Source organism: Thermobia domestica, chromosome 8 (assembly GCF_964235325.1).
Source record: "Thermobia domestica chromosome 8, izTheDome1.hap1.1, whole genome shotgun sequence".
Lineage (NCBI taxonomy): Eukaryota > Metazoa > Arthropoda > Insecta > Zygentoma > Lepismatidae > Thermobia > Thermobia domestica.
In genome coordinates this window covers 63,571,229-63,694,600 of record NC_137461.1, presented here as the reverse complement: position 1 = coordinate 63,694,600, position 123,372 = coordinate 63,571,229, and the positions used below count along the sequence as shown (strand labels likewise).

Genomic DNA, 123,372 nt, shown 5'->3' with positions numbered 1-123,372 from the left:
AATTTAGACGAAATAACATTACAAAGCATTTCAACTAGGATGCCCTGGTTCTTTCTAACAAAACTATATTTTCTTCCACTCCTCAAAAACGATAAAACATTTAGCAGGGAAAAAAATGGTTTGTCACTGATCTTTTAGATTCTTTTAATATACCTATGTATACGCCATCACTTACTTATATCATAAAACACTCATACTTTGCCGTGAATAAAACATGCACACAAGAGTAAAAATCCATCAGAAACGCCAAATAGAACGACATTTGAAAAAGAAACATGCACACAAGAGTAAAACCCATCAGAAACGCCAAATAGAACGACATTTGGGAAATAAACATGCACACAAGATATTTGGATTGATTGATTGAAGGTAACGTCTTTTTTCAGCACCTAGGTCATATGATACGGGTATATTGCTTAAAAAGGAACCTGCCGAATACCCAAGGTACCCAATGCAATTACCTTCATTAGGAATAGAGATTCATTTGGAATTAAAAAGAAGGCAAACTTGAGTAAATAGCACTTCAGTTCAGTCTATGAATTCATACCATTGTCAATAAGGGATAAGTGGTAAAATATCGGGCAAATATTTTGGTTTTATTAAGAGGGTTCCGCTACTTTTCTAATTTTCCCTATTTTTGCCTTCGATTGGAATTTTTTGTCGTCTTGAAGAAGCTATCCATTGTATGGCGAAAAATTGACGTTAATGTGTGTTAATGCAGTCTACGAGTAATAGAACATTTAAGGCAAATGATAAATAAATTAAAAAAAAAATCATTATCACATAACCATTACGTACCATACTATGAAAGGGGGCTATTGGATGACTTTTAAGAAGGAAGATTCAAGATTTTCTGAATTGGCTGTATAATATATCAAAAAATTAACACATTTCTTAAACAATGATTTCTTAACATCGATTCTTCGGATTTTTATTAACATCAAAATATTCTCTAAGTTACCCAGTCTTATACTAGTTTATGAAAATATCGTGATTCATGAGTAATTAACAAAAAAAAAAAAAAAAAAACTATATTGTCTTACCAGTACATGCATTATGTACAATCATGCTCGAAAATAAACGTCGTCTCCCTGTTTTAGAGATTCAATATTGATAGGATTAGTAACATAAACGGACATTTTTCGCTCGTTTCCTAAAAGTACCGGTATTTATTATCATTATTTTGCAAGTTGGTTTCTATATTTACTATTCTCCCTGGTTTCAACCATTCTTCACGATCTCTTCTAAAACATTTGAAGAAAGCCAACATATTCTGTCAAATTTTCCTTTCAATTCACTTATCTCTGCCACTTCCTCTTTAATTTTTGTGCTTATACATTGGCTCAAATACAAGTTCTTTATTGCTCTTTGATCTTTTCATTCCATTCTTTAGCTATGCCATCAAAATTTCCCAGTTTCCTCATTCGATAGCATTCCCTGAATCGACAGTCATCCCCATAAACTCTTTCTCTAATTCAATTACTCGCAGTAACCAATTGTGTATCTTCTTCCTTTTTCTTCTTCTAAATCCAAACTATACTCTTCGTTTGGCTACTCCACTAAGACAAATTAGGTAGGGTAGTGATCTTCTTGTGATTAACTACCGCTGATATAATATCAGAACAAGCAATCTCTCTACACAATATCTAAAATTGTCTTTGTAATAGTTGTATTTATCGGAGAAATAGTTGTGTGAATATTGCAGTTAAATATTAATGAAAATATTCTTTACGTGAAAATCGTATTCATACTACCTAGCTTCAACAAATGGTCAATCAATCTTTATCTGTAAGTATGTTTCTAGATCAAGATGAGTGTGTATCCAGTCCCATTACTAATTAATTGGTATAACCAGATTAAAAGGGATTTACGTTTCGATAGACCTGAAACAACACGAATGACATAAAAGGAGTGGGATTGCCTATTCTTAGTTGATTGACAACTGCATTGAATGGGATCTATACACAATACGGTTTCCGTACAGTTTTGAAACCCACCCCCCAAAAAAATCTTTAGAAAAGAATGTTACCCAATTTAATATTATTAAACGGATCCCAATGAAAAGTCGGCTATTTATGAAATAAAATACAGTTTCCATGAGAGTTACATAGGCAAAACCAAAAGAAATTTAAAAGTCACTGTCAAGGAGCATATTAAGGATTCAAAAACAAAAATCCCAGTGTCAGTCTGTCAAAACATCTAAACGAAACTCAACACAAGCTAGAATATCCAAAACTTTTATTTGTGTCAAAAAATGAAGTAGACATTCATATTTGAAAGTTTATTTATTCACCTAAGAAAATCAAATTTTAAGTTTAAACAAGGGATGCTTAAGTGATGAATGGGGATAATAATTACAAAATTCATACAGTATTGGTATATCAACAAATATACCAAGACGAGCTTACTACCTTTCATTAAAGAACAAAAGAGCACACAAATTGAATTCATCATATTGGAACTTACATCATCACCATTTGACATATACCTGTTGAGTGTGACAAAGCGTGTTCCGACACGACTCTTCCCTTGGTAAGTCCGTTGCATTTGATTCCTTGATGATTTTATTTTTCTTCTTCCTATTTTTATCCTCCCTGACTAAGATTCCAAAGGAGGGTCGAAAGTTCGGAAGTGCAAGTAATACTCAGAAATTACAGAAATCTACCTATAAGTAGAATGGCTAAAGGAGACGGTAATGATGAGAAATGAATGAAATGGTGGAATGAAGAAAGTCTTAGGAAATGGGAGAATCCCGAGAAAACCCACGAGGAACCACGGTGTTTGTCCACCACAAAGTTTACTTGGCGCAAGCTTGGATCAAAACAGGGACCCCATGCACCAGAGATGAACTCTCTACTACTGAGCCACCGCGGGCCTTAATGTCTGTAAGTAAGATAGGTTATATAAATGCAAAGAGAAGCAAAGAAGTCAGTAAATTTATACAAAGTAAAGAAAACACAACCAAAATTCAAAATACAAAAATAAATAGGTAGATCTTCTATGTTTTATAGAATAGTAATACAGAATATAGAATATTCAAGATTTTTTTTAAAAATATGTACAATTTAAAAACTAGCATAAGGCCTCCTATTAATACAGGAAAAACTGAGCAAAATATAGCCATTTTCAAGATACCAATATGTAATGTGTTTATAAAGCAGCATGTGAATGCAACGGAACTTCTATCATCATGGTAAAGAAGAACATAAAATCAGTATTGATGAGCGCCTAATGAATGCAAAAGAAAAGAAAAGAACAAACATATTGTTTCCAATATTTTATATATATCTCTTATTACACAAAAATTATATAAATAAATCCTGGGAATAAACACCAGAAATATACTCTGTTTCTATAAATTATTACAATCCTACGTGAAGAAAAGTATCCATTTCTCTCTTTCAGAAGGTTGATTGGTTTGTAATATACGGTACAAATTTCAACTGACTTGCTAAATCTAAAAACAGTGAACAACATTCCATATACCACAACGAACAAATTTCCAAAGCAATAAGAAATAACAGGTCGCAAAACTTTGTTATACTACTATAATTTGGGTATAGTATAGACCAGGTTTTCTCAATCTGGAGATCATAAAATGAATTTATGGAGGTAAGAAACGGAGGTTAAAAAAAAAAATAAAATAAAATAAAAAAATAAATGTAATTGAAATTTAGTAGCAGAAAATACATATTTTTAAAGATTATTTTTAATTTCTTTTTTTCGATAGGTATATTTTTATGTCGATACTTATTGTCAAATACTTTATTAAACATAATTATAAAACAAAATTTTGAAGCATTAAAAAGTCGTTTAAGAAACAATTGTAATAAAAAAGGAAAGAAACTGATGAAAAACTACAGATTAAAATATAATTCAATGAAGCTATACACTCAATATACAACTGTAAGCGATCAGCAACAATAATAAAGAAAAGTTTATTACAAAGTGGAAATTAATTATGGAGGTCGTTGGAGGAAGATGTGATAAAAGAGGTATGAAATAGGTTGAGAAAACTTTGTAGAGACGGTGACTATTTTTTCAGGAAAACATGGTACCAGTACTCACCATACACATGTTATTCCTCAAGTTCTGATTGGCAGCAAAGCCAAGCATCAAAATCTAAACAAGTGAAAGAAATTAGCAAGTGATAACAAATATTGATCTTATTGCCTTTTAAATGCTTAGAATATAAATCGATTCAGTTCTTCAGTTCTTCAATATAATAAATCTTGTTCAGTTTTCAAATCGATTTAAATTGGAAGCAAGTAGCTAGACAAATAACATAAAAAAAAAAAAAAATCTTCAGAAAAGGTCTGGTACTTCGTTCCACTGCGTATCGCTGGAAAAAAGCACTGAGTATAGGGTCATTTCATTTAATTAATTATCTAAAAACTTACCTAATCCTTTTTCTTAATCAATTTGGCTGGAAGAAGTCTACAGTTCAAAACAATGAATAAAATATCAACAAAAAATATCCAGGCAAACACAGGTATTAAGAATAAATTATATATTTTTAATATATAATAATTTTTCCTGTGTCTGGTATTCGGAAAGAAAATTGCTTATAATTGTTTATTAATTACTGTATTGTTTATTAATTATTATTTTGTATCATACCTATCTCGAAAAAACTAATTTCAATATTTCTAAATACTCAATGTCGAGATAAATTTTGATATATAAATCCAATATTATGATAAAGGATTAAAATTTGGAAGAGTTTTAATTTTGCTTAGAATAATGTTGGAAAAGGATTATTGATTACAAAAAACAAATGACCACATGTGTGCCAAGAGAAATACAGAAAAGTATAACAAAATGATCCTAATATAAATTAAATTAATACAATTAATATAGACAAATTCATAACAAAAATCCAAAATGCATAACTATATAGATAACACATACAATAAAGTTATTCATATAGTATTCATAATATAATAAAAGTTATAATTTTATTATATGTGTTGTCTAAGTAGTTATGAATTTTAGAATTATATACTGTATTTATCGATTGCATTAAATACTATTGAAATTATAAATAATTTGTTTAGCTATGTAAGCAAATGTACGTCCCAAACTTACATTTGAAAATAGAAGCTTTGGAAATTTTAACTAATACTTCTAGAGAAACTGTTTTCAAAATCTCTTGTACAACAATCTCTATGTCTAAGGTCAATTCCTGACCAGATAGCTCTCTGTGTAAAGGAGTTTCTCTCAGATGCAGTTCCTTCATTACACGAGGGTTTCTCGTAGATTTCGTTCCTCATCATGGGAGAGTGAGACACTCCAAATTAAACAGCTCTAAACAAAATTTTCCTAAATAATTTGGAGAAGGGTGGGTATTTTATATTCCCTTTCGATATTCAATATTGTCTCCAATTCTGAAATAGAACAATAGATGACTTCTTGAATTTTAAAGAAAATGAAAGTATTAAATTCTAGGTCAAGGAAATAAATGAATGATTTGAAGGCAAAATCAAGTCAAGTAGAAGAGTTCAATTTTTTTAGGGGAAAAACTTACACGTATTATTATTTTATCTAGAAATAGACATTCCAAACTATAGTTGAAGTTCATATCCAGAATAAGATTATCATAAGTGTCAATTTTACAAGTAACAGAAAAAGAAAATAAAACTTTGTATCTAAAGAAACTTGATTGTTTTGCTTGTTTTGGGGTATTGTAACGTTATTTCAATATGTATAATAATAATTATTGTAGGTTAAATCTTTCTTAAATACACACATCTTACAATTATTATATATTGAAACCTATTTTGAGTTACAACGGTCTTATTCTAGGAATGCGATATCATCTATATTATGGAATCTGTCATCTCAGTAGACGTATCTTACAGGATGGAAATGAAAGTGCACTGATCTCTGGAATACTAGTTTTCGAATTTGTCAGTCTTCTTTTTCTTCTCCCTTCAATTGTTTCTACTTTTATATCATACATATTATAGACGTGGCCAGAAATATTCGATGGGAGGGGATATGTCACGAGTATAATAATAATAATAATAATAATAATAATAATAATAATAATAATAATAATAACAATAATAATAATAACAATAATAATAATAATAATAATAATAATAATAATAATAATAATAATTTTATTGCATACTGGAAATTACAGACAGAACTGCCCACTTGCTATTTCCATACAAATAACATGCAAATAACAAAAATAAACATAATACATTATAAAATACAAATGATACATGCGCAGAAAAGGAAAAAAATCATGCATAAAATAAACATGCTGTTATATAAAAGAAAATAATACTCTCAGCTGATAATGAAATGATTATATAACTGTCTTTGTATATTACTAAAATTATGATCAAAAATGTCAATAACACAGGCAAAATCATTGGCTACTGATAAAATTTTATACAAAGGAACATCATTGAGAAACTGAATGGGTTTAAATACTTTCGGATTTCTTATATGATAACTGGTTGTATATAGAGTTATTATTGATAACAAATTCAAATTACCGTGAAGAATTGAATGTAGCATTTTAAGATCCAAAATAATCCTTCTTTCAGACAACCTTAACATACCTAAGAACATCCTAACTTCATCCAACGACATACCTTCATAACCCTTAAACTTCCAGCGTAACCAAGCAAGAAAAAGATTTTGAATTGTCTCCAGAGTAGTAGATATATAATCTATATTTCTATTCCATATGATTGAACAATATTCAAGATGACTTCTAACATTGGAATAATAAAGAATAAGGCATATTTTAACAGACATCCATTTAAGAATTCCAAGATTCCTTCTCGCTTTGGAAGTTATATTCTCAAGATGTTGTTTGAAAAGCAATTTGCTGTCTAAAACAATACCTAAATCTTTAATAGTATCTACAATTCTAATTATTATTATTATTATTATTATTATTATTATTATTATTATTATTATTATTATTATTATTATTATTATTATTATTATTATTATTATTATTATTAATAGTGCTTTATATAATACAGATTTACTTCTTGCTGTGACACTGTCCTTTTCCATCTACTCCGTCTTCCTTAGCCTAACAGGCATAATCGTGGGACGTTAAACTGAAAGATTTCATTTCATTTCATTTTCTTACACTTCTTCATGTTCAGATCCCAATAAGAGATCCATTATTCCGTCTTCCCACTGTTTGTCCATTTCACTGGAATGTGTCAGTTTGATTATAGTTTAGGTTTTTTTTTTTTTTTTTAACCTAGAAATAATATACATTTATGCTTTTAACCTTCTCCTTATTTAAAACATTTTGTGGTGTAGTGTGGAGTATAATACTTCTTTATGGGAAACCCTGGAAATATGTGTATTATGATCGGGAATCTTACTCTGGTTTCCCGTTCAATGAATTATAGTGCGGTACTTCAAGTAATCATTTATAAAGGGTCATTGTCTGTATGAATTACAATTTTATTCCTTTCTTTTTTGTGCTGTACTTTACATGTTTTCCAGTTTCGGTTAGATTTGCACGATTGCATGAACTCTAAAATAATTAGAATTAGTATTCCACTATCTTTAATTTCAGTTTAAAATCCCTTCGTCTCCTTGCCCTCTCTGGATAAGCACCTATATATACTCTACCCTTTCATATCTTCTAAACATTTGAAATCATATATAGTTAAACGTATAAATTAACCATTCTTCACTAACAGACATTGTTATATTTTAAAAGTATATGAAAGATTCAGTAGGACGGATAAACTCCCATTAACTCCCCTTCGATACGTCACTAATACATTTTTATTCAATTGGTTTCGGTTTCATTTGTATATTACAAATTTCATTTTCAATTTAAATTTTCTCAAAATCCCAAACTTGGTTTGTAAGATCATTTCTACGCACAAACCATCGAAATTAAAGAATGAACAACAGTTGTTAAAAACTTCCTTACTCGTGTTATTTTTAGTGGTCAATTAACACTCCATCTTATCGATGAAGTGAATAATTACAATATCCGTATTTGGAAGATGGAGAATCCACACGAAACAATCAAACATGGAAGATTAGACAAATGGAAGTAAAAAGCTAATAGTTACCGCAAGAAACAAACTACATTACTAGTAAATACTTTCGAAGAACATCGTCTTCATCTTCAGCCTAGACACACTTCGAACAGGATTTAAATGATAGGAAAGAAAATATGGATAGATAAAAATTGTTAAAAAGAATTAAAAAAAAAAAATATGCGAAGCAAAAGTCTTCTTGTTACTAGAAATAGACATATGTTAATGGTAATTCACTTGTCACTGTTCACTGTTCACTGTTTTTCTTTTTTCATTCCGGCGAAAATGAGTAGTTTCCAGACGGCGGAAATGAGTAGTAAAAGCACTGCACCAAATGGCATTTATGTCACCTTTATCTAAATTGAGTGTCGGTTTTCTCCTTATGAACGTATCTAAATAATGAAAAAAGAAAACCAGTGAATAACAGTAAACAGTGACAAGTGTATTACCATTAACATATGTCTGTTTCTATTTCAAGAAGATTTTTGCTTTGCATAATTTTTAAAATTCTTAACCATTTTTACCTATCCATATTTGCCTTTCTATGTTTAAATCCTTTTCAAAGTGTGCCTAAGCTGAAAATGAAGACCATGTTCTTCAAAAGTACTTCCTAGTGATGTGGTTTATTTCTTGCGGTGACTATTAGAATTTTACTTACATTTTTTCATTATTATCACCGCTCGCAATACAGTGATAAACATGAAAGATATTCTCCAGAGTATTGTACAGGATCCACTAACTAACCAGAGTGTAAAAAGAACTCGATTATTATTTGGATGTGTCTGGTAACAAAGGTGACTACATTGAGTACTGGTAGTATGTATAGTAAGTGACATAAAACTTCGTATAATTTACTCTTCGATTTCATGGTGTGGCTGACTGTAAGGTATAAAGGAACATAATTGTCTAGTGTTCTCGTCCTTTCCTAATCTGATGACGAGATGTTCAGTCTTGAAAGCTAAACTACATTTATTCTGTGCAATTTTGTTCATAACTCTCACATTACAGGGTGTCTTTAAAGTATTCATCGGTTTCAATGTGTTATAAGTTCAAAAGGACTAATCGTATTTGAATTAGCGTTCATACACATACATTTATCTGAATTCGAAGTGCTGTATTGGTTTCTAAAAAAAAAAAAAAAAAAAAAAAAAAAAAAAAAAAAAAAAAAAAACTTGTTACAAAATGCAAAGTAATTGTTGTTACATTGAATTTTAAGTTCACAAATCTTCAATGTAATCTCTTCCGGCCCCATGGTACACGTCAAGTCGGTAATCGAATTCCTCTCATACTTTGAACACTGACGGGAGTTTGCGAATTGACTGATGGTTGATGGGAAATGTAACTAGCGTGTATCACTCCCGCACGTGCAGAAGGAGTTATTCTACATTTCACAGTTATTCTACATATTTCCATGAAGTTCAACACTTCTTGCACGATGCTACAATTTTTGCACAGCGTTTAAAAAATCTGAAGATTATTCCTCGCACCATTGATCTGTGGCGCCTTTTTAAGTGTTGTTTGAGTTTGGAAAATAAGTAATAGTCTGACAAAGCTATATCTGGGGAATAAGGAGAATGATTTAGATATTGAAACCTTAGACAATGCAATGTCAGTTGTGTTTACAGTACTCGATGGACAAGGGCGTTGTCCTGATGAAGAAACACATTATTATTATTATTATTATTATTATTAATAATAATAATAATAATAATAATAATAATAATAATACTAATAATAATAATAATAATAATAATAATAATAATAATAATAATTTTCGTGGTGTTTCACTTCATTTTTTTTTTTTTTTTTTTGTTTGTTTGTTTCGTGAGTAATGCAGAGTAATAATCTGTATTAAATGTCTGACCCTTGGGTAGGTGGTATGAGTACAACTCTATCCTTATCCCAGAAGAATGTTGGAAAGTTTCCCAACCCACTTCTGTCTCTTGAACTTCTTGGGGCGAGGAGACACTGAGTGCCGCCATTCCATTGACTGTCGTTTCATTTTAGGATCGCAGTAGTACAACCATGTTTCGTGGATGATTACTATTCGTGACAAAAATTGGTCGGCATTACTGTCAAAATAGAAGATGACTTCCTTTGATGCCCTCATTTCCTCACGCTTTTGATCTACTGACAGAATTTTGGGAACCCATTTTGCTGAGAGCTTGTGCATGCCCAAGTCGTCATAAATTATGCTACTGACGCATTCCTGAGTAATGTTCACAACCTCTGCAACATATTTTGCTGAGATTCTGCGATTTTCAAGAATAATGTCATGATTTCGGGGACGGTTACTGTTTTAGATCTTTCTGCACGTGGAGTATCGCCTGTTGAGAAATCACCACGTTCAAATTATGTCACCTACTTCTTCATCACTACTTATGACGAAAGAGAGTCCCGAAGTGTTTCACTGGTTTCCTGATGAATTTGTTTCGGTGACTTTCCTTGGCTTAATAAAAATTTGATGACAGCTCTGATCTCGATATTTATGAAAGTCACTGGTTGGTACACATGATCACTTCAGGAGCTTAAAAACACAATAAGATTTTTATGTTAATATAAAAATTTGTATTTGTACATATAGAGACATGCTCTTTAAAATTGTACAATTTCATCATTCTACCTGCACTTCTGGGCTGGGCTACGAACATTTCAGCAGCTTCCTCGTAATAAGATTCAAACACATTCTTTTCAATACATGATAATAGTTTCAATTTCCTTAATACTATGGATGGACATTCTAGATGTTGGAAAAACCTGAAACTGCAGACGTTTGATCTGCAGAGTCTTCTACGTGTTCCTCGATGTTGGTTTCAATATTCCTAATGATAATACTCGTACTAATGTAAGAGTTTTTACACTGATACACAGCTTCGTATATTCCCGCATGTACCATACACGATTCTTAACATTTTTTTTTTTTTAGTCCGTAAAGTTTTTCTCTAAATTAATAAGAAACTTTAACTTGCCTATGAACCATATTTCTTTGCATCTTATTCAAATTTACTGATAGTTTTGATCGAAACTAAATTCTATGGAAGAATTAGTGAAGTGAGAATGTGGAAAGAAACAGAAACCTGAATAAACCACATAAACGATGTTGTCCACCACAAACTTATTTGACATGAGATCGAACCAGAACGCTTTACACCTGAGGTGCGCGTCTATCATTGAACTGTGTGTCCCCTTCTTATCTTAACGTAGGAAGACCGCAAATCACTGAACGTTTTCGAAAACTGTATTAAAATGGGTAAGTTCATTCTGAAATTTTTAACAAAAGAAAATATAATGGTAGGAAAATTACTACATTTGCTGAAGGCTGTACTGCGAAATAAATTTCAAAATATTACTATCTAGAAAATTTCAACCTTAGGTAATAGTGTTCAAGCCAGAATATATGAAAATTCATCTGCTAAGTCTATCGTTGGAAACTTGGCGCCATAACATTAGTAACAGCATTTTCTTTTAATTGGTTGTTTCACAATAGGAGAGAAGGAACAAAATAGCATAGCTAGTTCGATTGTAAAACACTCATGTTAGGTACGCTAAATATTCTTTTCATTGTCCATTTGGGACTCGATCAAATGGATTTACTTTACTACTTTTTTCTTTTTTCTGTTTTTTTATTATTCAGGAATAATTTCAAAAGTCTTCAAGGTATGTTTTAGACGACTTCAAGATATATGTATTTAAACGTCATGTCTTACGATAATTTATAATAGTTTAGTAAGTAAATTACTTAGCAGTGAGTAATATGTAGTTATCACAACACTCTGGAAGCCAATGTTACACCGGATCAGAAGTTTCTTGGATATATTTTTCTTTACTATTTTTCTCCTCCTTCAACTTTTTAATGAAAAGTTTAAGATGATTAATTTCTCTCTTTTATTGCGTTTTGGTATTATGTAGTAAGTACTTTGTTTTCTATGGTCACTTCGGGGTTCCTTGTTGCAACCAGTACCGAATCTAGAAATTTCTCCCCTTCTCCCTAGCAAGAAAATTTGAAACGGCTCCCTTCATATTCAATAATAAAATATTCCTAGTGTTCTATTTGCTACAGAACAGAGATTCAAATATTTACGTTTTACAATAAATCCTCTCGACTTCATCTCCGCAAATTTTCGTATAAGATCTCTCTTTTCAATGGTCGAAGCCTCTCATAGTCACCAAGTCGCTCATTCTATCCTGTGTCATTGAATGTCTTAAATAGCTCTTGATCCTTTTTAAGATGAGAATAACCTTTCAGCGGAAGCCACAGTCACGAATAAAGTCAGGAATAAAGCAAGAGTAGTCAATACTTCAGGATAACTTGGGGAAATAGTATTAAACTCGACATATAGTAATACCGCCACTTCAAGAACAGTGTTGATCTTCGAAATATGCTTTTTAAGTCCAGTGCGAAAGGAAATTAATTCCAATAATAGCGACGGGCTAATGTCTTGCTGGTATTTTTTGGTTTTTCAGCTTTAAAATTTCTTCGTCTGAAAGGTTCACAAGTACTATCGGGAATATGATTGAAAATTCATCAAGAATTGTCTGTTAAAATGGTTCTCTATTTTATTGTACATGATATCTAGAAGCCTATTGCAAACATTAACCCTGAAGCAAGCCTCTGTGTCAGAAAACCGATTATCTCCTACCAGTTCATCGAAGTGTTCTTTTTTATTTTGGGTTGCTTTTTTTTATTTGATGATTGATCATTTGATGGTTCTTGTTTTATTTGATGATATTCTTCTCTCATTTTCTTCAATTCCTCTCGGCTCTCTTCAAGAGTACACAAAGCTTTCAAGGTCAATTTGTTTAGTTTGGTGAAGTAGCTATGCGACTTCCAGTTATGAAAACAGTTTTGACAGCACTACAGTCAGAAACACAAAATCGAAGGAACTCATGACTTTTGCCAGGCACTCTGCTTCTGATACCTCGTTAGTCTTCTTACGTGTCAGTGACAGTTTTCGGAGAGTTTTCATTACATCAGCATACCTCAACCCGACAGCTACTATGGACTGATACCGTGAGGCCCATCTGATTGAATTGAGCTTTTTCAGTGGCATCTGATTCTTCTGTCAATGATGACAGAATATCCCACCTATTTATACTTTGGTCAAAAAATATATACAAATCTTGGAGTGTTGTGTAGTATCTGGCAACTTCTTTTACAGCTTTGACGGCATCATTAATGACAAGATTTAGGTTAGGTACCGCGCAGTTAACACGTTGGCCGCCATGTGCATAATTGTGATGCACAAATAGTGGGGTGCAAAATACCCCCAAAATATGGATTGGCGGCTAAATGTATATAGTTCGTTCCTCAATTTCTTGAAGTCTCTTCTGAACATCTGAGTACGCATCACTCAGCGCCACCATACCCCTGCCCTCTGCGTTTTTTCACACACAATCTCAATTTCTCCAAATTACTTAACTGGAGTTGCAAGTCTGGTTGTAGTTGGATTTCTTACATGTAAAAATCCTAAAAACACTTCTTCAAGCTCGGTCCGTCTAGAAATTTTGTTTTCTAAGCTATCGTTTACTTCTATAAATTTTACATAGCGAATAATGAAACTCATTTGATCTCTCTTTGATAAATCTTGAGTCGTTAATGAGAAAAATGACACTTAATTTCCTTCAACAAATTAGCTTCTAAGTTTGAAGACAGGCAATGGATGATTTGATTTTGAATATCATGGCTGAGATACTTAATCTGGCCTTTGGATAGACTGATTACTGAAAGTAAGAGATATCTCGTGTGTCGTCAGTCCTGGTAGCCCATTACTTGGTTCGAGTAATTGAACTATTGTGAAAATGTCATTCTTTTTCAAGTGTTTAAAAAAATTAGTATATACAGGTGTAAGGGGACCTTTAAAAGTCTTTGGGCCCCTTAGGGTCCGCCCGCCGCACCGCGGGGTCTTGCAGTTTATAGATCCAACACTGGTTGCAACCACTTAATTGCATAGTGTCATGAAAGAAAATTACAAAAACTGTATTAGAGAACAACAAAATATTTACACAATACTAATAAAGTTATGATCATTATTATCGTTAATTTGGTAAACATTCAGTGTGAATTGGCTTTCGACTGTATTTATACCTAGAGTTAATAAGTAAACAGAAGTTAATTGATTTAATTCTTAATTATCTTCCTAAATTTCACAATTGCTATAAATATCAAACCTTTTCAAATAATTACCCAAAATAAATTTTAAAAATGTACTTAATTCGTGATAAGAGAAAAGAACGTGTTATTCCTCTCAATATATAAATAGCAATGTCAAAGACTTATATTCTGCGTGGAAATATATTATGGTCATCAATATATATAATTATATTTCAGCACTTGTATATTACACCAAATTTAATTTCTTCAGAATATGTACTCCGGTTCACACACAATTTTTTTAAAGAAAAAAAACTTAATATTAATAAGCAAGTATTTATTCTATTGTAATCAAATCATCATCAATTTTTCCATCATTAGCTTGCACTTATCATTCTTCCCCTTTAATTCACAAAACATAACTGGGACCACGATGGCTCAGTGGTAGAGCGTTCACCTCTGGTGCACGAGGTTCTTGGTTTGATCACAGCTCGCGCCAAGTGAGCTTTGTGGTGGACAAATACCGTGTGCGTGGGGTTTCTCGTTCTCCCGTTTCCTCCCACTTTCTTCATTCACCATTTCATTAATTTCTCATCATCACCGTTTCCTTTAGCCTAGCCGGCATAACCGTGGAACGTAAAACTTCAAGATTTCATTTTCATTTCATTTTCAAAACAACATAAATGTTGGATTTGAAATTAAAATTTTATTTCATTTTAACCGACTTAAAAACATTTTCTCTGTAACCGCTCATATCGAAGTGTTTTGATCCTGCTATACATTCAAAATAATTTGCTATTTGTGTTACAAGTTATTCCTTTCCCTTTTAGTACATGACAGGTACAATCTATCCATAAATTGAATCAATATCCTTTGACTAGGACAAATTGGATATTTATAACTACTATACATTCATAACCATTATCTCAATTGTGCAACAAGCATTATATAGTAATAAATAGCAGATGTCTATCTCTATTTACAGTAAGTTTGCTGATGTACTATTACCGAACTGAACTATAAAGAGTATTAAATGATATCCAATACTTTCTATTCCTCAGTTTATTAATAGTACGTTAGTAGCTTGAAATTTTATTTCTGAAACTTGAAAAGGTATTATAAAGTGAAAGAATGTTAGTATAAGAAATATTTAATTGTGGTAGCCTAGAAAATAGACTAATAAACCTCTCTCATTATTAATATTAATCAATAGTATCAATATTAATGTGGATTTCGTTAATGATTTACAACTTGCTTCTTGCTATATGTATATATTTCAGTAAAAATATCATACATTTAATTGGATTTAACATATCCAATTAAATCACTCTGTATTGCTTTAACACGATATAATTCACATTGTACAATATAACGACATAAACATTAACAGCTCGACACTTTTGAAACAAACATCAACAGATTACATTCATTTACACATACGTATATACATATATTATCACAGGCTTGATTGACTTTATCAAACGTTTTCTTCACATATAACAAATATATTTTACGTTTTATGATAAAACTCTATTTTTATTGCCATTCGATGGACTAAGGAAATATGTTAACATTTCATATTGAAAATGCAAAAGTGTATATTAGTGTAACCACATAGACACTTCGTGATTAGTACATAAAATGTTATCAATTTAGTTTTTTTTATATTTCCTCATTGTTTTTCTTATTATTATTAACTATGTTGCAACATATGTATAATTATTCTACCTTTTATTTTCTGTTAAAATTTCCAAGGACACTTTATTTTTCAACGTTATCATTACAAGATTTAAAAATATAATTTTATAATACATTTAACCTTCTCATTATAAAGGAAAGAAACCGCACTAACGTTTGTATATAATAACTTGTGCATTCTTGTTCAAGTTTAGACATTGGGGAAAACTGAAATCTCCGATGCTAAATTCTTAATATTTTCTAATAACTATTTATCATTTTATGTATAGTTATTAAATGCAATAAACCTGAACCAAAACGATTAATGATATCAGTACCAATAGGGTTCTGTCATGATATGGGTAAAAGTTGCAGTTTTTCTAGTGAATCGATTCAAATCCCAATAAGATCAATTTTAAGTAATATTTGTCAAAATAATACGATTCTAGCTTCCTTGTAATCACGATCGAAGCCAAAATACCATTAATTAATACTTATTGCAATAGGACAATGGACACAGCAGTGAAAAATACTTAAAAACTAAATTTTTCATTCAGAAAGAAAAATACAAGCACTGCAAACTTTGAAATCTTGCACCGTGACCAACTTATTTTTCTTTTTTATATTCTTACTGATATTTCAACTGACTTTTATAGATTTTTATAAATGGCAATGATGATTAAACTAATCAATACTTCATGATAGACTATTAAGAAATGTTTTTGGCTCCTTGTTCTAATATAGCTTGTCTCAAACAATTGACAGAGTGCTATTTAATGTACCGTACATTTATTTTATATTTTGCAAAATACCTATTTGACAATACATTCCTATGCAGTAGAGTTAAAAATATTCATATGCTCTATCGCATTTTCCTGAACAGCTTCTAGAGATCTGAGAATGGGATAAACCAATCACCCATATGGTTTCAATAAATTGTTGATTCTGGGAGGAATAATTGGGTCTTTTTCCTGTCTACATTCTAACAGTATTGAAGTGAAACTAATTCTAAGGATAAAAATATATTCCTGGTCTTACATTTTGTTATATTCGATTCTACTTCATTTTCTTTAAATATCGGAGATTTAAACTGCCATTAGCATGAAATAAAATTGCGAAAGAATCAAATTTACATATAAAAATTTAATACTGTTAAGAATAGCGAAATATTTGGAAGTTATAAAATGAACACTTTCTTCTAGTTTCGTTCTTACTTCTGAGATTAAAAGACAACGCGATTTTTATATATATTGCATTAACATCATCTTTGTAAGATTTTTTCTTGTTTTCAGTTTTATTTCCTATTACTTTAATACTAGTGAGTTAAAATAAGGGAAGAATATTGATCTGTGTGTCATCAATCACACTGCGTATAAATCATCGTCTGTCATTATTTCCACTTCGAGAATTCCAGATACTTTCTGGTCCCCTTCTTTATCTTTTTTAAATAGTTCTGAACTCACAGCTTCTAGTTCGTGATTGACTCGCGCAGGAAATTTTGCATGGCCCAAAAATGTGCTTTTAATAGGTTTCTTGTCGAAGATCTGAAAAATAATGATAACATATTGAAAGTATGTAATTAAGAAAAATCATATAGGATCGTTATCATTGAATTGAGAATAATTATAGTTTTCTTATCAAAGACTACCTAAATCTATAAACGTATTGGAAAACCTGGGAATTTTAACAATATCGAGGGGGTAACAAACTGAAAGTACTTCAATAACTGCTAGGTCAGCGTAGGTTAGTTAGGATAGAAGGTCATTCACCTTTTGTTGTTTACTCCCAAGCAGTTGGTTTCGCATCACTATGGAAATACGAAACTACGCAAAATACAATTTATTTTGATAAATTTTTAGAATATTCTATACAGTATATTCTTCAAGGAGAGGTAAGTAGAGAACATTAGAATAAATTAGCTAAAGATATTATGTAAAAAAATGTATCAACGTTTCATTGAAATATATTTCCATTTTACCTAATTACATGAGCTAATTTACTCCTCGGTTAACTCCTATTCTACTTTGATCTAAAATAATCTAAACCAAAGTTATTATTGAACCAAATACCCATTTTGTTACGCATGCTCGTTAATATCTGGATTTTCTAATTTGGAAAAAGAAAATTGTGCACATTTTCTATATTATTTATTTGATTAAATTAATGCATTAATCACTTGACGAGAAAATACATAAAATTATCAAAGGCTATTAACTAACTGCATTCTCCTTGTGTTACTAAACCAGTGCACAGGTTAGTGTAGACGAAGTCCAAATTATACAATCTAAATTAGACAGTTTTGTAAAAATGTTAATAAAATTCTGTTATTCTAGAGAGGCTTTGGACTAAGTATTGACTTGTTTACAATATATACAGTATAAGTACTTTCTATAGTTTGCTTGTATGCAGTAGGAGTACTCTCGAAAATAATTATCTAAATGTTTTTGACCTACAATTATCTGAAATTTCTATCTACTCAATATATTTAAATACTTTTCAACGTATTAAATATTACCTCAACAGTGATGGGTTTATCCAAATCTCTTCTATAGAAAACAAAAATGCTATTCCACACAGGGTCCACTGTGTCTTTTATTACTTCTGTACTCACTGACTTAGATTCGCACTTTACCACACAGTATGGATCACAACTACCTGGAAAAAACACATTATTGAAGTTTTGAAATTAGTGAAAATAACTGCAAATTACAATTTAAAATTATACAAATTACAATGTGGTTTATAAAAATACCTTTAGCAATGGACTTATATTTTTTTCTTTTTTCCATTTTTAGGCTAAAAATATAAATGGCTAATTGTGTGAAAAATATAATTGCAGAGACAACAACAATAATAATCTTCATTAAAAATTTTTATTCCGATTATGAGAAATAATCAAAATGATTTTGATGTTGGAGCAAACTCTAAGAGCCATTTATTAATGCGATTTATTTGAATTCACATATAAAAATATTTTTATTTTAATCTTCATTCCTCATAAAAGCAGAGGAAAAATGAAAGAACTACAATATAAATTTGACTCAACAAACTCAACATTTTGAAGAAATCAACATACAATATTATTCTACCGCTGAAGAAAACTGAGCAGAAATATTGATTTGGTTATAGATTAAACGAAAGATAGAAAAATTTAGTAATTCATATTCTTTTAAGACCATTTCTATGTGGCTACGTTTTTAATCACATTATTAGCGTCTGATCTTTAAGTTTTCTTATCTTTTACGAGTGTACTTTTTCAGAATAATTCTAAACAGTCCTAAGAAATATTCACTAATAAATTTCAACGGAGGAACTAAGGTGGTATTCTATGGTAGGTTCAGATCTCCTTTATCTTCAAGTGCACATACTTAAGTGAGAGTTATTACATTTTCTATTCTAATCTACTCTATTTATTTATTTGATAAATGATGGAAATCTTTGGCAAGAATTTTAAGATCAGCGTATTACTGATCAAAGGATTATTAAGGGTCTTCATTGCAGCGAAATTAAACTACCGCTAATTTTAGAATTTTTCTGTAATATCTTCAAAATCAATAAAAATATTCAAAAAGCAGAAACGTAGTGAACTAGACAATATGATTTTGCATGTGATACTTTTACCACAATTCACCTATCTGATTTTGGTATGCCGCTATTTACAGACCCCGCAAAAAATGCTAAATCTATCTACAGTTGCAAATCGAAAGCAGATAGATGAGTTGTGATAACGGTATCACATGCAAAATTGTATTGTCTAATTCACTAGGTTTCTGTTTTTCGAATATTTTTATTTGTTTCGAAGATACTACAGAAAAACTCTAAAATTAGCGGTAGTTTAATTTCGCTGTAGTGAAGACCCTTAATATTACAACTGTTAGACATATTGTAGCCAAGTTAGTAATGGATAACATGAAAAAACTTCTTTGTATGATTTATTTTGAATTTAACAGAAAGAAAAAGAGAAAGAAATGCACTTAAGACATACACTTAAATTTTTACTGTAAATAACAGTGTACAATACTACCTATATTTGCATAAATATTCTAATGTTTTCAAATTGTCAAAACTACACTCTAAGAACACAGTAACAAATATACTTTTTGCTGTGAATTTGTTTTTCAGCTCTTCTTATATTTTGAAATGTGTTACAGAAAAATATTTTTTTCTAAATAAACAAATCTAATATATTAACTTCCTGTGAAACCTTGTACAAACATATTTTATTAATTCTCACTTTTTTTTGTTGGTTTGTAAGTTGAAATATTTGTAGTGTCATTATACATTAATTATCACTTACTTCTTCGTTTGTCTTTGCTTGTTGGTAGACTGCTAGCTCCTTTGATTATAATTAAACTCACACAAACTGGATTTCGACATATGCAAGAAAGTAAAGCATTTGGTTGCATTGGAAAGTCTTTCTTTAGCTCCCTATAGAAAAATGACGATAAAACTATTACATTTCATTGAAACGACAAAACAAAAGAGAATATAATGCACAAATTATTTGTAAGGAAAATAGTTTTAATTCAAAGTATATTATTTTCAATTTTTTTTTTTCATTCATTTAGTCTGAATCAAGAATCAATCAACCTAAGAATTGGCACTTCTGATGATTTAAATTACTAAAGCAACTTAACATGTTTGCTGCGGCAGCGTAAAACTGAGTTTGGATCTCAGTGCTATACGAGTCACCGTGTGTCTCGTCCTGCTTTGGCGTCATGTAGCTTCAGATTCTGTCAACAGATGGCTGAATTGTGAATTTGAAATATCGTGTCGACATCTGTGGACAGAAGCTCAAAGTAAGATCTCACGAGCCACCGGTGACTCGTAACGCAGCAAACGTTTAAAGAAAGAAAATCATGTACTAAACGATGAGTGATTTATAGGATCCGAGGAAAAGATCGATTCTTTATAATCACTGAATCTTTCCTGGTGATTCTTTATCACCACCAAAACTTTTCTGGTATTAGAGTCCATTATCCCTAGTAAGTGAGGGAAATTATTCACTAAAAAATCCACTAATGAGAATTCCATGTATTTTTTTTAACTAAGTAACATATAATGGATTTCTAAAAAAAAAGTTATATAAATATAGAAGCAAAAGCTCAAAGTGAAACAATTAACTGTTTTATTAATTATCCTTTTATAAAATCAAAGATAGAAATTCAACCTTAGTACAAATCACAACACATAAGCTTTCACATACCTTAAATTAATTCCATGGCCTGTGAATATACGAATTAAATATTCACCAATTTCTTCTGGTTTGTATGTAGTTGGGATAATAATGTAAGTTCCCTTCGTTAAAAAACCTTCATAATACAACTCTCTTGTTCGCACATGATCCGTTGATAATACCATTGGAAATATTTCTCTCAACTTATGAAGTCGAAATTTGATGTTAGAGTACGCCTGCAAGAGAGGAATCAAAGCAATTGCAAAATAATGTTTTATAAAATGTTCGTTTAAAATATCTTATTTACTTGGTCTTCGAATGACTAGTATGTGTACCTTCTGTGTATGCGGCGGAAGCATATGTTTCGATCGAATCATACGTTAACTTATAAGACAAAATTCAATATAGTCACTATGCTGAAAAGGATCAATTTCAAACAAACTTTTATTTAATCATGATCCTAACAAAACACTCTGAATTTTTGCATTTTCTTATTTAATTAGTTAAATTACAAAAACAATCTGTCATCTGTTTTCATGTCAAGTGTGTCAGCCACGTAAGTTACTTAAAAAGTGTTATACGGGTGAAATTTTCATGTTCGATAAAAATATATAGAGAGAATTTTTTTCACAATGAAGATTTTACAATAACTCAACTACAAAGACTATAGAAAATATCAGGGGCTGCGGTGGCTCAGTTGTAGAGCATTCACCTTTGGTACATGGGCTCCCTGTTTCGATTCCAGCTCGCGCAAAGTGAAATTTGTGATGGACAAACACCGTGTGCGTGAGTTTTCTCGGGGTTCTTCCGTTTCCACCATTTCATTAATTTCTCATCACCACCGTCTCCTTTCGCCTAGCCGGAAAAACAATGGGACGTAAAACACAAAAATTTCATTTCATTTTATATAGACAACATCAGTTTAATTTGGTATCAAAAGAAGCATTTTATGCAGGGTTTTCTTTTCTTTTTTCTTTCTAAAAAATTCTTCCTGTTATCCTAGTTATTCAACTTCCAAATAATGCTGTTGAAATAGCTGGCAGATATTTTAAAAATCAATATTTAATAGAAATATTAAGAGTTGTATTTAATAAGATTAAATTTGGGTAAAAATTTAATTTCTTAAACACATTCAGTAGGTATAGTAATGAGTAAAATAGTAGCAAGCTTAGTTTATTCTTCCATTAAGTTGCTTGACAACAATGGAAATAATTTCATGCATACCAGTCGATAGGAATTAACACCTCGTGTTCTAGACAAAACATTTCATTCAGTATCAGTAAGTGGCTCGTACTAGATCTATCAATTTTTATTAACATATTTGCCTTTATTTATTTATTTATTTACTTATTTTTTAAAATTTGTTATTAAATTTTGTAATGTTTGTAGTATAAATGGATGGAAGCGCAAACTTAAGACAGAACTTAACTATAAATCAAATACATATTGGATACGATATGTAGTAAGTTTTGATTAATTGGTATTTGAATGAGTCACGAAATACTAGTCTGTAGCCAAGATTCAGAGTAGGCTAAGTAGATGCATTTGCTTTTAATATTATTAGAAGAATATACTTACGATGAAAAATATTAAATTGATACACGCAAGAATGTGTCAGATCATTAAAATGTACTTATATCAACTTGACCGAAGAAGAGCTAAGCGGATTGCTTGTGTTATGAATAACTTAAATATATACTACGGGAAGATTCTATTGGACTTATCAGAAACAAAACACTAAGTCGAAAAATCACAAAAAGACATGTTTATCTAGTTGTTTGAAATCATCTGCTGATCTTCAGTGACCTAATTCAGTCTTTTTTAGTCAAGGAGATCTGGAAACTAATGGTAATGCATCCTCAAATTAAACTCTGGCACTACAGTCCAAGAAGGAACGTGGCCAACAACTAAGGTGATAGATGACCAGAGTCTCGATTACCGACATCATTAATTCCAGCTTTCTAGATTGTTCGCTATTTCTTGGTTCAACTAATTGCCTCAAATTCTGGACTAAGAACGGAAAAATCTATTCTCCTACTGAGAACAGAGCATAGGACCATTTGTACTAAAAAAAAATGAGCGTGAAATGTTCAGTTACAATGCAACATGTAGTGTATTTACCATAGTGCAGTAATGTGTCTGAAAACGATCTATTGCAATAATATTAGAATAATCATGTTTTAAGTAAATGGGCATTAATTAGTAAAGAGTACATATCGCCAAAAGTAATGATTGAAAATTAGAAAATAGATACTAGTGAAGCTATTATTTTATGGTTTATCCCTTTGGAGATCCCATGGTACAATTTGTACCATACGGGGTGTTTCATGGTATATTGCGTTATAACTCTCCTATTTAAGCTTTTTCGTCCGTTTTTTTTCAAGTCCAGAGGCATTGTAGAAGACATTACGTATGGTTTCACACCTTCCTGCGTCGAGACATAGGAGGTGATGACGTCATAATTCTAAAATATATATTTTCGTGTAATATTTTTGGGGGGTTTATGTAAAGTATTTTTGGCGGGCTTATTTTTGCACGTAGAAGATTGAAATTTTGCACAAACATGCAGTCCACCGAGTAGTATTTATCAGATTTTTTCAGATTTCTGCGTTAAAACAGGGGGGATCCAGAGGGTCAAAAAGTTGAAAAAAGGGATATTTTTACCAAAAAATCCCTTTCTTCGCGATTTTCCCGCCTTAGATACATGATGGAGACAAGTGAATGGTACCGCCTGAAAGGAAGTTCTATTCTGAAGAGAATGAGAGGCGACACATGGCCCTAGGGTAATTAGAGAAGTGTCAGGGAATTTTTATCAAAATATACTTCTGTATAGGGGAATTTTGGACATTTTCGGTATCATTTCTTGCGGGCTTATTTTTGCATCTAGAAGATTGAAATTGTGCAAAAGCATTCAGTCCATAGAGTAGTATTTACCATATTTTTTTCAGATCTCTTCGTTAAAACAGGGGGGTCCAGGGGGGCTAAAAGTTAAAAAAAAAGGATATTTAGACCCAAAAAATCCCTTTTTTCGGGATTTTCCCGCCTTAGATACACGATGGAGACACGTGAGTCATACCACCTGAAAGGCAGTTCTATTCTGAAGAGAATGATGGGCGAAACATAACCCTAGGGTAATTAGGGATGTCTCAGGAATTTTTTTTTTTACCTGAGATCATGGTGTTTTACGGTAATTTGGGGCATGGTGGAAATTCCTGATAAAATTTCTCCCGCCCTTGCTATTCAAGATAGAAACTCGAAATTTGGCACACACATTCAGTATACCAAGTACTATTTATCAGATTTTTTTTGATGGCTACGTTTATACAGGGCCGCTCCAGAGGGGCCCAAAGTGCGAGAAAAAAATTCCCTCCAAAATTTTCCCTTTGACATGATTTTTCCCGCTCCTGGTATATGGTATGAGCATGCAAGTGGTACCATTTGAAAGCCAGCTTTATTATGAAGAGAATGAAGTATGAATAATGATTCTAGGATAAATAGTGACGATGCAGTAGCTGCTTGACTGAAAATCTAAAAAATAGCCCAAAACCCCCGGATCCCTTAAGGTTAAAAATTGATCGCATATAAATTATAAGTATGAAATAAGCATATATGCTACTAATTTGAGGATCAGCTTTCAAATATAAGACCAAATGAGAGAGGAAGTTCTTCATGGTCTACTCATGTTGATTCTTTTATGTGCATTAGAGCTGAAAATGTTTTCTCTCACAGTATACATATATAAATGTAAGTAGTATGTGAATAAAGGAGTATTTGTATCATCGTTAGGATTAGGATTAGGAATTAGATATCTGGCCTTTCGGCATCTAGGGCCATGTTAACCTATAACGTATGAGGGATGACGTCCCTCGGCGATCACACTATCTGAGGAAAGAGAAGGAAGGAAACTGCTTGGGATTTGTTAGGTACCATCCCTGCATTTACCTGGTGTGAATAAGGAAAACGCAGGAAAACCTCACTCAGGATGACTGCCTGGAAAAGCTTTTACATTTTTTTCGACTGAGTGTCCTCACCATGAATCGAACCCGGGGCCGCTCGCACCAAATGTCATCGTTAGAAAAATATAAACAAAATAGATACAATTTCCTAGTTAACAGTCTTATAGCAAAATAAAAACTAACAATTATTATTATTATTAAGGATGAATGACATACTTTTTAGCACCACAAAAGTTAGTTTTCTTGGATTTTCTCGAAAACTACGCATTACAATTTACCCTCAGAAATGTTATTTTGTTCAGCTTGATGTGATCTATCGACTGATACACTGTATCTCTTATCTCTGAGCAATATTTTAATTAAACAGAAATTAAAATTTAAGAGTTAGTGTTAATTTTAGGCTATATTTCATTAACCATACTTTGTATTGCCGTCTTGCTAGTCCCATAATGAATAAATTAACCCTTTAATGGGCAAGCATTGATAGCATTACCATTAAAATATTTAGTTTGCTTTTATGGTTGAACCATGTCTTCCTGATCATAATTTCGTAATTATTAAAGTATTTTTGTACTTTGGTTACAAAATTATCATAACATTATCATAAAATAGGTCTCACGTGTTGCTATTGCCCTAATATAGTCAAATACCATAAGAATACTTTCAGTAATTAGCAGCAATTTCGTTGAAGTATCTTCCTACAGAGCAAGAAACCACAAATTAAGAAGATAAAAGATAAAAGAACTTTCGCGGAACATAGGAGATAAAGCTTCTACAATACTAAATTTGTCTGTCTCCTGTTGACGAAGATTAGAAATATCTAAACAAGCGAACCGCAAATCATGTATATGAATATTGTATGAAAGCAATAATGCTAATTAAATGATCACTGAAGTTATAATTCGTGTGGATAACGCAATAGAATGCGATGTTGCTTGAGAGCAACATTGCTCAATAAAGGGTTAATAAGATTATATATATTTCAGTATAAGTTTCACCTCAATAAAAGGCATGGGACTCTTACAGTATCAAGTCTTACGTTTATAAAAATTAGTTTTCCTACATTTTTCGAAAACTACGCATGAGATTTTAAACTCACATGTATCATTTTATTCAGTTCAACGAGATATATCCATTGATATCTCATCTTGGGACAATTTTCTTTGAGTTAAACGTTACAAATGTAGAATTATACTTTACTCATTTGGCAATAAGCATTACTATTAAGTGTGAGATTTTCAACTTAGGCTTCCTCTTCCCATTACCTTGTACGGCAACACTGACGTTACCGGTACTCTCGCAATGCATACATATTTGTGCTTTTCTACGTTCAGTTGTGTTTTGACATATCGAAACTTACAATATGTACTAATATCTATCCAACGTTGTTCATAGATAAATACAATGTAATTCATTTATTTCTCTTTCTTCTAACTGCACATGAATAACCTCAAGTAAGGTGGAACGTGGCTCTCTAATGTTTTGCAAGGCAAGCAAGTGTATTCCACTATCAGTATCTACTAAATTTACTCTGGATCTCAACTCCAGAATAAAATTTTGCGACTCCTTCTGTTAGAAAACGTAGCGGCAAAATAAGTTTCAATTTTCCTTATTGTTCATTACTACTATTTTTTTCTTGATTCATTGCGGAATGTTAAAATGGTTGCAAAAGAAGGCACAGACGATTATTTCCTCACTCATGTTTCTAGAAGCGCGAATTTGTTTCAGACAAGCCAATTAAGTCATAGAAATACAAGCAACGTAAACATCAGCATACAATATTAGAAATTTCAATTATGCTGTGTAGATTAAATATTAATGGTTAATGAGAATTATGTTTTATTGTCTGTTTATTGGTGGTTTTGTGTTCTGCAATTCAGAGCCTACCTCTTTGGAAACACACCTTCATAATGGAGAAACCAATTAGACGCTTTTGGACTCCACTATACTGTTGGTCCTCTTCAGAATCCCACTGCAAAACTTGTATGACAAATTCTTCGTCCGGACGTTTGACGTCGAACACATACTTTAAAATAAAATAAATAAATAATATGCAATAAATCGTAATATTATTATAATATTGAACTAGGAAGAAAGTAAGAACAGAATAATATTTTGTACCCTTCTAAACAATATTGTCACGAAAATGTGTTCATAAGTGTATGCAAATGAAAGGTAAGAAATGTAAGGAGCAAAATAATGTACTCCAATGATGTACTTTTTCGCAATACTTGTTTTGTTACTCTTCAAACACATTTTCAGTTTTTTCTTTCTATCACATTATGCTTGGTAAGATAGAAATTTAAATTATATATATTAGTAACTTGACTTAACAATAGTAAATCTGCTATAAATATCAACGAATTTATAAAAGTCCATCAAAATACATATTTTTTAAAAAATATTTAACTTAATTTATACACTATGTGATCAAAAGTATCCGACACCTGGCTGAAAATGACTTACAAGTTCGTGGCGCTCTCCATCGGTACTGCTGGAATTCAATATGGTGTTGGCCCACCCTTAGCCTTGATGACAGCTTCCACTCTCGCAGGCATACTTTCAATCAGGTGCTGGAAGGTTTCTTGGGGAATGGCAGCCCATTCTTCACGGAGTGCTGAACTGAGGAGAGGTATCGATGTAGGTCGGTGAGGCCTGGCACGAAGTCGGCGTTCCAAAACATCCCAAAGGTGTTCTATAGGATTCAAGTCAGGATTCTGTGCAGGAAAGTTCATTACAGGGATGTTATGGTCGTGTAACCACTCCGCCACAGGCCGTGCAGTATGAACAGGTGTTCAATCGTGTTGAAAGATGCAATCGCCATCCCCGAATTGCTCTTCAACAGTGGGAAGCAAGAAGGTGCTTAAAACATCAATGTAGATCTGCGCTGTGAGAGTGCCACGCAAAACAATAAGGGGTGCAAGCCCCCTCCAAGAAAAACACGACCACACCATAACACCACTACCTCCAAACTTTAGTGTTGGCACTACATACGCTGACACATGACGTTCACCGGGCATTCGCCATACCCACACCCTGCCATCGGATCGCCACATTGTGTATCGTGATTCGTCACTCCACACAACGTTTTTCCAGTGTTCAATCGTCCAATGTTTACGCTCCTTACACCAAGCAAGGCGTCGTTTAGCATTTACCTGCGTGATGTGTGGCTTATGAGCAGCCGCTCGACCATGAAATCCAAGTTTTCTCACCTCACGCCTAACTGTCATAGTACTTGGAGTGGATCCCGATGCAGTTTGGAAATCCTGTGTGATGATCTAGATAGATGTCTGCCTATTACACTTTGCGACCCTCTTCAACTGTCGATGGTCTCTGTCAGTCAACAAACGAGGTCGGCCAAGTCTGTACATGTTCCTTCACGTTTTCACCTCACTATCACATCAGACACAGTGGACCTAGGGATGTTTAGGAGTGTGGAAATCTCGCGTACAGACTTCTGACACAAGTGACACCCAAGTCCGTGAGTTCCGCGGAGCACCCCATTCTGCTTTCTTACGATGTCTAAGGACTACTGAGGTCGCTGATAATTAGTACCTGGCAGTAGGTGGCAGCACAATGCACCTAATATGAAAAATGTATGTTTTTGGAGGTGTCCGGATACTTTTGATCACATAGTGTATATACTAATGAAAGGAGGAAACAACCTTTTTTTTTTTTTTACACACAAGAATCCTCTATTGATGCGAATTCTAGAACAGACAAAGAGCGAAAATGTGACTGACTGGACCGAAACTCGAACCTGGAACCTCCGACATCCAGTGCCAATGCGTTAACAGAGTTCGCTTCCCAGAACAGCCACTCATTCTCTCACTCTAGGAGTCGTAAGGACAGAGGTCGCGGGTTCAGTATGCCAGAGGTTCCGGGTTCGAGTTCCGGTCCAGTCAGTCACATTTTCACTCTTTGTGTGTTATAGAATTCGCATCTATAAAGGATTCTAACATGTTTAAAAAAATCGGTTGTTTCCTCCTTTCATTAGCATACATGAAATTACAACTGTAATAAGGTGCCCAGTATATGGACACAGGATTGTCCAATCACAGCAATAGTCTGTGGTACAACCCACGTGGTCCGAGATGAGAGCAACAACCTCGATAGTGAGCATCTGTTCAAAGAAGCAGACTGAGTGGGATAATGGTTAACGCATCGCCACGGTATGCTGGAAGTCTTGGGTTCGATTCTCGGTCCAGTCAGTCAATTTTCACTTTTTGTGTGTTATATCATTTAATTTTACGTGTCACAGTCTTGTAGTAGTTGTGTAATAACAGTTGTATCCCTAAGGTTAAAAGGGGACTATGAAAAATGAATGTTAATGAAATAAATGATGTAAAGAATAACACATAACATCCATGCCGTAAGCAGAATTCGAACCCAAGATTGCTATTACCAATTCGACGCCTTTGATAGCACGACCATACCTGCAAGTGGACATCTTTTTTGTTTATGCATAATAACAATAAATACTACTATTCATCTAAAATTCTTCGTATTAACTTTGCTATATTTTAAGTAATCAAATATCATGCTATCCAATTTTACAACAATTAGCTGCACAGTTTAAATAACTAGCTATGTCACAATGTATACTACGTAAAGATGTTTGGTTCGGTTTTCGGTAAACCAAACTCCTTATCTAACTAAATTTGACCAATTCTAGGCTTAAATACAGCACTTTTCCTAAATTAAGTGTACTTTAAGGTAAATGAATATTTGAAACTAGAAAATATTTAAGTTTTTAGATGTGGCAAGTAGAAAGTCATTTAGTTTCATAGATATGTAGAGTAGAAAGTCATTTAGTTTCATAGATATGTAGAGTAGAAAGTCATTTAGTTTCATATATATGTAGAGTAGAAAGTCATTTAGTTTCATAGATATGTAGAGTAGAAAGTCATTTAGTTTCATAGATTTGTAGAGTAGAAAGTCATTTAGTTTCATAGATATGTAGAGTAGAAAGTCATTTAGTTTCATAGATATGTAGAGTAGAAAGTCATTTAGTTTCATAGATATGTAGAGTAGAAAGTCATTTAGTTTCATATATATGTAGAATAGAAAGTCATTTAGTTTCATAGATATGTAGAGTAGAAAGTCATTTAGTTTCATAGATATGTAGAGTAGAAAGTCATTTAGTTTCATAGATATGTCGAGTAGAAAGTCATTTAGTTTCATAGATATGTAGAGTAGAAAGTCATTTAATTTCATAGATATGTAAAATAGAAAGTCATTTAGTTTCATAGATATGTAGAGTAGAAAGTCATTTAGTTTCATTGATATGTCAAGTAGAAATTCATTTAGTTTCATAGATATGTACAATAGAAAGTCATTTAATTTCATAGATATGTAGAATAGAAAGTCATTTAGTTTCATAGATATGTAGAGTAGAAAGTCATTTAGTTTCATAGATATGTAGAATAGAAAGTCATTTAGTTTCATAGATATGTAGAGTAGAAAGTCATTTAGTTTCATAGATATGTCGAGTAGAAAGTCATTTAGTTTCATAGATATGTAGAATAGAAAGTCATTTAATTTCATAGATATGTAGAATAGAAAGTCATTTAGTTTCATAGATATGTAGAGTAGAAAGTCATTTAGTTTCATAGATATGTAGAGTAGAAAGTCATTTAGTTTCATAGATATGTCGAGTAGAAAGTCATTTAGTTTCATAGATATGTAGAGTAGAAAGTCATTTAATTTCATAGATATGTAAAATAGAAAGTCATTTAGTTTCATAGATATGTAGAGTAGAAAGTCATTTAGTTTCATTGATATGTCAAGTAGAAATTCATTTAGTTTCATAGATATGTACAATAGAAAGTCATTTAATTTCATAGATATGTAGAATAGAAAGTCATTTAGTTTCATAGATATGTAGAGTAGAAAGTCATTTAGTTTCATAGATATGTAGAATAGAAAGTCATTTAGTTTCATAGATATGTAGAGTAGAAAGTCATTTAGTTTCATAGATATGTCGAGTAGAAAGTCATTTAGTTTCATAGATATGTAGAATAGAAAGTCATTTAATTTCATAGATATGTAGAATAGAAAGTCATTTAGTTTCATAGATATGTAGAGTAGAAAGTCATTTAGTTTCATAGATATGTCGAGTAGAAAGTCATTTAGTTTCATAGATATGTCGAGTAGAAAGTCAGTTTTATTTTATCATTGTATTCTACAGTCATATTATTATTTTGCATCGTGAGAATTATACACACCCGCTCATGGGAATACAAGAGGAATTTATTTCTAATTGTCCATACTTTGGGAGTACCTCAATGGATCCAACTTGTACCAACGAACTGGATTCCTAACTTCTGACTCTACATTCTAGCCAAAATTGATGGTGATACGTCAAGTAATTTTCGAGACTGTGTCTCCCAGAGTGACACAAGGACAAACAGGCAGTTTCTGGTAAAAAAAAAAAACTCATTAAAAATGAGTTAAAAGGCAAATATCATTTACAACATATCACATATAAAAATAATATGTAAATTCACCTGTGGATTCCTGAGAAACGTCTCGGGAAAGTTATCACTTCCTCCAGCTCTATCTTCCGATGTTCCAATCTCTCCCAATGTCCAACTCCCTCGAACCTTTTCCTCTTTCCATGTTCGATGGAAAACACCTCCTGTCTTCATTATTCGACAAAGACACAGCTCATTGAAGTGAGATAAAAAGTCAATGAAAGGCATCCTAGAACAAGACAACATTGTTTTATTGTGTTGGTTTATTTAATCATGAAAATACGTAAATTATTATGAATGTAAAACATCCGGCAAAAATAATTTTAATTAGTGTATGAATTAATAGTGTTCCTGCAGGAAATACTTCAATATAAATAATTCATTTACGTATTTCCGTATTTAGCTAATAATTAAGATTCTCTATTTTGTTGTGAAAACTTCTTTAACTGCTTAGATACATTTAATATTAATATGCAACACTATGAACATCAATATTCCACAGCAGTAAGTTTAACATGAAAAAGAAATTAAAAGTAATAATTACCAATTCTAATGGAAATTAGAATAATTATGTAATACGTTCTTCCCTAAAGTCGGACTCAGAATCACATATAGCGAAATCACAGGTGACATTAGATCAACGAGAAGGGAAAAGGAGCAAAGCGTTTTTATGCTTTACAGAAAGGGTCTCATCTAACCGTCGCACTACCTAGACATTTTTTTTTTTTTTTGCAACGCGGACTAGGAAGGGAGGGGGGGGTATTTTGTGCCTATCTGTTAAGATGAAATATTTCTCGCAAAAGAAACTAATTAGAAACTCTCACAAAAATCTTCAGTGACTGAAGTGAACAGTACACGGAATAAGACGAATAGCTATTTATTATGCTGCCATCTAGGAATGACACTTCTAAATGTCAGTCACATCTACTTTGTGCCCACCAACTTAAAATAGCAAATTTATGAGACACACTAACGTACGATCTGAACCACCGTAAGGTATTCGCTTTAGCTAAACATGTTAAGCAATAACATATTTTCTTACAATTTTAAAGAAACGATTAGAAAACTGATATTTAAAAAAAAAAAAATACTGTGGTGGGCTCAAAGTACCCCCCGTTGGTAGTTTGAGGTTTAATGTAACAGAAGTATTATCAACCTCTGTTGTAGAAGAATTTTTCTCTAGCAAATATAGGGTTATTAGTCATTGTTTCTAACGTCAGATCATTTCATTGTGAATCGTTAAAAATAAATAATTTAGAAATATTGAAATAGAAGACCCTACTGGTAATGCAAGACGAAAAAATATTTTTATAACATGAAAGCATACAAAACTATAATCATCATAAGAGCATATATACAAATCATTAGGAGGTAGAATGTGAATAATACCAAAGAATAATTAAGCTAAAAATATTACATTTATGCAGACCTTCAACTTTGTTTTGACTGAAGAATTTATAATATTATTGATTAGTATATATAATGTAAACCAGGAATCAAAATAGCATTTTTTATATTGTAGTAAACCAAAGTTTTTTTAAAAGTCTTTTTATAAGATATTTATCTAACATTTCGAAGAAAGAAAGCAAAATGCTGCACCACGGAAGATAAATGAAACTAAAACGAAACAAAATGAATCAAATAAGTCAAAAATATTTGAATGACTTGCCTAGATGTAGTAATGCGTAAAGACATTAAGAATAATTCATTCAAGTAATACGCGTAGACTTAACAGCGGCAACTCTAGACAATATTTACATTTCTGGTACTACTCGATTGATGAATGATTGTCAAATGAGTTTTTTTAAAAAAATACCATAATTCTGCATGACTTAATATTACATAATATTGAGATATTTGTATAACATTTTCTACGTTTTGTTATTAATGTATGATGTATTCGACTCATACGTTTACTATTTAAGCATTGTATGTGATGGAAGAAAAATAAATAATAAAAGTATGCTTGACTTGAGTATGTGCTTCCGGGTGAGGTTCCGTCCCTAACCTAATATTGAGGCGTTATTAAAAGAAAGAGCAAATAATAATTTACAGTCATGACCAACTTACCAAACTTCGCCATCTACCTCCGTTGTCAAGTCAAATCCAAGCTTCTGTGACTCAGTCATTTGGGCCCATTCAGGGGATTTCGTTGACTTTAACAGAAGTTCCTCAAGGCAATAATGTCCAGCTTGACTAAAAGAAGTAACGGAGAAGAGAATGAACAATGCTTGTAAAAAGTAATAATAAAAAAAGGAGAGAGAGAGAGAGAGAGAGAGAGAGAGAGAGAGAAGAATGTAAGGAGAATTCTTAAATTCAATTTATAAATTATCTTTGTTGATTTATACTGTAATATCCTACATGCTATTGTATACAGACAATAATCTATGTTTGTGTTTACAAACACAACCGCATGGTTTTACGTAAGGGTACTACGCACTATGTGGATTTACTATAACCAGCAGACGACGGACCTCTGGCTCCTCTTTCGAAGCGCAGGATGACATCGGAGTAGGATCGCCACCGCCGCGCCGCCAGGACGCCTATATAATGGGACGCAACCGGCAGTTCTTTACCAGTTCTCTGGTGTCCCTCCTACTGTTTGCCTTGGAACATTAGGAGTAACCTAACCCCAAGCCTCTAGTCTACCACGGGACTCTTGGCTATTCCTTTCTTAGTTTGCTACAAGGCTCTGTTAGGAATCTTACCACAGCTTCTTACCCTGTTACGGGGCTCTGTGACTACTAACCTCCCCACTAATTGCCACAGAGAATTGAGAATTCCTTTGTCACTCTGCTTAGCTTGCCACGGGGCTCTGTAGAGATTCTGTCCACGGCCTCAGGGTCAAGAACTACCTAATTTCTAACCCAATTGAGAGGAGAATTGCATTGTAGTATTTCTATAAATACTGTTATATAGAGGATTTTTATAATAATAAAAAAAACTGTAGTGGGAGTCGATTCTGAACACTCGTTTTATTTACCTTGCTCTACCTACAACCTATATGGAACAAAGCTTTACAATACATACTATTTTTGTGAAAATATTGTATATGTTTTAAACTTATTTGCTGAATAGGCAAGAACATTCTTAAAATTTCTAATGTTATACAAATAGAATAGCTTTTAATATTTTAAATTAATTTTGAAAGCTTTGATTGTAGTTTATATGAAAGTAAAGAAATTAAAAGTTATCTATAGAACCAGAGTCTAAAGTTTCCATTCTTTATTATTTATATTATTTCAATAAATTCACACCTATAGAGGATGTAATGTAAAAACATTGATCAATTGTTTTCTCCATTTATTATATAATAAACAGAGAACCATTTCTGTAAGTTTTCCACTTCATACTGTTAGCGTATCAATTGTTACGTTTAAATTATATATATATATATATATATATATATATATATATATATATATATATATATATATATATATATTTAATCCATAGCCATTAAGATAGAAGTTCCCTCATTCTAATAGGCGTGTATACCTGAGGTGCCACCAATATGTGGCTCTAGCATGCAGATTTAATTGCAACTAAATTCATATATTGTTTCAAATAGTGTTCAGCGAACCGAAGGTAGAGAGCGAACAAATAATAATAATAATAATAATAATAATAATAATAATAATAATAATAATAATAATAATAATAATAATAATAATAATAATAATAGATTATCTAGAAACGTGATGTTTCGAATATTCAAACTGCCGAAAGCGTGGAAAACATCTTGAAGTGAAGCCACTTCACTTTTTATTATTATTATTATTATTATTATTATTATTATTATACTGTCTTTTGTATCTGGGTAACAGGGATAACAAAACATACGTGTACACTATATTCAAAGCTGCAAGTAACTTTTAAACTAACAAATAAAAAGAACGCTGAAATTTTGTAACTATCGACAGGGAGACATTGCTTCGCATACCCTTCAATACCACAAGATTAATAGTATTATCAATCCAACATAAAGCTGTACTTCTTCCAATGGCACTATACATATTTGAAATCTGCATGTTAAACGAGAAAACAAAAACATACAATGTTACATTTATTATTCAGTGTTACATTTATTATTCAGTGTTGCAATTTAAGAGCGTTACAGTATCACAAACATCCAAATTTTGGTGGCCTCTACGCCAGTAATAACGCAAATGTGATAGACGAGACAACGCACATCCCAAGTACTTTAGTGTCCAATACTATGATCGTGATACATGACGGATTTCGAATGAAAAAAGTTACAAGGGATTGAAAGTTTGATTTTTTTTTCAGGAGCCTTTATTTCGAAAACCTCCCCTATAAGTACGTCATTCAATTGAATAGATGTTTTCCAATAAATGTGAAGATCAAAATGCCATTTACAGCAACTTAATATCTCAAACCATTCTGGAGATATGGTAATAACTGTTAAAGTTTGCAACATTGCTTAAAACTATGTAATTCCGAGAATTTATTGTAATTATACCTACCAAAACATATTGTTGTAATGTCATAGAAGCAAAGAAAATCATAAGTTGTTTTTAAAAGTTCCTTTAAATATGCTATTTTAAGCAATATATCAAATTTTACCATTTTCTTCATATATCCCGAATGGCTTGAGATATCAAATTGCTGTAAACAGCATTATCATCTTCATGTCTATTAAAAACCATATATGGAATTGCATATGATACTTATCTAAAAACTTCGTCGAAATAAAGTCCTTTAAGAGAGTCAAATTTTCAATTACTTGTAACATTGTTTGAAATATCTCATATGACGACAGTAATATTCGCTATTAAGGTGTTTTGGATATGCGCTAGCACGTCCGTCTTTGCGTTATTACTGTTGTAAAATCCTATACAATTTTGCTGATTTTCGGTGTTTGTGATACCGTAGAGTCCTTAGTTTGCAGCACTGCATAACAAGTGTGGTATTGTGCGTTTTCCTTATACATGTAGATTTAAAATTTGTAACAAACTGACGTAGTGGAAAAAATAAAACTATGTTGGATTGGTAACACTATTAATCTTGTGGTATATATATTATACATATGTGGTATATACATATTAGATCAATTCTGAAGCAACAGAAAAATGAAGAATGTATTTTTAGTATTTTCTGAACGTTAGAGCGCTGAAATTACCAAAGAAAGATATGTTTATTGCTTTCATAATAAGGAAAAAAAAAAACATTTTTTTTTTTACTATTTTCCGTGCTGTAATCCGTGAAGAAATTATGTAATTATTCGATAGATTCATTGAAAGTATACCACTTGTTAATTTTTTCTTGAAAATAAACTTATTTTCCTGAAAGTTTACCAGTTTTTGACAGAAATAACAGTAGTCAACAAAGATCGGTTTCCCAATGCAATTTAACTACGAAAAAATAAGGGCGTAAAATTTAATAAATTAAAAGATGAGAATAAATTCTTATCTAAGAATCAGACTTAATAGTAGTAAACAACGTTTAAAAATTTGTCAGTCTTCCAATATTAATGTCACATACTTTCGTTATGTACCGGTAAAATGTTCAAATTGTTCAATAATTTGAGTTTTTTCAGAAGTTGAATCAAATGAATGTTGATCATGTATATTGTAAGAGTACACTAGCGAAATATTTTCATTTCTATAAAATAATAACAGCATAATTCGAGTACTATTTGAATAATAAAAGTCACAAGAATCAAACAGAATGATGTTATGTAATTTATATAAAAAAAAAAAAATATGTTTTGTTAAATTTAATCTCACAAAGATTATTCTGTAGAGAGTTTATTTACATACTCATCTTCTGGATTATCCTTTTCATATTCTTCATCTTTATCCAACCTCTTTTCACCAAACGGGTCCCGAAGTCGCACTACAGTTAACTTGCTTCTACTCCTGAAACAAAATATATTGATTAATATTTACTGATTGAAGCTATAGGACACATGGTATGGTGTACATAAGAAAAGTGGATCTATCATTATATATCAGGATTTCATCATTCACTGGATAATTTCAATCTTCTCGGTAATCTTGATCGCCATCAATTCTGACTGTGTCGTTCGGAATCTTTTTACTCCCATATTTCTTATATAAGTTTATTGTCTTATAAAATAAAAGTAAGACACCCAGAGAATTCAAAAAAGCATTTGATTACATTACTAATTTGCACTTCTTAACTGTCACCTGGCATTCCAATATTAATGTTACTAACAAGTTTAAAATAATGTAATGGCCTTATAGTAACGGTTATTGAAAGTTCACAATAAAAATATTTGAAACTGTTATCATGACTCAACCTAAACCAATTATGACTGATAAAAAAACCAAGTGAAAGTTAAAAAAAATGTGAATTAGTGATGTAATCTAATGTTTTTTCGGATACTCAGAGATCTCACTTTTATTTTATAGGACAGTACTCTTAGTTTCATAACAAATGAAGGGGTAAAATTATTTCCAGCGACGCAGTCAAAATTGATGGTGATCAAGATCACAGAGAGCATCGAAATTGTTTAGTAAATGAATAAAATCCTGACGTGCAAAAGTGGATACATTATCTATTTAAATATTGATTAATTCTTCAGCAATTTGTCAAAAATATTTATAGAAGAAAATAACTAACTTACTAACTAAATAATAAAATAAAAAAACCTCAAATGTCATATGATTCCTATATTCGTATATAGTTACTTTATCTTCGATATGTTGTCTAGACGCAAGTTTAGTGCGTATGCTTTTCGTACATGTTGTCTGGGATTCAATTTCCAAAGAGAACATAATTTTTGGCGTGGACTCAACGTCATGAGACATATATATTTATGGAGCTACTTGAATTAAGAGATAACTAACTCTAAGAGAAGTAATGGCGTTGGAGTCAAGGTGTAGACCACGTATCACTCGGTTAAATGTGTGCTATCTGGCTGGCCACAGTCTTTTGTGCATGGCTTCGTGGGCTATTTTAGTTTAATTATACGTACATTTATAAACTACAGCTATAATTTTACATTCCTAATAGCTATATTTGTTGGTTTTTATTAGCAACCATTGCGGCGATCCAAGGTATTTGATTCGAGCTCCTAGTTCTTCACCTACGTACCCAGGTATATGAGGTACGAGAATGAACTTAACATTCCTTTTGGCGAAAATTGACTACAAAAGTAGTATTCATTTTGTTTAAATATGCAATAGTACATAGGATATCTCATAAGTTAGGAACGGAGTATTTACATTGAGAATGGTAAGAGTTGGAAATAACTATAAGATAGAATAAAAAGAGTTTATGAAAGTATCGAATAGCTATAGTAACTTACGCGGTAATTTTTTTCACAGCTGTAATGCCATACGCTCTTCCTTGCACAAGTCCCACTTCATTTTCTACTCCTACTTCGTCTAAAGAAGCAGGCTAAAAAATAAAGAAAAAAAGGCATGAAGAAAATTAAGATACACATGTAATAAACCATTGGGTTATTAATTAAAGTTACTACTTCTCACAGTTAATATTTTGCGCCTACTGGAACTCAGACTCTAAACCAGTCATTTCCAACTTGCCTCTCTATGACATGGGAGCATGCTTTTGCAATCAGGGGAATAGCAAAGAGAAACACTAGAACAAAAGAGGGAAGAGAATAGGGTAGAGGAATGGATTAGCAGTGAACGAATAGTTATGGATACCATCGACTACGTTATAGGTGTTCTTGTTTGCCTGCCGCTACTGTTCTTTCTTAACGTCGGGTTTCTGGCCTGCTCCTTCTCTGCTCTGTATGATTTGCTGAGAAGGTGAGCAGCAAACTGTGATGTCACAGAGCATTCAGTTGGAAACGGCTGCTCTGAAAAGTTCCCTTTTGTCAGAAATTTTAAGATACAGCATTCATATTTAATAACTGATTGAAATTTACAAAATTTTTATTTTAAGACTACACAAGGAAATAACAAACCACTTCATTGTGCTTAAAGTAGGGTATATTACTATCCAAGCAAATCAGATATAAGTATACTTCATATGATAATGTGTACAAAACAGGGAAGACAGATATTAACTAAGAATTGTAAGAATTATATCAACGTATAAGAAATTATAAAATTTTAAGTTTTACAATATTCAACAGACTTTTTATGAAATAAATGTAGTTTGGTATGGTACCAAAGAAGTTTTCAAAAATTCAAGTACGAGCTCAAATTCTTCATTTACACATACACTCTTAATCTTCCACAAGTATTAACTTAAAACTTATGCTAATATTTCTCAGTATTGAACTACAAAGAAAGTTATATATATCAAAAGAAAGCAAAGAAAAACAGCGTATGTTTATTACTGATTTCTCTTCAGTGATCATTATTGAATGCTGAAACAACTCTTGTATACGGTAGTTCACGCAAAGTTTTCATATCTCAGTCACATAAACATAGCTCAATCTTTAATAACATTTTAAATTTTTTTTATTGTGTGTGTGTCTGTGTGTATGTATATGTGTGTACTGAAATTCTGCAATACAACTAAAACTAAGGGGCAAACACGGGTTGGTGCAGAGTAAGAAAGAATAGCATACATTTTGTTTGCTAATAGGATTTCTTTTATATAGGTTGTTTTTGAGTATTGTATAGTATTAGAACTCTGCATATGACACCTAAGATTTTACGACAGATTGCATTCAGTGAATGATACTGAAAATCTAGCACCTGTGAGGGATGAATGTGATTCCTTGCAAATAAGTACAAGAATACGATTTAAATCAGATTCGAGAAACATCAAAGGTACATACAGCTGAAGCAAGAAGAGAAATAGAGATTTGCACAACACATATTAACAAACGCCGGTAAGATTTTCTTCACTGATACACATGGACGTCCGGAAGGTGGAAGAAGGTTGGGTTCTGGAGTTCAAGTGATTTAATAATTTAAATTAAGTTTCCGAGTACGAGAAATATTTTCTAAATTTAATTATAATTTTTTTTTTTTCATTTCTTTACATTTGCAAACTTCTGTTGTAAAAGTACCTGTCATACTATGTGGTAGGAAAATACTAAATCATTTCTCTTTTTGTTGAAAATATGTCATGAATTTCGGGATAGTGCTATACAAATCAGGTCTTAGATTGTTCTTTTCCACGTCTTTTCCCTTACCTATTCCTAACTAAGTGTTATTTTTCAAAAGGACAAGTAATTGAAAGGAATAAAGATAAAAGAACATAGGACTACAAACTTTACTCCCTCCTGCGAAAAATTCTGCAGACGCCCATGTTGATAGAAAAAACTACAAATTCCTACATCGTGGTGATACAAGAAGCACTCGATGTATAATATAGTACCTGAAGATAAATAATGCAGAAGAATTGTAACTAAGAAGTCTTTGGGATACATGGAACTTTGTTCGAAGAGGTTTATTGGTGAAATGTCTTCATTGGTGTCAGCAAAAAATGAAACTCTTCTAGTTTGTTGAAAAGTCAGCGAAATGGATCTAAAAGTAACAAAACGAGTGAAACACCAACAAATGTTCCTTAATGTTGCCTATTTCTCTACTGAGGAACTATTTTGTGTGTTAGTATTTAGAGCAGACTTCGACGAACGTCACGTTGATGTTTTCTGTAACATCGGACGTTATGTTTTGGAATATACTATTCACGGTATTAAATAGTAGCTTTCTGATACTTACGGTAATGGAAGCACACATAAGACAATGATTCTGGAAGTACTCGTGAAGCATATTAAATAAAGTATTTTCATCATCAATATGTTCTTCACCTAAAAGATCAATGGTTCGACTCAAGCCACCAGTAAAATCGACCAAAGTATCCGGCAATGTTCCTTCCTGTAAGGCTTGATATGATCCGTTAAGTCTGTAAATATAATGCAAAATAACTAAGTAATTGGATTAAAAGAAATCAATCATAATTAAATGCTTGAAACGCACCAAAAAATTATATATATTTTCTAATAGTTTAAAGCATAGGATTTGTCTTCTTTGTTGTCTAAGATTAAATTTGCCATGTCTTAACTTTTAATATCCTTTCTTACCAGTTCTTTAGTCAATCTAGAGATGACGTCATAGTCGAAAAGAGTTTACCTTTTATTAAATTATATATCTGAAACTAAAATAAAACTGCTATAACCTTCGCTGCTTGCTAAACACAAACAATACATTTTCAAAGTGTGTACATATTTCAAGTACACACCAGTATTCAAAATTAGTACAAAGACTTAGAAAGCGTTTAAAATTACAAAGGAATTAAACTGAAAGATTAATTCAATAACAAGATGGCAAACTAGATATTTAATTTTAGTCGCATTTATCATTATACTTTAGCTTATTATGTCCGTGTTGAATCTTATAATGTGTTTTAATCTTTGTGATTTTCGAATCACTTCGTCCTGCTGATGAGTATAGATTTTTACTCGAAATATATAGACAAAGTGCATATTGCGATTAGAGGGCATCAAAAGTAAGAGGATTTTATTATTATTTATTAATTTATTTATTGTGTATGTAATTGTCTTTTCTTAGCTTAAATTACGAAAGTAAGTTATATTTTTATTTGTCACTAATAACATACTTAAGATTCAACTGATTTTGAATTTCTTCTCATCTTAAGTAGCAAGCTATGGAATGTTACTCTACTCACTCCGAATTATGCTGTGCAAGTAAAATGTATTAGATAAATAAATGCACTAGAAGAATTCAAAACAACTTACTTATCTATTCGTATTCTTTTTCTTTTTTGGTTTTTAAAGTCTTAGTGCCTAAATTTTAGGGCTTACTGAATAAATAGGACCATCAATTCTAAAGCATAATGCAATTTCCGACTTACAGTTGATTTAAATTTAATTGCTATAGATCTGAAAAATTTTGAACCGCAATCAACCTTTAAAAAAGACCAAAAAAAAAGTCGTTGAAAGACATTTGTAGTTGTAGTACCTTGTTCAGGGTTTAAAACAATGAAAACAACTAATATCTAAAATTATGTAGGTGCTTGAAAGGACGATTCAAATGAACAAAAATTGGTTACATATCAAATATCCTCCCGTAAGAAAATTAAATATTGTCCAGACGTATCGGAACAAACTAGTTCTGTCTTCAATGGTAAGATAAGGATAAAAACGGTTAAAAGAATATGGTATGGGAACAGGAACCAAATAAGCGTAACGTAAAAATAGGTACTAAAACACAAGCAGAGCACAATGGGAGAAAGAAAGAGTTAAGTTTCAAAGAAGTGTGGTGTCTAGGCTTCGTCACTGTTGCCAGAACCTAAATACACATCAAAGGTAGGTAGCCAGATTTTATCAATATTACCAAAATCCAGATTTAAAGCTGGTTTATATTTATGAACAAAGAATGATTCTTTTATCGTTTATTTTTGTTCTTCCTGACTATTACATTAACCTATTTTAATTTGGGTATTAAAGTTGGGCTTGATTTGACCTATATATAAAGAATCACATTCGCACTGAGCAAATGAGTATCTCGTGCTCCTTAGAATAAAGTAAAAACTGAGATACCCTACTACAACACTCAAGGATCGTTTCTTTTTATGAATATTTAGCTTTTATGAATAGTAACTGAAGTCGGTATTAACATTAATCAAACGAATATCTCCGTGCTACGATAGTAACTTCGAAATATTTTGAAAATATATTGAAATAAAATATTTTTGAAAAAAAAAACTGAAAAAGCAAAAAAAAAAAAAAAATAAAATAAAAATAAATAAATAAAATAAAATAAATAAATGAATAAATAAAAATAAATAAATAAATAGATAAATAAGCTAAGAAAAGCAGAAAATAATAATAATTAAGTACTTAAAAGTCGAAAATAATTGACTATTATTGTCTTTGAAACATTTTTGAAGTCTGAGCTAAGCCAAATAAATTAATACCTAACAGTGGTGTAGCAGCTGCCCCCGCAACCCCCGCAGTACGGGGGGGCCCGAGGTATACGGAGCCCCAAAGTCTTGCGATGAATAAAGATTTAAAGAAGTAGAGCTTCAACCTTACTTTTGTCGGCTTTACAACTAGGGTCCCTTCTCTATACTTTGCGGGAGGGCCCGCAAAAGTGTGCTACGCCACTGATACCTAATATAAAATTAGTTTCGATGATAGTTTATAAGGTATTAGTTTGTTTGGATTAGCAGACTTTAAAAATTTTTTTATAGGTATTATTGAATTAATTTCTGCTTTTAACCGCTTTATTATTATTATTATTATTATTATTTTCTGGTTTTTAGTGCTTTTATTGAAGTTTGTTAATCTTGTTTTTTGATATTTTATTTTCTGGATTTTAGAGTGTTTTTGAAGTTTTTTTTTTTTAAGTTTATTTATTTTTCCACGTTGGTTTTACCCCAGTAGTTTAGTTAGGTACCTAAACTAAAGACAGGATACTAACTTCCTATAAAGAGGGCCAAGCCTACGAAACATTGCGTGACCATACACACACACATATACACCTTGCACTGAAATGACGAGTCTAGCTCGTCATGGTCTCGCGGTGCCAAATCGCACAATTTAAACTATTTCAAAATTTAAACTATTGTAGCATCACGTAGGGTTACTATATTGATGTTTTGAAAGTTATATAATGATAAATCATCTATAATACACTTTTATAACTTATACTTCAATTATCAGAATTCAGAAAATATATCGTAGTGGAAGGGGTTAATCGGTGCAAATGTTATGGAATTATACGTGAACATACACACGATATTAACACTATAATCTATTGAAGAGTTTCATGTTCTAACTCTAAAGAATATAATCAGTTCCTGATAAAATTTATTGCAACCTGCGAAAAAGTATATTCTATGAAACCGAAAAAGAATACTTAAAATCGTAATATCTATATTGAAGTTATGCGTAAACATGCACACAATGAAGTCAGCCAGTTACGATATTAACACTATCAGCCGTTGAAGAGTTTCATAATCTAGTGCTGAAGATTTTTGTTTGATAATTACAAAGTTTACATGAAAAAAAAAATTAAAATTAAAAATTTAAAAATAAATAAATAAATAAATAAAATAAAAAATAAAAGTCTTTCAAACAAAAAAGAATCATCAAAATTAGTTCATCTATGTCGAAGTTATGCGGATCATATGCACAATTTTATTATGAACATTGTCAGCTATTGAGGAGTTTCGTGGTTTAACTTAGAAGGCTGTTCTTAGATCCTTATGAAATTACGTGATACTGCAAGGAAAGAATACTCTTGCAAATAAATAAATAAATAAATAAATAAATAAATAAATAAATAAATAAGAAATAAAATGATCAAAATCGCTGCACCCTGTGTAGAAGCTATGTGTGGACATATACATATTAAAATCGGTTAATTGCTGTTTTCACACTACACCCATTGAGGTGTTTCATTGTCTAGCCCCAAAGACTGCCATTGCATCCTGATTAAATTTATATGGGACTATTGGAAAATTATGATCTTTCAAATCAAGGAAGAATGAACAAAATCTGTGTGTCTATGTCGATGTTATGCGCATGGGGGCCCGAAGAAAATTTTCTAGGGGGGGGGAGGGGGCTCAAATCTCTGGTTGCTATAGTACGTTTGGTATTTTTTTATTTGTACAGTGAAATCTGTCTTTAGCGGAATCGAGCGGGACTTGCAAAAATTTCCGTTAAAGTCAGGTTTCCGCTTAGTGGAGGTAGACCATTCCTTTCTTTAAAAAAAAAAAAAAATATATATACATGCTTATAAAGGGGTATACTGGGAAAATATATTGCTGTACGTACATTGTTCGATTACAGTACTTCTTTCTTCTAATGATAAATACACAAAAAAATTAAAATGAATACAAAATATGCTATGCACACGTTTTCTTTATTTTTCTAATAGCCAAGCAGGGATTTCTGTGTACATTGTTGTTTGGCTGATTGACTTTCCGCATAAACTTTAGCCTGAGAAATTATACTAAGTGAATCAGAATCATTTTTTCGTTAGGCAAATTTTTGCAGTTCCCTTAAACTTCTGAGAGAATCTTGATATGTATTTATTCTACACTCTTCTTGGAACTCGGTATTGTATTCCTCTTCTTCCTCTATTTCGTTTTCTTCTTTCCGACATTCCGTATGATTCTTGATTAAGTTGCGGGTATTAAGGTCAATTTGTGGGGGTGAATATGAGTAGTGATTGGGGAAGGTCAACACTGTCCAGAAATATTTAACAAAGAACGAACATTTTATCGCAGACAGTGTAATGTATATGTCTCACAGAATGTCTAAACATCTTCTAAACGCTGTAGTCCAGAACTCAGAATTTTCCGTTAAATGTTTATTTTTCTTTCCGTTGTCCGCGTAACACAGTTTCCGCTTAATGAAGGGAGTTTTACACGTTTTGTTCTCCAAAATTCATGGGACCGTGAAATATTTCCGTTTAAGACAGTTTTCCGTTTAATAAAGGGTCCGTTGAAGACAGGTTTTACTGTATTAAGAAAATCTTAAGAAATGTAATAAGTTTTCGTGAGCCAAGGGGAGGCTCAGGCTCCACCCTTCCCTCTTTTTCGGGCGCCCATGGTTATGCGTGAACATAGACACAACACACACACACACACACAGACATTATATATACATATATCTATATATCTATCTATCTATATATATATAATTTACTATTAAAGAATATCTAATAATCTATGTGAATAATTTCGGATCTCGCTGGATCCTTTTCAATACGTATTACGAGTGAAAACTTGAACCTATTTCATTTATAAAGATATTAGACTATGGAAAGTATAAAAGCGCATAATCACACCAAGTTTTTTCACCTTTCAACAATGAGATAGAAGGATGTGGATATAAACTTCAACTACGATTTCTTAAGGAAAATAGTGGGAAAATAGAGTAATATTCAAGGTTTTCTTCTCAGATGATTCTGTGCTTTTATATTTTTTACAGGGCAACAACGTTAGAAACTGAATAAAATCAAGTTCGCAGCCGTAGCAAGGGTATTGAAGAAGGATCCATCCTTATCTGAAATAATTCACAACGATGAACAGATATTATTTACAAAATACAGAAGAAGTAAACTCGTTCTAATTCATTGATCTGAATCCTATATCATTCATCAGCAAATTTTACTATTCTTGAACTAAACAACTTTCTGCTTATCTTCAATCGTATTATACTTAAATGTCATTTGCAATATGCATAGGATGATTGTTTACTTTGTATAATTGTTTTACTCTTCTTTCTACCCTTTTTAAATACAGTAGAATCATGAAAACTCGGCCTCATGTGGACCGAAGAATGTCCGAATTTGTGAAAATGCCGGATTATTGGAAATGGGATTCATAAATATTACGTAAGAGTGTTTTCTCAGAAAATACAGTAACTGTACTTGTATGTATTGGTTGCTTGAGAATATAACAGAGAATAAACTACCCAAATACCCTTAAACAAAGGAATAGTACGTACTTTATGAAGGCATAGAGCGGGTTTGACCTTGAACGGGTCTGCACGCGGGTTTTTTTTTCGCGCCTGCCAGGGTGTAGCCCAATTGTCCGAACTGCCGGGTTATCGAGCGCCGAGTTTTAGGGACTCAACTGTAGTATGTATTTATATGTTAGCCTTGTGTGTTCTATACCATCTATACTCGTATAATATGTGCGGACAAATTGTGAAGAGAACACAAATAAAACTTCACTAAGATAATTTCCCCTAATATTATAGAATACTTACTTAGCATATGCTTTTTCAAGTAAGGCACACCAAAAGGCATCTGGAGCTACTGGATGAGTAAATGCTAGCTTTCCATCAATTGTTGGTAAATAGTCATCTATCACAACTTCTATCCATTCGCCAAATCTCCAAAAACAGAAATGAAAAATTCCTAACTCGTACTCTCTTGCGTCTGTGTTCCAATCTTGTTCCCTCCAGTTGGGAATAACCTACAATGGAATTGAAAATTATCTTCATCATGCTTATAGATACATACATATAACTAAATTACATATATAATTTAGTTATAAATACATATAACTAAATTTAAATTAAGAAACTTCTAAGATTTATTGTCGCAGAAACAAAAGAGAAGGAATGTGAGTCTGATGAAAACACTGTTGGTGTGTTGAAACCGTTACGTGTGTGGGTTTCATATATTTTTATCACAGTCTTGCTCAGTGTGTTGTTGTGTTTAGTTTGAGAATATTTTTGTACAACAGAACACCTTTTTTCAGGATTAACAAACCATAGGCTTATATTTTTTCGACTCTCCAAAAAGTATGTTAGATATTGTTCAACCCACAATCAGGGCTTGCTAACTTAACATAATGTGCGTTATTTTTAATTCGTTATTTGTTACCATACCTATATGATAACAAAAACTAAGACTAAATGAATAACGTTACTGCGTTAAATACCGTTTTAGCTGTTACCGACACAATTACGGTACTTATTAAAAATAACGTTATTGCCAGGCGAAGAGAGCATTTCGTTATTAAGATTGGGTTAGTACTGTAATAAAGTTAATATATGGTACCGTAATAGGTCTCATAAAAATGATAACGTTAAAGACATAACTGTTTAACTTAATATCATTGCATTTAATTGCAGTAAATGTATTCGTTATTTGTTACCGTTCCTATATCCTAACAAATAACGAAACCAATTCAGTAACGTTATTGCCACGAGTATTATTTCAAATGTTACTCTCACAATTACGGTACTTATTAAAAATAACGTTATTGGCAGGAGGAGAGAGCATTTCGTTATTAAGGTTGGGTTACTGCTGCAATCAAATTAATGTATGGTAACGTAATAGGTTTCATTAAAATGATAACGTTAAAGACATAACTGTTTAACTTAATATCATTGCATTTAATTGCAGTAAATATATTCGTTATTTGTTACCGTTCGTATATCGTAACAAATAACGAAACCAATTCAGTAACGTTATTGCTATGGGTATCATTTCAAATGTTACTCTCACAATCACGGTACTTATTACAACTAACGTTATTGGCAGGCGAAGAGAGCATTTCGTTACTAACGTTGAGTTATGCTGCAGTAACGTTAAAGTATGATAACGTAATAAGTTGCAACAAAATTATAATGTTAAAGACATAACTGTTTAACTTAATATCATTGTATTTAATTGCATCAAATATATTCGTTATTTGTTACACTTCCTGTATCGTAACGAAAAACGAAACCAATTTAGTAACGTTATTGTCATAGGTATAATTTCAAACGTTACTCTCACATTTACGGTACTTATTAAAAATAACGTTATTAGCAGGCGAAGAAAGCATTTCGTTGTTGAGGTTATCGTACCAACGGTGCCGACTTTCCAAAACTTATGTGGGTGTATATCAATGGCAGGACTTGTTATGCGTTTTCAGGGGAGTCTCGATATTTTTTCATTGATTTCCTTTTAGTTAAAAGATTTTCTGAACACTGTCATAAAGGGCTGTGGTGTGATAAAATAAAACATATCGGTACTATAAGGACAAGTTGGGGCTGCCTTAACACGTCTGATTTAAACGCAAGAGAAACGGGTTCAAACCCGGGTCCAAGGTTAAGGATAAGTTACTGTAATGAATATCCTCAACATATGTAATCGTACCATTAAGTGTATACTTTAAAATAACTTATATGATGCACAATGATCGCAAGAGGCAATGATATTATCACCACGTTACTAAAAGAAAACACCACATTCATACATATTAAAGTGAAAAAATCTTCATAAAAACAAATAATTTTAATGGTATTGCAGAAAGAACTGTATAAGGGTTTTGTTGTGAACATAAACTACAAAATAACTGACTTACAGTAAATGCATGCCGAAGATACCTTGCGATCGAAATCGAGATTTAAGTCGCGGTCGCTACCTCGATGTTTAGGTCGCGATGATGAAGGGCGCACATAGCGAGGAGGTCGCACCCTCGCTGTTAAGTTCTCAGTTTAAGGGAAAATATTGCTGTGACGCATGTGAAATTATTCCGTCAGTGCAAAAAAATCACTGCAAAACCAGAGTTTGAAATTGAAAACACCAAACAGTTTATAAATAGGGATGGACGCGAGACGGGATATGAGAAATACCAAAGTCTCGTCTCTTGTTTCGCAAAAATATTTGAGTCTCACCTCTTGTTCATCTCTATCAATATTCTAAATCAGAGACTTTTACATTTTATTCAATTTTCTGTGAAGAAAATGTCCTCTTTCAGCACTCAGGCGAGAAGTCGTTTCCCAATAAAATTTAATAAATAAATAAATCAGGTATGTCTTCAGATTTTGGGGTGGAGGTGGTATTAACTGCAGCAAATGAAATTTCAGCACTGCAGTTCCATTATTCGACATTTCCTCCCAATGGATACGTGCCCGTCTTTACAGGTATTTCTTTGCCTTACGTCAATAACGAATTTAGAAGAAACCCTTTTTATTCATCTCGGAATTGGGGGAGGGCGTGGAGTTTTTAAGCATAGATATTATTTACAATAGCTTCTTAGCAACTGAAATGGGAATGTCAGATAAGTTATTTATTTGAGAATTATACTGTAGGTTATTATTATATAAGGCACTATATACGTTTAATCCCTTCGGGATCCTATGGTACAATTTGTACCATATGCACTTTTCATGGTACATTGCGTTATTTCTCTTCTATTTGAGCTTTTTCGTCCGGGTTCTTTTTTTTCCAAGTTCAGAGGACTTGCAGAAGACATTACGTATGGTTTCAGACCGTCCTGCGTCCAGACATAGGAGGTGATGACGTCATAAGTCAAAAATTTATTTTCTCATTTTCTAAGCGTATGTTCAATATTTTTTGGCGGGCTTATTTTTCTACGTAGAAGATTGAAATTTTGCACAAACATTCAGTCCACGGAGTAGTATGTACCAGATTTTTTGTTCCGATGTCAGTGCTAAAACAGGAAGGGAATCAGAGGGGCGAAGGGGTAAAAATAGGGATTTTTACCCCAAAAATCCCGTTTTTCGTCATTTTCCCGCCTTACATACATGATAGGACCACGTGAGTCATACCGTCTGAAAGGCAGTTCCCTTCTGAAAAGAACGACGGTTGAATTATTATCCTAGGGTAATTAGGGATGTCTCAGGGAATTTTTAAAAAATATACTTCTATATAGGGTAATATGGGGCATTGTCGGTGTATATATATTTTTGGCGGACTTATTTTTGAACGTAGAAGACTGAAATTTTGCACAAGCATTCAGTCCACGGAGTAGTATTTACCAGATTTTTTGTTCCGATGTCAGTGCTAAAACAGGGAGAAACCAGAGGGGCAAAAAGGTAAGTTTTTCGTCATTTTCCCGCCTTACATGCATGATAGGACCACGTGAGTCATACCTTCTGAAAAGCAGTTCCATTCTGAAGAGAACGACGGTCAAATTATTATTCTAGGGTAATTAGGGCCGTCTCAGTGAATTTTTATCCAAATATACGAGGGTCGTTCAGAAAGTAAGGAACGATTGCGTATTGGGCGCGGCTCCGACCCCCTACCACTGCGATCGCGTGCGTGGCAGTAGCTCCTTTCTTTATCTCAGTGTGAGCCGAGTCTCAATGCTGTGCGGTCACGCTACCTGTTTTTACAGCGATTCAAAATGGCGGCGCCAATCGAAAATCCCGCCAAATGTGAAGTACGGAGCGTCATTCGTTTTCTGAAGGCGCAAAAAAGTTAAGCCTGTTGAAATTTATAGGCAAATAAAGAATGTTTATGGCGATAGTGCAATGAACGAGTCATCACTGAGGAAATGGTGCATTATGTTTAATCAAGAAAGAATCAGCGTGCATGATGAAAATTGGAGTGGGAGGCAATCACTTGTTACGGAAGAACTGAAGGTAAAATCTTTTGTCATCCTTCTTATAGTCCTGACTTGGTACCAAGTGATTCTCACTTATTCCCGACAATTTTGGGTAGAAAACAGTTCGCAAACGATGAAGAACTCAAGCAAGCACTGACAGCCTGGTTGAAATCTTTGGCGGCAGATGAGTATAATATCGGCATTAAAAAACTGGTCCCACATTATAACAAGTATCTCTACAACTATGGCGATTATATAGAAAAGCAAAGTAGAGTCCTGTGGCTTTGTAAATGAAGTTTTGTGTTGATATCTTTTGTTTTTATTTAATAATGCTAAAACGTTCTTTACTTTCTGAACGACCCTCGTACTTCTGTATAGGGTAAAAGTGGGGCATGGTAGGGATTTTTTTCTGGCGGGCCTATTTTTTCACATAGAAGATTGAAATTTTGCACAAACGTTCAGTCCACCGAGTAGTATTTACCAGAAGTTTTTTTTCCGATTTCTGCGTAAAAACAGGGGGGTCCAGAGGGGCAAAAGTTGAAAAAAGGGAAAATTTGCCCCCAAAAATCCCTTTTTTCAGGTATTTCCCGCCTTAGATACATGATGGAGACATGTGAATGGTACCGCCTGAAAGACAGTTCTATTCTGAAGAGAATGATTGGCGGATTATAGTCCTAGGGTAATTAGGGATGTCTCAGGAATTTTTTCCCTGAGATCATAGTGTTTTATGGTACTTAGGGGCATTGTGGGAATTTTTGATAAAAATTCTCCCGCCCTTACTATTCAAGATAGAAACTTGAAATTTGGCACACACATTCAGTATACCAAGTACTATTTATCAGATTTTTTTGATGGCTACGATCACACAGGGGGGTCCAGGGGGGGCCAAAGTTCGAGAAACAATTTTTCCCTCCGAAATTTTCACTTTGACATTTTTCCCCGTTTCTGGTATATGGTATGAGCATGCAAGTGGTACCATTCGAAAGCCAGCTCTATTCTGAAGAGAATGAGGTATGAACCATGATCCTAGGATAAATAGTGAGGATACAGTAGCTGCTTGACTGAAAGTCTAAAAAATAGCCCAAAAAGCCAGGATCCGGAAAGGGTTAATACTCGAAATGGGGGCGGCGTGGAGTTTTTAAGCATAGATATGATTAACAGTAGCTTCTTTTTTTCTTTAAAAATTCTACAATTTATGGACTTCAGTCCGAAAACTCCCCTTCTGTGACCGCCACTGCCTTATATAATAATAAGCTACAATATAATTCTCAAATAAATAACTTATCTGACATTCCCATCTCAGTTGCTATTTTCTTCCATTCTGTATTTAAAACGTGCCTATTATGAAGTTGTTTGTATTTCTTATTCCATATTGCTGGAACATTATTAGTTCTATTAATATATCTTTCATAGGGCCAATCCTACCATCTTCTGATATCTGTCTGATATAAATATCCTCCTGACATTTTTCCGATAAGTGTTCTACAATGTCCTGATAACAATCAGGTGGTTGATAAACCCTTTCGGCTGGTTGGTACTTTGACAGGAAGTTCAATTGCCTGTTAACAGCTATCAGCTACTTGTTAGTTGTCGTGTAGTGAATCATGGACGAAATCGAAGAATTGTTGATGTTGTCCGAGGACGATGAGGAGATTGTTCGATATATAGCGAGGCCTAGAAGACCATTTTAGCTCGAATATATGCCAATTTATAACGATAAGTAGTACCCGTTGGCTACAAGTGCCCGCACATAAGCGCCATGTAATTTGTATAGTTAGAAGATGAAGAAATATATTCTATATAAAATATAGAATTTAATTATTGAAATTGAATGATCTATAAAATAATATCTAAATTATTAATCTAATTTACATATTTTTAGAGGTGGAATATCAAATAAATGAATTAATTAAAAGCTCAGATTATGTTATTACGTGTAGTCAGTGGCGGCGATTGGATTTAAAAGTGGGGGGGGGGCAAGACATGATCTGAATATTTATATATCAATGTTAGTTTCCCTGGTTGATGCTAACCTTTTTTGACGAAAGGTTGCATAACTAATAGGATACTATCTTTTTCAGTTAAAATACCGTATATCGTACTTCACATTTTATTAAGGAAATTGACAAAAGCAACGCAAGTAGATACTAGTCTTTGTACAGTCACGAAAGACAGTATTCTTCAGGTGACTAAATTTCTTTTCCTAATAACTCACAATAAATTAACCTATTAGAGTACTGACTTTGGCAAGCTGTCAAGTTATAACTATTCTAAGGATAACAACAAAAAGATCCAAATTAATTCATTTGTTCCCGAGTTATTGGCAAAAGAAAATTTGTTAACTGTCAAATATTTTCTTTTCCGTGTGTACTCTTAAACAACGAAGGTGTAAGAAGAGATTTGATTTCTTGCTTATGAACACCTTAAAATTCTGTCTGGAAAATTGTGTGATCGGATTATTTAGTAACAAATTTGCAAAACAAATAAATAGAAAGGATAATATTAATCATAGTAATGAATAACGAGGTTTGTTTTGCAAAAGTTATATTGAACTTGGGATTAATGAACAGTTTATAATTTTAATTAAACACATGCTATTAAATGTATGTTATTACTCTTTGAAAGACAGTAAATATTACAAGCATATGACACGACATTTAAAGAAGTACTTTTGCAGCTTCCCGAAACATGTTAAAATGAAAATGAAATCTTTCAGTTTTACGTCCCACAGTTATACCTGCCAGGCTAAAGGAGACGGTGATGAAAAGAAATGAATGAAATGGTCGATTGAAGAAAGTGGGAGGAAACGGAAGAGAAAACTCACGCAGGCGGTGTTTGTCCATCACAAAGTTCACTTGGCTTGAACGGAGATCGAAATAAGGATCCCACACACCGAAAATGAACGCTCTACTACTGAGCCACCGCGGCCCTTCCGAAACATATTCGTTGCTATTAGGTGCAGTTTTCACTTTCTTGGGATACATCAAAACTCAACAATACTTAAAATCACTCCATACTGCAGTTATACAAAATAATCCTAAAACCTAGAATTATGTTAAATTCACTGAATTTAATTGTATATGCACTCGTACACCCCTAAACACACCACTTCACTCGTATTTACACTGCAAAACAATGGAAAAGGTAGAAGTTGCTTCTTATGACTCTGTTTTTAATCCTTAGTATTAGAAAGAAGAAAAGACATTTTAGGTATTGTCAATTTTTGTTCATTTAAAGAATAAATTTATAAGAGATGTTTTTCTGTGTGTGCGCGTGTGTGTGTGAAATGTTATCTCAATTAGTTTCAAAGCGGCTGACTAACATATCGAGCCCTTGTAAGAAGAAACTAAAGTACACTGGAATTGCGCTCCAATACATTAATTTTTGTGCCATTATCCGTGGCAATCACAATGCAGTTCTTGAGCTTCCTTAATTCCACGGGGAGACAATCAATACGTACTCACACAACAGCAGATATTATATGGCATCATTTTTTTCCTATGAACCAGTAATACATACAATAACTTTACATTTCCAAATGAAACTAGATATATACATTAATGGGTCACTTCAAAAAAGTAAGGGGGCAACCCTTTGCCCCCCTAATCGCCGCCCATGCGTGTAGTATTATAAAATGGAGTGTAATATATAACGAAAATGGAGTGTAATATATAACGAGTGTAATATATAACGTTATATATTTTAGTAATGCTTCTTAGGTTGTAAGGACGAACAGCAATATTTCTATGTATATAGTACCAATGCATATGTAAGTGTAGCCTAAAAAGTGTTTATTACTTAAGTTTGTGTTTGCCTTTACGATAGTGTACCCCTGGACAATAACGTGCATAAGAAAAAATACCGGTACTCATTTCTGTTTCCCATGTTTTCAATAGGATAATTTAAACAAGCATACTGAAAACGCACTTGACGTTTCAATTGTTTTCTGTATGAGCAACAGAAAACCAACCAATCAAATAGTCCGTTAAAACCTTGATTCGGGTTAACTATCTGACAGAGTATATACGTATCAGGCACAGTATATTGTAGAACGAACCACGGGTTAAAGTAACTGACAACTTCCTGATATCTAATTCTGACTGATAGTAATCAGAAAGAATATCAGGATATTGTAGGACTGGCCCTAATCAAATATAATAGTGCAGCAAAACCTTGAGCATAGACACACTCAATCCGCTACAGACGAACTTCTAAACAAATGAAGACTTTATTCCGTGCAGCGCTTCAGGGAGAACCAATGAAAATACGAGCCACAGTAATGCTTCCGCAGAACATCGATGTCAAAACAAACTCAGTTGTTCATCATCGCGACCACTAATTCACCCTCGCGGTCGACCTCTAGGTCGTCATGTAGCGTACGTCATCGACATGCGCTTACCCATTTGAATCCATGTTTATGAGCTAGTATCGAGGGTGCGACCGCGACTTAAACCTCGACGTCGATCGCAAGGTTTCTTTGGCATGTCCTGCCCTTAAGTGTGCTGTTTGGTTGCCTTTGCACAAACACATTTGAAACAAACAATTATGTTTTAGAGGTTAGAAATTTTAACTTCCATCTCAATGTTTTAATTGCTTATTATTTTTTGGTAATGGCAATCAAGTGAGAAATGTTTATTTTATTTTATTTCTATCAAATTAAAAATTTCGTGGCTGCGGCTCGCCCATAAGATTATTTGTGTACGTCCATTTAGACAGCCCCCCCCCCCACCTTTTCAGATTCAATCACTAATGGTCTCAATCGTTTGTACATCGTTTGTACAGAAATGTGCAGGCAAAATTTTCGTTTGTACACAATTAGGGGCGCCGCCAGCACGAAAACAAAGTGGGGGGGGGGCTGTCTAAATGGTAGCCCCTCCACCTTTGCAGATTGAATCGGAAATGGTCTCAATCGTTTGTACATCGTTTGTACAGAAATGTGCAGGCAAAATTTTCGTTTGTACACAATTAGGGGCGCCGCCAGAACGAAAAAAAAGGTGGCTGTCTAAATGGTAGCCCCCCCACCTTTGCAGATTGAATCGGAAATGGTCTCAATCGTTTATACATAGTTTGTACAGAAATGTGCAGACGAAATTTTCGTTTGTACACAATTAGGGGCGCCGCCAGAAGGAAAACAAAGTGGGGGCTGTCTAAATGGTAGCCCCCCACCTTTGCAGATTCAATCGGAAATGGTCTCAATCGTTTGTACATCGTTTGTACAGAAATGTGCAGGCAAAATTTTCGTTTGTACACAATTAGGGGCGCCGCCAGAACGAAAAAAAAGAAGGTGGCTGTCTAAATGGTAGCCCCTCCACCTTTGCAGATTGAATCGGAAATGGTCTCAATCGTTTGTACATCGTTTGTACAGAAATGTGCAGACGAAATTTTCGTTTGTACACAATTAGGGGCGCCGCCAGAACGAAAACAAAGTGGGGCTACTATTTAGACAGTCCCCCCACCTTTTCAGATTCAATCCGAAATGGTCTCAATTGTTTGTACAGAAATGTGAAGGCGAAATTTTCGTTTGCACACAAATGGGGCGCCGCCAAAAAGATAATAAAGTATATGCTGCCTAATTGGTAGGCCCTCCCCACGTCCGATTCAAAAGAAAATTATCTCAATTTTTTGTACATCATTTGTACAGTAATGCGCAGGCGAAAGTTTTGTTTCTACGCTATCAGGGGCGTCGACAGAACGAACACACATGGGAGCTGTCTAAGTGGTAGCCCCACCATGTTCGATTGAACCACAAATTGTAGCGATCGTTTATACATCGTTTGTGCAAAAATGTGCAGGTAAAATTTTCGTTTGTATTAAATAATATACGGATGTGAGTATTTTTAATATTTGACCTAGAATTGAAGAAAAGGGTTGGAGATTGCAATTACTATAATTATGTATATATCTCGGTATTGCTCAAATTTAGAGATATGAAAGTTGTTATTTGGACTTCACATTTCAAATGTTAAACCAGTGTATCATGGTTTAACGTTTTCTGATACTTAACCTAAAATGTAAGAAAGGGGGTTCAATACAATGCTCACGAAATTCGCGATTTTGGATTTTGGATTAATTCTATATTAAAGACTCAGGATGAAGACAAAATATTGCGCACAGTTGCACGTTGGACCATCTGCTAGTCCTAAGATGATAATAATAATAATAATAATAATAATAATAATAATAATAATAATAATAATAATAATAATATTATAGTACTGCCGTGTCGTGACAAAACGCTGTAACTTAGGCGGAGCAGTTTTGCGAAAAAGAGCCGTAAAGTTTTCATCCGAAAATGTGATCTGTATCGTGTAGAACCAGTGTATCTTGACTTTGGAAACACGTGGTTACATGTAATGTTACGTAAATGCATGTTGTGAGATTAAATTTGGCGAAAATTGATTGGTTGACCATTATTGCCTAGTTACACTAGTTCTACACGATACAGATCACATTTTCGGATGAAAACTTTACGGCTCTTTTTCGCAAAACTGCTGCGCCAAAGTTAAAGCGTTTTGTCACGACACGGCAGAGTAGAAGCAATTAACTTTGAAAGTACTGGTTAGTGGAACATTAAAAAATGTGTCATATACTATGGAGTATTTACTAACAAGACATGGGATGCAAATACAGGGGATATACAAAAAGAGTGGAAACACTTGGTATAAAAGATTGAGCCATTTCAAACACGATTTGAGTCTGAACATGATGGTGTCGCTGTGGTCACCGGCACATCCCTTGAGGTAAACAGCCTGGCCAATCGAACAGAAGGGCCAATTACAGTTCAACGACCAGTCCGTGCAGGTTATCGTGAATCATGTCTGAACTGATAGAGTTTCAAAGAGGGGAAATTATTTGATAGAGTTTCAAACAGGGTCTTTAGCCAATTGTACTTTGTACTCCTATTTCTGTGAGATCCATCTTAATTTTGTCCTTCCACATACGCCTAGGTCTTCCTAATGGTCTTTTCCTGATTTGCTTTCCAATTAATATCTTTAAAGTGGTTCTACTTTCTTCCATTCTCGCTACATGACCTGCCCAACTGAACTTTCTAGCCTTAATGACTCTAACAATGTTAGGTAAATGGTATAAATTATGTTAATCGTTATGAAGTTTCCGCCATTCACCATTTTCATCCCTCTTGGTCCGAATATTCGCCACAGGATTTTATTTTCGAATACTTTCAGTCTGCGTTCTTTCCTCACAGTAATTGAGCAAGTTTTGCAACCATACAGTCCAAGAGGCATAATAACTGTTTTATATATTTTAAGCTTCAACTTGTTTTTCTTTTTAGAGAATTCACGAAGACAAAAGAGTTTGGAATGAATTCAATGCTTTCAATCGACATTTAACTTCTTCACGGATATAATTCTGGTCTGATAATGTGGATCCTAGATATTTGAAAAGGTCTACTATGTCGAAAGTATTGTTTGATATTTTAACGTATCCATTACTTGAGTATTGTGATCACGGTGCATTTTCATGTATTTAGTTTTATTCTGTATTTACTTCTAAGTCCATATCCCTGCAGGCATTTAATAAAACCTCTGCATGTCTTTCAATTGTCCTCACATCATCTCCTATCAGTTTGACATGATCAGCATAAGCCATAACCTGCTGAATGCCATTAAGCTCTAAGGCCTTGTTGCTATATTTAATTTTCCTTATAGCATATTCCAGAACAAATTTGAATAATAATTGTTTTAGTCCCTCTCTCATTATTTCCTCCCTCTCTCAGTGCATCTCATTGTTTTAGTCCCTTCTGTATGTGAAAGATCATGGCAAAATATTTTCCTACCCGGACTTTTCTTTGAGTTTTATTTAAACATATCTTTACTAATCTAATTAGCTATTTTGGTATATGCCGAGTTCGGTAAGAATATTGTACAATATTTCCCAAGTCGTAGGCCTATCTAAAATCAATAAGCTGATGTACCCGAGTGTTGTATTCCCATTGCATTTCGAACATAAAGAAATGGGAATTAATTCCTTTTCTTCTTTACAAAGTTATAAACTAACTATACGAAAGCAACTAGTTTCCTGTGAAATTCGATCTTGAATGCGTATCCATTAGGGATGGCCAGATCCGGATCCGAGATTTCGGATCTTGGATCCGGATCCGAAAATCCGAATCTTGGATCCGGATCCGAAATTTCGGATCTTGGATCCGGATCCGAAAAAACGGATCTTAGATCCGGATTCGAAAATCAGGATCTTGGATCCGGATCCGAAATTTCGGATCTTGGATCCGGATTCGGGAAACCGAATCTTGGTTCCGGATCCGAAAATCCGGATCCGAAATTTTGGATCTTGGATCCGGACCTGAAAAACCGGATCTTGGATTCGGATTCGAAACTCCGTGTCAGAAAATTCGGGTGTTCCGAATCAGCAAAATTTTCGAAATTATTGACAAAGTCATTTTCATTCCTATGCTTAAAATAAGATTTTAAGACACTTTTGGTATCTGATCGTGTGACAGCCTTGCGTTCTCTTCATTCTGTTGATATTTGGTTTTCGTGCCTTAATATGTCACAATTACTCCAAATTTGATTGAGTAAAACTGTCGAGTTAGGTGAGAGCAATCTCACTGTCAGATTCGATTCTAGTGGAAATACTTGACCGAAAAGGTAGTAAATCTTTTTTAAAGCGATCGTCCTCATGGAAATTTGTCCTTTGTTTTCTGTAACACTAGTCAAATGCTGGGATGAAACCTTAGTCTCAAGCCCAAGCTTCTTCATTAGACTCAGGCTGCTTACTTTTCTAATTCTTTCTGAGTTATTGTGGTCACTGAATGAGGCCATTTCCTAGTCGTGATGGGCTAGGCCATTGCTAATAGAACAGCCCATAAAATATAGATCAAATCAAATTAAGGAGGAACTACCTTTTCTTGCTCTTGATGAGCTTTTTTTTCTTTCTTTAAAAATACGTTTCTCTGTGACCGTACCACTCCAGTTAGAATTAAGAATTGTAGTAGAGATGAAGTTCTAAATGGCAATTAATGTATCAAAATCAATGTATTAATGTACTGTATGTGTATACAAAATACCATATGGAGCCTCGAGCAGTAACATGTATCTTTGTAATTAGTAATCCACTACTATTAACTCTGCATAGGTTGTATAAGGAGCTATATCATTCATGTAAACACACAGGCGGATGCAGGGGGAGGGCGAAAAGTCGGAGGGTGGTGGCTCAGTGGTAGAGCGTTCACCTCCGGTGCTTGGGGTCCCTGGTTCGATCCCAGCTCGCGCCGTGTGGACTTTGTGGTGGACAAACACCGTGCTCGTGGGTTTTCTCGGGGTTTTCCGTTTCCCCCCACTTTCTTCATTTCATTTATTCCTCATAATCACCGTCTCCTTTAGCCTAACCGGCATAAGCGTAGGACATAGAACTCAAGGATTTCATTTCATAACGAATTTTTGTTCAAATAAGAAGTTTCATTTCTCTAACATTCCAGGATTCCGAGATATAAAAGTCTTTTCTCCCCGCCCCTTTTCTTCCCCTCTAAGACATACATAAAAAAACGCTTAAGTACATACCTAATTATTTCAAATGTAAAGTCCAAATACCAAATTCTATGCTCCTAACCTTCAGAGGTTCCCAGATATCGACATGTTATTATAAAAATTACAATCCCCACCCTCTTTCCTTTCCATCTCTTTTCTTTTCCTTTTTACTAAAACGTCAAAAAACACTGAAGCATATGTCAAATTATTTTCAATGAGAAATGCAAATACCAAATTTCAAGTCTCTAACCTTAAAAGATTGAACATATTAATACAATAATTGTAATCCATACTTAATTTTCTTCTTGCCCTTTTTCTTCCCTTCTGGGCCACATATATAAAAAAACGTTGAAACACGTATCTAATTATTTTAAGTGAGAAGTCCAAATACCAAATTCCATGTTTCTAATCCTTTAAGTTTCCGAGATATAGGCATATTATTATACTAATTGCAATAATTGCAATTACCACCCCTTCTTTTACTTTCTACATCTTCCCTGCCCCTTCTAATTTAAATATCAAAAAACACTTAAACAAGTATCAAATTATTTTCACAGAGAAACCCAAATACCAAATGTGAAGTATCTAACGTCAAGAATCATCAATATTTTCCACCCCATTTCCCTCCTTCCTCGTCGAATTTCCCAAAGTCTTTCCTTAGTGGTATCCTACGTCACAAAGCCTATAAACTGTCCAAATTTCAAGTTTGTAGCTTAAGCGATTTGGCCTGTACGGTGATCTATCACTCACTCACTCAGTCACTCAGGACTTTGCCCTTTATATAGAGAGAGATTTAAGATTTTATGGGAAAGCCATGGATTTTGTCCTAAGGCCGCCAGTGTCTTAGAAATGTAATAGCTTTGCTATAAACTTTAAGCAATCAACTGACTGATCCGCGTCTATATGTATTATGTAAAATACCGCTTATGATATTTATTTTGCTCGTAATAAAAAAAAAAAAAAAAATAGAAATGATGGCGAATATTCAGACATCCATGATTTTAGCGTAATGCTGCAGGAGTTCAGATCATTGAATTAATCATAGGAGCCGACTGTATAAGATAGACTACATTAAATTCCAATGTGGCACAAAGAAAATATGCGACATTATTATGCAGTTTTTCAACGTTATAACTCAGTCTGAAAATATTATCATAGGTCTCACAAACAATCGAATTTTAATCCTAACTCGATTAATATAAGGCAGATCTATACAACTACTGACTTGAGATGAAAGTGGCATACTTGTAGTACGTTTAAAGATATAGGCCTACTAAAGGCTAAATGATGGGGTGTGCGCAACAGTGGTCTAATCCCGAAAAATGTGAAAATGAGATTTTGATGTAATCTTTTGTCATTTAAATTGAATTGTCTTCCCACAGAGTTAGATAAAATTCACCTAGTAAATTTTATACATATGGATATTTTAGTTCTGGTTCTCAATCTAAGGCCTAAAATATTCAAAACAGGAGTCGAAATCTGAACTTCGAAATTTCGGGTGTGGATCCAGGAACCGGATATCCGGATCCAAGATCCAAAACTTCGGATCCGGATCCAAGATCCGAAATTCCTAATCCGGATCCAAGATACGGATATCCTGATCCGGATCCAAGATCCGAAATTCTGGATCCTTATCCAAGATCCGGATATCCTGATCCGGATCCAAGATCCGAAATTCCGGATCCGGATCCAAGATCCGAAATTTCTGATCCGTATCCGAGATCCGGATCTTATAGAATCCGGATATTCGAGATCCGGATTCGTCTGGCCATCACTAGCTATCCATAGATTTGTTTCTGCTGCCAATAATGCCAACTGTCACTGCAATGCCTACACGACCTCGCATCAACAACACAGGACATAGTCGCGGATTGATCGTGCGACACTTATTGCCCGTGTTCATCGGGGCTACAGGTACACGGTCAGTTCCGCATTTAGAACCTCGGCGACCCCTTCCCCCAACAAATATGCTGGCACCCACCCCCTTCCTTTGATTCCAAATTAATTGAAGGGGCGTGGAGACCATTCCTGGTATAGGAAAAGAAGCGTGTTGTATCGTTACTGAGGAGATGCGGGGTGCTTCTTTGTTAATGTAGATGACTGTTTTTTGTATTTATTACAACATAGATTTGAAGGGCACTGGCTTCTATCTAACGTAAAAGATCCTTAATTTGCTCTTTTTAAGTTTGTAACTCAAAGTGTTTTGGAAAAGGTTATAACTACTAAATTTCACGCCCTTAAAAGAGTTTGCGCTCTAGGCACGAACTTATTTGGCCTAATGGGAATTGCGGCCCTGTATATAATGCTATATTTATTGATAAATTTTATTGCAGAACAATATCACGAAGTAAAACAAGGGAAAACGAAATACTGTAGACCTTAAAGTCATGAAGAATGCTATTCAAACAGTTTCATATCACCTGATACAAAACATACATATCTAAAAGATAGTCATGCAAAAAGTAATGCAAAATTTGCAATAAGGTGTGTAATGTAAAATGTTTACAAAAAGCCGAATTTATTGTTTCTTTTCTTATAATTCCGCCTACATGAAGTGAGTGATCCAAGGTACATTATGTTGTGATCACTGGTACAGCCACTTCCTTAAGACCCTGGACCTAAGAAAGAAACATTTCTCCATTCTAACGGTAAGATGAATCTCTATTATTTTGAGCGTGTTGTTTAATATCATATATTAATGGCATTGGAACTCTTTGCGTCTTTAATGTATTATCTAAACACTTACTGGATGTGAGATTGGTTGGTTGGACTAGTGTCTTGCGTCCATTTCGTATCAGAAGCTACACTATGTGATCAAAAGTATCCGGACACCCCGAAAAACATACGTTTTTATATTAGGTGCATTGTGCTGCTACCTACTGCCATGTAGTCATTATCAGCGACCTCAGTAGTCATTAGACATCGTGAGAAAGCAGAATGGGCGCTCCGCGGAACTCACGGACTTCGAACGTGGTCAGGTGATTGGGTGTCACTTGTGTCAGAAGTCTGCATGCGAGATTTCCACACTCCTAAACATCCCTAGGTCCACTGTGTCTGATGTGATAGTGAAGCGGAAACGTGAAGGGACACGCACAGCACAAAAGCGTACAGGCGGACCTCGTCTGTTGACTGACACAGACCGCCGACAGTTGAAGAGGGTCGTAAAGTGTAATAGGCAGACATCTATCCAGACAATCACACAGGAATTCCAAACTGCATCAGGATCCACTCCAAGTACTATGACAGTTAGGCGTGAGGTGAAAAAACTTGTATTTCATGGTCGAGGGCTGCTCATAAGCCACACACATCACGCAGGTAAATGTCAAACGACGCCTCGTTTGGTGTAAGGGGCGTAAACATTGGACAATTGAACAGTGGAAAAACGTTGTGTGGAGTGACGAATCACGGTACACAATGTGGCGATCTGATGGCAGTATGTGGGTATGGTGAATGCCCGGTGAACGTCATCTGTCAGCGTGTGTAGTGCCAACAGTAAAATTCTGAGGTGGTGGTGTTATGGTGTGGTCGTGTTTTTCTTGGAGGAGGCTTGCACTCCTCGTTGTTTTGCGTGGCACTTTCACAGTGCAAGCCTACATTGATGTTTTAAGCACCTTCTTGCTTCCCACTGTTGAAGAGAAATTCTGGGATGGCGATTGCATCTTTCAACACTATCGAGCACCTGTTCATACTGCACGGCCTGTGGTGGAGTGGTTACACGGCCGTAACATTCCTGTAATGGACTGGCCTGCACAGAGTCCTGTCTTAAATCCTATAGAACACCTTTGGAATGTTTTGGAAGCCGACTTCGTGCCAGGCCTCACCGACCTACATCGATACCTCTCCTCAGTTCAGCACTCCGTAAAGAATGGGCTGCCATTCCCCAAGAAACCTTCCAGCACCTGATTGAAAGTATGCCTGCGAGAGTGGAAGCCGTAATCAAGGCTAAGGGTGGGTCAACACCATATTGAATTCCAGCAGTACCGATGCAGAGCGCCACGAACTTTAAGTCATTTTCAGACAGGTGTCCGGGTACTTTTGATCACGGTGTATATTAAACGTGAATTCAACCTTGTAAGATATTATGACTAAAACGGAGCATTTGATTTCTTCGAAAAATATATTCAAACATTGCAAGAGATTTAGCTTCCAATCATTCGCCGTGACCTGAGTTGAATCTCGTTTGTGAAGCAAAGAATTAACACAAAAGTGAAAAAAAGAGTGAGCATGATGTTTGTGGAAAAAAAATATAATAAATGATTCAAGTTACTTATTATATGTAACGCTGAAATCCGTCAGACTGTGAGCTATAGCTATTCGTGTCTCTATCACAAAATTTTCGACAAACTTTAAAAAATAAAATAGAATATAATAAATTATATTCAGACTCGTATCTTAAAACAAAATAAGCAATTTCTAGGGTAATTAACTTAATAAACAGGTTTATAACTCAGGATCTTATCTACATATGAAATCATAACACATGAGTTACCTCTATTAAAAGTTTATTTAGAAAAAGTTGATAATTCTATGAAATATCTATCTTTGAAAGCGCATGAGAAATACCTGTTGGGTATCCTCTTCTCTAATTCCTCTAGTTTTAGTACACTTTATAAAGCTAAGGTTTCTCTAATTATGTGCATGTGGCAGACAGAAGGGTTAGCCCTCACTAAAAGCGTCCTCTGTCAACCTATAAAGGGCATTGACTCACTACATCAAAAGCCCTGGCCTACGACCCTATTTCGTGTACTCCCTTAACTAGGAGATGCACTAGAAGGATATCTATCTAAAAATTTATTATAGGGATAGGTAGGTAAGGAGAATGAGTTCGCCTTATAGTAACGAAAGATCCTTAAATAGATCTGGGATGTAAAGGTTAGGTAAGAACCATACTCCCTGAATTAGGAGATGTGATTTTAAAAAATCTAAAAGCTCTATCAGTAGCCTCTTACGAGTCCACTTCGAGGGATGGAAACCCAGGAATCTGTGTTCAGAGTATTCATAAAAAAAACTATTGTGTCCTGCAAGAGGAACAAATTACCTTATAACCGACCAAAACCGTATACAGCTTCAGTTTTGAACACGTACTCAAAAATTCTAGTATCAGGGAATTGTTAATCTAAATGCCATATCCACCTAAATATGGAATGTAGCATTTCAAGGATCAAATCCTGTCCCTATTTTACGGGGCCTAATTCCCTAACAACATTCTGTTTCTTGAATTAGTATAAGAATTATTTTTCTATATCCCTTCTTCTCACAGAACCTCATTTTAGTCCAAGAAAGAAGTCCCTTAAAAATGAAAACCTACTAGAAGTTAGAACCTAATATAGCTCATGCCTTCTGCCCTATTTAAGACTCGGAGAACCTAACGAATCTAAGCAAGACCTCCGTAATACTCCCCCTTCATTTACTTGAAGTATGATATTCTCTTACGGGTAGAAAAAAGCTCCCACTCGGCTCACCGAACCGAGTCCTTCCTATAGACTACATTTTTGAAAACTGTTCGAAGTCTCCCCCAAGACTGACGGTCAACTGACACCCTTCCCTGTAAAAATCTTCCGTTTATATAGGAATGCTATCATATCATAAGCTATGTAGAAAAAACGAGTGGTAGGGAGGAGGGTGTTCTACCAAAAAGAAGCTTTCTCTGAACACTTTAAATATGTTATTCTCTGAAACAGAGTTGCTATCTAACTATTCTTTTTACTAGAGGTATTTTTTGTAATAGCAGAAAATAGAAATAATATAAATATACATAGTAAATACAACAATTACATTTACATACAATTAATAATAACAATAATTAATCACCAATGACCAGATCTGGATTTCTTAACCTAATAATAATAATAACTTAAAATATATAAATCAATACCAATATACTGATATAAAACAATATATAAATTAAAAGCATTATTTAAACATAAAAACCAGCAAGTGACCCAAAAGTGTCACTTGCAATGAGGAAAAGTCAAGTGGTTTCGAGTAATACGCTAACACTTATTTATTTCTGAGCTGTGATTTGTGTCATGTTCTTTTAAATTCACCCCGAGACTGAGAACACTTTAATGTAACTATTTTTCATCTCATTTCCTTTCAAATTGTGTTAGGAAGAAATGTTTTACAAGTTGCAAATATAAAATACACTAGCTGAAAACAGATATAACTATTAGTTCAAAAGCTACAAGGAAAGCAAGGTTTTGGGCGAAATAACTTGTGAGCGTTTGCCAAAAGATGAAATAAAGGTAACAGAATGAAATGAAATATTTGAGTTTTAAATTCTATGGTTATGCCGGGTAGGCTAAAAGAAACGGTGATGATGAGAGAATGAATAAAATAGTGGAATGAAATTGTGGTATTTTCCTTTGTTCAGTTCTCAAAACAGAAATTACTGGAAGTCCGAGTGGGTTTTTCAGAGCTCTTATGGTCAATGTCCTATTACTATCTATTTACAACACTGTCTCAAGTAAAATCAGATTCTTTGGAAAACCTGCCATGTTGTTCACATCACTTCAAAACAAATAAATTCACAACTTTACTACACGCACAAATTACTCAAATGAGTAATAGTTCAATTTAATATTTAGTAGACACTGAGTTCAATGCAATGGCGAAGCCAGCGGGAGGGTCATGGAGTCTGTTTACCACCTCCCGCAAATTGTAAAAAGCTGTTAAAATAAAGCCTTAAATTCAGTTTCCAGTATAAATATTGCTAAAAGTTTCTAGGGGAGAACCCCCGGACCCCCGAAAGATTTAAGTCATTACAATAAAGCCGAAAATTGCGTTTCGAATCCAAACACTGCCAAAAAAAATTTCCTGGAGGACTCCCGAACCCCCTCCGAAACCTGGCAACGCTGCTGGGTTCAATGACAATTTATGCATTAGGTTTCACGTCAGTTAAACTGTTGTCCTAGGATTTGAGTTATTCCTTTCACTGGGCATGAGTACAATCAAATGTGTTTACAACACGAAAACGCACACGAGTGACACTTTTTTTTTTTTTAATTTTGTGACACAAACAAATGTAAATCTGTCGACGCGACGGGTGTACTTCAGTATCGTTCTGCACATAACTTACATTAGCTCCCTCTTTCAATTATTTTTGTTGATTAGTAAGGTTAGCGAGGAAGCAAGAAATGTAGGGCGAAACCTAAATTTAAAACTCTCTATAACGTAAGTAATAGCAGCCCCGGATTCAATTTATTTATTTATATATTTATTTACTTATATATTTTTACATATAGTTTCAGTAATAAGCTTTAAAGCACTGACAACACATAGACTACAGTATCTACAAATTTCAAGTTTCAAAAATATGCAGAGATAAAACAACACAATCGTTACTAACTCACATATCCTGAAAACGAAAATGCAATCCGTTTTTTCGCACCGATATCACCCTCAGATTTTCTGCTATGATAATTATGATGATTAACTGCTGACAGCAAGGGCGCCCATGTTGTAGTTTCCAAGGGGGGGGCACGTATATGGACATTTCAGATATAGTTTCAAATTTTGTTGTAACTATTTTAAAAATTCAATTAAGTTTTCGATATTCTGAAGTACGATTTCTTCTAGCGGGCGAGCGCCCCACGTTGCCCCCCTAATGTGCGCCCTTGGCTGACAGGAGTAAATGTAATTTGAGATTTAAAGTAAAAAGTTGTTAATAAGATAAATTCTAAGTTTTAATTAAAGAAATACATGTGTGTGATACTAAACATTCAAACACATAATTTACAAATGTATGTGTAAACGTATTCATATATGCAATAACGTATTCATATACAGGATGTTCCAGGAAAAACCTCAAAACTTCGCTTATGTTGAGTGAGTTGATTTTGAGTTTAACGTCCTGTTAAGCAGCGAGGCTATATGAGACATGGACTACTGAGTAACGTGGAATCCGAACCACGTGAGCTCCCAACGGGAATGGAATCCGGGTCTCCCACGCCAAAGGTGCATACGCTAACCGCTTAGCCACGAAGGAGCTCTAACTTCGCATGTGTGTTAAGAACTTCAATGCTAGAAAATATCAGCAACTTTGATCGAAAACGCTTAATTACGGAGATAGGGATAATAAAAGGGCAAGGAGGATGACTGATTCCAGTAATTACTTTTTAATTAGCTCTCTCCGTAATTAAGGGTTTACAACCAAAGTGGCAGAGAAACATTTTTTCTTGTAGAAACACTGCAGAATACTCCCTGGACGTAATATCTATTTTTACAACAAAAGTTGTAAGCGTAAAAAAATAAAGAAACTACTATAGCATTTAATTCAGAAAATTTTTGCTTATGCCCGGTAACTTAATACAAACTATTCATTTACTTGTTAGGGAGAGGCCATACCCTCCCTTGTGGAGTCCACGGATGTACACCTTGTCTCAAAAAGGTTGAGCGCATTCTTTACTGGTGTTTTGAGGCAATAATTTTCTAAGTCCAGCTTCGGGTATCTTCGGGAAAAAGTAAGCCAGGTTCGAACCTCCAAGCCAGCCTTTGCAATCGGGAAAAAGTTTGCAGATGTGTTTTTCTTCTTTTAAATATAATAAGACTTGTTACCAAGTGTTTAAAAAAGCAACATTGATTGAAATACTTAATGATACAATATTTCGAAACCTTTTTTTTTTTTTAATGTTAGCACATGCTTGTTTGTCATTTAGCTCTCCATACGTAATGGAACATTTAAATACGTTAAGGAATCTTTCCATATGTAAAAGAATGCTCAAAGTTAAGAAATAGAACATAATTATCGCCTGAGTACTAAAATAAAAGTCAAAGTAGAACAGAAAAAGCGTTTGTAATGGATATGAATGTCATAATTATCTTGAGATCCGTTATGCCTCGCTAGAAGGTTGTGTTAGCTCATTGGTAAGCTGTCGGATTTCAAATCATAAGGTTGAGGGTTCGAATCCCGTCTAGGCTAATCCTTTTTTTAAAATTATATTTTCCGCAATGCATGAAAAATTATATAAAATAATTACATTAGAATACATAAGTTGTGTATATATAACATAATCATTGCAGAACATAGTAATTATTATGTTTAAAATATAACATCTGAGATAATTTTCACAGTAGGTCGGTATTATATATGAGGATGTAAATACAAGTTAAGAAACTCGTTCAATAGCAATAAATAAATCATGTAGTGTATTTATTTGCAGCTATTTGTCATATAGAGGGTAATTCTCAACATTCATAATACAGAATGTCATTTATGTTCTTGAAAAGTTATTCGATGCATAAACAGAAGGTATAAACAGAGAATCCAAAGTCGGAACGCTCGCAAAAAAAATTCATGAACCCCAAAGGTCACGTGAGCAGACTGGAATTGTCCTTATGAAGCATGCCACAGCAGAAAGTCTTTACATAGATTTTCAATTCAATTCCTGATATATGCTTTTGCAATGTGGAGGTGGTGATGCCTTGAGTCGGCCTCTCTCGCTCGCTCGCTCGCTCGCTCACTCTCTATTTATACAGAATATAAAAGTGGATTTATGTGTGTATTTCAACATAATTCTGATATATCTAGAGCAATTTTAACTATATTTCTTACAGTCTGGAAAAAGAGTACTGTCGGGATACATATCAAAAATGCTAGAAACGGGTCGATATTAGTATCGAATCTATAGTTTCGTGGTCGCTTAGGTGAATAGTTCTACTTTCAATTCAAGTCCAATTAAGCTTCCATTAGCACCCAGGGTGGTTACGTAGCGACATAAAGATATCGAAATCATTCGATATTAGAATCGAATCGTAAGTTTTCAGCGCCGCTAACAGTGCAGCATTTCCCATTAGTCCACATTAGTCCATATTTCACATTAGTCCCATTGCCTAGAGGGCAACATATTTGCAGAGTGCAAAGTTTAAAACTTGAACAATATTTTAATTTTTTCCGTATGAAAAAGTTATAAATCAAGAGCAAATATACTATTTCACGAACAATCCTCTTTTACTATTCTAATATGTTTAATAATAGCGTAAGAAATCTAATAGTAATTCAGAACATGTTTCACAGTTGTTATTTTTTGTTACATAGTTGTAGCTGTAGCATGTAGTGAGTGGAATTTAACTGTAATAAATTCACTAATTAACCATATTCGAATTAAGTTTTATTTTTAAGTTCGGGATGAAGGGGTGGAGAAATATGTAGTTATTGGGGGCACCGAGCTTTTCTACATTTTACTTTCAAGATCTCCATTTTTCTTTTGTCATTTGTTCCTAATAAAAAAAAGTTCAGTCACTTTTGGATTGTCATAGGATAGTAGGAGTTGGATTTTGGGATGCAGCCTGTGAGATTCTAGAGGAGCTAACTGCTTGAAAAAATATTTTTGAATCATCTGTAACATATGAAATAAGGATATGTATCATAAAAAATTGAAAGTAACTATGTCTGCGTAATCATCACGGTCAAATTGCAAAGTCAAATGAATTGACGTTTGGTATATAATCAGGCTCCATTCCCAACTGGGAAGTTACCATACGCGTGTCACTTTCATTATAATACATATCCTTAGGGGGAGTAGAAGTCCGAATTTTTGCGAAAAATTTAGTATCTTACAAGCCGTTCAACTGAGAGCTGAAATTCAACATATAACTCTTTATTAAAAATAAAGAAAATATGTCCTGGCATTTTTTAAAATTATCTTTTATGGGCGGGGGGACGGGGGTGCATTTTCTATATATTGGAAATTGGTAGTGGGTTGATTTGTAAAAATAATCGAAAACGATTGATATTAGTTGAGAAACAAATTGAGTAATGCATACTAAAGTTCTTTTTGAATTTTATACCCACTGCTTTCTATTTATAATTGCTGAAGCTGGTGTTTAATGTATGGAGCGTTCCGAGCATAAGGCAATCAAGCCATAAAGTTAGAGAAAAATGGCCATAAAATTTGTAACATGGGCATTTTCAATTAGTACGGCATGCTTAATTATATAGAAAATTAGTTTCTCTCTCTCTCTCTCTCTCTTTTTTTTTTTTTTTTTTTTTTTTTTTTACGTTGGTCTACTTTTCCTTGATTTGAAACTTTCAAATTTCACCCTATTTTCTACTGAAATGTGTCTGTAAGGCAACAAAGAAATAATTATATATGATAAATTTAAATTCATTTTAATTTGGAAGATGAGAAACACTTTGCCATTATATATCGTAAAGGTCAGACCCACCAGTATTGTAACAGAGAGGTGCTTGAGCCATTGACGGTAGAAATTCAAACTCCGATAAGTGATAATTTCACAGTCTTGTTTTATTACAAGTGTAACCTCTTTAGTCAATGGAGAGGAGGACGTGGGCCATCGGTCAGAGTTGATGTCGATGGGTTTTGGTGGGTCGGAGTTGGTCGCAATGGTTCAGAGTGGTTCATAGTTGGTGGTGGGTCAGAGTGGATCACGATGGTTGATGGGTCAGAGTGGGCCAATGGGGCATTTGGGTGGTGGGTGATAGTGGGTCATGGTGGGTCGTGGATCAAATTTTCATTGACCCACACCATCTCTGGTTAAAATTGTACTAAAGATAAGAGGCACCGAAGATGCATGTCGGCTATTATGCTCAAATTTTGCTCATGGATAGTACTCCACCAGGAAGCAATAAATCTGAAACGGTTCACGGTATCACCTTCTAGAACTCGAAATGTAGGGGTTTGTCTGATTGGCTAAATTAAGACGTCAATGATTTATCCTTCAACAACCAAGCCTTTTATGATCGTTTCCGTGGGGAAGTCAGGAGAACACGTGCCTAGTAATCGTAATATTGATAGTTTGCGTCCACCCCGGGTATTTGTTTTGTGTTTTTTTGATTCACCTAAATATAAACAAATCACACATATAGGCATTTTGACATATTTTGGGAGAGTAATTTTGTGGTTCGTTGGCGTTTCATCGCGTCTCTGCTGCTGGTGGTAAAGTTTTCAAAATGGAACTTGGGCCACCACGGATCGTCGCTGCGGGGCCACCAATTTCTGGCGAGAGGTCAATAGTTGACCATCTGTAGTCCACCGACGCTTACAGCTTAGAGTAATGAACGATATCTTTGCCTTGTAGAGTTCATGACTACCGACGTCGGCAGTCAACTAGCTTTTAATATTCCTTTACTAACCATCTATTGTTCATGTTTGTACACGGTGTTGTCATAATAATAATAATAATAATAATAATAATAATAATAATAATAATAATAATAATAATAATAATAATAATAATAATAATTATTATTATTATTATTATTATTATTATTATTATTATTATTATTATTATTATTTGTAGTAACAGTAGTATAATTGATGATAGAATAAATATTGTCTATGTATTGTCTAGGTAGGACTACACACAGGATTTGGCTCGTTTTGGTTCGACTTGACTCTAATCCGAGTCGAGTTGGAAGATATTTTTCGCGCCGAGTCCAAGAGTAGACCTCAAAGATGTCTGTTTCGAGTCGAGTCGAGTTTCAAAGAAAAGTCGTTCGTGCCCATCCCTACTAATGAGAGCTTAATCGGAGTTAAGCGAAATTGAAAGTCTCACTATTTATCTAAGCGACCCCGAAAACTATGAATCTAATATCGATCATTTTCTAGCAATCTTTTATATGTATCCCCCTCCCATTCACCATAGGTAACCCGACAGCAATCTTTTTGAAACTATAAGAAATGTGGTTAAAATTACTCTAGACCAGTGGTTCTCAATCTAATTCCTATCACGATCCCCTTTTATCACACGCTCTTGCCAGCGACCCTTTTATAATTTGTTTTATAATAAGCTTGTGTGAGATTTTTAACATACCTATTTCTATAATAGTAGAATCCATTTTTTTGTTTATAGTGAACAGTGCCATGGAAAATCAGTGCCCGGGGCGAGAGTATAGTACGATGTCACCGTATATATGAGTGACGTCGACAGACTAGCTACGAAGCACCACCATGGTTGGCACGAAGCTCAATAACATTTTCAAAATAAGCCCTACCTTTCCTTAATTTTGAGCACATTTTATTACGTTTTTCCTTCTATTTTACACATGTGCACATGTACTTTCCTAACATGAGTAACACACTTCCTCCGAAATGTGTGGCCCCTTTTTTCGGCGCCCCGCACTGACAGTGGATACAGTAACTGTAATATCTATATTCCCAATGACGAAGGTGCTGGTTCAAGATGGATGTTAAACTCCTTCATTGAAGAGGCCATTAACGTATCCGATCTAAGCCCACAACTTCTTGACCAAATAATAGAATGATCATGCTACAAGTCTTTGCAACTGGTTTTTTGTAACGAAGACTTGGACAAGTTCTGCCTGATGAGGAGAGAAGAATATCCTGGTCTGGGGATTGCTGCTTTAAAAGTAATAATTCCATTTGCTATATCGTACTTGTGCGAAAGTGTGTTTTTTTTATGGTAAACATAAAAACAAAGATAAGAAATCGCTTATCAGTTGAAAATGGTTTGATAATGTTCGTCATGAAGATTGAACCGGACATTGCTGCACTAGTGAAATTACACCATGCTTAGGTATCTCATTAGGTTTTAACTTTAATTGTATTTCAATGTGCAGGTTTTGTTGCATGTGTATTTTTCTAGTATTTCTATATACAGTTCTCATTAGTTTTATATCATACCTCTTTGATTTAAATTCATTTTTAAACAACTCTACTAACTAACTAACTCTATGGCCTATGGAACCCGGAGGTTCAATGCCGCGTTCACAAAAGCTCTACACTGACTTCTATCCTTAGCCAATTGGATCCAGCTTCTACTTTGTATTCTTATCTCAGCGAGATCCATCTTAATATTGTCCTCCCATCTGCGCCTAGGTCTTCCTAATGGTCGTTTTCCGATTGGTCTTCCAGTCAAGATTTTGAAAGCGTTTCTACTTTCTTCCATTCTAGCTACATGACCTGCCCACCTAAGCCTTCTAGACTTGGCGACCCTAACAATGTTGGGTAAACCGTATAAATTATGTAGTTCCTCGTTATGAAGTTTCCGCCATTCCCCATTCCCGTTCCTCTTGGGTCCGAATATTCGTCTAAGGATCTTGTTCTCAAATACTTTCAGTCTATGTTCTTCCCTCAGAGTAAGCGACCATGTTTCGCAACCATACAGAACAACAGGCATGATTATCGTTTTGTATATTTTAAGCTTCAAATTTCTCGACAGAATTCGCGACGACAAGAGACTTTGAACCGAATAGTAACACGAATTCTACACCCTTTGAAAATGTTCAGTAGACTTATTTTTTATTGTTCTTTACAGTGTGTATAAAAAATAAAAGTATGCTTATCAGAACAAAATTAAAAATAATATTTAAAAATAATTTCTGGTATTAGATTCTAACTATATTTATCTCTTCCGCCTATCTTCGCGATCCCCTAGGGGCCGCGACTCCCAGGTTGAGAAACCCTGCTCTAGGCATGCATGAGTTATGTTGGAACATACATACATACACTTTTATGTGTATAAATGCAGATAAGAGAGAGTTGAGAGAGAGCGATTAAGGAATTGCCGCTCTCAATCTCTTCACTTTACTTTTGCGATTCGCGAATTTCTTGCGTGACAGTTTGGGGCTAGCTAGTTTTTTGTCTTGGACCACGATCCGATTTTCGAAATGCTCTACCTAAATGCTGTAATGCGAATATTGAGAAGTTATCTGCGATGAAAGTAGCTGCAAATAAATACATTACATAACTTATTTATTGCTATTACACGATTTTTTAAATTTGTATTCAATATTCACACATAACACACCGACGTTCTGTCAATACCTCAGATGTTATATTTTAAAGATAAGAATTACTTATGTCGTGAAATGATATGAATATATATATTCAACTGATATATACAACTGATGATATGAATATATATATTCAACTGATATATACAACTGATGAATTGTAATGTAACTATTTTACATAATTTTCATGCATTGAGGAAAGTAAAATATCATAAAAGAATTTCACCTGAACGGGTATCGAACTCACGATTTAAGCGCTCGGTGGTGTACCACTGAGCTAATATGACCGCTTTTCGGAAGCTGCTTCTGAAATATAACTGAGCTCATACGTAAATGCTCTTTTCCGTATGGAAATCACAATGACGAAACGAGAGTGTGAATACATAGTCTCGAAATATTGTATCATTAAGTATTTCAATGTTACTTTTTTCTACACTTAATACCATTTGAACATGTCTTATTATATTTAACAGAAGGAAAAACATATCTGTACATCGTTTCCCGATTACTAAGGTTGGCTTTGGAGGTTCGAACCAGCAGCTTTAGTTTACTGTTTTCCGAAGATACCCGAAGTTGGACTTCGAAAGTGTTTGTCTCAAAACAGCTATCATCATATCGCTCAATCTGTTTGGTATATGGTATATGTTTTCATACGTGTAAAGTCAGTATAACAATTCATTCTTTAAACAGCTTTTCGTATGTATTAATATTCCTTTATAAAAACTGTTTTTAATATTATTATTACGGCGCACCATTTTCAGATTTCTTTCGCGAGTCGTTGACCAAGCCGTTCCCCACCAGCGTTGCCAGACTCACAGCTCGGAATTATTCCAAAACCTGATCGAACTTATGCTAGATTCGGTCAAATTATGCTAGATCCTCATAATTACTAATTCAGGAGTTTAAAAAAACGAAGTTGAGATACGATAACGTAACTTAAAATACACAGAGAGCAAGAATGCATGGATAGAACTCAATACTTCACGCACCAAAATTTTAACTCAACTAAATTAATGCAGTCGTTGCCAGATTCAATGGCGTATATGTCGTATAAATGAATGCAAAGTTTTTGTTTACATATTTTGAAAGAAAATTACTTCGCAGCATAAGCGGAGTTGGGAATCGTCTGCTGGGGGGGGGGAAGATTTTTGGTCGGTCTCGGAGCTGTCATTTCAGGAATAAATATGATCATGAAGTCAGAAATAAAGATGGTGAAGTTGTCAAAAAGTTGGGGGGAGAATGGCCCCCATAGCTCCGCCCATGCGTCGGAGTTAAAGGATTAGAAAACCCTGGGTGGAGCCACAAAAAAAGCCCAAAGACGTTTCGAACTTACTTCGAAAAATAAGACTGCCTGTATGGTTTACCGACTGTATGAATCAATGGAAGAGGATACATTTCTGCCGTTCTTTTTCTTCCCACGACCAACTTCTTTCTCATCTTCAGGTTTTACGGCTTTTTGATAAACTTGCTGAAATTGTGCTAGATTTGGGCAGGATGCTAAAAGCAAGATGCTAGATGCTAGAGACATGCAAATTATGCTAGATCTAGCATCATTATGCTAGATCTGGCAACGCTGTTCCCCACAATAGGCGTGTCGTGCAAGTAACCAATCACACGTCAGGTACTAGCTTTTACCTATTGCTTCCTTCTCACAGCTCAGAACATTGGTAACTATGGATAGACGTACAGCAGTAATTACTTTATGGGAGTTGGAAGGTTATTCTGCAACTGCAGCTAGCAGGCGAGTAGGTGTCCCGGCCTCTACAGGAAGGCGATGGATTCGGAAATATGGTGCTACAGGTCAGACTGATAATTTACGATCTCCTGGTCGTCCGCATGTGTCAACCGAAGCCCAAGATGCGAGATTAGTAAACGAAGCCCGGTTAGACCCACTAAGGACGTCTAGACAGCTAAGGGAAGTTTCTCTCTTTCCTGGTAGTAAGCATACAGCTCTGCGAAGGCTTCGTCATGCTGGGTTACGTGGCCGTGTTGCTGCCGTGAAGGAAAAACTCTCAGGCGACCACAAAATTTACCGTCTCGCGTTTGCACAGGCGAATGTGGGTCTCAATTGGGAAAACGTAGTTTTCTCAGATGAATCCATATTCACAACATCAAAGGAGGGACGCCGTTTTGTGTATCGTCCGAGAGGCACCCGATATGACCATGGATATGTGGCTGCTTGCAATCGCAGTGGCCATGTATCTATTTTATGTTGGGGTTGGATTTCCAGTCGCGGAGCAGGACAGCTTCATAGAATTGAAGGACATCTGGACAATGCTCAGTACTTAGACATTATCAGTAATATCATGGTGCTATCTGTACGAGTATTTCAGCCTGATGGTGTAATTCAGTTCCAGCAATACCAGTCGCCAATACATACTTCCCGTGTGATTCAGGAATGGTTCGCAGGGCATCCTGAGATTGATTTAATCGACTGGCCGCTCGTGGAGCAGACCTCAATCTCATGGAAAATATGTGGGCAGAAGTGAAGCGTACTCTAAGGGAAAGTTGACCTGAGGCAGATCCACCAAGAACTCAGGATGACCTGTGGCATCTTGTTTCCGAAGCATGGCTGGAGGTAGGGGAAGGAGATAGATTTGTCACCCATGTAATAGATTCCATGCCCAGAAGAATGGAGCGTGTAATAAATTCAGAAGGGTCTTGGACACAATATTAATGTCCCAGCCTTAACTCCCGAAAACAGCCCTTTTCAGGGCTACCTAAACGCTTCTGAAAATATTTCTAGAAGTAAACCACTCCTTGTATCCGATTTCTGTGCAATCCTACCAACAAAAGAATGATAATTATCTGTAGGCTTTGAACTCAAGACCTCTTTATTGGCAAGTCCGTACTCTACCAGTGAGCTAACATGAACACGCAAACCCAATCTGAAGAAATACGATTTTCAATTTCTGGTATTCGATGACAATGATCCTCATATACTTGGCAAATGTTGTATTCAACTTGGGATATTCCGCAACACACATACACACACACATAAACAAAGCGAAAGAGAGAGAGAGAGAGAGAGAGAGAGAGAGAGAGAGAGAGAGAGAGAGAGAGAGAGAGAGAGAGATGAATATACAAAAGCATATTCAACGTATTCGAATGAGACTCTAAGTAACGACATTCCGTTCTAAAGAGAATTTGTGTTTCTTCCCGTGACGTTAAGGGGATCGGGAAAAGTTATGTATCTTGAAGCAGGTTACGACTTTGGATACTCTGTTTATACACTTTCTATATCCGTAGGAATATATTGTATTTCACGAATGTAAATGACATGCTGTAATGAGAATATTGAGAAGTTACATCTGTATGACAAATAGATGCAAATAAATACACTACATAACTTATTTATTGCTATTAAATGATTTTCCTAACTTGTATTTACATCCTCATATATAATACCGACCTACTGTGAAAATTATCTCAGATGTTATATTTTAAACATAATAATTACTATGTTCTGCAATGATTATGTTATATATACACAACTTATGTATTCTAATGTAATTATTTTATATAATTTTTCATGCATTGCGGAAAATATAATTTTAAAAAAAGGATTAGCCTAGACGGGATTCGAACCCTCAACCTTATGATTTAAAATCCGACAGCTTACCAATGAGCTAACACAACCTTCTAGCGAGGTGTAACGGATCTCAAGATAATTATGACATTCATATCCATTACAAACGCTTTTTCTGTTCTACTTTGACTTTTATTTTAGTACTCAGGCGATAATTATGTTCTATTTCTTAACTTTGAGCATTCTTTTACATATGGAAAGATTCCTTAACGTATTTAAATGTTCCATTACGTATGGAGAGCTAAATGACAAACAAGCATGTGCTAACATTAAAAAAAAAAAGGTTTCGAAATATTGTATCATTAAGTATTTCAATCAATGTTGCTTTTTTAAACACTTGGTAACAAGTCTTATTATATTTAAAAGAAGAAAAACACATCTGCAAACTTTTTCCCGATTGCAAAGGCTGGCTTGGAGGTTCGAACCTGGCTTACTTTTTCCCGAAGATACCCGAAGCTGGACTTAGAAAATTTTTGCCTCAAAATACCAATAAAGAATGCGCTCAACCTTTTTGAGACAAGGTGTACATGTATTGCAATACGTATGTTGTGTACTTGAAAACCGAGAGTAGCAGTGCCGTCTTAATGGTACCATGACCACTTGGCCGGGGCCCCGCGAGCAAAATGCCATGTATTAAGTACATGTACTAGGAACAAAATTTAGTCATAGGGACCACAACACACTTGTTTACTCTGCGGCCCAATACGTTGTTAAAACGTTACTAGAGAGTAGGTTAGACTGGAGGGTAGAGTAGACGGCAATAGCACGGGGCACCCTTAGGCGCAGGGCCCGGTTAGGAGCAATCGGTCCAATCGGCTTAAAGCCGGCCCTGACTATTGTTAATAATAGATTTTTCTATTTTGCTTCGATTCACAGAAAGTACTGTCTAGAAGTGAAACGTAAAATATTATTGTGCTATCATATGATTTTATACCCCGGTAATTGCACCGGAATAATTGCACCTGTCTCGCTACTGTTACTCAAGTTTGCATGTTGCTGATAAGACGTAGCTTGAAACTTGGCAGCACCAAATCGTTCTAAGAGAGGTAGCCCTTGCTTGCTTGCTGCTCTGTGTTGTCTTGCCTTCAGGCGATCGAGCAGAATGTTTCGAGTGTTGTGTTTACCACTACCGAGAAAAAGGAAACGTTACACGAAGGGAACAAAAAAAAAAACTATCTATCCTTTGGAGTTAGTATTGGACAGGGAGCTAGCACATGAAAAAATCACGTCATGAGGTACAAATTGTTTTGTTTCACCCCTATATCTGGTGCAGGTCGGCGGGAACGTAAGAAAAAGTCTTGCGCGTCAAACCGGGTGCTTTTGGTTACAGTAAGACCCCGAAGGTTTGAAAAAGGGCCAAACTTTATGTCATGTAAGGTACAAGAAAATTTCTCTCGCCGTCTTGTTCCTTTCCATGTGTCAATCACCAAAAGACTTCGTAAGACGAAAAAATTATAGGCCAAATCCCCTTCAGACAAGAGTTTTGAGAAAAGGGCTAAAAATTACGTCATAAGATAAAAGAAAAAAACTTAACGGGTTTTGGTGTGGAAGGATATCGTAATGTAAATAAAAACTGATGACAAGTTGCGAAGTCATATTCATCATTTCTATTCGCGCCTTCCGTATTTCGCGTCATGTCTCATGGGCATGTATGCTTTCGCCCTATGTTAAAAAATGTCAGTTTACTCTTGCCCTTATCAACAATGTCCTTATAATAGTGCCACCTTATCAGTAAGTCACCCTTGATATCTTACAAAGAGAGTGTGTAGACAGAAGTTTGCGATGATTATATTTACTGAATGTTTGTAAGGACAAAACATATTATACTTTAAAATGATATGACTACTTAAAAATATTACATGTAAAAAACATGTATGTGTTCAGAAACACTCACAGAAGCCTTGGACCGGAACTGATAACTTTGCACGTCCCTAGCAAAAGAAAATGGACATGAGATTTCGAACATGGAATATTAGAAGTCTTTATAGGGCAGGCGCGTTAAAATCCGTAACGAGTGAGTTAGAGGAATACAGGATGGACCTAGTAGGAGTTCATTAAGTTAGGTTGGAAGAAAATGGATCTGTGAATTCCGGAAATTTTATGTTCTTTTACGGGGAAGGAAATAAAATTCACCAATTAGGAACAGGGTTTTTCGTTCACAAACGAAGAGTATCAGCAACTAAGCGCGTTGAATTTATTACTAATAAACTTTCTTTTATTACTATTAAGGGTCGCTGGTGTGATATTATTCTTTTAAATGTACAGTCACCAGCAAAAGTATCTCCCTCCTAAGTGTTCTAATTCCATTCCTTGGGGTCCAGATAATTTGCACTTTGTAAAACGCCTGGACAGATGCAACCCAACTTACACGAAACTTTTCTGTACACTAACAGCAGTTACTAGCGCTGATCCAGGTGTCTATGCAGGTATCCCCTGAAATGGACAACTAGGCCGTACCTTGGGTCTGGGAGAGAAGGCTGCGTGGTACCCTAACACGCTAAAAAAGAGTGGGTAGTTGATGTGTCCAAGAGTGTCGGCGGATCCTGCGCCCTACCGGGAGGATGATGTAGGTACTGCCCTCAAGGAGAGTGTAATGCGTTCTCTTGGGTCCGAGATGGGATACTTAGTATCCTAACTCATACTCGTACCTCAGGAGCGCTGAGGAAGTGAGCAATACACGGCCCTACTAGAGGAGCCGCCGCTCTTAAATGGCCATTGTCTTTAAAGGTAGACAGTCTACATCAGCCATTGGGTCTGGTAATATACGGTGTACCTCTACCGTAATTAGAGGTGGTTCCGTATTGTTCGAACGGCCCTAAGGAAGGAAGGGTGTGGGTGTCCCTTCTAATGGTGGGTTACACGTACCATTGGGATTCGGACAAGTAGCTTAGCTAAAACGTGTACGTGGTACCTAAACACGTAAAAGATAGGTAGCCCCGTATTGTTTGAGCGGGCCTACCAGGGGAGACACGGCTCCCAAATGACAATGTCTGCCTTTCAGCAAACGGTCTACATCAGTCATTGGTTCTGGTAATGTACGGTGTACCTCTACCGTAATTAGAGGAAGTCCAGTATTGCTTGCACGACCCTACCGGGGGGGGGGTGTCGGATTCTTGCCTGCGGGGAGACCAAACGGAGGTGGGGAGGGCCCAATCCCAGGAATCTGGGTAACGGTTTTGATCCTGCTAAAGGGAGGAAATTCTGTGGGTATGGGCTGGCACCAAACTCAAATGGTGACTTAACACGTACCATTTGGTCCGGGATGAGATACGGGAGTATCTCGACGTGTGCGTGGTACCTCTACACGACAAGGCGGTTGCCAGTTGAACGAGGCAGGCAGGGCCGGCATTGAACAAGCCCCCTCGGGCATTGCCTGGGGCCCCGGATTTGGTTGGACTCTGCCGGGCTGTGGTCATACCGTGGGATTCGGTAGCTTGTGGGAGCCAATCCCAGTAATCTGGGTAACGGTGAACACGGGCGGGAGGTGAGCTTGCCCTATAACGCTCGGGCGCCATGCCTGCAGAGCATAGTAGGACTGATTCGCTAGCAGTCTGCCTCAACCAGTAGGTCAACTGGTAGGCACTCAGGACTTCGGTCCGGCCGCGCAGTGGGCGTATCCCACTCCCTCAGAGAATGGGGGTTACATCGTTTAGGCGAGTCAGAATTAGGGGACAAATTCTGACGGTGCAGCATGTGCACGAGCATTCAATAGCGTATTGAGGAACTACGGGCGCGGTGCGATACATTTGAGCGGTACCCGTCCATCAAATAGACCGAACGGTCGCGGGTATGCTCTCCATGCATGCAACTAAGCGTAGACCAGTAGACCGCTAGCATCAAAGTGTACTTTTCACCTTACATTTCATTGTAATCTTTCTCTTTCATAGTGATTCGGATCCCAGTTTACATTCCTATATAGATTCGAAGCTGACATAGAACATAAAAATGGTATCACTCAATTTCGTTTTTCAAATGCATCAATATTTTGTGACACTGCTGACATTTTGTTATGTTATACTATCTGTCTTATGCATTTAAACTAAATTCATACTACTTTATTACCATCTGTTGCCACATATCAAACTTCTCCATTGTACATTTTCAGCAGACGTAGGTGCAATAACGTGCAACACTGCACCACTACACTTCACTGTTATGTTTAGTGTTAAAAGTGCATTTTAAATCTGTGCACATTTGTATATGGTGCTATTTCAAATAAAATATTTTATGCTGAGTTGGCAACACTGCTTCACCTATGGCAACATTGCTTATGGTTTTCGATAGGGCATTTTGTTCTCATTATATTGTGCAATTTTTGTTTTGAATGCTTTAACGGTTTTCAAGATATTTACTTTAAACGTACGAAATTCTATAATACAATATTTTGGATATTCAAATTTTGAAGCCTCCTAGCGCCTATCTTTCTGGTCCATAGCACCTTAAATTTTGCTAATGTTCATTTCTGATGATTCTCTATCAGATGTACTATGGGGCAATCAGATTTTAGTGACAACTTGTGGGACCCTCCCGTCTGAGTATGTATTGAAATTGAAATTGAAACATTTGAAAAAAAAAGGACCTATCGGGGACTTGAGCGAGGGTTCACAGAATAGAAGTTCAATATGCTAACCACATACCTACCGCTTCACTTTCGCCATCCATCCACACTATTAGCCAGTTATAATCGTTGCATGTAAGACTATACACACGATCCTAATGCTCGTATAAAGAGACGTTCTTTATGTGAACGTCACAATCACTTACTCGAGATTTTCTTTAACTCAAAAACAAGTTATATAGATCTCCGTCAATGAGAAAAATATCACAAAACGTTCTTCAAGTTGACGCTACGTCATCGTTTTCAACGATGGTCTCGATTTATATTACATTTCATCACCTTAACTTCTGATTTCCAAAGAAGGAAACACGGCAGACATTAGTTTAGCACTCTTTTAATTGTATCAACTCGTGTGGAAATAGAAAGTTATATTTTTGTCTTCCGTAACTACTAGTTTATTTTATATTCGTATGATGAATTTGGTGAAGTGTAGCCGCTGGCAATAGCCGAGTAGCCCACAAAAATAATAAAAATTAAAAAAAAAAGCCTCGGGATTTCGGCTTCGGATCATGAGCCGCAATCTACTAGGTGTTCGAATCCCTCTGAAAAGCAAGGTCGGAATTTTAACTGTCCTCGATATTTCTGTGTTCGTGTCCCTGTCTTGTTTGGAATACATCGAAAGGACATGAGGTGCCCCTGGCGAACAATCATATTTGATGTAGAAATCGCCCTTCTCTTACCAATAACAATCACCATCAATAACACTAATACATTGGAACGAATTTTAAAAAAATAAAAGGTGTGAAAGCAGGGTACTATATGCAGCGATCTGGGTTCGAAATCCCGTCATGGCAACTATTTTTCTTTATTGGAAGGAATTGTTTTCGTAATTGGGATTGTATTTCTGTTATTCCTTTTTTATTATTATTATTATTATTATTATTATTATTATTATTATTATTATTATTATTATTATTATTATGTAAATGAATGAATCCCAAAGTAAAGTCCGGATAGGATTTTTTTCCATGAGCTTTTATGTGGAGAATGGCCTGAAACAAGGAGATGCATTGTCTCCATTATTATTCAACTTTGTCCTGGAATACGCTATAAGAAAAATCAAAGAGAGCAACCAGGGCCCAGAGTTGAATGATATTCACCAGGTTACCAGGGTGCGCGGTCGGTGACTCTGAAGATATTTCAACAGTCCAAAGGCGCAACAATCTATTGGGCTGGCATCTGAGCTTTCCACAGGAATGTATTCAAAAAGAATAACACAAATTCTCAATTCCTTTGCCATCACCTGATAAAACCGTAGCAATGTTCTGATGGTATTAGTCGAAGTCTTGTCTATATGGAACATCACCTGATTCGCGCTCATTCCATACAATTATGGGATCTATTTCCAATAGATAGGTGTTGAAATAGACCCTCGGAAGTATCTAGCATTCACATTCACGTTTTTGTCTATCTTGTGTATCATCAACTTATCCTCATATCTGAATCCCGCAACAACCATGATGCCACGAGAAAAACTGTCCCTACACTCACCAATAAAGTTGTTGTGTCTTTTACCGTCAATGTCACGGTATATGATTGCCGGAATGAGAGCACCAGCAGTGAGATGGACATATGGATAATCCACTGTGACAACTTTCTTCCATTTGGAATTTGCCAGGTACTTGGAACTTGCGTACGTACGAAAACTTAGCATGGAAAAGTACCATTACCTAATCTGCCCATACTGGTTGTTTTTCGACGACATTTGATAACACTCACGCACTTAGAAGGTCACACACAACACCGCTTCTGCCAACAGACCCATAGTTCCAGTATGATACACCAGGTAACAGCACCGAATCGAATATGGTCGGATATAAGCAAACGACCTAGTGTATAGTTTTTCTTTTTTCATGGACGATGAGCTACTTTCCCAGCAAGTTTAGTACAGATCCGGCCAGTAGTTACCGAGAAATAAAACATCATACCTGGTAGTAACCTATACCCCATGCCGTAAACATTGCCAACACCTAGTGGCCCACTTGCCAGTAAATGTCGATCATCGATATAGCGACGCGTCGAAGGATTGCCGCTAGTGTGCCACTGGCGGCAGGGTTTCGTCGGGTCGAAAGAGATATCTATAGTCGGGGTATTGAAATTATCACCCGGTGAGGCTGAAGGAGACGGTAATAATGAGAGATGGGTGATATGGTGGAATGAAGAAAGTGGGAGGAAACGGGAGAACCCCGAGAAAACCCACGAACACAGTGCTTGTCCACCACAAAGACCACACGGCGTGAGCAATCTTGAGATGAGTACGTATAATTATATGAATTTAAATGGCAACTGTCACCGATCATTTGAAAGTGAATATGGGAGAATCATGAGATAAAGTAAATAGACGCGCGTTATTTTGTTATAAAATTGGATGGCGAGCGAATTTTATCTGATCGCAAACGGTTATCGTCGAATATGCACGGTTACAGTAGCACACTGATTAGCAAAATTAAAAAGATCTCAAGTATTTATCCCTTTACATGCAACGTTTTCTTCATCGCCTCAGTGGCCAAGTCGGAAGCGCACGTGCCTAATAATAGAAAATTCGGTAGTTCGCGCCCATCTTGGGGTGATTTTTTAAAACTTTTAAAATTGATTTTTAGACTCACCTTAATGTAAATAAATTACGCATATAGACGATTTAACATATTTTTGGGGGGGGGGGAGTTGTTTTGTTGTTCATTGGCGTTTCGTCGCGTCTCTGGCACTAGTGGGTCGCTGGTGGTATAATTTTCAAAATGGAAGTGGAGTCACCGCGCATTGAAGCTGCGGGGCCGCCAATCTTTGGCGAGATGTCGCTAGTTGCCCATCGGTGGTCCACCGACGCTTACGACATGTAGCAAGCTCATGCATACTTACACCTGCATTTGATAATACACACAAACGTACAATCATTATTGTATACATTTTATGCCCTTGCAGGGGTAAAAGTGTGGGGGAACGCGGGAGGACGACGTCCCTCCGCTTCCAGGAATTATCCGTGGCGTCCCCCCATTTTCTAATAATATTACAATGGGCAAAGATAGGCACAGGGGACGGCGTGACGTCATGTGTCCCCCTACCTTTTCAGATCCGCTTTTACACCTGTGGCCTTGTATATACATGAAAAGCTACTTTTCACTCTTTAGTTTATTGTTCTTGTTCGCAATATTTTACCATATGCCATAATATCGATGTTTTTTTTTTACAGAAACAATATTCTAGGGGGGCATACTTAGTATTCAGGGGGGGCACTGTTGGTAGTATTCTATTTATTATTGTATTATAGATGTATTATTTTGGTCTCCTCCAGGGGGGGCGGTGCTCCCCAAAAACATGTCTGGAAGAAACACTGATAACGATATTACAAAATATTTAGCCAGTATTTTAATGATGCCTTTTTAGTAGTAACAACATTTTTATACAGTCGTCTCGTTTTTTTTTTTGGGGGGGGGGGTAATTTTAAGTTCTAGAGGAGAACTAATTAAAAATGTGGAAAGTATCCATGTACCTTATGCAACCCATACCTTCATATACTGTGTGTAAAGAAACCGTCAGTATACTTTAAGAGAATTGTATCTTTCTTCTTTATTGCTATACATTAATTTTGAAGTATTGAAATATAAAGTTTCTCCATATACAAGAATTATTACTAATAATATTTTGATTAGATAAATATTCATATTTATTCAATTATTAAAATATTAGGATTAATCTAAAGGTTCTTACCTTTCCATGAACTAAATATTTAAAGACACATTTTTATTAAGCCAACGTAGTTTACATTTGAAGTTTTAGAAAAGGCAGTGCAATTCTTTGTGGGGATGGATTATATCAAATTTTGATACAATTTCTTACATGGAAAAGTTCCAGTTCACGAGCATTTTTCATGAATATTAACACAAGTGAACTTAATGAGCTGATTTTGAGTTTAACGTCCTGTTCAGCAGCGATGCTATATGAGACGTGTACCTACTGATTAACGTGGAATCCAACCCACATGAGCTCCCGCTGGAATCGAACCCGGGTCTCCCACGCCAAAAGCGCGTAAGCACAAGTGAACTTAAGCGACATGGTCTAAGCTGTCCTAATTTAGTACAAATTCGTTCCATACTTGAGAATTATCTTTCAAGTTTGCAATTACCTATAGGACACACACTTAATATGGCAGCTAGATGTCTTAGTGTAGGAAACCGTCCCCAATATTATCCGCTTGAAGTTTGCGTAACATTTCACTCAACTTCATATTCTTCTCTGCACACTTCTTTAAAATTTAATGAAAACACTTATATTCAGGTACACACTCCTCAAAATTCAAAGAAAGAAAATCACACAAAGATTTGAGTTCTTGTATTGCGTTATCCATAGGCATAATAGAAATGGATTTTAGGATTTAGATTTCTGTGCTTTCGGCATCAATGCATTTAGCTCGTCACGTTTGAGGGATTTCGTCCCTCGTCGAGCACACTATCCAACTAAAGGGAAGGAAGGAAGTGGCCTGAGTCATATAAGTTAGGTACCACCCTGGCATTTGCCTCATGTGAATGAGGAAAACCTCATTTTCGACCGAGTGTCCCCACCAGGAATCGAACCCGAGACCGCTCGCAGCGAAGGCGAGAGTTAGCGACTACGCTACACGGGGCCACTCCATAAGCATAATGTCACCACAGTTGAACACTTGGGACGATAAAGAAACTTTTCGAACGGTATCCCCAAATCTATCAAAATTTTCTAACAATGTTATCACATATGGTCGCACAACTTCATTATGGAGCTTATCATAGTCTTCAAAATCTGCCTTCAGGAATGCTTACAGACTTTCTTTCATCACTTTCTTGTGATACCTATGAAATGCTTCCAAATAACTCGATTAGTCACTCATAATTATCCTTCAAACGAGAGGTTGCTACTGACACTTTCATCAGTAAACCACTAACAGTAAGTTTTTCGGATTATAATATTGAACACATAAAAATGGTACCATGAAAACATATGTGACTTTTTGGGGAATATGGAAAAGGACATTGACTGAAACCTCGCAAATTGGAAAAACATAAACTGAACGTTAAATTTGAAACTAGCTATATATACAAGGTGTTTCTAAAAAACACTGACAACTTTTGGGAGGTGATTCCTGACACCAAGATAAGACAAAAAGTATAGACCAACCTGAGTTCACAAATACATACTTTCGGAGCTAGAGGCTGTCAAAGGCATGAAAAATGAACTTTAAAGGTCCATAGCTCCAAAACTAGGGGCTTACCCTAGTCGGGTCAAGACTTCACTTAGGAAATGAAAAATGAAATCTTTGAGTTTTACGTCCCACGGTTATACCGGTTAGGCTAAAGGAGACGGTGATGATGAGTAATGAGTGAAATGAAGAAAGTGGGAGGAAACGAGAGAACCCCGAGATAACCCACGCACACGGTGTTTGTCCACCACAAAGTTCACTTGGCGGGGGCTGGGATCGAACCCGAGACCCCTAGCCCCAGAGGTGAACGCTCTACCACTGAGCTACCGCGGCCCCAGACTTCACTTAGGAACTAATATGTGTCATATCCAAACATCAATGTTTCAAAATCCTAAAATACTCATGCAACATTTTTTATAGAGGGTGTTTGGCTATGGGCATATAATTTGAAGTACTTACCAACTATCTCTCTAAAAATTGTTGAGGTAGTACCGCAAATTATGAAACATCGATATTTGGATAGGGCAGATACTAGTTCATAAGTGAAGTCCTGACCCGACTAGGGTACTTCCCATTGTTTTGGAGGATTATTTTTTCATGTTTTCGGCAGCCTATAACTTCGAAAGGAATCATTTTTGGACACATTTTCGTCTATATTTTTTGTCTTATCTTGTGTTAGGAATCACCTCCCAAACCTTGAAAGTGTTGTTTTAAAATACGCGGGGGGGGGGGGGAATTCTACAACTTTGGAGAGGACATTTTCCCCTTCTCACATGCCTGGATAAAACACTCATAACAAAAAACATTTTGTTCCGGTAATTATTAGTTATGATACCGTTAAGTTAGAAAGTCCTGGGAATAAGCTATACAATAATAACGTTATTGAAATGTACTATATTTCAGTTGATCTTTTCTTAACGTTATTTAGTGATAGCAAAAAGTATTTCATTTTTGGTGCCTTCCATTTCAATTCAGGCAGAGCATGTACCATCACCATCTCAGATATTGTTGAAACTTTTTTTATAGCAACTAGACATGTTTTTAAGAGACCCATATTTTTTTGTTTTGTCGAAAAAAATTTTCCCGCCAAGTAATGGGCCATCAAAGACCGAGAGTACAATTTATGAATTGTAGAAGACATGGAAAATGGTCAACTTCGGAGCTTCACCATTCGGCTATGGAGACAGGTAGAGTTATAATTCTTGTTGTGGTATGTACATAGGGATATAAATAAACTATATTTTATTATAGTTTGGTTTGCACATGCGTATCATTTTGTACATAAATTAACAAATGAACGTCAATTTATCTGAAAAGTCGAAGTTTGCGAATTTTTTTCGAGCACTTCCGGTTCGAATTTTAAAATTCTGTTTTCACGGTTGGTAAGACCTAGCTACCCGCTTTCCGAAACAATTTTTGTATCGCTTCTGTGTGCAACCGTTTTGTCGCAAACAATTCGAGAAATTGTAAAATTTTCAAAAATCGCCATTTTTGGGCGCCATTTTCTCGAAAACACCATCTTTTAAAATTCTGAAATTTTGTCAGATGGTTCAATTTTACATGAATAATAAACACACCAAATATCATTCTCGACCAATGCTTCATGAATTAACTGCAGCCTTTTAAAGTTAGCGAAGTTTTATTAACTTTGATGTCACAGTTAGCAACACTGGGAACAATAAAAGTGCAATGATTTGATGATGTTTGTGGTTCACATTCATTAAATGAAGAATAGAAGGTTTTCTTGACTGTTTTTTTTTTTCATTATTTTGATCAAGAAGGCTCTCTGAAATAGTAAAATGAACCTCCCCCTACTCCTCCGTTTTCTTAAACCGAAATAATTTGAGATGGAAATTATGATTACGAAACACACAAATTTTAACTTTACTTCAAACGGCCATCCAATAAATTCTGATGATCTACAAAAAGCCTGAAGTATTACCTCAGTGATGATTTGGAATGCTCCAGACAAAGTCACAATTAAGTGCGATGTCATTACAGTGATTGAAAAAGGGCAAAAAGTTTTAAAAAATCGAAACGTTTTCTTACGCGTTCCAAAGAAATTTACTGACTTTTTAAACAGAACAATCCCAACATAAGAATGGGTCACTCGGAATTTTACAGTGTTCGACTAAAGTGGGTCAGTCCGCAACCTGCGAGGGAAGTATGTATGTGTGTGTGTGTGTGTGTGTATTGTGCAAATTTTAAGTTAGCTGCTACTGCGTTGCTACAAATCAAAGGTGCAGCCAGTATTGAAGCTGTCATGAGTGACCTATTTCCTTTAGTAGTATGATCCGTAGAAAATGACAACTGTCTTCTTCAAGAATGTGGTGAATGTCCTGGAGTGGAAGTAATAAGTGTGGAGTCTTTAATTATTGATCCTGATGAAAATGAAAGTGTTACGTATGCCATATGGGAAAACAATAATCTCGTTAAAAAACTGTGTCACTTTCTGTTTTCGTATCGTACATTGCTGGTTTAACTGTAAGAATTGTAATTCATGACTACATCAAGAAAATCAAAGAGAATTAATTGCTACCGAAAATCACCGTATAAAATTTCAAGATACAAATTCTATTTTACATCATATGGACTTCGCTGAAAACTGGACTGTTATTCTGCAAAGTGAAATTCAGAGTTATCACCGGAATATGAAACAACTGACAGTTTTGATGTAATAAACGACGATAAAACACATGATTCGGCTTATGTACTCATAGCCATAGACAAGATTCTAAAAATACTCGAAGAAAAGCGAAAATATATTTTATAGAAAAAGGTTTGAATACGAGAAAATAACTGTCTACAATTTCCCAAATCGTGTCAGTGATTTCTGATGGTGCTGCATCCCACTTTAAAAATAGCTTTCAGATGTTCCAGATGCAGACAGGTCCGATAAAGCAGTGGTTTGCAGTGAAACCGGCCATGCAAGGGTCTCTGCGACGGTATTGAGGGGGAGAGGGGGGGAAGGAGTAAAGAATGTGGCAACGCGGCATAAACTTAGGCAAATACAGATACACAGTATTAAAACCACAGAAGAAAAAAAATGAAATGAAATCTTTAAGTTTTACGTCCCACGATTATGCCGGTTACGCTAAAGGAGACGGTGATTATGAGAAATGAATAAAATGGTGGAATGCAGAAAGTGGGAGGAAACGGGATAACCCCGAGAAAACCCACGAGCACGGTGTTTGTCCACCACAAAGCCCACACGGCGCGATCTGGGATCGAACCAGGGACCCCAAGCACCGGAGGTGAACGCTCTAACACTGAGCCACCGCGCCCCCACTAAAACCGTAGAAGAATTCGTGAGTATAGTGCAAGTACAAACTCCGGGTATTACTCTCGTTTTGTTGCCTGGAACTGAATTCGACGACTACCGGAAGAAAAAAAGGGAAAGTATGCGACCGGTAACTGGTATTCAACGAAGTCATCTTTGGCTTTCGGAAAATGGCGAAGTTTTTATGGCAGTAACGGGTCACCATGAATTAACTTCATGCTTCTCCCAAAATCGAACTTCTGCAATTCAAAGTGTAGATTTAAGAAATCTGCAAAAAGGAACTTTTGTTATATACATATATGTATGATAATCAGTGGTGCGTAGCAGAAATATTATGAATAAATCATGAATTACGTGAAGTTGAAGTGCTGTTTATGCTTCCACATGGACCTTCAGCATTTGTGACTATCGACAATGTGCTACACAGGGGCGGATCCAGGACGGACTTCTGTAAGGGGGAAGGGGGTAATACTGCTACTTAGAGCTACTTTTAAGAGCTCCAAACTCTAAGATCGATTTTATTTATGTATAAAATAAAAAAGTTTCTTCCCCCTAGATCCACTCCTGGACGAGTTGTGAGTGAGCCAACACTTATTGGAGCACATGCACGGTTACATGCTATTAGCGAAGAAGACACCAACCAAGCAAATGATTGGTCCATGTAAAAAATTAAAAAAAAAATCAGTGAAAATTTGTTTCCGAAGACCATTTTAAGTAAGTGAACTTGAAATTTGTGAGTTTCGTAATTGTAATTTCCACCTCAGATTATTTCGGTTTAAGAAAACGAAGGAGTAGGGGGAGGCTCATTTTACTATTTCAGAGAACCTTCTTGATCAAAATAATGAAAAAAAAAACAGTCAAGAAAACCTTCTATTCTTCATTTAATGAATGTGAACCACAAACATCATCAAATCATTGCACTTTTATTGTTCCCAGTGTTGCTAACTGTGACATCAAAGTTAATAAAACTTCGCTAACTTTAAAAGGCTGCAGTTAATTCATGAAGCATTGGTCGAGAATGATATTTGGTGTGTTTATTATTCATGTAAAATTGAACCATCTGACAAAATTTCAGAATTTTAAAAGATGGTGTTTTCGAGAAAATGGCGCCCAAAAATGGCGATTTTTGAAAATTTTACAATTTCTCGAATTTTTTGCGACAAAACGGTTGCATACAGAAGCGATACAAAAATTGTTTCGGAAAGCGGGTAGCTAGGTCTTACCAACCGTGAAAACAGAATTTTAAAATTCGAACCGGAAGTGCTCGAAAAAAATTCGCAAACTTCGACTTTTCAGATAAATTGACGTTCATTTGTTAATTTATGTACAAAATGATACGCATGTGCAAACCAAACTATAATAAAATATAGTTTATTTATATCCCTATGTACATACCACAACAAGAATTATAAATCTACCTGTCTCCATAGCCGAATGGTGAAGCTCCGAAGTTGACCATTTTCCATGTCTTCTACAATTCATAAATTGTACTCCCCGTCTTTGATGGCCCATTATTTGGCGGGAAAATTTTTTTCGACAAAACAAAAAAATATGGGTCTCTTAAAAACACGTCTAGTTGCTATCAAAAAAGTTTCAACAATATCTGAGATGGTGATGGTACAATTTTATATTTTTTTGCCTGAGTTGAAATGGAAGGCACCTTTTTCTAATTCGTCGCTATATAGTTATCTGAAAAGTATAGTAACATTATTGTTTCATAACAAATATAAAAGTTATAAATGGTACATAACGAAAAATTTAATAAATATATTGTTATATTTGGCTGGATTTCCATCTTTTTCGTCATTTTAACGTTAAGTTAAATGAGCAAGCCTTGTGAATAACCTATAAAATAATAACGTTATTACAATATACTATATTCCTATCAAGCTTTTCATAAGGTTATTTAGTGGTAACAGAAAGCACAATGATCCTGCAATCCGTTACTCTATAGTTATCTGATAAGCATAGTAACACAATTGTTCCGAAGCAAATATATAAAGTTACAATTGGTACATAACAAAACATTTAACAAATATATTGCTATACTTGGCTGGATTTCCATCTTTTTCGTTATTTTAACGTTAAGTTAAATCAGCAAGCCTTGGGAATAACGTATAAAGTAATAACGTTATTACAATATACTATATTCCTATCAATCTTTTCATAAAGTTATTTAGTGGTAACAGAAAGTAGATTGATCATGTAATTCGTTACTCTATAGTTATCTGATAAGTATAGTAACATAATTGTTTCGAAGCAAATATATAAAGTTACAATTGGTACATAACAAAATATTTAACAAATATATTGCTATACTTGGCTGTACTTCCATCTTTTTCGTTACTTTAAAGTTAAGTTAAATCAGCAAGCCTTGGGATTAACGTATAAAGTAATAACGTTATTACAATATACTATATACCTATCAATCTCTTCATAAAGTTATTTAGTGATAAACAGAAAGTAGTTTGCTCCTTTAAGACGGTACCATTATAGTTATTTGATAAGTATAGTAACATTAGTGTTTCGTAACAAATATATGAATTTACAATTGGTACATAATATAATGTGTTAACAAATATATTACGTTACTTCCGTCTATTTCGTTATGTTATAGTTATGTTAAGTTAGCAAGCCCTGCCCACAATATGATATATATATTTTAAGCAAGACAAAAGACACAGAAATAAGTAGCGCGAAATACCGTATTGAAGCAACAGGATTTGTGTACATCCTCAATTTATTTATTGGCTTGGTTTTATAAAAATATCATGCCACATGTTTGTATTCTCTTTGATTCTATTCAAAAGAAGTTAGGGATGCTATTAAAGATAGGGAATCTGTCAACAATTTTGTTAGTGCTGTAGATAGTGTTCGCAGATTGTATGAAAATTATGTTTCTTATAATGAGACATTGGTGAAAATGAAAATAGTAACAGTAATAGGGTGGCATCTCTAGAAGTTTTGTGATGTTGTTGGCACATGCATGATAAGAATTAAAAGTAGGTTATATAATGCCAATGATAGGTCTCAGTTTTCATGTTATTTGTGTACCTCATAAGACAAAGCTATTTTTTGTTTACAAGTTTCATGAATGATTTAACTAATTCTCTGAGAGTTAATTTCATACAACTTTGAAAATGTACACGAGAATAAAGGGCTTAAAGTTGCAAATTGTATTAGAATTATTGTACAGTCGCAAATTATGGATCTAGTGCAATGACCCTTCCAAGGTTTTCCATGATAATAATATTTGTGAACATTCACAGAGTGTGTAATGGTGTTAATAATAATCCAATGATGACTAAGGAAGTTAAACTATTCTTCTCTACGTTTATTGTTGCTCAATTTCATAAGGAATGAAAGCTAAATGCTGTGGCAACGTTGTCATTGGAGTAAAGTATAGTACTTCATTAAGGATGTAGTAGAGGAATTCGTTACAGCTAAAATCAGAATACTGAGAATGATACACAAAAAACAGATAACCTTTGCTTGGGAGTGAACTCAATCATTATCCTAAAAATGAATGTTTTGGATTTGCTCTGCCCATTTTAAACTCCACGAGCTGCCACTGCTGTTAACACTAAATTTCCTTCTTAGTATTGTGTTAATACACACTACAAGCAATTAAACTAACACTAATTCTTTGCTCTTCAATCCATTTAATGTTCATGGAAAAATTTTAAAGAAATTTGAGGAATGTAGACTTACATCGGACTACTGAATAAAAAATTGCTGCTAAATATTTAAAAAGAAATCTAACCTAAGCCTCCTTTATGTCGAGAAACGAGACATCAAAGTTCCATTAACTGCATTACAAATTTGAACAGATAAAAAGCGTGAAACATTGCATCCTATTTCTAGAACTTCAATATGATCTTCTATTTGCACATTTACAAAATAACGTAAATTTAAATGTAAACGTAACGAAGGAAATCACCCTTTAAATCGATATTCTATCTGATGAAAAATAGAGAGATCGATCAAAAAGTAACTCACAAACCACTATAGCTCGATAATGAGTAAGCACTAGAGAAATAAAATTTTGTAGGTAAACATTGGTCCTTTGGAAATGCCACCCAATATACAGCATGATCCATTTGCTCCACTGCACTGCTACCACCTTTATTTTCATGTCACGAATGTACGTTCGTGAAACTCTTGAGATTGGTCATTATACATTTTTATGACATATACAATGAGTTCGTCTTATTTCGAAACTGTTTCCCCACGCAGATTAAGCCTTCAGTCGTCCAAACAAATAGAAATCCGATAGTGCTAGAAACATTTTACAGAAGATTATTATACACATTCTTCCTAATGTACATAATCTTCCCTGTCAATAGCTATGAATCTCAGTGACCACAAATTTTACTGTATACCAGTCGTTGGATTCATGTTAGCACAGATTGTTTTGCCATACCTATGTGTTTCGTGGTGATGCATTTGTTTCTCCGTATGGTTTCCTCAACGGCTGATGCGTTTTCTTCGGTTGTGATGATTGACGTTTCTATTTGTCCGTGGCCTGTTACCACGCTGAAACTTCCGAAGCCATCGACACTTATTACTTCGATGTATTGTATTGTCCATATTGCAAGGTTCCACGTGTGCTCCCGACACCACATGCTGGCTGTAAACACACTTCAGAACACAACTACGAAGAAGGCGTCGTCAATCATTGCCAACGATCGGCAAGTGACGTAGATTCAAGCAGCCAGCAACATTCCTGGATAAAAGGAACCGGAATACTGCAGAATGTATCAATCTTTACTGATTGATCATCCACCACTGTCTAGGACGCCTGATCTCAGAGTTCCTTATCCTCCACTCTCTAGGACGCCTGGTGTCTGAGAGTTCTTTCTTGCTAGGACTCCTGGTCTCTGCAAGCACTTAACCACTCCTTAGGACGCCTGGTCTCTGGGCTTTATCCCCCTCTGTAAGACGCCTGGTCATTGAGAGGCATCTACCTACACCTTGGCCGCAAAAGCCTTGGTTCATATTGTCCTAAGATGCTTGGTCACTGGGCTCCTATAAATTTACCAGCAAACCACGAAGATATCTAGCGAAACTTATATTTTATCTGTAATATTTATTACTATTGTATACAAGAAGAAACTTTTATAATAAAAGGTGATGGGAAAGTCCAAATTCCCGTGTACCGTCTTTTAGCTCTACCCTAAAAAGACAGAATTTTCCATGCTAGAAACTTCGGCGTCCATCAATATTGCATGGCAACAGCTTACTATGAACCGATGTTACTGAGTTATGCCCGGATTTGCAGAGAAATTCGATAATTTACTTTGGCATAGTAGAGGATCACGTTGATCATCCATACAATAACAGAAAATAAAAATTAGGTATAGGTTAGGTCCTACCTGGTTAAAGAAACAATGCTTCTACCTACAAAATTTCATTTCTCTAGTGCTTGCCGTTAATGAGTTGCAGTGGATTATGCGTTAGTTTATCCTTGTAATTACAAATAAGTAGTGGCTATCCATTTATACTTATTTTTCTAATCACCTGACAACATACTTAACATGAGCAGCGAGTTTCCGTAGAATATGTAGATTCAAAATCAATATATATATATACAGTATATATTGACAATATCAACGGATTAATACTTGAGTTTCGGGTCATACATTTTATAAAACAGACCGTGAACAAGATAAGATTGAAATACAAAATACACACGTTTCATCAGAATAATTGTACATTCTGGTTAAAAAGCCAAAAATATGGAGTACAAACCTTATATAACAGTTCTTTTACACTACTCAAAACTGAGCACGCCGAAACAAACCAACTGCAACCCAACATACCATGTTCAATTCCCTGAGGACTAGTACTAGTAGGAAAAAGGCGCGGCTTATCACATATTTCCTGCAAAAAGAAGTCATTGTTAAAAAAAAAAAAAAAACTACTGACATAATACAAAATATTTTTATTCTTATACTAAAATCAACAGACTCATTTTAAACTGTTGCAGTATGGTTAATTAGCAAGGTTCAGAATACTTCATTATGTAAGAATATATATGATAGACCTTCATGGCAAAGTTGTGAACACATGTTCTTTTTTGTACGCGTGGTACCGAATTCGATTTGAAGTGGGTGTCCTTACATCTTATACAAACCTGAGTTGGATCCCATTTTAACCAGTAGCTCCCGTTTCATATAGCCTCGGTACTGAAACTGGATGTTGAAATTCCATTCAACCAATCAACGGAAGCAAATTTCAACATAATGCAATTGTAGTAAGTTTACCAAGTACTATGAGCAACGAATGGTTTGGAAAAGTAAACTATCTTGTAATCCTATAGGGACATCAAACAATGGAAAAACAATATCAATGAACAAGAAAGGGTACATATTTACTGTACGGACCCACAGATTTATAAAACTTCCAGAACAAATTTGTAATAATATTTTAATAGACTAGTTTCTAAATAATCTGAATATGTTATGCTCTTACCATTAAAATGCGTATCTATAAATATGTAAAAATACATTAATGAAAGTCGAAACTGTTATGCACAGATCTGTCCATCAGGTAGTCTTATGGTCAGATCTGTACATAACTCAAAGTGAAAATATATTAGCAAGGTGCCTTATGCCCATAAAATTGAGTATGAGAGAATTTCCTTCCTGTTGCAACAGAACAAGCATTACATCCATACTATCGAACCGACAATAAATAACTAAATAGAAGATAAATGAACTGTTGAAAAAGATTATTCGAAAGAATTAAGTTCGACATTTCGACTGTTGTATGAACATTTATTCACTGTTATTTTTTCTTTCTTATTTTTTTTTATCGCCTTTTACGCACCTCATCTCTTTTTAGAACTTACCTGGGATGTCATTGTATATATTGTATAAAAGGTTCGGGGTTCATTATAAGTTAGTATATTTCATAGTTCGTAATATATTTCTGGAATCAATGTTCATATTGTATAAGATGAATCTTATTCTTTAACTTGTTGATAATGTGCCAACCAGGAAACAGGATATAAGGTCACTGAAGGGTCACATATCTGTGATGATACTATTATGTACATTTCATAATATTCATTTCTTGAAATGTTCTCTTTCTTAAGAAAATATGATAATGTACACGCGTGTACATCATGCAGTGAAAAACTGGATCACCAAGTCCAATTTCAAAATCTTTATGATAACAGTCTCCACATGTATCCACATGTTGATCAAAACTCACATAATAATTTGATCTTTGTTCTTACAATAGATTTATATACTAGTTGCAATACAAGGTTCGGCACATTCCGGGAAGGGTTCTTGTAAGCGCCGTTTTTACTTTCATTATTTGAATCTGGACGACGACTGGACTTTAAATTTTAATTGAACAACTGTTAGTAACATTTTACAATACTATATTTGGTTGTGGAACTTCTTGTATTTTATTTCTTCGAACTTCAATAAAATATCACGCTAACCAAAAGGAAGATACTTGTTGTTTTAGTGAAAAAAAAAGTATCTAAGCAGATTATAACGTTAATCTTAGTACAACACTAGAATGTATAACTTATTTCACTAGTACCATAAAGATTTATTTACACAGAAACTGCAGTACAATAACTAGCAAAAAAGATAAAAAGATTATTCTTGGTAATGATCTGGTAACATTGTTCAGTAAGTAAGTATACTTTACAGCAGTTGAAAAGCAGAAGATTCATTGAATAAAAACGAGTAACTTTATTCTATAAATGCTTGTAAATGGTGTTTTACTATTAAGATAGAATATTATAAATGTATACAAATCCAAATCAGGAACTTCATCTCTAATCTTAAATGCATTTTATGAATTTTTCAGCTTACATTGTTGCAGTTGAAAGATTGATTGGGGATATTCGCACCAATACTCAATTTTATTTTAAGTTTTGAGGTAATTAAACTTCGAATGTTAGTCAAGTTTACTTTATTTCTGTACCAGAAAAAGAAAAGAAAATAACCTTAGACATGTGAGAATTACGACAAATTTTATTGAAAAATCACGTCCTATATATAAATAATATAGTGTATTTCTATATATTTTATTTGTCCTAAAGACTACATTTTATGAATAGTTTTGTATTCTTATTTCAGACAATTATCTAAATGAAGAGTGTTGTAAATACATTTATAACCATAGGATTCAAAACTAGAAGGGGGTGAGAAAGCGCAGAAAATTTTTTGCACTTTCAAAAATGTGATCTCCATTTCTGTATTCAAAACTTCCTTAAAGACAGAAAGAAAACTTTTAATTGATTCCATAACTATTACCAAAAAAAAAAAAAAAAAAAAACTATGATTCGCAAAGTTGTACGTAACCATAATGAGTTTTTTGTTGTTGTTGTTGTTGTTGTTGTTGTTTTGCGACTACTGGTCCAGTTAGAGATCTAACATCTTGACAGTGGTAAACATATTTTTAAAATGATAAGGAACTGGCTTCAAAATAGAAATAACGGCCATTTAAACTTCAGTTATATTATAGAGTGGTCTTATTCTATGTTTTTATATCCCACGAGACATTATTAACCATAGTGAATAATTACAAAATAATTGGCGAGTACAAAATGTGGGAAGAAACGAATCGCAAGAAAACTCGATGTTGTCCATAAAAAAAATTACATGACGTAGGCTCGAAGCAGAGAGTCCTCAGAGAGTTGAAAACTTTATCACTGAGCCACTATGCCCCCTAACTAGCCTGCAATTCTGCACCAATTACAGCAGTAGGTTCAATAGAATATACAGGGTGGCCACAAAGTCGATTTCCTCAAAACAACTTAAGAAAGAAAAGAAATAAGCGAGGTATGGGCACGAAGTCGCTTACCCCAAAACAAGTAAGGAAAGAAAAAATGCTATATACCAGTGAGCGATTATTATTATTATTATTATTATTATTATTATTATTATTATTATTATTATTATTATTATTATTATTATTATTATTATTATTATTATTATTATTATTATCGTACTGGTAACCATATTTTCGTGCATGTCCTGTTTAAGAGCTGCCTACTGAGTGAAGTTGTACCGAGTAGTACAGGTGTTGAGATGAATCGCATATTAACAAAGGAACAATGTGTTTCCATGCTACAAGGTTAGTGGAAATACAACAAAAGCAGAAATGGTGACAGCAGACTTCAGGAGAAGGGTTTCCTGGTGTGGAACTCTCATTATGTCAAGCCATGAGAAACCTGAACAAATGATTCGAGGCTACAAGTTTTGTGTATGATCTACCGTGGAGCGGACGACCATGAAATGTACGAAAAGAAGGAAACACTGAACTTGTCGCTCAAAGTCGCCCGAAGAAGTCTACCAGAAGGCGCGCACGTGACCTGGGAATGACACGTATCTCTTTAAGGATTTTGAGGACAAAACGTTACCGGACAAAGCTTCTGCACGAGGTGCACGAGTATGATTCGAACCGGCGTGTTTGAGTTCTATGAGTAGTTTCTCATTCGGAACGAATCTGACAAAAACTATTGGAAATGAATTTTGTGGAGAGATAAGGACTCATTCAAGATGAATAATCGCGTAAACAGACACAATTGCGTTTATTGGCATAATACCAATCCACACGAAATTGTGACAGAAGAATTAAATGTTCCTGGTGTCACTGTTTGGACTGGTACTTAGAGTTGTGATTCATAGGACCAGTAACACACATCTTTAAATGTTGCAGGAAGTTGCGACTCCAGAACTTGAAAATCACTCTCGTCACAAAAACATTCAGTTTACGTGGCAACGCCTCACACCTCACTTTAGTGTTGTTATGATTAATTTATTGTATTAACATTTCAATGAATGGATTGGTTATCGTGGCATGACAGCTTGACCACCTCACACCATATGATTTTTCTCTGTCGGATATTGTCACAGACGATGTGTTCTCCGAACAACTGCAGGATTTGGATCACTTGAAACAACTAATCGAATAATCATTCGAGAGATTGGATTCCAAACATCGGTTGTGTCACAATGTTTGCAAGTCAGCACTCAAGAGATGTACACTCATATCCAAAATGATTGTCGCATATCTATAACTGTCTTGTAAGAATATAATTTGATAATGATTTTGCAGAGTACTTTTAATATTGATACTATATGTATAATCGAAAAATGTATATTTGTGGTAAATTTCATAGGAAAAGAATTATAAATACGAATATTAAAACGAGTAAATTAAAATGTTGCGAAATGGACAAAGTTTTATTTTCGTTTTATTGTTCTTATTTACTGTTCTGTTGACATGAAATTTGCCATATACCGATACGTCTTTGCCGATTATACACATAGGCCTACTAACATTATAAGAAATACCGAGCGAATTCGTTATCAAATTATATTCCTACAACAACATATTTATAGCCATGGGACAATAATTTTGGATGAGTGTACTTTGTGCACTGTCAGCAGTGAACACGGTGGGAGACAGTTTGAAGAGTATTTTCAAGTGCAATAAAAATGGTCAAATCACCTAGCTTCTTTTATTTTATTTGTTTACACATTGGTAAAGTGACTTTGTGCACACCCTGTATACTATATGACAAATAATCCACGGAAACGTTGTCGTGTAATAGTGAGATTCTATTATCAAACAGAAATCATGTACTTCGAATCATTTGCATTCAACGCGAGAAATAGGAGTGAATAACCTCATACATAAACGAGGTCACAAATTATCGATTGTAAAAGATCGCTTGCTGTAATAACCTGTGTAATTTTATCATACAGGATATCTGTTTATAGTACGTCAATAACCAGAGACTACTTCTAGTTTTCAATGAACTAATTTCTGCAAGAGAATCAGAAAATCACGCCACTCAGACAACGTTTAAATTACACTTAAGTGCTAATAAACTACAGTGTTAAACTGACGAAAAGACCATTTTTACTTGAAAGAGAGGATTGCGAACTGGAAATTCATATAAATTAAGACACAGAAGAAAGAAAAAGGAGGAAGATCGGAAGGAATACGCAGGAAATATTAATCAATAACCTACAATCAATGATAACATCAATCAATAGACTATATGCTGATTCAGGAGCTGTTTACAATCTCGTATTTTAAGTCAAATTTCAAATAGGTCTACTCAATCCATATTCTGATGAGGGGAGAATCTACGACGAGGGGGAGAAGTCCACAGGGTCCAGATCCCCCAAACTTCCTAACTCAACATCCATACACTTTCTCAACAAAAAACATATTTGTTTAACAAGGAAATGGTTCATGTAGCATGAAACTTTTGATCTTACACTCCATCTGTACTCTTTCTCTTATAAAAACAATCTAATTACATATTTTTTTCTGAAAATATAGATGGAAGTATTTTACAATTAGTTATCATTAGTTATCGTTATTATTAGTCTTTTTGAGTGCAGAATAATACCCGTTCAATAGTACATAGATATAGTGGCTTATCGTATTGGACCCCTTCCAAAAGTTAGGACCCCTCCCAATGAAATTTTTTGGGTTTGCGCCTGTTCTGATACACAAATCCTAAAAAAAATAAATGAATTTGTAAATATCATGGTCATATAATGACTACAATTTTGAATCAATATTAAATTTACTGCTTGACCTCTCATAGTAAATCATACTGTTTTTTAGTTATTCTTTAAGTACCTGAGAATACACTTATCGAAACATTTTTAGTTAGTTTTCGTGAGGACTTCTCTTGTTATAGTTTCTTACCACTTTAACTAAAATAGGCCTAAATAAAATAGACATATAAGTATATGTTATACCATGTCATACATTTAAAACTTTCAATAAAAAGTTTTGATGAAGCAAGTAAGTCCTCGATACTAGTAAGAAACTTTGAAAATAACAAATTATAATTTGTTATTTTCAAAGTTTCGTACTAGTCATGTAACACGTACGTATTTTTCAATAAGTAAAGTTTTAAAAACTTTGATCATTGTTAATTATAATAACAATTCTATTAACTTTACTGCTGGTGACTCCAGTAAGGAAGCAAAGGAGCCAAACACTCCCTTTCCAATGAAACATCTTTTTTCCATAGAAGTTTTTTGATCTGTGGCAGCAGAAGGAGCAGCATCTTTGCAGCAGATTTTGTTGCATCAATACAAGATGAATCCGAAGCAGCTTTTCAAGAACGGTTTCTGAATGTTACTCAGAGAAATCAGAGACATCTTTCCAAGAAGAGCTTAAAATATCCAGCATATAAATAATAGGACGACCATTCAGGATATGTTATATCTTCATAACACCAAAGTATCGTGTATATCAAACATATTTGAAAAAAAATGTTATTATATATGTGAAAAGAGCAAATTTGTTATAAGTTGCTACTCCTGTAGGGAGTAGGTTTGTATTGCCTTTTGGTAAGCCTGAAACGGGACACATTGATCGAATATTTGCTAATTGCCACATTTTCATGTCCAAATTTGTGCATCAAAAACAAATGAAACAGAAAAATCGTGGCCTCAGCTTGTTGGCATTAGTTGAACCGCAGTTAAGAACCATTGAACCGCTTAAAGAATAATATTATTGACGGTGATTTTACTGCTGCTAACATGACACGTTTTTGACGATAGAATCATATCAATATCCCGATAGTCATAGATGTAAGAACACATTGCATTTGTAATATACCTAATCAATCGTCCTATCATTTGCTTTCTTATAATTCAAATTAACATTTAATAATGATTTGTTGCATGTATTTTGGTTCTATATACGATCGAATTTATTTTACTTTGTGATTTTTTAAAATTCAACGAATGACGAATATAGGGTTGTGGAGGAGTGTAAAGTCAGTCGCGGGCACTGAATGAAAAGTGCGCATCTTGAGTAAACATCCTGAAGTCACCAATGCAATAGCTACAATATTATCTTACTTTTGGTTTCTTCCATTCAATATTCCCTGGTATAGACCCTGTTAAAGCAAGACTAGAATCCGTGGTAGGAAACAATGGGTCACTGAACATAGACTGTAGCTTATCCAGTTGTTTCACCAATACAGTGTAGTTCTGGCCTTTGAAGTGTTGTGGCTTCTGGGAGAAAGTATGTGCCACACTCTGAACTCTCTGAAAGAAACAATTAATTATTATTACAATAGGAAAATTCAATTAGTTAATACGTACACACGCACAAATATTATTAAGAAAATATTTAGCTCACAATAGGACAAACATCAATAGGTTAACAGTGTTTGCTTGTGCACATCTCTGCAAAACATATCAATGCTTTCTAAATACGATACACATTGAGATAGGAACGCTAGCTTCCGAAAAATGGCTGTGGATGAAACTAGATAAACTGTGAAGCTCTTAGATCTTGTGCACACACACGAACGTACTCGTGATTGGTTACAAATTTATTATTAGCCTTATAAGTCAAAATCTCCTGAAATGATCTTGGTATCTCAATTTTCTTAAATGAAATCTGTCAGTTTTACGTCCAACGGTTATGCCGGCTAGGCTAAAGAAGACGATGGTGATGAGAAATGAATGTAGTGGTGGAATGAATAAAATGGAAGGAAACAGGAGAACCCCGAGAAAACCTGCGAACACGGTATTTGTTCATCACAAAGTCCACTTGGCACGAGCTGGGATCGAACCAGGAATCCTACACACCAGAGGTGAACTCTTTACCACTGAACCACCGCTCCCCCTCAATCTTCTCAAGTATTAAGAATTTTTACGCATTGCTTGGGCTGTTTGCATTCGTGTGCTGGTTCATTTGACCTAATCTTGACTTGTCCTCTGGAAATGAACTTTAGTACTAGAAATATAGATTCTAAGGAAAAAAAACTTAAGAGTTTCTCCCCTACTATATTTTTGCCTGGGAAATTTGGACTTTTCCCAACATTTATGAAGAAACAGCAGTATATTCCATCTTTTGTTCCCCATTATAGCTCGAAGAAAGAATTTAGTTACTCCATTCTGAAGAAACAAAAATATGATAAGTTCAGCAATCAAGGATAGTTATTCAATTGATGAGAAAAGGAAAAAAGGACAAATCAGTGTACGCAATTGGTTTTCTACTTCGAACGAATCGTTTGTAGAGTTATTTGTGTAATGTTCTACAAAAAAAAAAAAAAGTTTTAGTGACAAAATAATAATGTTACCGTCTTCGCAATAATGCTGAGGGTGTAATAGTAAGACTTAATAAAAAAAATCAATTTATACAATTAGAATTTATACGTAAACTAAAACTTTCGGCTTTTGTTTCTTCGGAGCTAAAGGTACTTTTTAATGTAGAAAGTTACGCTGAATAAGTGTATGTATCTACAATATATAGCATTTTATTGATGCTGTTAAAATACGAGCAGAAGAAGCTTAAAAACGATATACTCAACAATTTTATTTCTGGTGTATTCATACAATATATAGAAAGAGTAAACTTTATAAGTGATGAACTTTGACTACCGTTAAATTAAATTATACCCATTTATGACTAATTTTGAAAAATGAATTTAGCTTATATTAGGTTCTAATAGAATAACTGAAGCTCACAATAAAATGTTTCCTGAACGGAGAACGAGATATATGTGAAATTCTATTACAAAACAAATATTTTTTTTTCTTGTCTACCACTTTGAATTTAGGCAACCCGTACAATATATATATATATATATATATATATATATATATATATATATATATATATATATATATATATATATATATATATATATATATATATATATATATATATATATATATTATATTAAAATGTTAGATTCATATTGTGGTCAAGAAAAGCTTATATGTTTGTGGACATTTATATGTTTGTTGCTAATTCTTTTGACAACATCTCGGAAACCACAAGCTCTAGAAAGATGCCGTTTTCACTGATCCCTTGCAAACTTTGTGCAGATTTTTCAGTTTTAATGGAATATTTAAGAAACATGACCGTTATTTCTTTATTGCATTTTTTAGGGGTACACTAGAAGTAGCATATCCTACGAGTTATACATGCCAGCACCACACAGTTGTATACAGGAGTAGTATATCTCTCAGGCGTTTGTTTTATGACCAAATGATAAAAAACGGATAACTATTTCTCCAGTCTAAGATAAATCTTTGTTTGGAGCGTTTTGTCCAATGAACACCATATATCACTGACATTATAATTAATTGTGTGTGCAATGTATTTGTTTATTACATATTGCATGCAAGAAGAAAAAACACTGACCATACATGAATTAAATTCAAACCGAAACTAGGGTCAAATCTTGCAAATGGTGCGATATTAAAAAAAAGCAATTGAAAAAAATTCTCTTTTATGGTACCCCTTGCCGATTTTTACCAAGATGTCTTTCACTTGTGTCTGTAAAGGGACATGTAGAGATGATGTGGAGAATGACAAGAAGATTCATGCTCATATGTGAATGATGCGCTGTGTAGAGAGCGCAGGTTCAGCTAGTATACTTTCAGAAATTGTATAAGGTGTTTAGGCAACCAACATAACCCGTGTGATGTGTTGGGTTGCGTAAGTTACACTTGCTGGCTACGAATGTAAAGCCAGTTCAAAAACCAATAAAGATATCCAGCCCCAAACTGAATATGGGACTCGTACTAGTGAATGATGTGAAGACATTTTTTAAATTGTAGAATACACTACAGAAAAAAACAAAAGTGTTTTTCCTTCTAAAAGCCTACTTTTTATGAAGACAATCTTCTACTAAAAAAAAAAAAGCCTTTTCTGTATCTACCTGGAATACCAGTGAAGATCAACATCCACATGAAACTTATTGATAACAGATGCTGTCGCAGTTATGCAAGATAACCGGTTCACTACGCTAATGTACAGAAATTTTAATGCATAGTCAAGAGCCTGCAATTTTCAACTATGGTATCTAACGTGGTATTTCAAAAGACCAAGATCGCGGTCACTTTGTAAACATTAGAACAGCAAGAGCCTATTTATTTCATATAAATTCCACGTACGAGATAAACACATTGTTCCTTGTCGATTGCGTTTACGGGTTAAGTTTGGTCGTCCATTTCTAGCAAAATTTTGAAAATTAACTGGGAAGAAATTGATAATTTGCTCGTTTGTGTGCTTGATTATATGTAAGAAGAGCAGTTATGTTTATTTTTTTTATAAGTGGTTATAGACATGGAACTATTTGGCAAGCAGAAGGAACTACTTGACGTAACGTTACCACATGATTGGATTGTGGGAAAGTAACAAGCATTTGTATTCTGAACATGGCTGGAAGTGTACAAAGACGTTCCATTTGGTATCCTTACGCAGAGCTGAGAAATTACACTATTAATTTTAACAAACTGGTCCAAACTTCTTTAACCCAAAACTAACCTGACCCGACCCTACCTTACTATACCCTGCCCTACCCTATTCAATTATATCCTTTTAAAGAGTCCTAAAAATTGTTGGTTTTTAAATTTTCACAGTTGTTATTACGCTTTTTGTTGAAAAGCAAGCGGACGACCAACTTTGGAATAAATGTCGCGTTTACATTCAATTGTAGCTTACAGTTCAATGCTATTTGCAGAATTATGAATTTACGAAATTAAGAAGAAAACACTTCGTAATGTTATTTGCGCAAGAAATCTTCAAAATAAACCTTTTACTGCATGCATTGCGAAGTTTTAGGAATACAATAAAACCAAAACAGTCTGGAGAAGTTAATCGTAAATAAGATTTAAATTGCATGCAGACTTAATTAGTCACAGGACTTAGTTTTTATTTCCCTATTAGTCTATGTTGCGAAGTCAAGCTATGTTGCTTACTCAAAAAATGTAAGAAAAGTTTCAGTGCGTGTTGGAGGATCGGCCGATAATATCGGTGGCGTGTGCAAGCTACGATTTGAGTACATTGAAGTCGATTTCACCGCCGACATTATCGGCGCTTCCACCGATATTATCGTTGCTGTGAGCAAACGCACTTATGCCTGCCATTAGCCAAGACGTGAAGACGTGCGAACGTAAAATAAGACAAGAATAGGGATGGGAAAGAGTCATTTAGGAAAAATATTAACATTATATTTTGTTTTTCTGAAAAAAGTTAATAAAAAGACTCATAAAACATTCCATGTGGAGTACTGTACTCTATGGTGCAGAAGCACAGATGACAATATGTAAAAGTGACGTAAAGACTTAAAATATGAGCGTGGAGAAGAATGGATAAAATTCGACTGTATTAAACAAAAACTGAGTGACAATAGAAGAAAAAAGCATAATTGGATGGTATTAGAAAGAAGAGAAACTACTCGAGACATTGGCTGAGGAGGAACTGTCCAATGAGAGGCGTGATAGGCGATATGCTGGAAGAAAAAAGAGGAGGAGGAAGAGATTACAATTGATGGATGGTATTAAAACAGAAAATTGCTATATCAAGACAAAGAAGTTATGGTGCAATGAAGCTTCTGTGATTATGATGTTTTTGTTTTTAACAGGACACACAATAGGCGAATCAATTTAAACCGATAGCCTTATCCCAAATTTGGCTTGAACTTAAAATATCAGTTCTTATGAATCCTGCGTAGCAAACGGTGTCCATTCTCCCATAAATTTTGATATCTTCCTATATTAACCTGTTTCTCACGAAAATAGTTATTTACTTTTAAACTTTTTCAAACGTTTCTGATTTCTAACAGTCCTTCACTTCTTTAAATAAAATAAGTTATTCTTGTGTTATTTACAGATTTTTTAAAATAAAAATTTAATTGCAACGTTGTTTAAATTACTTTCAGAGATAAAGTGAGTGTATAGGTCAGTGGGTCAAGTAGGTCAACAGTATGTGATCCACTGCGACACACCACCCGCCATGACCCACTACGACCCACCGACTTACTTTGACCTACCGACCGACTCTGCTCACGACATTGTAGACAGCATCTTCTGAACACTGGTGAATTTGTCTACGTTTTACTTTCAAGACCTCCATTTCCCTTTCTTTTTCATTTGTTTGTGTTTACTTACCTGACAAGAGACGTTTGCGAACCGTGGTAGCTAGATATTTGTGAAAATTGGTACCCTGACGAATCGTGGATTGTTAATCATCGTGGTGATAGTCACTCGGTCCTGAAATGCCTTGTTTATCCGCTACGTATAATGCATATACCAAGCAGTAACCGGGTGAGGCTGTACCGAGTTATACCCCAAAAACACACACACAAAAAAAAAAAAAAAAAAAGCAGAAAATGAAAAATTTGTGGAGGCAAGCTGATACCTACGGGAGCGGGAGGCGTGACAAAGAACACGGCAGTGTAGTGCTACATAAACAGTGCTACCATCCCAATACCAATTTATAGTTTTCAGATAGAACATATACCATTTTATGTCACTAAAACAATTGGCATAAAACATGGAAGAATATAAGCAAAAGCTGGGTTATCATTGTTGCTAAACAAGGGAATATGAGGCTCTCTAAAGTTGAGAAATTAGGGGGTTCGTACAGAGAAATGAACAATGTACAACAAGAAGAAGACTGCAGAAGGACCAAATTCACAGTAGAGAGTAAACTACAGCATGCTCAGCATCCAGTGACTAGCGGGCTTGATACAGGATTCACCCCAAAAAGGGTATATGGTAGAGTTGCCGTAGAAAGAAGAAGTTCCATGAGACATCATGCGGAAATGTGAACAACAAGTCTTCCTGTAGCGCAGCAACTCCAAAGGCGTTTGTGTGGAATCGATATCTCGAACTGTTCCCGAGAGCTACGAAACGAATTGTCTTGGGGTTGCAACACTGTATAAAATTCTGCATGCCTTCCAAACCACAGAAACTAAGGTGTAGCGCCTGAAAAGAGTATAGAAAAGCTGTGGCAAGAAAGGTAACAAATCTGTGACAAGAAAGTACATCAGAATCGATTCGCAAAGATTAATGAACTGTGATGGGTTCAGTCGAGAGCAGGAAGCGTATAGTTAGCATGTGAGACAACGATGAAAAAAAAAAAAACACACACACACACACACACTGCATTCAGGTTACCAGTAATATACAGATGCAAAATATTTTAATATAATACACCAATACATACAACAGAAAAGCCACAGATGGTATGGCAAAATAAGTACATTTCTCGTCCTAGCTGCACACTCGACATGACGTATCAAGTTCGTTAGTCACTGAATGCTGTGGTTTACTCCCTACTGTACATTTGGTCCTTCTGCAACCTTGTTGTTGTTACACATTTTTCATTTCATTGTACGGACCCCATAATTTCTCAATTTCAGAGTCTCATATCTCCCTTATTTGGTAATACTGATACCCACTTTATGCTTATTTTCTTTTACATTTTATGCCAATTGTTTTAATGTCATAAAATGATATAAGTTTTATTTGAAAAGCTATAAGTTTGTGTTGAGATGGCAACACTGCTTGAGTGACACTGCTGCCGTCTTCTTGACCGCGTGCCAATCTCCGGTAGATACCAGTTCACCTGCATATATTTTTCATTTTCCGCGTTTTCCCGGCGGTTTTGGGGTATAACTCGGCACAGCCTCACCCGGTCACTGATTGGTGTATGTATTATACGTAGCGGGTAAACAAGGCATTTCTGCGCCGAGTGAGTATCACTACGATGATCAGCGATCCACGCTTAGTCAGTGTACCAATTTTCATAAATATCTAGCTGTCACGTTTCGCATACGTCTCTTGTGAGATATCTAAATGAAAAAAGAACTTCAGGCACTTTTGGATATTGATATTTGTAACTGTAATAATAGCAATATGACTTGTACTACTACGTGGCTTTCGAAACACACAATCTGTGAGTGTTTAGAGAAGCTAACTACTGGAAAAAATACAGTTTTGAATCACTGTAATATATAAATTATTATATAAAAAAAATTGAATGTACTAATGCGTGCCTGATCATCACGGCCAAATTGCAAAGCCAAATGAAATGATTTTTGGTATAGTTAGGCCTTAATCCAAACTGGGATATTATTATATCGTTTTCATTGTAATACATATCCTAAGGAGATAGTGGGGATCCGAATTTTTGCGAAAAAAGAATTGAGTATCTCGCAAGCCCTTCAACTTACGGAGCTGAAATTCAGTATATTAACTCTTTATTAAAAATAAACAGAACGTGCCCCATCATTTTTTAAAATTCTCCTTTATGGAGGGGGGCACTTTATATATGTAAAATGGTAGCGGGTTGGTTTGTAAAAATAACCAAAAATGATCCATATTATAATAGTTGAGAAACAAATTCAGAAACAATTATTGAGAAACCAAAAATATAGTGCTACGCTTCATGTATCCATTGCTTTCTACTATAATAATTGCTGAAGCTTATGTTTATTATATAGAGTGCTTAGGGCACAGATCAATCAACCCATAAAGTTGTGAGAAAAATAGACATAAAATTTGTACTGTAAGCTTAATTATATGGAAATTTTAAGTTTGGACTCTACACTTAATTATACGAAAAATTTTATTATTTTTCCTTTACGTTAGTCTACTTACCTTGATTTGGGACTTTCAAATTTCATTTTTTTTTTTTACTGAAAAGTATCGATAATTCAACAAGGAAATAATTATACTATGACAATTTAATTGATATTCATCGTAGTTTGGCCCATGACAAACACTTTACCATTTTATATCGTAAAGGTCAGATCCACAGTTATTGTAACACATCAGTGCTTGAGCGATTGACCGTAGAAATTCAAACTCCGATTACTTAGAATTTTACAGCCTGGTTTTATTACAAGTGTAAACTCTTCAGTCAGTAGAGAAGAGGCCATGGATCATGTGTCAGAGTTGATGACGATGGGTTTTTGTGGGTCAGAGTGGGTCAGAGAGGGTCATGCTGGGTGGTGGGCCAGAGTGGATCACGATGTGTCATGGGTCAAGTTTTCATTGTGGGCCATCTCTGACTCTCCGTCCATAAAATGTCAATGATACATATTACGTCATGAGTTTGAGTTTGTTTTGCATCCTTATTCATCACCAAGGTTATAAAGAACGAGACCTAGTATTAACATAGGAGGCCAATCACGACCGGATCACGATCACGTGCAGTTGGAGGCTGCACGGACCATCACGTACAATTAACTCTCACCCTACACTATCTAAGAGAGGTCGATTACAGGACCTATTCTCCACCACACACTATCCTGCCTCCAAGGGAGTTAAATAGAGCTAGTTTCTCACTACATTATCTCACATTCGAGAGAGCTGGATTACAGAACCCGTTGCCCACTACATCATTATCTTACATCCAAGAGAGATGAATTACAGGACCCGTTGCTCACTACATGATCATCACACATTCAAGAGAGCTGGATTACAGGACCGGTTACCCACTACATCATTATCTCATATCCAAGAGAGCTGGATTACAGAAACTCTTATCCACTACATCATTATCTCATATCAAAGAGAGCTACCCACTATACCATTATCTCATATCGAAGAGAGCTGGATTACAGAATCCATTGTCCACTACAACATTATCTCACATCCAAGAGAGCTGTATTACAGAACCCGTTGCCCATTACATCATTATTTCATATCCAAGAGAGCTGGATTAGAGGATCCGTTGTCTATTACATCAAAATATCACATCCAAGAAAGGTGTATTACAGGACCCGTTGTTCACTACATCATTATCTCACATCCAAGGAAGGTGGATTACAGGACCCGTTGTCCACTACATCATTATCTCATATACAGGAGAGCTGGATTACAGGATTCATTGTCCATTAGAACATTATTTCACACCCAAGAGAGCTGCTTTACAGGACCCGTTGTCCACTACATCATTACATCACATCCGAGAGAAGTGAATTACAGGACCCGTCACCCACTACATCATTGTGTTATATCCAAGAGAGCTGGATTTATAGGACCCATTGTCAACTACATCATTATCTCACATCCAAGAAATCTGGATTACAGGATCCTTTGTCTACTACTACATCATTATCTCACATTCTAGAGAGCTAGATTACAGAACCTCTTGTCCGCTACATCTAAGAGAAATGAATTTCAGAACCCGTTAGCACCATAATATGAGTATTTCGCCTCGAAGAGAGTTAAGTATAGGACTACGCCATGGGCGTCGGCTGTCTTGCGGTATGCCCTCCCTTGTGGTTATTTTCTTTACAGTAGTTGCTCAAAGAGTTTTATTAATAAATAACCAACAAAATTCATTGTATATAGAAAATATGACACCATGTTCGTGTAACAAGTCAAATGAATCGACTATAGTTAAAAAGGCATGAATTTACAGAATAAAACTTATGGTATATTACCGTAAAACGGGGCTACTTCGACAGGTTTTGTACTATTTTAGATGTGTACAGGAGACATTGACTGCAACTAGTCAATGATACTATTCTCATCATAACAATAGGTATCTAGATTATCCCATCCAACTTAAGTTTCTGCAAGTAAATTTTGGCAGGAAAAATTAAAGAATTACCTGTCAAAGGAGCCCCCGGGGTGAGGCTACTTTGACACCTTATGTATGTGCTGCGTAAGGCCAAAGTTACCCGAGTTATGGGGTTACTTTAACATGGGATTAATCTAAATCCAGTGTAAAACACTTTTGGTCATGTATAATATATGATGTATGCTTTTTAACCAGGAAATTTTGATTTTTTTACACCATTATACAAGATTTTCTAAAAGCTTTACTTTCAACATACCTTTACATGTAACAACGGAATGAAAACCCTAATCGTCAACATCACAATCGTAACCAGCATACTGTGGATTTTTGGATCCAATACTGCGAAATCCACACACGCATTTTTCGCACCTGACACACTGAATCCACTCTTTTCCGCCCATGTAATTTCGAAAGTCTCACATACAGATGGCACAGATGTTTTCTTCATATCCTTTTATTTTCTTCGACTTCTTTCCCTGACGGGGTTTCTTTTAGAGCTGTCATGGTTGTCCGGTTTCTAGTTCTTCTATCATGGGTTCCTCGATGACCACCTCTTCCGTCACAAAGGACTCTCCCTCTTCCAAACCTCATATCTGGTGCCAGTTTCGAGTTCTTCTTCCCGTGGAAGCAACAGTTTTCCAGGAGAAACCAAGACATTCTTCCCTGGCTTTTGTCCACTCGTCCTCGCTCTGGTGCTTGGCCTCGCTCTGGAATCATCAAGAAACTGTAGGAGACTTCCGGCTATATCTTCCTCGACCTGTGTGCTATCGGGCTCATTGGGTAACTTTGAGAGGGGAGTTTCAACGTTTAGGCGAACCAGATCTGTACCTCGGAATCCTGCCTTCAGGTTCTCGCCTATGGTGGGAGCCAGGGAATCCATGAGTCGGGACAGTAGACCAGGGAATTGTTCCTTGGGAATGGATCCGCTTCGTTGGGTCTCCTTCCGCCATAAGCTCAGTACGGCTTTCCACTTCTTTAGTGGCCCATACGCTCACGTCCAGCAGCTGGAGCAGAGGCATCGAGATGCAACGACGCTCACAGAAAGGAAGAATCACATGTCAAAGTAGCCCCGTTTTACGGTACAAGAAAACGCCCCTTTAACAAAAATCATAATATTCTGGTCGATAATATAGCCATAAAAATGTCTACATATTCCTAATACAAAAGTCTTATAATACATTTCGGTAACCCGACGAAAATAGTTTTGAGAATATTTATGTGAAATCGGACTTAATGCGCAGTAAATGAGTATCTTGAAATGGCTTTTTCAATCGTAAAGCGAAACTGAAAAGGAATATCTCCAGAAGATCTATATAACCATATGGTATTTGTTCCTCATGAATCCCGCGTGGTCCGATATATTTAAATGACTAGAACCTATCGTCAATGGCGTTAATAGACTCTTTTAGAAGGGATTTAAGACTGGAACGGAGTTGAAGCCATTTCTCCAATTAGGAGCAACAAAAGGACAAACCCTGATATTTGTTGAGTTATAGGCCTATTGATATTTATTATCATACAAAATGAGAGAATTTTATTGAATTTCTGCTGACGCTACTGTTTGTGTTTAAGAAAGGAGACTTCTAATGCTGAGTTACAGTAACTTTCAAATAATTAATTGAAATTTTCACCCTTATTTACCACCGAAGTTGTAAAAGACAAGACTTACTGTTAACGTGGACTCTGAATGACGATTTGGGGACTTGAATATGGTGCGATAATTTTGACGCTCACAGTAAGTTTTGCCTCCAAAACTGGATTACAAGATAACGCAATAATCTGCCCCGGCTTCCAAACAGATGAATTGTAATATACCGTCATTTCCATTTGCAGATAGGGTCGATTTTTGTAACGCGCGGGGGTGGGTGGGGGGGAGCACGGTGTCTGTATTAGAGCGCTTACCTCTGGTGCGTAGGGTCCCTGTTTCGATAGCCGGTTTCCTCCCACATTCTCATTTTACTAACTCGTCCATCATCATACAATTGCTTCAATCATCGTCTCCCTTAGCCTAACTGGTATAATTGTGGGGCGTTAAACTGAGAAGATTGTAATTGTAACGCGCGGGTGCCAACAAAGCGGAAGATTGTAGGATGAAGAAGCAAAGTTCGCAACTGAAAATTATGAGACATTCAAACAATTTATCCACTAATAAAAGGTACGAGCCATCGCACTAAACTTTCTTGCTTCAATTCTTTAAACTAAATCATGTTGTGCTGGCATTATTAATGTAACACTTCTTTTGTGAAATGTGAACAAAATCATAAGAAGTTTTCTGATAAATTTCACCACAAAGAAATTTCATCACCAAAAGTAAATTTCCCCTTGTAAATTTTTCCATAAGAAATGGCTTATGCCATATGTTAGCGTTATATTTATTTATAAAATATTTGTTTATAAAATAACAACAAAATAGCATGAGTGGTATTTTACAAAATTGTATAGAGAAATAAAAAAAATAATAAGAAACCAAGAAACCACTGCCCATTGTGGATATTCTTATGAAACTGATATATGCAACATTATTGATGAAATATGTTATGAAAAGCAATCAAAATCGCCTGAGCTGTTTTTGAGAAATTAGTTTGAAAAGAAACTCATACTCAAGAATAAAGGTGTCATCCTACTTGCGACAGTCTTATGTGGGACAAGAACTGTTAATTGTCCTATGAGCGACCGATTCGTTTATATAAAGATAATGGGAGAGGATAACGTTCCCTGTAATTAGTTTACGTTTTGGTAGGTTACAACAAGGGGAGAAAGATGGTTTAAAGTGTTTGTTTGCCTTTTAGATTGTTTAGAGTGCGCTGAATTGTAATTGGTAGGATTGATTGGGAATAGCCAATCAGATGTAAGGGATCTCAAAAACTATCTTTTATTATTAAAATGTTATTTCTCATTTTATTCATAGAGTTTTATGAAGTCTAAAAGGTAGAGACTTGGCGAAACTGTTACACGTTTAAGCTTTCCTAAATAAAATATATTACTTTGTTTATTGGGTAATTAGATTTGAAACAAATTAAGCACAGAAGAAGAAATGGTATTACCATGGGTTTTTCAATAATTAATTATATAGAAATATACTTTTCATGGAAATATTCCTGTTGTTTCGTTAAGTTATTTGATATGTTTTATGTCAAATCAAACTAAAAATTAAGACATGTTTTATGTCTTACAGTAGAGGGAAAATATATTTGACGAACAGTATCACTGACACATTTTTTAGTACATTTTCCAAAGCAAGGTTGTTTGGACGCTAATAACGCCAGAGGCAAACATATTTTACGAGATGGAATCATATCATCTTCCATCACCTCAATGGAAATGAATCGGTCGCTCATAGGACAGATAACAGTTCCTGTCGCTAATAGGACTGTCGCTTCTAGGACTAATTCAGAATAAACAATCTCTTGTGAAGTTTTTTGGTAAAAAAAATAATTTACACAACATAATAGAGTTATTAATGAAATGTTTGTTCATGTATGTTCATGAAACAATCGTTTTTGAGAAAATCGTCCAAAAACTCTCTTACTAAAAAGAATAAACTATCCTTCGTCGATTTTTCAAGGCAAATGAGTTATCCAATATTGTCAGGATATTTATGATATATAATTAAAATCGCCTGAGGCGTTTGAGAAAATCGTCCAAGAAATCTCACTCTTAAGAATAAACTACTCCTTATACTGTAGATTTTTCAGGACAAATGAGTTATGCAATATTGTCAGGTTATCAATGAGTTATCTATTCATGGGATATGAAGAAAATCACTTGAGTTCTTTTTTTGGGAAAATCATCCTAATAAAACTCACCCCCAAGGATAACCACCCCTTCTTGACCTTTTGCCAAAGAAATTACTTATAGTACATGAATTATTTTTGAATAATGATTTTTATGAAGTATAAATAAAATCGTTAGAGCCAGGTTTGAGAAAATCACAATTTTTGATTATTGCCCTCAAATAAAGTACTGTTATTTTTAGAGGTAGGATGAAAATTCGAAACAAAAGCCCTGAAGAATCACATAAAAACGTTAATTTTGAAATTTGGTTGACATACATTGGACGATATGACCTCTAAGCGAGTATACATCAGAATGAACAGACGGTTAGATGTCGAAAAATGGCTTTTTCGATTTTTCTTTCATGAATATGGTCCATGGAACATGTAAATCCGTTCAAATCTCGAATTCGATATTTTTTCACCATCTCGAAAGTAAAAGTAAAAATCTTTGTTTCCGCCGCTCGAAAGTAAAAATTTCACATCCTTTGTTTCCGCCGCTCGAAAGTAAGAATTTGCATAAGAAAATAACAAGTATAAAACTTTTAATCAAGGTTCTTCCACGGGGAAGAGAGATTAGAGATAAGAACCATTGAAAAATTTTAAAAGTAGTAAGTATTGTTTCTGTAGAGATAGACATTAGGCAGTGGTGCCCACCCCCCATCATGTCCATGACGCACCCCCCTCAATTGTCTATCTCTAGGTGTTCTTCCATGAAAGTCTTTTCGATTAATTTTTACACACCCTCAAGCATATTTATATAGATTTTTAACCCCCCCAAATATTTCACTGACGCAGTTTGCGTCATAGCCCCCCCTTGTGGGCACCCCTGCGTTAGGAGAATTTAGGTGCGTTGACTTGGATGGGATGAGCATCTCTGTGTGATCAAGTTTATTTTATTTGAGATGTTTGAATACCGTTCCGGCGAGTATTGATATAGTGCATTAATCAAATGAATATGATATTTTTCCATTAAAAAATAAATGTTTAATTTATCGTCCCACGTTTTTGTAATTTAGTGTAAAGAAGATGGATGCGAAAGGGGAAGGCTCTAGAACACAGGTCCCCCCATATAGGTTAGTAGCTAGGTTGGTTCCTTTCTGTACTACAGTTTAATATTCAATTCACATGATATTGTCGAGCGAGCGTCAGCGAGTGAAGGCGGGTTAGAGCCCCGTAGGGCACGTTGTTTTCTGTCTTTATTACAGCAAAATGGGAAGGGGGACCTGTGTTCTAGAACCTTGATATGAGGAAGTGAATGATTATGTAAGAATTGGTACAACAAGATTGTGAGAGGAAACAGGAGAGCCCCAAAAATACTTGTGGTCAAAGTCACTTGGCTTGGAATCGAAAAAGGAACTCCACGCTCCAGGGATCTTCCATTGCAATGTTTCAGAAAAATTTCCGGGAGAACACAGAGTATTCGGAGGGCACATAGTATTTTTACACGATACTATTCTATTTATTATTATATTATAGATTATTATTTTGGTCTTCTCCGGGGAGGCACTCTCAGAGCTCCAGGGGGCACTGCCTCAAAAACCATGTCTGGAAGAAACTACTGTTTCATTGAGTCATCGTGCCTCCCTTTTCATTTCAGGTATGCTACACTGCACAAAAAAAAAAAAAAAAAATCAGCATTTGGACTCTTTTTAGAAACGATGTTTGGTCATTGTTTAACATGTTCAAAATTTATCCGAATTTCTGATGTGAAAAGCAGAAAGGGCTTTTCAAGCAGTATGCTGACACTTTGAACACTAGCATTTATACAAGTCGTTGCTACCTGTACGTTCATTGAACGCATAAGAAGTTCAGGTACACTCATGTCCAAAATTATTGTCACATGCCTATAAATATGTTGTTGTAGGAATATAATTTGATAACGAATTCGCCCGGGATTTCCTACAACGTAAGTATGTGTATAATCGGCACAAACATGTATTTGGCAAATTTCATGTCAAAAGAGCAGTAAATAAGAACAATTAAACGAAAATAAAACTTTCTTGTCCATTTAGCAACATTTTGTTTTATTAGTTCTAATTTTCGTATTTATAATTCTTTTCCTATGAAATTTACCACAAATATACATTTCCCGATTATACACATAGTATCAGTATTAAAAGTATCCTGCAAAATCATTAAATAATATTCTTACAAGAAGACAGTTATAGATATGCGACAATCATTTTGGACATGAGTGTACATTTTAAACATTCTCAGGGTGGTTTCTATTAACCACCGTTAAGATACACTCTAGGTGTTTTTGTTCACTGATAGAACATTTCAGGACAGTTTTTCGACATGTTAAACAACGGCCAATAGTCGTTTCTAAAGAAGAAAGTCCAAAGCATATTAAAACACTGATTTAATTTTTGCAATGCACAGTTTGGAATTCAACTACATTAAGACTATGTGTGACATGAATTTGTCAATTCACATAGAATTAGAAGCATAGAATCGAACTCAGGAGGAGGATACGGTAGCTCAGTGGTAGGACACTTGTCTTTAGTGTGTGGGCTCCCTGGTTCGGTCCCCGGCCAATTAAGTTTGTGGTGGACAACATCGTGTCTGTGAATTTTCTTGGGGTACTCCCATTTCCTTCCACATTTCATTCCACCAGGTCTTCCATCATCATTCATTTGCTTTTATCATCCGTCTTAGCCTAAAGGGCACAATGGTGGGACGTTAAATAAAGATTTCATTTTGAACCCAGGACCAAGTATCCCAAACCACCAGAAATCACATGAGCCAACTACTTAGCTGTTTCTGAGCATTGCAAACAAATATAACAAATTCTAATTGTAATTATTTACCATACTATTTCTATAAAGAGGAAATGAACTGTAATTAATTGTACTTACCTCGTACATCGAGTGCATGTTGGTTGAGATAGGATAAATACCGGAATATCAAATACTTAAGTACTGAGGATGTAAGTAATGGTTCTTCCATGTTCTCTGCCGTTGATTGTCCAAAATATTAGCATCATCGTTTTCATTTCATAAAATGATTATGTAAATATAAATCAAATACGTAGAATACAATAATTAATAGTTGTGAATATCACTATTAAGAAAGTATGTAACTGGAGCAGAATAGTTCCTATAAAACGTTGCGCTGTAACAAACAAACACGTACTTGAGACAACAAGGCACGAAAAATGTTCTGCCGTGCTTTCCACGTTAAATCAATTCTACACGTATGTTAACGGGCCGCGCTCCAAAGTTGGACTTGTCCGCATGCGCTCCTTTCGTTATGACGTGAGAAAAAGTCAAGAATAACATTCAAAAGTAGAAAAGGCGATAAGCCAAATAATAGATCAGGAAATTGCCCTGTTCACTCTTTCCCTTCGTTTGCGCTTCATTGCGAGGGTGGTGGACAAGCCGTTCGATATTTCGGTCAATTGATAACAATCGCATGTACACACGCTCGTGTTTGAATGAAACTAGTTAAGTGTGTCACAAATTCATATCTTCGAGTAATAAGGTCATTTTAATTCTTTCTTGCGATCCCCTTGGGACATGTTTTTCGCTTATAACTTGGCAGAGCAATACATTTTATTACAATGCACTACAAATAGGATCATAAACCTTACACATGTACAGTAGTTTATATTGTAGAAATATACTGAGCATATTGGATGAAAAGAAACACTGAAACAATCAATTCGAGTTTGATTTATTGCTCAAAGGGAGACAAGAAAAAAATGTAGCAAAGATAGATCTAATTTATACATCGCTTACGCATGGAAAAGTTTGTTCTTGATTTATTTTATTTATTTATTTTTTTTAGAAAACTATAATTTATTATTGTTTTTCAGTTTTCTTCCTGGAGGAATACCAAAATTTTGGTCGTCATTTGATGGAGCACCATCTGTCTTAAATTTTACATAAAACTTGACTTATTCACAGCATTTAATATATTTTAACAATGAAAAATCTATTACGTTTTAAAACCTGTGACAAACATCTTGGCATTTCAGCTAAACGAATAAAATGCAAGCTCTGGCGCGACGTTGCCAAGTGGTAAAGGGTTGTGGCTATGACTAAGCAGACAAACTACAGCGTGATCAGGTGGCAGGGGATAGACATGGACATGTACAAAATAAACGTGGCAATACCGCTGGCCTCTCATTTGCTAGTAGCATTAAAGGGAACGGAGCGCCGCCTTCAAATGCCAAGATGTTTGTCATGCTATTTGGTTATCATAAATAATATTATGCAACACTTCATAAATAAATAAATAAATAAAGCAGTTTTGCAATTTTCGGTTTATACAAGTTTCGGCCAAGTAAAACACATATTTTTATAATATGTTCTCAGATCCTCTGAGATCACTTTGCGAACCACTAGTGGTGGACGAACCACACTTAAAAAACAAACAAACAAACAAACACTATTTTAATAAAAAAAATTAAATCTTTAAATTTTGTGTCTAATGATTATATCCTTTAGACTAAAAGTTGCGAGTTCGTTTCTTCATTCAAGTTCCTTATGAGTACCGAGAGTATACCAGACGTGGGCCTAGAGTTTAAGGTGGAATCCGAACCAATTTAATATGTTCTAATTATTTTAATACCCTCTCACCAGGAATCGGACCCAACACAACGTGCACCAAAGACACACGTGCTAGCCATTATAGTAGTGGGGAGTGCTTTAGTATAAAAGAAACGGATGATTAATGGGAATGAATGTTTGTGAAAGAATTGGTGGTGGAATGAGAATGTGGGAGGAAATAAGATATTTTTTATAAAACTCACGGAGACAATGTTGTATGCCACAAACTTCATGTCCCGAGATCGAACCAGGAATCCCTCGCAACAGAGGTAAGCATTCTATCACTGCACTACACTATTACAGTTTATCGCCCCTTTCAACTCCTACTGTTTAACATGAAATCCAAACGTGATCTTCCACCGGGCATCGAACCCGGATCTCCTGCATTATCTACGACTGAGCGGGCCGTGGTGGCTCAGTGGCAGAGCGTTCACCTCTGATGCGTGGAGTCCTTGGTTCGATTCCTGTCCGCACTCAAAATGGACTTCGTAGTGGACAAACATCAGGTACGTGACTTTTCGAGGGGTTCTTCCATTTCTTTACCTTTCTTCATTCCACAATTTCATCCATTAATAAGTTACCATCACCATATTTTTTAACCTTGGTGTCTAAACGTAGTACGTTAAACAAGGAATTTTGTTTCATTTCTACCA

The 123,372-nt window shown here is 34.9% G+C and overlaps 1 protein-coding gene across 1 annotated transcript; it reads right to left on the bottom strand.

The window, feature by feature from the left end:
* Positions 1 to 15,384: 15,384 nt before the first annotated feature.
* LOC145692962 (calpain-5-like) lies at positions 15,385 to 121,522 on the bottom strand. Its single transcript, XM_081768557.1, has 14 exons — positions 121,025 to 121,522; positions 104,907 to 105,095; positions 97,786 to 97,917; positions 47,080 to 47,288; positions 41,054 to 41,237; positions 38,716 to 38,807; positions 37,202 to 37,300; positions 33,489 to 33,614; positions 31,452 to 31,647; positions 26,846 to 26,968; positions 21,017 to 21,222; positions 20,108 to 20,238; positions 18,326 to 18,465; positions 15,385 to 17,354 (listed from the first exon to the last, which is right to left on the bottom strand). The coding sequence occupies exons 1-14, from the start codon at positions 121,040 to 121,042 to the stop codon at positions 17,172 to 17,174; spliced, it is 2,028 nt and encodes a 675-aa protein (XP_081624683.1). The 5' UTR covers positions 121,043 to 121,522; the 3' UTR covers positions 15,385 to 17,171.
* Between the last annotated feature and the right edge of the window lie 1,850 nt (positions 121,523 to 123,372).

Coding starts and splice junctions, on each gene's coding strand:
- LOC145692962 (XM_081768557.1), bottom strand. Junction 47,289..97,785: donor TAAAAGAACTGTTATATAAG/GTTTGTACTCCA, acceptor ATTCCATTGTAG/GTTATTCCCAACTGGAGGGA. Junction 18,466..20,107: donor AAGCAAAGACAAACGAAGAA/GTAAGTGATAAT, acceptor TGTTTTTTCCAG/GTAGTTGTGATCCATACTGT.